Source organism: Lutjanus erythropterus, chromosome 18, assembly GCF_056507025.1.
Source record: "Lutjanus erythropterus isolate fLutEry1 chromosome 18, fLutEry1.hap2, whole genome shotgun sequence".
NCBI classification, from domain to species: domain Eukaryota; kingdom Metazoa; phylum Chordata; class Actinopteri; order Lutjaniformes; family Lutjanidae; genus Lutjanus; species Lutjanus erythropterus.
Genome location: NC_139334.1, coordinates 34,972,835 through 35,093,928, shown reverse-complemented (window position 1 = coordinate 35,093,928; position 121,094 = coordinate 34,972,835). Strand labels below are relative to the sequence as shown.

Below are 121,094 nucleotides of genomic sequence, written 5' to 3'. Positions count from 1 at the left end.
GCTGGATGGACACACCCAGACTTTCACCCAGGAGGCTGCTGTCCATGGCTCCTGTGAAACTAATAGTCAGTATTTACTCATTTTAACTGAAATACATAATTTGAATTTCAATTTGGCCTATTCCAGACGTCTGCAACTTCTACTATCAAAAGAACAATTTTTGGCCAAAAAAGGGGGAAAATCTGTCTGGAGCTGCGACTATTAAATTCTCTATTTTCCTCAGAAACTTTTCTCTTTTTTGAGAAGAGAAAAAGAAAAAGAGAAACAGAAAAGATTTGGCCTCTATAGCCAGCCCAGGGAGACTCTAAACTAGCCAAAATTTAGAGGAAAAGGTGCCGAGCCATAGACATAGGCTATGACGCACATTTTAGTTAGCAAAATATTTAATTTAAACATTTTTTTCTATTTAATTCAGTGTATGTCCTACACATTTTTACATATGATTCTTTGTCAGAGTCACAGGGAGCCACTGGAAAGAGGCAAAAGAGCTGCACATGGCTCTGAAGCTGCAGACCCCCGATCTGTTCTGTTGTTGAGGAGGATGTGTTGTTTTTTTTCCAACTCTGCACATAACAAAACTATTTTGTTATCAGGCAAAAGAGTTTGCTTCAGTTTTTGTTTTTTGTCATCTCATAGTGCTCAGTCTAGTTGTTACTTTCAATGGAGTTTTTTTTCCCCCACTTTTGACCACAGTGTCAGTATTGAAAGAGACGTCTGAACTGTAGCAGCAAAGACAAACTGTGAAAGAGAAAAGAAAAAAAAGAAGAGTGACTGAAGATCACTTGACCTGATACTAACTCAACATGTGAGTCAGTCTTCATGGTGAAATCCTCCCTCCCTGCAGCACAGTGAAGTGAGAGCTTCTTTGACCAAAACAATCTCACAAAAGAACCAGAAATTATAGATTAATTATCATAATTATGCATAATTATCAATTATATAAAATGTATTATCCACATGCCCTACTTAAAATCACATTTAGGCCTGAGCTCATTGATGACGTCCTGATAATTAGAGATAATGTGCTATTTAAGACAATGTTAGGATTATAATCACACATTGTCAGTGCAAATGAGGACACTGATTTAAAAAAAAATGTCCTGTAACCTTTTGTAACTTTTTTAACCCTCTGTTTTTGATTTTTGGGGTGAACTGTCCCTTTAAGTGTTGTTTAAAGAATGTGCTGCTGTGTTTGAAAAAGCTGATTGTCCAAAAGCAGTTTTCTCTTAATTTAGCCGAGCAGTCACCTCTGACTGACATCCTGGTCTCTAGCATTGTCCCTGCAGAATGACAAGTAATTTTTAGGTGGTGGTGGCACAAAATCATGAATTAATTCAAACATCATCAGGTACATGTCTGCAAAACAAAGCAAACTATCAAAGGCCCATACATTTTACTTTTGAATAATGGTACAATGATGAGAACTCATAGGTTATTTATCAAGAGTTTCCACAGGTTGTTTGTAAAGGGCGTATAATGTCTTTCATGCTGTCACACCTGCCTGGGACCAACTTGTGGCACAGTGAGATAAATGTGAAAAAAATCCCTGAATGCACACAATCGATGTTAAAGAATGAAGACAGACAGCAGCTGGATTAACAAGCTTTACTGTGTTTTCCTCTTCACTTTCTTTTCTTTTTATTTTTTTTCATGAAGTTGTGTTATTTTCATCTTCAGTGACACATTCTCATGGTACAAGATGGTCTACCAAGGCTACAAAAAAAGTAGTCTGCTGACTGTCCCCATCTGTGTCATGACCTACAGCGCCCCCTTGAGTCTTTGACCTCAACAAGCTCCAACTGGTCAGAGGGCTTGTAAGGAGCTGGAAGTTAAGCACAGGGCAAAAAAAAATTACTTCAACCAGCAACCAGTCACTGTTGTAATCAGGAAGGCACTTTTATCAGGTCTTATTTCATCTGGATTAGGATGCTGCTTTAAGAGATTTTTATGGGTAAACTCATATGTGAAAGAGTGGAGGACAAATACAGAACTTCAGAATTATGTTGAGGATTATGTCTCTCCATCCCCAGATGAATTTACACCCTTTACAACCTGGGAAGTAATTCAAACTTTTATTTTAATTGAGCAGCGCTCCACTGCTGAAAAATGAAGCACAATGACCACTTTGGACTTACTCTAAAAGTCAAAAACCCACAGAGCCTCATGTCTCATGTCAGAAATAAACATATTTACCAAAGGTGTCATGAGTCACATGACTTGGACTTAAGTTAGACTCCAGTCATGAATTTGAAGAAAAAGTGTGAATCAACAAATTAATTCATTTCCCTTAATGTCCTGAGTCACCTGACGTTAACTCTATTCATTCCTAGCAAGTCAACAATTAAAGGACCAGTGTGTAGGATTTAGAAGCACAATTCTTATTTTCATAATGTTTTAGAATATTTTGTTCCATTTCTGTCATGAGAACATCCTAAGTGTTACACAATTAACCTTTAATTACCCAGAATCTCTTTGTTTGTCATGTTGGACAGTCTCTCCAGAATTTTGTGTTCTAACTAACCTTACCAAAAGCCTCAGAATTGCAAAAATTATAAAAATGTGCTTTATTTGTTAATGAAAAAGTGTACCTGAGGGTATTCCACAAAGACGCAAATTTTTTTTGGAGCTCAAACTCAAAAACAGCACAAAATTATAAAATAAAAGTGCACAGAGCATTGATAAATAACAATAACAATTAAAAATGTGATCTTTTCAGTACCCATGACAAAATAAAAAAATATATAAATGCAAAAAAATTTGTGAATAATAACAGAAAACATTTAGTCAGTTCTCTGCGGTGTATGACGTTTGTGTGGGGGATGTTTGTGATTGGTGGAACCCACAGGAAGCTACAGTGATTGGAAGAGCAGCAGAGTTTGGACAAAATTGCAAGGTCGCACAGAATTCACAGGGATTTGTTGATTTTTCATCACACTCCCAAAATACTGCTGTCTCATCCTAATCCCATGACATCCCAGAAGAACAGCTCCCATCCCATCCCGTTCCTGCCAATCCACAGTCAAGTACTGCAAAAAACTGACTGGCTGTTATTATGATTGACTCCTATTGATTGTTTTCCTGTCTCATCCCAGTACTCTGATGAATAGTGAAATTGACTCCCATCCTTTGGAAATCCAACAGAGTCTTTTTCTAGTTTGAATCAATATGTTGCAAGAGAGAACCACGAAGAACTAATGTTACTGCACCAATAGGAAAAAATTATACCAAAAATCATTTTGTTTGTATACAAAAACTACAAGGTGGTAAACAAAAAATGAATTGCAGTATGCAAAACATGCAGGTCAAAAATTTAATTAGACATTTGAAGTTGAACAGAATAGTATGTTGAGGCCCTGTTGTTAAAATAGGATTACATTTAATTTAGTGAGCATTATGACAGACTGAAAAGAAACTCAAAGTTTAGGATTTGGGACTTGACTTAAGACTTGTCAAACATAGGGTGTTTTGAGTTTCACAGCCACCGTAGATTCTCCTACATGTTTGGAGGGGGAGGGTGAGATGAGGTGTTTGCGATGGGTACTGTCACAGATGGCTAACCCACTTGGTAGCTGCTTCATTCGACTGCCTCAGCTCCACCCACGCTCCACCTTTTTGCCCGTTTTTGGAGTAGCCTTATGTCAGGTTTGAGTCCAGAGTCACAGCCAGAGCTACAATACTTTACAAGGTTTACAATGGGTCTTAAGAAAACTAAAAGTAACCCACCCATAGATTTCCAAACCCCAACTTTTATTTCTTGCATTAATGCTTATTATGTTGAGTCTCTGGTCCTGAGGGGACTTCTTAATGAATCCAAGCAGCAACGAGATTCAGCAGGACGCACAATAAACCCTGCAGGGCCAAAGAGAACACAACCCCATCCAACTTCTCCTCAAGGCCTCATGTCTCAGCAGTAATAAGTTAGTTTGCGTCTAGAGACTGGTGTGATGTTTAATGAGCAAATATTAAATATAAACAATTAATGTACCTCATTCCTCTGTGAGTTCCATAGGTGTCCAGAAACCTTTAAAAACACATCAGTGAGACACACTGTTGCTCTGGCTGACATGTTCCTTCATCACCGTGAACACACACGCTGCAGTTTATTTTGACTGCATCCCACATGCTGCCCCAAATACTCACTAGAGCGCCAAATGTGGATTAATCTGCTGCTGAAAATAGTCCCCTCCCCAGAAAATGCACTATTTGCTCCTGCTTGAGTAAGTTTGCTAAAAACTACAGTGATCAGCTGTTTTAGGAAATTATGGAACTTATTTTTTTTAATAACCTTGGAGAACCACAGGCAAATTAGAAGTCTCAGAAAGTACTGAGACACATTGTGGGTTTTGGTCCTTTCATATTTTGTTGACAACAAGAAAAATGTGTATCAACAGCAGGGTGATCATTTATGTTACAGAGGCTCAAAAAGAAAGTGAGTCATTCTAATCCAGCTGTTAACATGACAGATCACACTGTGGAGTGAAACTTCTTTAAAGTCCTGCATCGGTTCACTCATATTCACCAAGGAGAGGTTTTATCACAACATGATATCTTTTCTCATACTGTAATTAGGTCTTATTATAAGATAGAAAATCTGAATCACAAGAAAGGATCTATTGTTTTTTTTCTTTCTTTTGGAAAGCACAAAATCAAATGGAAAGCCAACAGAATGAACATGTGGTGAACAAAGTTAAGTCAAGTTAAGAGATAGTCATAAAGCATTACAGTAATGTAATACATAACTAATGGTTCAATAAAAATAGGCATGAATAATTTTGTTTACAAATGTATTCATTAATTTACAAGTAAAAAGACTAAATTATTATTTGATAAGAGTAATTATAAAGAGGATTTACAAATGAAAGATTAATCCATCAATAAATAGTTCAAATCAAAAAGGGATTTACAAAATCAACATAAAACAGTCAATAAGCACATCATTTAAAAATATATTAATGAATTCATTAATAAATTATGGAATGTTAAAGTCTATTTAGAAATGCAGTTTATAAAGAGAAAAAAATAAATAAACTGGATTTGCAAACTTAATTATAAATACAGATTTTAATCAGGCATTAAAAAGGGAGCCTTCCTTCCCCATCTGCGTTTCCATTTCCTCACTGCTTTTCCTTTCTATATTATGTATTTGATTTGCTGAGTCATTTATCCTTGTCTGACACTTTGTGCTGGTGAAATGATAATACATGAATAGTGTCTCAATTACAAACTTTGTCCACCGGAGTGAAGTGACAAAATTTATCAGCCATGCTACTGACACAGAGATGGCATCAGAGGCACGGCCCCGCCTGTTATCACCAGAAAGAACTGTACAAACACGCAAATTATATCATTATTAATTGTCAGAAATTAATATCTGCTATAATTTATTTGATATAAGCATGCCATGCTCCCAAATCTCATTTGCGTTTGGATTTTAGTTTATGTTTATTGGTCTCAGCCTTTGATGATTCAGACTGCGTTCTCCAGATGCATGTCTGTGCAACAGGGTCAATTATACAGCAGTAATATGTGTAACAAAGTCATATAGAGATTTGTAATATTTTGTGTTGTAATTACACAAAATTTGTTGATATATAGTTATTATGTTATATGGTTGCAATTGACGGAGGATTTTGTGATTTACCTCTTGCTGTCAGGTTTGTTTCCCTGTGTTTTATTGTACCATATTGAATACAACATGGCGAGAGGTGCTGGAGCTATATGGTCGCAGTTAACAGAGGATTTAGTTATTTACCTCTTACTGTCAGAAATGAACGGCGATTGCCTCCAAAGATATTCATGATCTGGGTCTCTTCCTCCTAACACAATGCAGAATGGTCCACTGGTTACATCTGCAGTCACACTCTCACAATGCAGTGTGTATTTTATGTGGGAAAGCCAGAGAGCTCCCAGTCCCAATACAGCATCATTTCATATTACAGAGTTGATTGGCTGTTTGTCTGACACTGGAGGTTCCAACAGTTGGAGAGATTGGAATTAAAGTGCTTTAGAGCATCCACCAGCCCCGGGATACTGTCATCACTCATCTGAAACTGCTGGTTAAATTAACCATGACTTTAACATGGAGCATATAGTCAGCATAAAACAGGACACAGACATGCTCAAGTCAGATCATAACATGTATTAAACTGTATGGAAAATTTGAAAAAGCACTGCAGGATGATACGTCAGCAGCCTCTAAATCTGGGATTATTCAGATTCATGTTTGAGACTGTGTGTGACGGTGATTCAGGCTTCAGAGGCTTCAGTTAGCTACACAGCTTTGTCACCAAAGTTATCCTGAAGTGAAAGCAGATTCTAACACCCTGCCTTTGTGGTGCTGGTCATGCATCGGTCACACTGCTGTGCTGGATCATGACCTCCACATACGTTGTCCTGAGCTGAAACAAGAGTTCAATCTGAAGCAGTTGTTGATCACTTGCGACCCCTAGTGGTCGGTTAAGAAGAGTGAGAGGTCAGCTGTTAATGGTCGTATAAAATAGAATTACTGTCTCACAGTTGTTTGTCTCCATCAGCCAGTCAAGTTACAGTTTACATCCATGTCTGTCCACACTCATATAATGTCTGTAGTGAAGATATGGAACTGACCACTATACTGACCTGTAACTTGGAAGGAATTTAATAAAAGGTATGAAGTATATTTTTGGCAAAATGGAAGTTCTCACGATACATGTGTGATTCCTGTGCATAACTTCCAGGTAGTCTTCACTTAGAGACTATTTCCACAGGAGAGGACAGAGGACTGATCTGAGCTGAACATTATGATGTCACAGTGAAGTTTGAGCTTTTGGATATAAAATGTCATGACCTCCTCATTTTATCCTGTTCGATATTTGTGGAATTTTGTCATAATTAGCGTATGAATTCTTGAGTTACATGTATGGGCAAAAACGTATTTAGCGGGGTCACTGTGAACTTTGACCTTTGAGCACCAAAATCTATGAGTCCCAGTGGTCATTTGTGCCAAGTTTTAAGACATTTCCTCAAGGCGTTCTTGAGATATCATGTTCACGTCAAGAATGGGATGACCTGAAAACATAAAGCCTCCAGCCATAAAAACATACAGGCATAACAGTCATAAAAAGTCATGTTTTCAAAATTCTGAACCACAGAGGTCCTTCAGCATACAGCCATGAATGTGCACCAAAATAAATAAATAAATAAATACATAAGGTTGATCAGTGCAATATTGTTTGGGATTAGATGCAGGTCCTCTGATCAGGCAGAAGTGATCACATGATCCCCACCAGGCATATATAATTTTCAACCATATACTGTTCTTTTTTCACATTTTAAAACTGGTCACTGTTTTTCCAGTAATTCCAGTAATTGTACTGGATTTGGCTGCAACACTGTTTTCCGCTGAAGCTCTGGTGGTGTTTTGTGAACTGGAGATCTTCCATCCTCACATCAGCACAGGGGAGAGTAGATAATGAATTAAATTTCATTTTTGGGTGAACTATTGTTTTAACTGTTAGTTAACTGTTAGTAAATGCTTATCAGTACATTAATGAATACTGATTAATGTGCTCTTACTTTAAATGGTAACCAGTAAAGGCCTGACATGACATTTTTAACTCAGGGCTCTTCTACAAAGTGGGGCCTCAAGCTTTGGTAATAATGCAGGTGTTAAATTCCCTATTCTTTCATTTCATATTGTAATTCATTTGAGAATTAATATGAATATTAACAACTGTTGCAATTATTGAAATTACCCCATACTAATTGGCACATACTGAACCAAGCCTTGAGGCACCTTGAGGGTTCTGGGGTACCTGCAGCAGTTGTTCAGCCTTGATGTTAACACCTGGCCAAAACGTCCACTTGAAGCCTTGTCTCTATGAAAGATTCATGAGATTCAATCAGTGACACACTCTAAATCACCTGTGAATACATCCTTGAAAGATTCAAACTGTGACTGGATCCCAGCATGTAGAGTAGCTGTGATGACTGCTGCTACTAACTAAGCCAGAAAAAGAACAGCTTCTCCTTTTTGCATTCAGCTCTGCCAAAAGCAGTTCTGTTTCCAAGGCATGTGCATCCAGGTAATACATATTCATGAGCACCTGTTTGTGTGTTTCTGCAGTTCCACATTTAGGACACTGCCAGAAGTTCTGCTGTGTCCTACTGTACAGTAACATCACACTTTATCAGCTTTCATCCCACAGTGGGATTGTTGTGTCTCATTGGCTTTTGAACAGTTTATAATTTACAAAGTGGTGAACAATCCCATGCATACGTTTAAAAAAATATGTGTTTAAAGGAGGAATCTGTAACATATTTATTGTTATAATTTATAAAATATCCATGATGTGTCATCAGAGATCAAAGAAACATGTTAAGTTCACTTGAAATGAATGAAATGAAATGAACGCTGCACACATGAACGCATGACACATGAACTGACAGTTTTAACAGCTGATCAGCTTTTGTTTGGTTTGATTGTACTTATGCTTGAGCAGTATGTGCATGTTACGTACCTGTTGATTTTTATTACTGCCCATGTGTGCAGTGCTGCTCATGTGTGTGTCAGGTGCAGCCACAGCCACTCTTCTTCTAGAGATTCGGAGGCTCATCTGTTTTTTTTTTCTGCATGACGTGTGCGGTTCTCTGCAGAAACACACATTAAAAAAATGGTCGTTGACATTTATATCGACATTATATCAGCAACAGGACAACTCTCTATACAGTTTCATTGTCTTCATCTGTGTGGTATGTCACAGACATGAAAACTAGGGGGAAAAAATCACTGATTGTGTTCAGAAAACGGCTCTTTTCTTCACCTCAAACTCTTCTGCAAAGTCCACGTAGAAAGATCAGACTTTCAGCAGCTGTCTCGCAGCAGGAAAGCAGCCTGTGTGGACTCCACAGCGTGTGTGAGCCACAGCAGTTCAGCGATGTTGCCAACACATGCTGCTCAAGCATGTCATGTGAATAAGTCATGAGGTTAGCAGCTACATCTTCATAGCACTTCACCACTGAGTGCTGACATCAGACATCTTATTTTGACCTATAAATTACTTCCTACTGTTACCATCTTTGTTTTGTCCTCAACAAGCTGAGTTAATCAGACCTTCATATGGCTAACAAGTTGCATGTTGACACATCCAGCAGGCACAGCAACATTAGCTTGTAAGCAACTAAGCAATAAATCACTATTTTTTCCACTGTGGACACATTCACATAGTCTCTTGTTGGCATGTGATATTAATACAACAGGATTCATATTGTGTTTATCTCCATTAGCTTGTATGTGTGTAAGTTTGGTTCAGCTGAATCTCTAATCCCTCCTTTAGTGAGACGGAACATGCAGGACTCTGAGGTCTGTTATGAATGCTGACCTCCTCTGTCAGCAGCCTGGCAGTGTGATGAGCAAACCTGAAAAAGCTCAATTTGAAATGCATTCTCCACATCAGCCTCGAAAATACAATTTGTCAGAACCCTTCAGCAAAACATCTCCAATTTTGCAGGAGTAAACAAACTATGGTAACACTTTATTTGAAGGGGTCTTCATAACACTGACTTGATACAGTCATAGCTATGATAGGAGACCTTATGAATGTGAATTAAGATTTTCATTAAGTGTCATTTGGTCAGTTATGTCATCTGTAATGTGATGTTTACATCGGTTAAGATGTCGTTATGACAACTCGACATTAATCAAAACAACAGTGTCTTTCTTAAGACAACTTGACATTAACCAAGACAACATAATCTGTCAATGTCATTCTTACTACAACGTGACATTAACTAAAACAACTATGTCTTTGTTTTGGCAACTTGACATTTGTCACAGTTCTGCAGGGACAGTTTCTCTTGCTCAGTTCTCTGTTCTCCCAGTGTCTCTCCTGTCTCTCCTGTCCCTCTCCTGTCTGTCTGTCTGTCATTTTCCACTCTACCTGCCAGCCACTCCCACCTCATTAGCCCAACTCCACTCACCTGCAAGCTCAGCTGCAGCTCAGTATATAAACCTCTCCAGCACATTCACTCCCTGCCATATTGTTCTTCAGCATTTCCCTGTAAGACTCTCCAGCCCTTATTCTCGGCTTGTTTTCCCCATCCCCTTCCCTGCCTGTCTCTGGCTGCTTTTAATTACGTTGGATTTTGCCTCCTCGTCTCCTCTCTCCTTTGTCGACCCGGAAGTTGTTTCCCCTCCGCCATGATGAAGGATTTTCCAACTGCTTAAATGCACCTGGAGGAGACAAGGAGCGAGGAGAGAGAAGTCTTTTATCAATTAAGGGGCGTGCCGTATAAATGACACACTCCTCTTTATCCTGAACACAATGAAATCATTTTAATTACGCAGTTTATTCTCACAGTTACATGATGAAATGTAATATCATGCACCGTCAGTCTGTGTGTGACATGTCTGGCACTTTAGGATATAAAGGTGACTTTAACTTTTCTTTTTTTTTTGAGTGATTGTCAACACATACCCATGCATATATTAGATGATTTAAAAGAAAGTTGAAATGATCCACATATTTAAAACAAATTACAAAATTAAAGACGACTGAGTTTTTAGAAATTGTTCATAAGTAAAGTCTTCTATGGGCATCCAGCTGCAGTCCCTTTGACAGCTAATACAGCTGTGCAACACGTCATCAGTAACTGACGTCGCTTCGGACTGACGCTGTGGAACGAAGATTTTTCATTTTGGAGTTTGGTCTCCTCCGTCCTCGCATCCCTTTCATTTCCTCGCTGGGTGGAGCTAAGACCTGAGTAAAGGAAGCGAGTGGAGGAGGAAAGCACCCTCTGACTCACCTGCCTTGCCTGATTTCCAGATATTCACCACAGCCTTCTGTCCCTGACGTTGAGATCTGTCTCAGCGTTCCTGGTTTTTGTCTGCCTGTCCCTGTGGCTGCTTGGTGTGTCTGTCTGTCATCACGGTGTGAGTTTTCATGTTTCTTCATCTGTGTTGTCCTGAGGAGAGAATCAACTCACCTCACCGCTGGAACCCTGATTCTCTGCCTGGCCGTCACTTACCTACTGTCTGCTCACCTGGTCCCGACTTCCCTGCTGCTCGTCCCTCATTGGCTTGTCTGCTTGTCCTGTCTGCTCACCTGGTGCCGACTTCTCCACTTAGTCCTGGTGTCCCTTCTGCTCATCCCTTGTCAGTGCCTCTGCTTCATCCGCCTGTTTGCCTGGTTCTGGACCCCCTGCTTCATCGACCACGTCCCCAGCCTGCCCCTCTCAGGTACTGTCACCCCCCCCCCCAACGAACTGTACTGTGTTGGTCTGTGGGCTCACATCCCCACTCATGGTCCCGTTCCCTGGTTCAGCCTGGTTCAGTCCAGAACTTCAGAGACTGTGTGTGAGCTTCAAGCCCAAAGAATGAACTGTTACCTGAGCTTCTTCATCCACTCAAGCTCCTGTTTTGCCTGTGTTATAATAAAGGTCATTACCAACGATCCCTGTTGTTGAGTGTGCTGCACTTGGGTCCAAATCTCACACGTTACAACATTAACCAAAACAGCTATGTCTTTCTTATGACAACTTGTCATTTACCAAGACAAGAAAATCTTTGTTATGGCAACTTCACATTAACCAAGATAACACACCCTGTCAGTGTCTTTCTTATGACAAATTGACGTTAACAAAGACAATGTCACCTAGTCTTAAAATGCTGTAATTATCAAAATTAACAAAACTACTTAGTGTGATGTTAATATTACATTAAATCAACATATGTGGTTGGTTTTGACATTAGCTGTCATGAGATCATTGTAATGAATGTTACTTTACCTCAACTACTGTGATAAAACTTGGGCTTTTAACTTAAGTGTCAAAGTGTTGTTACACTGTCAAATGCTTTTCTAGTCCTCAACTGCAGTGATACACAACAGTCACAAACATTCTCAAAGACTCCCTCATGTTCATGACAGGCGTCGTGTCATGGTTATGACAGTGTCATGTCAGTCTTATGGACACTCCTTAAAATAAAGTTTCACCCAAACTTTTTTGTGATGTATCCACTTTTCCCATGTAGCATCCCAATATTTGGTTTATAAATATAATTTCAAATGTTTCTCAATCAAAGACATCCTTTAGTTCATCATATTTACATTTAATATCTCCTGATAAATACATCATAACATTCTTTAATGTCAGTAGCAACTCATGAATGCTTACAGTGATCGGCCTACAGAACATTTCAACTATACAGGCTTCATGTTTAATGAAACAGGAACAGCTTCCAGAAAAGGTTCATATATTTGCATACTGTGACAGAGCTCGTGAATAAAGCTTTACTGTGGACATCAAATATGATCAGTCAAATGCTGTCAAATTATCAGTTGACTCGTGTACTTTACCAATTTGTCAATCAATTTTCCTCTGATTCTGTCATGATAAAACCAGTCAAATGGCTGTATTTGTATAGATTAGACATACTGCAGTTATTTGATCTATAAATGGCTACACTAACATACAAAATCAATAGATTTTTTTTAAAAGCTTATAAATACTTTTCATTGTTACAACAGATTCTTCAACATGACCAGTATTCTTCACAGTATTTTTTTTCAAAGGGTTTGGGGGGCAAAAAGAACTGTGTTCATGATCTCAGCTTGAAGTTATTATTATTATTTTTTTTTACTTATCACATGTATGACTCCAGAAATGTATGCCACTTTATAATTTACAGGAATAATTTCACAATCTGCACCAGCTCATGAAAATATGAAGATGCACGTATTAGTTACAGCCCTGGCTTTAACTGATATTTTGTCACATTTCACTTTGGTGAATGCGGCCCTGAGGTGCAAAACAAAATGTCAGAAACATGTTGACACAGTCGGAGCTCTACAGCGGCTCAGTGCTAAACAAACACGGCGATGGTTGAATCCACGGGCCCATTTTTTTTACCCTGCTCATAGAAAATTGATGGATAGAAATAAATTAAACACACATTATTCTTGACACAACAACATTTCAGAAAACATGACACTTGAGAAACCACAAGAGGCAGGTAGCTGCAATCTTTTTCATCCTTAATGCTGTTTGACTTTGTTGTCATGTTGTGTGATTCATCAAACAGGCTCCTGTAAGTTATCTCAGTATTAATGGCAGTACATCACCAAAGGGAATAACTAAAGAAACAATCAAGTATGGCAGTGAATAAAACTTTAAATATATACAACATTCTGGATACACTTTCGCCTGTCCTTGTCCTCCCCTTTGCGATCCTCAAATGTCATCACTCTGCTACAAAATGTGCCCAAACTAGTCCATATCTCATCAAGATATCTGATAGTATGCTGAGTTTTGGGAGACGAGGTGCGTTCCAGACAGTAAATAACACACCTTGTCCTAAATCCTACCTCTTGTCTTCACAGACTGTCAACATCTGATGGAAAAATGACAGCAAATCACCTCTAAGAAATGTTTTCTACAGTGTTTTCAGAAGTTTTGTGTTTTCTGAAATGCTGTCTTGTACCAAATTTTGTGTCTTCGTCTGAGTTTAAAGCCTGAAATGTGTTTTCTCTTGTCATGCTTTCTGAACCGCAACTCTTTTCAGTTTTGTTTATTAGTTTTCTGAAATCTTGTGTTTTGCACCTTTGGCCAAAGCCGTGCTTCTATTTGAAGCTAGTTTCTGTTCCACTGACTTTTTCTAAATAATGTATCTTCTTAGGGCCAGTTTTTGCTGAAAAATGATGCTGGGGCTTTTAGTCCATGTTATTACCAACATGTTCACACTCCCAACTCAAAAAATGCAGCAGCTTGGTCAGTCACCAAACCGTGACGCTGTAGGTACCCCTCTAGACTCAGTTTTGCACATGCAGGGCTCCATGGTTAGCATAAGTTAGCAATAACAAATATGCAATGTGTAATTTCAAAATAAAGGCACAAAAACTACTTAGGTTTTACCTTAAAAAAACTTGAGGTTGAGGTGAGGTTTGGGAAAAGATCAGTTTGGGTTATAATAAGTAAGTTAGTTACGCAAGTTGACATTCATAAAGTAATATATGTAATATAATTTATGCAAGTTACATCACGTAACTCACAGCAGTAAATAGAAGTTATGTACATGGCATTAAGTTAAAAATAAACCCATGGTCATAAACCCTGGTCTCCTGAGTGAAAGTAATGGAACATCACATCACATTGAGTTATGTCTTGCAGCTTGCATACATGATGTAACTTATGTATATTACTAGCTTGCATACATTACATAACTTGTGTATCTTACTTAAATAAAAAACAAAAAAAGTTTTACATGATATGAACCCCCGTCTCATGGATGAAAGTAACATTACATCACATCACATAACATCAAGTTATGTGTTTGTTTGACCAGTCATGCAGACTTTCTCACTCTTTATACTATGTCAGCTGACTAGTAGGCATATGATGCTAAAGAGGCGCCTCCAGACATGGCGCTAACTGCTACAGCATCATAGTTTGAGGCTGACCAAGCTGTTGTATTTGACAAGTTGGGAGTGCAAACAGATTGATATTGCATAATTGCATATCTATTACTGTACTGTTTAGTAAAACCTGTGCAACCTATTTTCTGACAGAAATGATGATTACAATATTTTGGACAAATAGTTTGCTAGCATTAACATTTCCCATTAGTTTTAAATGTTTGCAAAATAAGTCATCTTTTATCTTTGTTAAAATGATGAGCAACTCAAATGTTACCAGTTAGTACAGGAGCAGACAGTCATCTTCATTTATGTGTTTCAGCTTTTCAACAAATCATGGATTAGCAGTGAAAGCTAGTGGAACACAAGCTAACAATGAGGTGGACAGGGACACTGGTTCCTTTTGAATGCACACACCAGTATGTATTCACAAAAGAAGAACAACCACAGTTTGGTATTCTGTGGAACAGCGTTCAGTACCACTTATATTCACTTTAATAAATCTTGCCATTAAGTCATACGCAAACACTCTTAGTAAGACTTTGCATCAGTCACGTTAGGTCATAGTGCTCTCAAGGTAAGTTTGCCTTTTTATTAATGTGTCAAAAATAGTTACAATTAAAGCTTCAGTCTATTACCAGAATATATTTAGAAGCTTTGGAGAGCTTTTGAAGTAGCTCTTGAAGTCAAGTGGAGATTTGTGCACACAGGAGTAACTATGTATGATCAAAGGGAATAAAAACAGCAACTTCAAGTGGGTACGTATGTGTTGCACACGATGAGAAGTGCAATAAACACATCACCAGCATATTCATTTCCAAAGACGTTGAAGGAAACTCAATGTTTTGCCTGATGGGTGCAACATGAGCAAGAAACTGATTCCAGCGTTCCAAATTTACACTAAACTTTTATTTCAAAGACGAGAGAAATAATCCCTCTGAAATCATACTGAATAGAGAGGAACTGAACATTAATGTTTTTTTTTTGTTTTTTTTAAACTAGCTTCTGTTCAGTTTGACTACACTGACCTGAAGAAAATGTCTCACTAGCCAACAGACCTTTCAGGTATTATAACGCAAGTATCACCACGGTCATCTCTTATACCTGGTACATATCTCTGCACAATGCTAAACCTAATACCCAAGCCAGTTTCTCAAAAAGCCAAAGTAGTCTTAGAACAGTATTACAATATTAAAAGCAGTACCTGATCAGTGAAACATACATTTGCATGTTCTGTACCACATAAGTCAAGATTGGCTGCTAACAGTTTTTAGGCCTGTTATCTCAAGATCTGTACTGAATGAGCAAATTTTCTCAAGACACTGAGTGTTGTTATCGTGCTGAAGAAAGTTATCCTAAGATGTCTGTATCTTTAGATGTCAGTCTGTTTTTTCTGCTATCAAAATTTGATTATTCAATCCTTAAATGAATTGTTTCAGTGCCTCTCTAAGTGGGCATCCATCGGCCTGTTTATTTCCTGTCTGTGCAAGAAGAAACCTGAGTGGAAAATGCTGAGAATCTGAAGAAAAAAAAAAAAGTCAAAATATTACATTGGTTGAGCTGGAAATGTTGATGTGTCAGTAAAAACACAAACACAAAGTGCGATGGAAAAAGACAAATATATATATATTAAGTAAATTATAGAAATTATACCTACATGAAACGTGTGACTTCCCCAAATTCATGAATGGAACCTCATTTAAAGGGTTAGGGGGCAGCTGATCACGACAGAACTCGCTGTTAGCTAGTAATCTCATTAGTTAGCCTTACAAATAGCAGTCCAGGACACCAGGGAAGTGTTCACACTGCTGTTTCAGGAGCTTTGGACCGCCAGTACAAGATTTTAAGGCCTGGGGTTGTGGGCACCCAGCAGGAGGTTCAGTCTGGACAGGACAGACTGGACATCACTGTAATTCAGTACAGCTGTCTGAGTTAAAAGTGGTATTTCAAGACAAGGTGGGCTGGGCTAGCTGTTTGTATGCTAACTTTAGCAGACATCTCTGAAATGCAATACATGCACATCTTTGATATAATGTCAAAACTGTTGCATCTTCACAATATGTTGATAGTTTCAGTTAATTTTTGAGTTTATTAAGCTAAAATTGTTACATATTGCACGTTTAAGATTTGACCAGCGCTCTTTTACTTATATTTGTCATCTTGTTGAGCCACTTTCTATTGTAATGGTTTAATGACAGCTGACTGTTTATGTTGATGTGGATGGAATGTGCAATGATTTGCATTTTCTTTTACCAATTTTATGGAAACTGAGTTAAAATCTGTGCCACATTTGGATGGAAATGTATGGCATGCCTGAGAGGAAGGACTCGGAGAGAAAATCCACTCCGACAGACCATGAATTATGGAAGCCTATTATCCTCAGACTAAAATACACAGAAGAACATAGTTTTTTATCCATGCTAACAGTGGGGCTCTAGGGACAACTGAAGGACAGAACTTTGGTACAGACTGACATCTCTTGGCAAATAATAGATGGATAGTCACAATTTCCTGCTGACTTGAGTGACCTTTGTCTTGATCTGCCTCTAGCACCGTCATGAAGTTGACACTTATGGTTTTGAATGAAATGACAGTTACCATGAAATGTGGCACAGCCATTCAAAGTCTTCAGATAATGAACCTTAATGACTTTGTTGGTCCCCTGACTTTTTCATCTAGTGCCACCAACAGGTTGTTTTGGTTCAGTGAAATGTCTCCAAAACTATTAGATGGATTACCACAAACTTTGGTACCCAACCTCATTCTTTTCCTCTCTTCTCTTTCAGCACGGCAGCTCAGTGATCGGTGCTGTTACGTCTCATGGACAGGGTCCTGGGTTTGAACCCCAGCCACCTTATGTCTTCCCCCCATGCTTGTGTTGGTTCTGCCAGGTGCTCCAGTTTCCTCCCATTATCAAAGATACGTGTTAGGGAAATGTGCCCCCACCCTGAGTTTCAACCCCCTGGGTTCCTAGACACTTCAGCCACCCCACAAGTCACCTCAAACAATTGAACCCCCTTCATTCCTCTCCTTGACCACCCCACCGTACACAAACCCGACCTCCTGTTCATCTTCTGGCAGTCAACCCCCTTCCATCTATCTCCTCAACTCTCATGGATCTTACTGAACACGACCCTCATCCTACCTTTCCTGAATCCTCCCAGTCTAGTGCTTCTCAAACATTTTTACACCACATGCCACCTCAAAAAACACTGAGCTCTCCAAGTACCACATTTGTGTTTTGCACCATGCAGTGCTTGCAGATGCTGTGGACACTTCACTGGCACTTCCTGTAGCCACTTTTACCTGTGCTCTGTTCACTGTTGTCCACTTCATTTTCAACACGGCTGCTCAAAATATTCTCTTCCTGATCTGCACTTCATTTTAACTCTGCTTACAATCTTGCCTCCTGGAAAATGCATTTTAAATATAAATTTTATGCATTTTCATTTGAAATTTTGTAGTATTTTGATAGTATTATGTATTTAAATGTACTTCTGTAACTCTGGTTTATGATCAGATATTCCCATCAGTCTCAGCTGCACTAACAATGGTTTACATGCTAAGCACCTGTTAAACACCATCAGCATGTTAACAGGAGCATGTTAGTAAGTTGCTAACATGGTTGTATGCTCCTGTTGGTTCCTTAAGTTTTTAATCTTTTTTTTTTTTTTTTTTTGAGATAACAGGCTTAAAAATATGGTCAAAGTTTGTTATCTTGACATATTAGAGAAGAAGTTGTCATGACTGATAGATAATGAGCTGTAAAACTTTCTAATTGTGTTTTTTCTCAGCTTGACAATCATTACAAATGAATATAAATACATCGCCTTGTCATCTGAATAGCTCACAGCATGAACACAAGCACCAGACTCATCCCTATCCATCAATGTTGAGAGTCAGATACAAAAATGTACATCTCTTCCCACCAAACTGCTGTTCATCTCATTAACAACAGCACTAATGAGCTTTGTAACAGAAGTTGACAGTTGATGAAGCTGAAAAAGACAATTCGCATCAGTAATTTAAAAACACCAGACTATTTTCTTTGTTTTAGTTTAGAGAGTTAATGAACATTCAAATTGCTGCATGAGGGGGGAAAAAATCATAAAGGATTGTTCTGATCAATCACAAAGTCTCAATGCTGAACTTCTCATGACAGCTCCTCTTCTCAGGCTCTGTTACTATCCAAGGCCTTAAACCTGATGGTCCAGACATACAGCAGGCTACTTACAGCCCTCTCAGAGTTATTCCAGAAGCGTCCCTCTGTGATGCAGCATTTATACCGTCTGTGTGTCATCTGTCTGGCCTCAGTCCTGACAGAGCGAGCGTCCTCCTCAGGAGTGTCTCTCAGCAGTAGACGGACCAGTAGATAAGGTTGAAGAAGATGTACGAACCAGGGAAAATCATCCGGGAGTATTTGTCAATAGCGTGCGTGTTCTGGATGATGTTGAGGGCGCGCAGGCTCTTCTTCTTCTTGGTGGTGGTGGACTCGCTGCTGACCGACAGATGGACCACCATGTGCTCAGGTTTCTCTGGAACCTCGTGCAGCTCCTCCTGCTCCTCCTCCGGCACCATGGGCTCCTCAGTGTAGCCGGCCAGGCTGTTGGTGTCGGCCTCACTGTAGGTGCCATCCAGCATGGTCATGGTTCGCGTCTGGGAGATCCCGCAGGTGCAGGGCAGTGACTAGCAGGGAAGAAATATACAAGATAATCATTATTACATCTGGAATTTTAAAGGAATAAACCAAAGTTTATGGAGATCATCAGGCTACTTGTGCTTGAAATGTTAAAATAAGTCATCAGAACCCATCAGTGGTAGACAGCTGACTAATCCATGGTAATAACAGACATGAGAATGATTGTGCAGTATTTTTGACATTTAAATCTGCTATTATATCAAGCCTAATCAGCTACTAGAATGTTTTTTATTGTGAAAGTCCCACATTCAGTCAAATCATGGAATATCGCTGTCTGATCTGACAGTGATGTAGGCTACCAAGTTCCAGACCAGACATCACTGGCACACTGTAAAAAAAAATCGTTGAGATGACTTAGAAATAAAGGCAACACACTGCGATAGACTTTTGAGTTTTGAGCCCAACTCAAACTCCAAAAAACTCAAAAATCAAATTCAAAAATTGGTCACAGTGAGCTGTGAACCTGAATTGTCTTTTTTTTCTTTTAGTGCCATACAATGTTTTAAGTTTCTAAAATTCAAAGCTTCAAGTTCATCTAAAGAAGAAAAGCAAATTATCTCAACAAAAGGTCACTAGTTGGTAAAACTTTCTCAGAACGTAAGAATTTGATTTGGGCTTAAAAGTCAAAAACCTATTGCAGCACACTGCCTCAAAAGTTTGAGCTTTCTCAACTTTTTTCAGTTTTACAGTGCAGCAAAGTTGGACAACTGGGAGAAGTTTGGTGCAGTGAGAGACAGTGACAATGAAATCAGTGGACTCGCTGCACATAAAAGTGTTGTTTTAGGTAAGTATCAGGTTTTGATAGCAGTAAGGCATCAGTTCATAGTTGCTGAGGAAACAGCACATCTCAACATCTACAGAAGCATAAGAGTTGCACTAAATGAGAACACACGTGTTTAATCACAGGTCAGGCTCACAGTTCTATTGTACTTCTCCTGAATTCTGCCAAGTTTTCTCACCTTATGTTTCCTTCACATTATCACAACCTGTTTCTGACATTGTCTAACATGAATAAGCCTCATACAATTCTGAAAGTCTATTGTTTCCACCCAGACAACAGCACAGCTTCACCACACCATTAAAAAAAATCTGCCAAGTCAATTTTCTTTTAGAGGCAGGTGCAAAAAATAAGTGAATGAAAGAACACAGAGTTTTAGAGATTTATTAGGGATTTACGCAAGTTCATGCAAGAGGGACGAATTGTTCCATATTTTTTCCTGAGAACTAGAAGTAAAATGAATGCTGCGGCGTGCTTATTTTTCATTCTTTAAAAGTCACCAGAATGCACGACATGAAGTCTCTTGAGCTCAGATTTGCTCAAATCTTCGCTATTTTTGAGTTGTCAAGGCTGGCATTTCTAACTTTGACTGTGGATCCCTGCACATGCAACGCTCACACCTGAGGGGTACCTACAGGAACACAGTCTGAGACATGGAGCCACTGACCAAGCTGCTGTATCTGATGAGACAGGAGTGAAATGTGTCCACTTTAACTGGTGACCTGGCTTTCAACGTTTGCTCTTGACTAATGCTTTCATCTAAAGACAAGACATCTCAAGCACTAATAACTGAACTTCCATGAAACCTCCAAGAATATTCATGTGCCCAGAGGTCACATCCCAATATTACTGTTAACACCTCTGACCTTTCCTGTACTGCAGTGTTCCCAAACTTTTGAACTTGAGACCTCTTAAAACCATTGTCACTGTTTATGTATGTCTATGGATTGTAACCTGTCAACCAGAGAGGAATTAATAATTTTTAGGAGGCTGAAGACAAGACAAAAGACGTAATATTAAGATAATTTTGTGTTGCAGAAGTATAATGATCTTGTGATCCATTATCAGGGTTCCTACTGTAGGTCTGCAATGGGAGCTATTGCTGTAGTGCATCAGGTGACATTGTCCACTTGCACACATGAAATACCTAATTTAGTTTGTTTTCCATGCTTGTCCTTTGCAAATAAACTAAACTATCACCACCACCTGTGTGTATCTGAGTGCATGTGCATGAGACTTGTGAATTAGCATAATTAACGCCCCAGTAATTCCACATATATAATGGCATCAAAGAGAAAAAAGAAGAACTTTACGCATCCAGAACTATAAAACAAATCTGTCATTTTAACAACAGTGGAATTAAAAGAGCTGCTGAAGCAAAGAAATGGGAAAAGCAAGTGCTGTCAACGCCGTGTCAGCTGAGGGTTGGACTGTCACTGAAGTAAAGAGGAAACGTCTTGATATGAAAATGACTTCAGGGAAAAATAAAAACAACTCGCCACATAAGGGCTGATCGACGACTGCAGCGAGAGGAGAGGGTCAGGGGAAGTTTTCATCACGGAGGACAGAATAAGTGAGAATGTTCGCCTGGACAGACTTCATAAACCTGCATGTGCAGATATACAACCAGTACACCTGACAGCAGGTAATAATAGATCACTGAATGAATGATGACAGGCTTTATATGTAAATTTACAATGTTTTTTTAAAATTTGACTGCCCCTACAGGTTGTGTAGTCCCTTAATGGATCCCATGCAGCCATCGGGAGATGTATCTCCCCTCTATGACACAACCTCTCATGACATCACAACGTGTTTACCAGTCCCCTGATGGGAATTGATTGTCCAATCAGTTGTTAAAATTACATCTTGCAGCATGAAGTGATGATCAGGAACAGGAGCAAGAACCAACCATGACAACACACAAACAGATATAAACAAACAAGAACACAAAAGGAAAAGAAATTAGATATATAGACAGGTAATAGCCTGTCTAGTTGGTGTCCTGATTACAGTTCAGACAGGGTCTGGCTATTACAGAAAATATTTTAAAATCCTGAATCTGCTTTAAAGTGGCAGGTAGAGACTTCCAGAGGGTTGTACCTGTGATTTAGACAGCAGTTTGTACAAAGGAAGTCTTATTCTATGTCTAATTCTACAGTTTCCTTCAGGTGTTAGTTGCAGTTTACTTTAGTCTTGTTCTACATGTATTAAAAATGGGTGAAGCTCGATGGTAGAGACACTTAAAGGTACGTGTGAGATTGGAGTAACTGATGAAATGATCAAAACTGAGAAAACTATTGGGAAGACTGGCATGAAGTTGACTTTGTGCTCTCCAGAGGATGAACCGTTTCGTTCATGTGCCTTTTACTGCTGTTTTTGATGGAGCTCAATCACATCTGTTAGTGGGAAACGACAGACTTCAACTCAGCTATATTTTATTAATATAGTGCCAAATCATAACAGAAGTTATCTAAAGGCACTTTTCGTTCAGAACAGCACTAAACCGTTCCCTGTATAACAGTTATTCCCAGAGACTGAGTCACAACCCACAGGTGGCTCACAGAATATTAAATAAATACAGTCTGTGGAAGAAATCCTGCAAATTTAATATTTATATCCACAGGACACCTTTTATAAAGCATTTACAATGTGTTTAACTAATGAAAGGGAAATATGAGAGCCTGTTAATATCACCTAAATTAAAAAATGAAAAAAGTGTTTTATAGCTTATTAATTAGTCATGAGTCATCAATTTATCAATTGTTGGTATTTTCAATTGAGGAAAATGGACAAAATGTGTAACACCATTAGGAAGCCAAGTCTACTAACAGACAGGTGACATGTACTGACATTAAAATTTCTATCACAAAACATAATTTTGGTTTTCTAAAAGCACAGCACCATCTGATTTAATGTCATGAAGAGGTGAAATAATCATTTTGTATATAAATATGTCATTTACCACAGCTGGAAAAGCTTGAATATGCTTTAAAGGAGCATTTTCATTTTGGAAAAGGTGCACGAACCCTAAAACTGTGATTTTAGTTAACATGTGCAAATCTGATTTTGAGGAGCTCAGCGCGTACACAACCTGGGGTCTGGAGAAATCACTGGGGGTCCCCAAGACTGAGAACCAGCGGTCTGGCCTATAAAGCACAGGAACGACTAGAGCTGCAACGACTGATCAGTTGGTTAACTATTGAGCTGATCATCAACTACATTTATTATTTTGAATGAACAGGCAGTCACACTGATGCAGGGCAGCGAAGGCAGAGGGAGAGATGCAGAGTTTTAGTGGTTTATATAGACCACCATGTTGGAAGGGTGTGTTTGGTATGTACTGCAGAGAGTGAGGCGTGTCACGTGTGATTGCAGCTTCAGTCGACTGCCTGAACTAGCTTGGTGTTGCTACGTTTGCGGCTGCAAATGCAAAAGAGTATACAATCCAGAACAGGGTCCTTCCATTGCAAACACAGGTGAATTGCATTTATTTATTTATTTATTTATTTTTAATCTTAAACTACCATGTTGTGAGGCATGTTGTGTGTTGCTGGGGAAAAAGGGAGGGGAAAAACAGGGAGAGGTAAAATATCTGTAATGATGTGATGTGTGATGGGTACAGAAAAACAGAAAAATATCAAATATGTTTTGTCTAACACTCAAATAATGTGAGTCATTTCAGCCTTGAAAGGACTGTGAGAATGACTTCACACATTCAACCTTATTAAAAGATAAGCTCCCATGTAATTCTTTACTTCTCTTATTGTCAGAAAATCTCATACAATGTGTTGGTCTGTCTCTACATACTTTCTGACTTCTCTGATATGTCTGTGAAGATGAAAATCTTTAAAGAAATTTCACAAATAGTTTCAATCTGAGAACAAATGCAGCATTGTGGTGAGTATTCTGTGCAGCAGGACAGTCAAAATAACCTGCAGTGGGTGTTTGAGTTTGAGTTTGAAAATATAGAATATCAACAGCCTTGTGTTTTAAAACTGGTTACAAGTTCTGCGTTACTTTGGTTTTATTAACTCATACATCACAAAATACTGTATTGATGTTTAAACCGAACAGAGAATCCGAGTTTTGCTGCTCACTAATAATTCACGGCTTCTCACCATGTGTGTGTTTTTTTTTTTTTGAGTTATTTGATCGAGTCAAATGACTGATAAACACAGACAAACCATGTCAGAGCGTTTAGCTTGCTGTAAATGTGATGAGTCTTTTCATCCCCTGAAGAACAGACCTCCAGCAGTGGATCAGCGAGCGTGCAGACAGCGGCAGACGTTGATTTGTTGACCGTGGCAGACCTCCTCTCATGTGCAGAACTGAACTGCTGCGCTCACACAGATCTGACATTTAAACATTATATTTGGCAAAAAAAAATCAAGCAGAATGTTTTAATGAGTCTGGGGTACGCAAAGTAAGTTTGCTGTTTTCAGTCCTAGTGTGACCCTGAAGTGAGGTTTTGTTTGTTTCATTTATTATTATTAAGTCAATATTTTACCTTGATGCATTGGGCCGATTTAATGGCCACTTGTGTCCACTGGCAAAATTGCATCGGTGGTTTGGTGTATTTGTTCAGGATCTCCACTTTATTAATTTTTCAGACCAAATTATCTTTTAGAGTTGAGTCACTGGCTGCTGAATGCTGTGGGGACTTGAAAACTCTGCACCAGTCTGAATCTTTTCAAGTTCAAAGTCTAAACGTTTGTAAAGTTATGAAGGAAGAAACTCTATGCGATGCTTGTCAAACTGAATGAACATATATACTAGACTGACCTTTTCTGTAACCCCTTAAATTATAAAGCAAGGTCTTCTTGTATCCTCTAATGAATGGTCATGGTCTTACTGTGGCCATAGGTTGTGGACAGTGATGTTTCTGTCTTATAGCTGTCTCATTTTAAAGACATTTAGAGGCCTGACGTGGTGAAACAGTCCAGTATTTCATGCTATATATTTTAATGATCTGATCTTTAATGGTAGAGAGCTGAGGGGGTGAAAGAAAGAACGTATTTCACAAGAAAGTTCCCACTTTAATTGTGCCTGAAAAGTTGAGCCCGTTGAGGCCTGATGCCGACAAAATTCTGTCTGAAACCGGCCTGAACCCGACTATTATTAGCATTTCTTAGCCTGAACCTGATTACAACCTGACATTTTTCTTAACAAGCTTCCCTCTATGTACCAAACAGGAGGAGTTTTTAGTGACAGTACATGCAGGGAACTGGGACTGGCAATGACTAAAAAGGCCCGACCCAACACAGATCTCGAGCTGTATTTCCCATAACAGCAGAAGTAATTTTGAAGATAGGGAGGCCATGTTGGGCTTATATTAAGGCTTAGAAACTTTTAAAGTTTCATTTTTGATGAGGAGTTTTTTGGGGATGTTGTGGTTTATTTTTGAAAATGGCATCAAGCCCCAGAATCTTATTATCCTACATTTTAATTTGTTTCAGGATATCCCCTGCCAAATTTCATACTTGTAGCACTATTTATGAAATTGCTGTACCTTAATATTTGAATTTACATTAGAGCTGCAACAATTATTCAATTATTAAATTTATCGCCAATGATTTTGATAATTGATTAATTGTTTTGATTTTTTTAAAATTTGATTCAACTTGGGCTTTGGAAAACGATGATCAACATTTTTCACCATTTTCTGACATTTCACAGACCGAAACAGATCAAACCACTAATGATCAATTAATCGAGAAAATAATCGATGATGAAAATAATTAGTAATATTAGTAGCAGTGAAAATTTAGATCAGTTCACCAGAAACATATCCTTCAAGGAGGTTTTTTTTTTTCTGTGAGGTGGGGAGCTCAGTATGAACCTGTCATGGCCCAAGGTATAAGCTGACAGGAAATTAAAGTGAAATAGATTCCACTAACTTGGGGCCATTTGGTCTCAGGGGCCCAAAAACCAATTTTTTGGGACACGGTTCTATTGAAATGATGTGAATGCAAATATCAAGGTACTGTACTTGAATAAATGGCTGTACAAGGACGGAGTATCCTGAAACAAAGCGTCAAAATAGGATTCTGGGACTTTTTAATTGCACTACTTTCAGATTTGCATTTACATCATTTCACCAGAACCATGTTCCAAAAAATTGGTTTTGAGGCCCCTGAGACCAATAGTTTGTGACTAACTCAGATTAAGCCGGGAGCCAGGTCCACCTCTCAGGATGTTTTCTGCTACCTTTTTTCACTATTATTTTCTGTTAGCTTATACACCGAGCCGTCACAGGTTCATACCAAGCACCCCCAAATAGAGGCCGTCCCAAAAACCCATTTTTTGGGATGTGTTTCTAGCAAAATGATGTAAATGCAAATATTAAGGTACTATAATTGCATAAATAGTCATACAAGGATGAAATTTGGCAGGAGGTGTCCTGAAACAAACGAGAAAGTAGCAGAATAAGATTCTGGAACCATTATATTTTCAAGTATAACCCACAACATCCCTAAACAGACAAAAAAAAGATTCTGCCCCTCTGACAAATTCTCATCAAGAATGATTGTTTTTCAGCACACTGGTGAATATAAATACCTCACCTGTATATAGAAAACTTCACAAGTTTATACATTTCAATTTGAGCCCAAGATGACATTTCTACAAACTACACCCGCTGTGGTGAAAAATCTTCACTGTACCTCAAATCAAAGGAAACAGAAGTTTCAGTCAGCCTTCCAGACAGGAGTATGAATGTTTCCATACTTTTTCATAAAAGCATGAAACTTGATACACTTGTTGAACATTTTCATTCATGTAACCATAGAAAAAATGCCTCATGGCAGCCATGGTGGCCATTTAACTTTCCACCATAACAGAATGATCTATTTTGCATCACTACTCCTAAATCAGTGGTTCCCAACCTTTATTCCTTAAGAAGAGAACAATAATGATTCATGATCACAGAGCTGAGGGGTCACAGAGTTGCGTCCTACTAACCAGCCTACAAAATAATCTACTACTTTTAATTGAGGACATGGAAATATTTTTATTTTTAATCATTTTGTAGACAGACTTTTGTATAAATTGCAGGGCTGGTATGGGTGCTGGAAATCCTTGAAAACACTTTTGAATTTTAATGTAGTGTTTTCAAGGTTTGAAAAGTTCCTGAAACAGCTTGAAACTATAACTGCATTACTTTTCTGATAGAATTAATTAGAAATAGAATAAGTCAGATATTTGCTGAGTCAGATTGAACAGGAAGTCAATGGTTAATCATAAGAATTTAGTTGATTAGCAACAGTCTATCACATGCTTTGGTCTTGCCCAAAACTGGCATCTTTCTGGTCATCCTTTTTTGACACTATTTCAAAGGCATACAGCTGTAATATTATGTCCTCTCCTAGTATTGGTATTTATGGTGTACTCTTGGCTCCATGTGATTTTAGTTTCCCTGTGTACCTGCAGAAGGTTATTGCCTGGCTAGATGTTTAATCTTGTTTAAATGGAGGATGTTACACCACCATCACACAGTCAGTGGATCAAAGATGTTATGCAGTACATCAAGCTGGAGAAAATGAGATGCAAACTTAAGGGCCCGACTAATAAGTTCTATGAAACCTGGGACCCATTATTAGACTGTGTGAACAGTTTACCTGGCTTGGAACAATGAACTCTGGACTGCCTGATCTAGGCCTAAATGTTCTATGATGCACTAGCTCTGTTTTGCTTTTCCGTAGGTTTATTTGTGTTATACTTTTTTGTTTGTTTGTTGTTGTTTTTTCTTTTTGTTTGTTGGTTTTCTTCTTCCTTTAATGTGATTTCCTTGCTTTGGTTGCTGTCAGTTTATCCTTTATTCTTTGCACATAATTGCAACTTGAGATGACAACATATGTCAATGTCTTGTGTGTTAAATGGAAAATCCTTATAAATAAAATGTTGTTTTTTTTAAAAAAAAGGACTTAATCGATTAAACATGTATTTACTGATAATGAATCAATAGTTGAAATGGCATTAATTGCGCCTCATCTGACACTGTTTTGTCTGGCAAAGCCATTCATGGATAAGAAAACTTAAAATAAGAAAAAAAAGAGATAAAACACTTTTTTCATTTAGCTTGTTTTTTTTTTATTGTATTAATTATTATTGATAATTATCCAATTAATCAATTGTTAGCATTTTCAAGTATCAGTCAAGGAAAATCCACAAAATCTGGACCTTTAACAGGAGTTAATTTTTCACCTATCTGTAGAATTTTGGTTGAATACAACACAACAACATCATCAACAACATCTGATTTAATGCCACGAAGAGCTGAAATAATATCAATAATATAATATATGTTTGACTTTGGAAAAAGTGAAGGAACCCTAAAACTGTGATTTTAGTTGACATGTGCAAATCTGATTTTGAGGACCTCAGAGGACCCACTGTGATTTCTGGGGCCCTGACAGAACACCACAGGGAGACTGAATGAATTGTCTCAAGATTTGGCTTTTTTCCCTTTTTCTTTTTGTCCTATTGCTGTTGTACTTGTTTGTATTCATAGAGTTTTACTGTATGTGGCGAGTTCCTTTATTCATCACACACCCACTTTTTCTAGTTCAACAGGCTAACTGTTTCAAAACATCTTTCAGGGACAAGAACTTTACCAACTTTCCAAAAACCATGTATTTTACTGTTGAACACAAACACCCTTTGTTCTCTTTCCACTGCTGCTCTTGTGTTTTCCTGTCTGCATCCTGACAGCCTGACAGAAGCTCTTGTAAGCAAAATTGCAGAAAATCAGCAGAGTAGCTGGAGCTGCTGTGAATTCTGTGAACAGCTAGAGCAACTGGTCTGGCTCTTTTTATTAATATTTCATGCCAGTGTGGAGTTTTTCAAACAGCAGAGAGTAAAAAAACAAAAAAAACAAACAAACCTGGGATCGTGCCCTCTCTCTCATCTTGCGCTCCCGCCGGTCCTGGACGGTGGACAGGTAGTTGACGGCGGCGTACTCCAACACGGACAAGAAGACAAAAACGAAGCTGACCCAAAGGTAAATGTCAACCGCCTTGATGTAGGACACCCGGGGCATGGACGCGTTGACTCCAGTGATGATGGTGGACATGGTGAGCACCGTGGTGATGCCTGGACAGACAGAAAGACGAGGTTTTATTTCAAATACAGCAAACTGCACACTGAAAAATGTGTTTGAATCTGAGTTCATTGTCAGTGTGGACAGCATATAATGTGCTTTCCTGGGTCAGGAAGATGACCCAGGGTTGGGCAGGCAGGACAGGGGTTGAAAGCAATAACATAACCACTTATACAATATGATGCAACATGGTTCAACTGGTCTGCAAGAAATACAGCACTGTGAAGTCAGCATGGTTCCTAAGATTTGCAGGTGAGAATGTGTCAGGGATGGAAGAGTTATTCAGAGATTTTATTTAAAAAGACATCTCACCCTTAAAAAACCCCCAACATTTTTCCTCTTGTAGTGGTATTTATCCATCTAGATAGCTTTGTGTGAGCTGCGGAGTTTTGGAGATATTATATTGGAGAGAAGGCAGACATCTCTACGGCTGATGAGACTAGATGGCACTCGGCTTGTTTTGCTCTAAGCACCAGAAAATACATCTTTAAAAACTCAAAAGCAATGTTTCTTTGCAAAAATCATGCCCTGTTCACTCAAGATAGTCCACACACCTTATTATGAGCAGTTTCATTCTACCAAACTACACCTGCAAACTGTATCACAGCCCAGAAGGAAGCGTCCATGAATAAATAAGAGGTTACAACTCAATCCAGAAGGACGCCATTAATGTTTACGTCTTATGTTTATGTATGTAATATGTATGTTCCGCTCTGTTACAAGTGCAAGCCTCTTGTCCATGAGTGGATGTGCGCTTCCCTCCACGCTATTTTGTCAAATTACTGTCAACTCTCACACCCCATTTACACCAGGTATTAAAATGTGATCTGTATTCGGATACGTAATTCAGTTAAGGAAAGATGCATAAATGCTATGAGATCAGATCTGCCTCATCTGGACATAGTCTGACTTGCAATGTGTTCCAGTCTTAGGTAGGTGTAAACACAATCTGTACAACAATCAGGACAGTATATCCAGATACAGATCACATTTTAATACCAAGTGTGAACGGGGTACAGTTTAGGCCAGTTTTAACTCAAGACATCTTCTCTCAGGTAAATCACCAAAGCATGCTTACAGTGATTCTTTTTCAGAACTTAAATAAAAAAAGATGCTGATTCAACTCTGAGGCTTATACATGTACAATGGCCCTCATGCAAAGACATTTTTCATATTCTTATCTTAAATTTCTCTTACTTTTTTTGTACGAAGGGCTCCTATGAACATGTCAACAAATCAGGGTCTGACAATAATGGTTGCCTGAATGCCTGGGGCAACTAAAAATAACCGGCGGGCAAGCAAAACCTGCCCAGATGTACCCGATTGGGCATGCACCAACTCTGATCTTTTTTTTTTTATTATCATCATTATGTTTTTCCTCTCTCATTTCTGTTACAACGGAGCCCCAGAGTGGCCAGTTACAGCGTGCCACTGCCTCCATTGGCTGAGCGTCTCTGCTAATATGCAGACGTCAGACATTCATTCAAACATGGCAGAGGGCTCGCAGCTAAAGTTAGCTAAATTAGCTTATGAGACAGAAAAGAGACGCAGAACATTTCGTGGAAAGAAATATATCCGTGGGTGGAGTACAATGCCACAATACCGGCTATGCACTGCACTGTCTGCAGAGAGTTCCTGGCTAAAGTCAATAAAACTGGATAATTTTTCCGCAGCAACAACAGTGTGAAACAGGAGGCCCAGAAATATGAAATAGCATTTAAACGTTTCACTGATCTGACTGCTCTGATCTGCACAAATTCCTGGTTAAATATAATGTTGAGTTGAATATGAAGTTTAGTGAACATGTTAAAATAATACAAACAAAATAAAAACAAGCTAGAAAAAAGAAAGAAGACAAACAGAATCCTCAGCAGCACATTAACGACAAATAATGAACATAAATAATATTGTTCATGTTCAATAGGGGTAAGAGGAAGTTTATAAAAAACTTTTCTGGTCCTACCCCGTCTGTTCTTTATAATTTCTTTATCTCTTTTATCCCTTCTTTGTTGGCTATGATATAGCTACTAAATAGTGCTCTCTGAAGAAAGAAGTGTTGTGTTGTGTTTTATACAGTCAACAGGCAATGGATTTTAGTTAGAAATAAGTTGTGAGTGAAAGTATGCACCACACAGCCAGAAAAAGATCCCCCTAGGCAGAGCAAGTAAGAATTTAGATGAGGCAAGTGCATTTGAGAAGTACTTGCCCTGCAGGGCAAGTAGGAAAAAACCTTAACGTCGGACCCTGTGAATACTCATAATTTCAGAGGACTGTGTAAATGATCCACCTGTGTGTATCTGACTCCACATGCATGAGAATTTCCATGAAACCTGCTGGAATATTCATGCAGCCAGAGGTCAGATCCCAGTATTACTGTTAACACCGCTGACCTTTCCTGTACTGCAGTGTTACCAAACTTTTTAATTTGAGACCTCTTAAAACCATTGTCACTGTTTATGTATGTCTATGGATCGTGACACATCATCCAGAGTGGAATTAATAACTTTTAGGGGCCTGAAGAGGTTATGTTATCCAGTAATTCACAAGACAAAAGACATAATATTAAGATAAATTTGTGTTGCAGAAGTATGATGATCTTGTGATCCATTATTGGGGCTCCTACTGCAGGTCTGCAATGGGAGCTATCACTGTAGTGCATCAGGTGACATTCTCCCCTTGTATACATGAAATACATTTAGTTAGTTTAGTTTATTTATAAGGGACAAACACAGAAAACATTGGGCCTCATGTAAGAACATTTTTGTATTCATATCTTAAATTTCTCTTGCTTTTTTGCGTATGAAGGGCTCGCACAAACATGCCAGGTTCAACAAATGCTCCAAACTTCAGATGACTAAATGATCCAGCTGTGCATAGTTGAGCGCACATGTACGAGACTTGTAAATTAGCATAATTAACGCCCCAATAATACCCAATACCTGCGCTTCCAGTCCCATATGTCAGGAAGTGTTCATTCATGAAAATAGCACCAAAGAGAAAAAAGAAGAACTTTATGAGTCCAGATGCATAACAGTGTCAGCAGTGGAATTAAAAGACCTGCTAAAACAACGCACTGTCACTGAAAAAGGGGAAAAAATACAACGCCACAGCAAGGGGCAAAAGATGACTGCAGCAGGAGGAGGGGGTCAAGGGAAATTTTCCATCACAGAGACAGAGGACAAAAATAAATGAGGATATTGGACAGAGACTTAATAAACCTGGATATGCAGATATACGACTAATACACCTGACAGCAGGTAATAATGGATCACTGAATGAATGATGAGAAGCGTTATATATAAATTTACAATGACTTTATCATTTGAAATTCAAACAGGATGATGTTGACATAATTATGAAGTGTAATTTATTTTTCAAAGTCAAAATGTCTTCAAACTAATGAAATATACAGTCATTAGTGAAAAACTGGTTTTAATAACAGCAGAGTGACTGTACATGACTCTACGACAGGTCTGGACCTCGTAAATTGTGTTTATTTTTCAAAAAAAAAAAAAAGAAGTAAGTTCTCCTAAATCACTTGTACACACCACTTAAAAACAAATCTGTTTGTACGAGTGGGTCTTGCATGAGGCCCACTGTTAGTGGTATATAATTATGAGCTGTTTAGATGACAGTGAGCTGTCAAAAACAGCTCTCAAGGTCATAAAATGCTACAGCGGCGACGAAGAGGGAAAACTGCAGCAACTCAGGAACAGGAAATGCTTTTTATCCAAATCTGTTGCCCACAATAGTTAATTCAGGCGTATGATGCCTGGTGTGACATGAGGATATGAAACAGAACTATAAAGTAGTTATTAGAGGTGGGACCAAGTCAATGGTAAGTGTCAAGTCTTTATACTCAAGTCCCAAGTCCTAAACTTTGAGTCTCGAGTCCAAAGCAAGTCATAATGCACTCTCACCAAATGTAAAGCCATTTTACATAATTATTCATGTTTTGTATACTGTGATTTATTGCTGACAACCTCATAGTTCTTTTATGTTAACAAAATGATCTTTGGTATAATTGTTTTCCAACTGGCGCTCAGTAACATAACAGTAGTTCTTTGTGGTTAAACAAAGCGGATCTGGGGAAGTGTGTGACAATTTGCTGAGAACGAATTGTATTGACGTTCATTTATTTGGGAAATGAGGGGAAACAAATTGATTCGAAAGGGAGAGCGAGACAAGGTGTTTTAGCTCACCACTAGATGCTGCTAAATGTTACGGACTGGTCCTTTAAAACAACAGACTTTTTGAGTTTTGGACTTGGGGAAAGGTATCAAGTATTTTCAAGGATGAGGTCACGAGTGTTTAATGTCCACACAAGTCTTTTTTGATTTTGTCAAGTATAAGGTCATCAAATTTTTGACTCCAGTTTGATTTGAGTCCAAGTCATGTGACCTGAGTCCACACAGTACATGTGACCTCCATTAAAAGGCCAAACCAATCATGTGTTAGTCTGTCTCTTTTCTCTGTCTCTTAATAAAATACACTGCCTTCTTTGTCTGTGTGTGTCTGATGCTGCAGTGAGATGATGATCAAATGTTCTGCAGTGTAAAGTGACTCACTGAACTGATACAGGTTACTTTGTGTCAGCTTCACTTTTATTTACCTCAACTCATCAACAACAACTTCATCTCAACTCAGTTCATCGACTCATCGAGCTCTTGCGGTGCAAAACCCCCGTCTCTTCACTGCGATCTTGGCCAGATCGTTCAGTTTGCCGGTGCGGTCAAAGTCTCGCTCCAGTTCTGAATCATCCTTCATGTCTGACTTGTGTCTGACTCTGTTTTTTTTTGCTGTTTTTGTCTGCGCCCCAGGCTCAATCCCAGCCAGTGATCTCAGCCTGCCTGTTTGCCCACTGTTTGGTCTGTGTGCCTCCTGCCCAGCTCTCTCTCTCTCTCTCTCTGCCTGCCAGCGTCACTCTGAACTCTGAAGATCTCGGCTCACAGCTCTAACTTGATAAATAAATCACCTTCTGAACTTTTTATAACCTGTTGTCCATGTCCTGTTTTTGATTCCTAATCTAACAAAGGCTGCATCTCTAGCTGTGAGTATCTCTCCTGTCACCACTGCAGTTCTTTTTTCAGTATGCACATGTAAAAACAAAAACATTACATCACCTGTACATGGATGATTTGCCTTATCCCTTGTCTAGTTGTTGAGTATCATGTCAGCATCACACTGGCGTGATGACAACAGTAGTGTATTGTCTGTGCATTTCAAAGCATCTGGCAGCCAAACTTTCTGTGCAGTCTGCAATTTTCCTTTGATACATGTGAATATTCCTGATCTATTTTCCATCAACATGATGCATAAGTACTGCAGTGTGTGTGTGAGTGTGTGTATGTGCGCAGTGGGTGCAGATGAACAGACAGGAGGGAGAAGAGAGTACTGTGGCGGCGCGCAAAGCAGACAGATGTTGGCCATCAGAGCAGAGGGATTAAAGTTTAGCAGTGAAGTAGTCTAGAGTAAGGGTACAACAATTAATTGCCAAAAATTGATAACAAAATCACTGTCATTGCGCGTGCTTTGAATGCTGTGGAGCATCATTTTTCCAGAGCTGATAGAAAGAGGGAGTGAGCCATCTTCCCGTTCCTTCCCATCTCTGCTGAGAGGTGCACATGTGTAGCAGTGACCAGCAAACAAACCACAGCAAAATGGCTAAATTCTCAGAGCATTTACCCTCAATGTGGCAAAAAAAAGGCAAGATTTCTAAGGCAGATCTTCCTTATCATGGGAGCAGGTAAGTAATGCAATAATATTTGAAGAGCAGACATATTGTGGACGATGTGGACTTGGACGCGCCTCAGTATGATAGCTTATCACCTTGCTTGCAGTTAAAAGACAAGATACCTCTGTCTTTGTACCTGCATGCAGTATTCCAGCATCAAGAACAAAAAATATGGCATGAATGTCAGCATTCATTTATTTGTGACGGCCCGACACAATTAAAACATGGGCCACCATGAAATGACTTTCTATTTTCAGGGCTGTGCTCCTCTCTCTGGGTCTAAAGGGAACCCTTGATTTGCAGACACAACCCTGTGTGTGTCTGTGTGCCTCACAAACTCAGGTGAAAAAATTCAAGATGAGTTGTATCAGTTGTTTCACTAATCGATGACTAACTGACTATCACAATAGTCGTTACTTGCAGCCCTAGTCTAGTGGCAGTCAATGTACAGTTTGCCTACAAAACAACTGCAGAAAAAGTCCATGAACTTCCCGTGTCTTGTTTCCCAGCTCCTGAGTAAAATGAGGGGCGTGTCTGTGGGATTAAATCTTAGTAGAGTGAACAGATCTCTGGCTCTGGAGTAAATTCTGCGTCACCTAGGTTACAAAATGTGGTTAAAATACATTTCCAATGCATTTTTACTGTTTATCAGCCTCAGGTTTGTGCATGTATTGTCAAAATAAATGCTTCAGCTCACATTTATGGCTGTCAGATGCAGCTGGGACACGAGATGCACAGAGCTGGTGCAGACAGCTGCACTGATAAAAACTGAAGTGCTTCTGCTGCATGAGATGTGCAGTGAAAAACGTGTCTGACTTGCTTGTGGTCAAAGTGTGTGCACGTGTTCTGGCACTATAGTACCACAGTATGGTGCTTACCTAAGCAGCTACAGTCAGTTTTGCTAGCTATCACAGACTCTATGGAGTGATGGATTCTCGGAAAAAAAGTATTCCAACTCAAGACTTGGGACTGCAGGAGACTGGACAGGAAATGTAGACTCAAGAGTCTCGAGGTGGGTCACCTTAAAGCCTGACTGCAGCACCATCAACTAAAAAGCACAAGGTGACAAGGTTCCACCAAGCGTCGTAATCATCACTCTGACTTTCTGCAGTGTGGATTTTTTGTGAGGATCACAAACCAGCCTGATTATTCTTGGGGGGTCGTGACTGCAAAAGATTGAAAACCATCGATTTAAAGGACCAATTTGTAAGATTTAGTGGCTTCTAGCCGTAGCTTGCAGGTTGCAAACACCTCATCTCACCCTTCCCTTCCAAGCAAGCAGGAGAACCTATGGTGGACATAAAAATCCAGAAAGTAAAATCGCAAAACATTATAACTGTATTTTGAGTCAGAGTTTGGTTTGTCTGTTCTGGGCTACTGTAGAGACACAGCAGTGCAACATGGTGACCTCCATGGAAGAGGAGCTGCTCCCTCTGTAGATATAAAGGCAATGAAAACAAAATAATTCTTATTTTCAAAACTGAATATTAAACTCAATTTCTGCCATATTCTGACAACTGATCCCCATAAATCCGACACACTGATGTTTCCTACACCACAACTTCATTTAGAGGGGTGGGTTTAAGCAGGGAGCACCGCAGCTTCAAGTTATTGAACAAGTTTTCATAAATTATAAATCTTTATATGAATGATAAAATGCACAACGGAGAGAGAAAAAACGAAACAAAGTGGAGGTTAGATCTAAAACTGATCTGAGGGACTTGTAAGAACATCCCCTCCTAACAGCTGAGTTTAATAAGAGCAATGAGAGGAGCCATAAAAGGATCTCAGCGAGGGGGAAACAGACGCCTCTGAGACGAGTATAGCAACAGCCCCGATACAGAAAATAATTCAAAAGAAAAGTGTGAGTGGTACAGCGTGGGAGGTTTGTGTGTTCACACGTGTGTGTGTGTTCCCAGTTGGTGGAGCCATGTCACAGGCAGCTTTCATCATTTCACAGACAGATTTTCCTCCGGCAAGCACAATCTCTTCAAAGGACATTTGACAAGAGTTTTTTTTTTTTTTTTTTTTTTTTTTTTACCCAGGGAAACTCTGGCCGGCACAGCCCGCCGGTCGATCCAGAACGACACCCATGACAGCATCACCATCAGAGTGGCGGGAAAGTACGTCTGCAGCAGGAAGAAGAAGATGTGGCGTCGCAACGTGAAGTTGATGTAGAGACGATTGTACCAGCCTGCAAACACAGCAAGACACCTCATCAGAAGACAGTGTGTGGAACAATAAAAGATTCAACACAAAATGTCAGCTTTTTACAAGAAGTTACATTAACTACATCTATGAAATATGTATGAATAATCCTGACTATTAGTATCATCTGCAACACATCAGACAACATCAATGTAATGATGACAAAACACAACAAAACCTGTGACCTTTGACCTCTAATATCAAAGTACACACAAATACCTCTGGTAACACTTTATAGTAAGGTGCTTGTAATAAGCGTAGTGAATAGGCTCTTATAAGGCTCTTATATATGCGTTGATAAAACTACATAAGTGTTAACACTAGCATAATAAACGTGTATTGTGAGATTATAAGACTTTTATGAGCAGAGAAGAGAAACTCTTTCATAGTTTATAGACTGCTTAAGACAGTTAATAAAAGTTCTTATGAGAGTATTAATACAACAATTTTTTAAAAATTCAGTTTAACTTGCCTATTATGTCATTGTTAAACCTCTACTGAGCTTTTGTTGTTGCTTTATTAAGATTTCTACTTTACTTTATTATGCATTTATTAGCAGTTAACTATGCACTGATTAACTGTTAGCTATGCATTTTGGGGATGCTTGATCTAAAATGTGAACAGTTCTTATTGAGATTAAGTAATCCTTTCTTAAGCATGTTTTACCAGTTAACTGTAGATGTTGGAGGTACCAGATCTAAAGTGTGAACAATATTTATTAAGGATAATTAATGCTTTATTATACACTTATTAACAGTTAACTTTGTATTTTAGGCTCACTGGATGTAAAGAGTGAACAATGTTTATTAACGTTAATTTAATTTAATTTTTATTATGCCCTAATTAACAGTTACCTATGGATTTTGGGGCTAGCGGATCTTAAGTGTGAACAGTGCTTATTAATGTTTATTAATCCGTTATTATGCACTTATTAACAGTTAATTAGGGGTGTAACGATTCACTCATGCATCCAATGTATCAGACTTTAATGTGTAAGATATGAGTGCATCAGTTCAGACGGCCTGTGTCGGTAAAAAGCTGAACATGAATTGGAACCAAATCGATACAGCACTAGTGTATTGATACATCTCATTAGGATGCGCACATTTCATCTTTGGCATCAGGGAGCTGCCACTGTTAACTTTCCCCTGTCTTCTCTCTCCTGCTGTCTCTGCCTGCACTGTACTCGCTGGACGCCTGCTGCCGCGATCACAAAAACAAGCGCTCCCTCCTCCCTCTCCTGTGTCTCCTCTTCATTTACTTAAAACAGACAGCGCTGAAAACAGCGACAGAAGTGACACTGTACTGCGTTGCACCACCAAACTTTCATAATGTGCAAGTGTAGAATAAGTTTTGGCTTTTATAATAAAGATGAGAAACGCTGCTGCAGATCATTTATGTAAAACGTGTCTGACAGCAGAAAACAGAGACACGAGTCTGACCCACAGAGACGTCATGTCACTGTGAGAGCAGGTAACACTTCACTGTTCCTCCACGCTAATCAAAGCCACAGCACTCTGAATATGAAACAGAACAGCACATCATCTTACTGCAGAAATTCTGAAATTTTTAACAGTTTTAAAGTTTCTCATTTATCTATTTTATCTCATCTCATTTACACATTAGACTCATAATAAGATGTTAACATCACTGTAATGTCTCCTTCTCTCTGTCTCTACTGTTACTATATTTAGTCAAACTATCAGGATTTCTTTTTGCAACTAAACGCACTCTACAAATGTAGCATTAATTGAATCAAAATGTAAAGATTCACACATTACATTATCTTGTATTGTATCGTATCATATAGTGACAGAGCTGAATTGTATTGAACCGAATCATTGGCCATTTAAAGATTTATAATATATATCGTATTGTTGAACATGTGATACATATCAAATCGGTCTCAATCAGTGAGATACACACTCCTACAGTTAATGTCACATTTTGGTCTGAGTGGGTGTAAAAAGTGAACAATGCTTTTTAACATTAATTTGATTTTAATTATGCCCTAATTAACAGTTACTTGTGAATTTTGGGGTTAGCGGATCTAAAGTGTGAACAGCACTTATTAAGGTTAATTAATCTTTTATTATCCACTTACAACAATACTACAGCTACTTTTTTTTAAACAAACCCTTCCTAAAATCTCCAACATGCTTTTTGTTACAGTTATTGATAAAACCAATGTCACCTCCAAACTCAATGAAACCATAAAAAAACAGAAAATAAGTTTGTTGGACCAAAACACTGACAAACACAAAACACACACTAAGCACATTAACAACAGGGAGCATTACATAAATGGTGAATTTTTATCTTGTAAGTTTGAATGATTTTTCACATAAATCAGTATTTCATTATAGAATAAGAATACCTTTGACTTTATTGACTTTACTAACATATGTAATACATCTGAATCAGAAATGCAGCAATTTGTTTTGATATCCTTTATTCATTCTACATCTTTGCAAGTAGTACTGTAATTTACTTGTGACAAATAAAGTTATTCCTGAAATTCCAGGGCTACAATACAGTAATAATTACTAAAAAAAAAAAGTATAACAGTATAATCATTCATACTGTACAGCTCTGTGAAGGTCCTGGTCCTCTTTCTCCTCTATTTGACCAGATGTCATCAACATCACATCTGTTTTCTGCATTTTGAAATTTCTAATCCAACCCTGCCACCAACCTTGATTCATTCATGTTTCCAAATAAAATAAATCTGAAGCCGTCGCCTTTTGTCTGTTTAGTAAAAAGACTACGAATAGATAGAAAATATAGGTAGATTTTTGGCTGTAACTGCAATCAGTTGTGTTTAAATAAGGTTATATTTTAACATGATTTCTGCAGAAATTCGTCACATTTGCCGTTATTGTGTTTTGAATGTGTTTTTAACAGTTTTGTCAACGTTTGAAAAATGTGCTGCAGATGAACAGTGTTCTGCAGCTGGTGGAGTTTAACTGAGAAAAGAGAAGAGAGTGGATTTTAGAAAATGTGGTCATTGAAAGTGTTAAAACAATGAATAATGATTCACAGTTTGGTCCACACTGGCTTGTGTTTCTCTGACTGTGTGAAGAGTCAGAGTCAGTTTTTACTGATGCATGTTAGCAATTATATATATATATATATATATATATATATAAAAAACTCTAATGGTAGCAGCCGAGCAAAACTCTGTCATTTTTAAGCAAATATTCATTAGAATTATTTATTCATTTATTTATTGAAAATAGTTATTACAAGCCATTTTTTCTTTTGTTATTCAGCTTACATCTCGCCCTCAGACTTTGTTTTGCCGTAGCTGAACAATTTGTTCATTTGCCTCTTCCACTAACACCTCCATGACATCGAATTTTAATTTGTGCTTGCTGTCCTGCTGTCTCCACAGTGTTTGCACCTGTTGCCATTTACACAATTATTCTTAGTAGATCATCCACAATCCAAACTTGCATTATGTCAGAATGCACATGCAACTTAGTTTGTTGTTAGATCTTTGTAAATCAGGCCCTAAGTGTGTTAGTGGCCCCAGAACTAGTTAGTCATATGGTAGCAGCACAGGAACCACAATGAGAGCAGCATTTTGGTGGAGACTGTAAACCAGCAAAATGCAAACCAACATTTGGTCAGTCCTCCTTTTCACAGATCTGGAATACCTGACTGTCTGAACTAAAAAGATGAACTGGTTTGTTTTTAATGCAAAGGCAAAACTATGAGTCACACAAGGACAAAGGACACGAGACTACAGTTTGTTTACTCTCTTATACTTTTGTTCTTCTGAATTGTCAATTTTAGTCATTGTTGTCTAATGATTGTAGTGCTGTTTTGTATTCTGTCATTGTTGTTCCACTTATTGTTTAGTGGTTGTTTGTTCTCACTCATTGTTGTCTCAATTATGTTTATAGTGGTTGTTTATTTTCAGTCATTGCTGTATTTATTACTGTTTGTAGCGCTTCTCTCTGTGTGTTTTATTGTTACCTTCCATGTCTGTTTTAGAGTGCTATAGAATGTGTTTTATCTCTTAAAGGGATAGTTCACCCAAAAATGAGAAGTCAGCCCCAATTGAAGGTCGGGCTTAGTTTTTTAGTCCACAAAATACTGCTGGAGTTTCACAGGAAAACAGTGTCAATGGTGAAAAAAGTGAATGGTGACAAGTTTTCAAACATAAAAACAACAGAATAAAAACATAAAATGCCTCCATACTATTTGTCTGGCGTAATCCAAGTCTCGTAAAGCCCCAACATGACAAGCTGACCAAAAGAATTTCATTTACACCATGTTTTTAGCCTGAATCTCTGAGCCATGTTCACATGCACACTGTCTAAACTGTGTGTGTGTGTGTGTGTGTGTGTGTGGTGTGACGGTGTGCAAACAGCATGTCAGGATTCTGCAACACTTTTCCTGTGAAACTCCAGCAGTGTTTTGTGGACTAAAAATAACTAAACCCGACCTTCAATCGGCATGAGGGTGAGTAGATAATGACGGAATTTTCATTTCTGGGTAACCTTTAAAAGCCAAAACAGGGACAAAGACTGCACATTAGCTATAGCTAGAAGTCTTCAGCACATTGCTATGGTTGCACTTTCTACTTAAACAACAGTAAGTAACTCCACCGTCGTGTGACAAATAAATAAATATTTAAAATAGACACAAACTGAAACAACCTTTATACTGTTATTTTGACTTTATATACTACTCTGTATATTTCATTTTTTGAACAGTGTGTAATAGTTGTGTACTTGAATGTGTTTGCTATTATTCTTCCTTTCTTGAATGCAGAGGCAATTATGTAATATGATCACAACTAGATATATTATATTACAACCAGCCCTTTGAGGGCAGCCATAATGCTGATGTGGCCTGGATGAAATTGAGTTTGACAGCCCTGCATGAGCAGGAAATTCTCAGTATTTGTGTGTAGTAACTGAAATGATAATTAGCCCAGCCAGTGGTCCAAAAACTGACTGATGATTTGACTGCTTGTAAAGGAATATTTAGCCCGCCCACAGCCACTTAGCATCAGGAGAGCAACGTTTTGCATCACTGTCATTCTTTTCTGTAGCAGGGTAATGATGTGCACTTGCATGTGTGTGTGTGTGTGTGTGTGTGTGTACCTGTGCTGCTGTAGAAGGCCAGGCGAGACGTGGTGTGGAACTTCTGGATGAGGAACTGTGATAAGGAGATGCGATCGTCAGTGCTGAGGGACTCATCGCCGCTCTTCCAGTACAGCATCAGGTCTTCATCTGTGTAGGCGTCTGTAACACACATCACGGACCAATCAGATCCAATCATGGACTCATTGAAGCTCCAACCCGAGCTTCACGCCAGTGGCTCATCACTAATTATCATCACACTTCTAAATAACGCCGGGCGAAGACTATGACTTAGGGGCAAAATTGATATTTCATGAAACTGACCCAGATAATCAGAAGTATTTATTCTTTTCATTCCACTCTGCTCACATGATTTGCACAGTTGTTATTTATTCATGCATGAACAGAGGCTGATGGGAGCTGATGAACTGACACTTCTGAAAAAAAAAAAAAAAAAGAACAGCTTGTGATGGCCAACAACCGAGCAGCAGCCTGAGGCACAAACACTCTGCACCACGAACCTCGCTACAGAGGAAAACACCAGCAAAGCAGTACGACTCAACTTCAGGACGAACAAAACCACAAATATAATCACACATCTGATGTCAAAACTCAGACTCCGCCCTGATAATTAGCACTAATGATAATGTAGCAGCCTACAGCTGATGGGAATGTGATCAATCAAAAATTTGGCCTGGAGGAACATGAACGTCTGACCACATTTCATCATTCAGACTGGACCAGACCAACACACATCTCAAAAGTCAGGCTGCTAACATGGCTACTAATTATTTTAAAAAAGAGAAAAACACACATTAATGAGCCACATGTATGCAGCTCCAAAGTAGTCCATTTTAAATAAATAAATAAATACTCACATTAATAAATGATGGAAACTATATAAATGATACAATCATTTGTGAAATAATGTAAGAAATCATTAAAACGCAACTCATCATTATAAAATGTTATTTCATCATTAAATAACAGACATTTTTATTTCAAAATGCTCTTTTCCTAATGATTTTTTCCCCCTGTACTTACATTTATATTTCATGATGATTTTTATTTCTTAATGTCACTTTTCATGTCAGTGATCACCAGCCTGTTTCTTTTTTTTTTTTTTTACATTTCGGCCCCCAGCCTCTGAAGGTAACAAGCTCAAAAACACAATTAGCCAGTTAAGCACCTAAAGTCTCTTAAGTGAGTCATGTGTTACTGTCCAACACAGCTGAAGACTCTTTTTTTTTTCTATTTGTGATATTTTATGTCTTCATTTTGGTCCTTCCTCCATTATTTTGTAGCTTTTGTCAAAATATCGCTCTAGCTATTATTTTACATCTTTTTCATTTTTTTCTTTGATTCCCCTTCTCTCTAATTTAACCATTAATGTAATTTAATTTAAAGTTAATTTAATATTATTCAATTTTAGTTTATTTTTCATTCCATGCTGATTAGTTCTTGTTCCTAAAAAGGATTTTTCTTTGTGTTTATTGACCTTTGAAAAACAATATCTATAATTAAAAATTAAAAAAATATGCAACACATATCAGTTATAATGAAAATCACACTCCAAAATAATGAGTTGAGTTTGAATAATTTCTTAAATTATTTAAAAAATTGTTGGTTCACTTTTATGATTATTTATTCATCTGAAACATGGCAGACATTGAGAAGTCCTGATGATCTTCAGTGGTCTGTTAGTGAACATTTTGATGGTTCCACAACATGTTCTTTTTGAACACACACTTTAGTTTATTTTGACTCAGTCCCACTCACACCGTCCTGCTGCCAGAAAATCCTTCACCAGGGCACCAACTGTGGATTGTGTGAGTGTTTTTAAAAATGAATGTCTGTGGTAGGAAGCAGTTGTTGGTTGCTGGCCTGTTCCTGAGAGAAAATATTGAGAGTCTGACAAACACTGGGTTGGTTTTGGTGGTGATACAGAAAAACAGCAGCCTCACCATTTAATAGACATTTAACACAAACATATAATCAGGGTCTTTTTGCGTGGACGTGTAATTTCTATGACCACCAGCCTGTTATCAGACAGACACAAATGGCTGAAGACTTTTAATGTTTCAGTGACAGGTTGGTGTGGGCCTTTTCAACAGCTGCTGATGCAGATGTGTTTCCTAAAACAGAACCGTGTCTGTGCTGGTGCAGTGTGCACGTCCAGCAGAAATGAAATAAACTCGAGGCTGTAAAATAGGTTTAATGGTCGTGGAAGAATTCATGTATAGAGACAACTTTTAATATTAAATGACTTGACTCTGTATGATGTGAGACAAACTGAATAAAACTGACTGTTTCTATTGTATCTTTAAACTTTAAGCTATAAACTGTGCTCATGTATCCACCCTGTACAAAGATCTCGTATTGAACTAAAATTTATTCATGCAAGGTCACCTGAGGCTCCTCCACTTTATTCTTTTGTTGACCAAAGTGAAGTCTGACCTCAAGTTTCTCTTCATCACTGGTGTAACTGAGAATCAGAGGTGGCAAAAGTTCACACATTCTGTAGTCAAGCAGAAGTTCAGATGCTTGTCTACAAAAAACTCTGGTGAAAGTAGAAGTACTTATTCAAGTAAAAAAAAAAAAATAAGTACAGGCTCTGAAATGTAAGTATAGTTTAAAAAAAAGGGATCAGTCTGTTTTGCTTTGTTTCGTCTTTTTCCTCTTATTTTGTTTTTCGTCTTGTTTTTTTTTGTTTTTTGTTTTTCCATCTCATTATGTCTCTCTTGTTTTCTTACATATTTTTCTGATATTTTTTTTCAGAGTTTTACTTTGCTTTTTGTCTTGTTACATTGTTTTTTCATCTTGTTACATCTTTTCCTTCTTGTTACGACTCTTGTTACATATTTTACATAATTTTTTGTCTTTTTGTTGTTTTTTGTCTTTTTGGTCGTGTTACATCTCTTTTGTCTTGTTTTGTCTCTTTTGTCTCATTACATATTTTACGTCATTTTTCATCTTGTTACGTCTCAAGGTTGTTTTTTTTTTATCATTTTACATTTTTTATGTTGTTTTTGTCTTTTTACGTTTTTTTTGTCTTGTGTCTTTTACATTGTTTTTCATCATGTTATGTATTTTTTGTGTCATTACATGTTTTTTTTTTGTCTTTAATGTTAGTAAAAGTAAAAAGTTATCATAAAAAACATACTCAAGTAAAGTACAGATGCCTGAAAAATCTACGAGAGTAGAGTAACAAAGTATTTGTACTTAGTTACTTCCACCTCGGCTGTGATTAATATCACAAACAAACATTCTGATCAACTTCCTCTGTGCTTTGGAAACCTGTAAACTTTCCAAAAGTCTGTTCCCCTGCTGTGAGCACTTCTACACCTCAGGAGCAGGAAGAGGCTTTGTGAAGAGCTTTTATCTTTACACTCTGTAAATTTTGAATAGTGCCCGATAGCAACCTCAAATCCCCAAATGTCTTCAGCTAAGTGTTGATGTTTTGAAGCGGCACACAGTTCACAGCTGAATGTAAAAAACATCAGAGTGTACGCTTAATCTGAAATTTGTGATTTGTGAAATGGCCCCTGGTCTGCGCCGGCTCTTTCCTGGGAATATCTTTGATGTCTCCGAAATAAAGAATATGAACAGGCAGAACTGTTCCAGTCCCCCTCACTCTGTCTCTTTTCAGGTTTGTCCTCCACTCTTATCCTTCTGATGGACCATGTATTTCACCTGAAACTGCACTTTACAGACAATAATGGAGAACTACATCATTTTCAAGCTACCAGACTACTTAAGAGGGAATGTTGGTAAAATCATATTCTCTAAGAAATATGAAATATGTGCAATTTATAAAATGTTCTAGTTTGCTTTAATTTTTTAAAATTTCTAAACTTGTTCTGTGTCAGAAAACAGGCTTGTTCCAGACAAGAATTTTAAAATACATTTTAATGAAAATGTTGGCCCTTTAAAGTCGTGTCTCAGATTTCCGTCTACTCCATCAGATTTTTACAAAAACACGATTTAATCAGGCATAAAAAGTATTAGCAATTCCCTAAGGACCCCTGTCTCACGTCCTGGTTTAAAAAAGTCAGGAATACTGCTCAAACACTGGTAAACTTTCTATTTTTTGACAAATTCATTAATAATATTACTGTCGAATGTGTCTCAGCCGTAACATGTCAACTCTGTAGTTCTTCTAAATCAAAACTAAATAAGAAGTATGGTTTGATTAGCATTAAGAGAACTCTGAGAAACTTTCAAAATAAATTGGCTGCTAACCATGACTATGCTGTGAAATGAAAAATTGTAACATTTTGTCAGATTTTCCATCTGACAGAGTTGACGTCTACATTTAATGAAAAATTAATCACAAGGAGTTTGGCTTGTTACAAGGTTTATTAACCAGGAGTTTGATCTTTTAAAATATATTTTCCAGCATAACTGAAGAGTAAAAATCAAAACCCCCTTTCATAAATGAGTGACATATTCTTCCTCTTACCTTGTAGTGCTGTTTCTCTATCTAGATAGTTTTGGTGTAAGCTGCAGAGTTTTGGAGATATCAGCTGTAGAGATGTCTGACTTCTCTCCAGTATGATGCAAGAAAATGTGGCCAAACCAACACGCACAGTGAGACTGCAGCCTTTAATCGCTTTTATTAGTTACACCTGTGTTTGACAAGTCAGTCTGTCCACTGTAAGAAAAGTCTCTCACGGGGGTGGACCAGGGTGCTCTGGGTAAATTACCAATTGCCACTTGCCCAGAGGAAGGACCCAGAGGCCCCAGGTTAACTCCATGTCAACTGGTTTATGGTAATGGAACTACCTCCATATTACCACTCAAGTGTAATGTCAGCTGAGTCATGTCCTTCATTATTAATCCTGGTCTTGTGGCCCTGTCAAGACTAAGTGTTAGATCTTTATCATGTCAGTGTATTTAGTACTCACAGGATGCATATTTCCAAATAAATGGTATGTGGATGCATTTATACAGTATAGTGCTTTTGTCTTTATGCCTCACAATTAACCTTTCAATCACAAAATAAGATCAGATAAGATGAGATAAGATAAGATAAGATAAGATAAGATAAGATAAGATAAGATAAGATAAGATAAGATAAGATAAGGCGGATAGACTGTGGAAATATATCAGGTACAGCAGTTGAAGACTCAAAAGCAGAGGTAGAAAAGAAAAGTGATAAATAAAAATATGAAAATGTGCTTTGGCTGATATCTCCAGAACCAAAACTAATTTTCCTTTTGCATTTTGATATTCAGTAAGGTCAAAATGGTATTCCACTTTTCCACTCGACATTTTGACTTTATTCTCTTCATTCAAAAAAGCAAAAAAAATAAAAATCTCCTCTACTATACATAATTTTTAAAGCCTAGCACTAATACTTCTGTAGTACTCTAACTATTCACTTGTAAAGTAATTAGAAAGAATAATAATTGCAGTACTAAGCATTTCAAGGAGATGATCATGGGCTCTAAGTGTTGCACAACTCAGCCAGCTGTCATTGCTATTTTCCAGTTGATGCAGTTGTTTTCTAGCAGATGTACTTGCACCACTCTGTGTGCCCATGGATGTGTTGGTCTTAAAATGAGGTGTGGTCGGGCACATTGCTGGCGCACTGAGGCAGCAGAAAGCAACTGTGCCACTGACCAACAAAAACTTAGTGCAAAGTTAGTATTTTGCAGATTTATTCAGACAGTAAGATGAGCACACAGAGGCAGAATTCACACGCTCTGCTTCTAGGACACTGCAGTTAATCCACAGGTCATAAAAATGAACCTCCTGATTAACAGCAGACTGGCTGCAGGTGGGTGAAACAGGATGAAGCTATGCACTGTGCAATTAATGCACAGCAGTGTGTTCTTTAAATACCACAGGATTGTCAGGATGTAATTTTAATCAATGTACTGTATTCTTCTACAGCAGGGGTGGGCAATTATTTTTCATTGGGGGCCACATGAGGAATTGATCAGGCTGCCGTGGGCCAGACACAAATAATGTAAGGTTATAATACTGGACAAATCTCTAATAATGGAATGATCAGACGTGTTCTATAGAGGGTACTTCTACTGTTGGTCACCCTGAATTACCATGTGATGAATTGTGGGCTAATATTTTGTTGGTAATGTCCAAAACTTGATGTTTTACAGTGAACCATGCGGACTGCATACAGACTGTAATGATAGAAGCAGCAAAAGTAGAAGAAGAACAACATAAACATGTATGTACAGCACTGAGTGAATAAAGTTTAATATAAAAGATACACTTCATTATCATTACCAATGGACACAGCACTGAGCCCTTTCAAAATAAAGGTCTCATTATGGTTTAATGGTATGCAAAATGTTATCTACTGTATTTACTAGATTTTAATTTTTGGTATTTCCACCTTTAAGATAGAAAGCAGTGTATGAATCCTGACGTCCCTCTGAGCTGTCTAAAAAAATGTTTCCCCTGGAGAGTTTTCACTGTCCTGCCTGTTTATGACTACAGAATTTAGATTTGCTGCAAAATATCAACAATATTCAGTGCAACAACATTACTTTGCAAATTGAAACAAAATTGGAAGCAGCCTCTTTGATCATTAAAACATTGTTTAAATTATGCCGAGCAGCGCTTTGACATGTCAGTACAGTCGAGGCAGTTTGAGTGTTTGGAGACAACTTCCACTGAGACATAGATAATGTCTGAAATTAATTTCAACCTTAGTAATAGTAGAGGATTTAGAGTTATGCATTTTATTGCATTTGATCTCAGTATGAAAACCCCAGGGGTGGACACAACTAATTACAAATACTCAAATTACTGTAATTACATAGTTTTTTGGCATACTAGTACTTTTATGAGTGGATTTTCAAGTCTGTACTTTTACTTGTACGTTAGTATGCATTACAAGATGTAATCTACTTAGTTACTTTTAAACCCATAGTTGAGTACTGATTACAATTTGATTAGTATCCAAACCTTTCATCTGCATTTTAGTAGTCAATAAGGTGATCTGATCACAAACAGGCCAATAAAAATAATGACATACAACTGAAAGTAAGGATATTAATGATACTCATTAATTGATTAATTGTTGCAAAGAATTTAACCAATTAAAAATGTATTCATGGATATTTAGATTATATTCTGATGCTGATGCCATTTTTTGAAAAAGGAAAATCAAACTAGGACTTAAAATAAGGAAAGAATGACAGAAGACCCCAGAAAAAAATTGAAAATGAAAAAAGAACATGCTTTGTACCTTATAAAGTATTAATGATTAATCAATTCTTAGCATTTTCAACTATTGGTCCAGGAAAATGCACAAAACTTGCCACCATAGTTTGGAGAATTGACCGTGAAATCAACAGTTAAAAGATTTTGAGACAAATACTAGTACTTTTACTTAAGTATATTTTTAACATCAATACTTTTACTTGTAATTGAGTAATATTTTAGCAGTGTAACAGTACTTGTACTTGAGTACAGATTTTCAGTATTCTTTCCACCACTGGATAACCCTACTCTTAGTTTAGGACTTCTCCTTTTTCCTCTTCTGCTTTTTGAATTCCACAGTAGCCTGTATCACTCTCTTCATTTTAAATGCCAGGAAACTATTCGATAATTTAACAGTTTGAATATATTCCTATCTCTGCATATTCCAGAATAACAGATTATAAGATCCGGATTTCTAAGGGTAGAACATATAATTCATTAAAAAGACTTTTATTCCCTTAAATGTTTCACATATCTAGCAGCGTGAGCTGAAATAATTTACATCATCTGCTCATTCTGTTGTGGACTGGTCAGGAATATGAAACGTGTACTCACAGCTCTCCAGCTCCAGCGAGCAGGTCTGAGAGTCCAGAGGGAAGCGGCTGAAGTCCATGTTACAGGCTGCTGTCACCGTCACTCTGTGCAACAACAGGAACAACACAGTGAGAACAGGTACTGAATACATTAATGTCACTTTGAACCCCCCACAGTAACACAGTAAATAGCAGGATTATGTTCTGTGTGTCATCACTTCTTTTCTATGGCCTGAGTCAAAAAACAAAGATTAACTTTGTGCTTTTTACGCATTTTGTTCCTTTATGGCTTGAGGAGACAGAACTCCCACACGCTATCCTTTTACTTTCAATGAACTTTAAAAAGTAAGTAAATATCTAAAGAGTAAATAAAGTTTATTGAAAGGAAAAGGACAGTGTGTCTCTCTTCTCTTGCATATGGATATTTCCACCTACGCAGCTGTTGACAAGAAACTGAAGGAGTGCACGAGTCTTTACAGATGAGATTTGACTTCATAGACTCTAAATTGCAGGCTAATAAGGACTGAGCAGAGGCTGCATGGAGCTGCACGCTCTGAGTTTACTAAACAGATCAACACATAACTGAATGTGAGCATCAGTCCACTCCAATAAGCTGCCACAATGAATGAAAGTAGTGCTTTCAACGATAATTCTACTTCATTGTAAGCTGAGTGTTATTTTCATAGCTCAGGCAGGTTGTCAAACACCCATCACAGCATATTTTTTACTTTGACCTGCTGTACTTTAATTACAGATTGTATGAAGCAACAATAAATGATTCAAATTTGTCTGTGATGATATGTCTCAAAATCATGGCTTTTCTCTGCTCTGAAACACTGAGGGCGTGTCCACTCTGCTGTCTCAGTGTCAAACACCACTGTGACCTGAAAATGGTGACAGGATGGTATTCTTTTTTTTAAATTATGTGTCTGGTTGTTGGAACTGAAGTGAGCTGAAGTGAACTGCTGGGCTGATTTGGACTGAGAGAGTTGCCAAACATACATTCATCATTTGTGAGTCGGTATGGGCTTGTGTAGTATTAGATATAATATATAGTAGGGGATGTACAGCTCCAGTGTGTCTCTGAGCCATGTTTCAGGTCAACCCAAAAAATCCTGAACACAGATATGGTGAACAACAGTATAATGGTCCACAATTTAGTACTTCCAAGTTCTCAAACGACAGTCCATCATTACTTTAAGACATAAAGGTCAGTCAGTCCAGAAAATTCCAAGAACTTTTAATGTTTCTTCAACTACAGTCACAAAAGACATAAACACCATGGTGAAACTGGCTCTCATGAGAAATGCCCGAACAAAGGAAGACCGAGAATTATTTCTGCTGCAGAGGACAGACAAGTCATTAGAGTCAGCAGCCGCAGAAATCACAAGTTAAGAGCTTCTCAGATCAGAGCCCACATAAGTAGTAGACACATCTCTTCGTCAAGTGTTCGGAGGAGACTGCATGAATCAGTCTTCATTGTAGGAGACCGACAAGAAGGAGAGGGTTGCATGGGCCAAGAAACACAAAAAATGGACATTAGGCAGAACTTCCTGAGAGGGTTCCAAGTGTAACTTTTATAAAAAAGTTTTACCAAGAACCAAAAGGGCCTCTCCTATGGGGACAAGCTGAAGAAGGTGTAATATAATATAAATAAATAAATACATTTAAATGAACTAACAGTTTGCTCATTATATTTCTAACAGATTTTTCTCCCATTTCAGTATTTTTGTATGCAAAGAAGAAGAAGGAATGCAAAAGTTTGTTCATGAATCATAATCATCAGTGGGTGGGTCTCAGTCTGCTGTGGACTGAGGCACGGCCCATCTGTGCTGCACTGTAAAGGCAGAGAAAGAGTTTCAAACTTAACATTTTTGTTTGAATCCAAATCAATCAGCATCTGATCACACAATCCTCCTGGTCAGCAGCCAGAGCAGCTCACTGAGATACAGATATAGGTGTGAAAAACATTTACTTAACAAATTCAGCCACCTCAAGTGTCTTCTGCTGAAGGAAGAGCTCGACAGCCATTAAAGTCATTAAAATACTGCATATTCATACAGACCCTTCTTTACATAGATCCGGCTGAAAAAAGATAAAAGTATCACTAAAAGTACTTGGAATAATTTTCAGCAATGTTTGTATACCAAGCAGCTGACAAAAAAAACATGTATTTAAATCTCAAATTTACATCAAACTTAAAGCTAGACTGAACAGGACTGTGAAAGCGGTTCAAAGATTGTCTTGTCAGAATTGTGCTGTGTGTGCATCTGTTCACCCAAAAAACTTGGATGCTGTTACAGTTTTGCAGAAGACATTGAACTTTATATCTGAATAAAAACCTGAAAAAGGATTACAACATGGATTCACTGAGAATGAGAATTGAAGATCTTGTAAAGCAACAATAAATGCGTGTTCTGTGTGTCACCCCATAGAAAAATGTTATTAATCTCCCAGACAAATTCAAATGATTAAAAAAAGTAAGTGTATAAAATTAGGTCTCAAATCGTGAAAAAAAAGATAATTTTTCTCTGCTCTGAAATGTTGGGGTGTGTCCACTCCACTGTCTCAGTGTCAGACACCACTATGACCTGAAAACAACCTGAAACATGGACGCTCAGTCCAGCAACTTTACTGGACATATCCAGACATGTTTGAGCCACCAGAGCCAGAGGACGGTGACAGACGGTTTGTAATAGAGGAGAGTGTCTGTGCAGATCAGCTGGTCCACACCACAACTGAGTGAGTCAATACAGGCGTTGTTGTATTTATCTATTTAGTTTTTGTTTCAGCAGGCAAAGACGCATGTAGAGACATGTGTGACAAAAACTCTATTATCTGTTTTCTATGAATGCCTGTTTACTTTAGTGTAAAGACACATTTACATCCATATGTTTTCATTATTATGTTAAAACAATAAGATCTAATTGTCAGAACAACAGCATTTGTTTTATACAGTACACAATAAAACACATATTCCTCTCCAGCACTGTACTCATATAACTTTTTAACAAAAACTGATGCAGCAGACTGAGAGTTTGGAGACGTTCTGTTTCTTATTCACACATTCTTCTTCTTTGTCAAAATTTGGCACTCACATTACTGACAAAGCAATCTAAGAATCCATTGGCTTTCTTCTGATGGCAATTTCGCCTCTGGGGACAATGACCAATGTTTAGAGGCTGTCCAAGTCCAATTGGCAACTTGAGATGTTTGACAATGGAACTGCAAACTAATCCTTTTTCACAAAATAAAATTGATTTAACTGTTCAATTCCCTTAGAAAGGCTAAATAAGGCCTCCCGACTACAGCCGAAACTCAGCTCAACATTTTCTGGCATTTTATGGACCAAACAAGTAATGGATTACTGGAGAAAATGATCAAGAGATTGACAGCTAAGCAAAATAATTGTTATAGAAATGACAGGAAAAACTGGTCACATGTTTGGATTTAAGGATTGTCTAATTGATTAATCAAGAGCATGATTGCCTGATTAATACAGCCGAAACTCAGCTGTGATGGTATTAAGTACAACAACACTTCTTCTCATGCGATACTGCTGAAATGTAAAAGATGTAACGAGATGAAAAAGGATGTAAAATAAATAAGATGAAAAAGGACGAAACAAGGCCAAAAACAACGTAAAATATATATGATGAAAAAGATGTAACAAGACCAACAACGATGTAAAATACATAAGACAGAAAAGATATAACAAGACTAAAATGTAAAATACAAAAGACGAAAAAGACTACCAAGACTAAAAATGACATAAAATACATACGATGAAAAAGACATAAACTGAAAATGCTGTAACAGACAAAAAAAATGACGTAAAACACATAATAAGACAAAAAAAGCAGACCAAGATAAAAAAAACAACATAAAAGATGTAACAAGATAAAAAAGACATAACAAGACCAACAACAACATAAGATACATAAAAAGAAAAACACTTAACAAGACTAAAAATGACGTAAAAGACAATAAAATAGACAGTACAAGTACATTAAATACAAGATACAATGCAACAATAACCTGCTAGCCATTACTGAGGCCTAACAAATCATTACATTCACATGTTCTGCTGCTGTTCAGTCTGCACTCAGAGCAAACTGTGTTAACTCATCTACTTTTATACTCAGGTACTTGTTCCGTCAGATTGGAGTGTAATTATTCCTCATTCCTCATCTTGACAAACGATCTTTTACTTTTTTCGCGTGATGCAGCAGGGGACACAAAAAGCAGAATAGACAAGTCTCCCGGCTATGTTTGAAGTTCTGTTTGTAGTTAAGCTCAAAATTCATGAATTATTTTTAGGTTTCAGGTGTCATATTTCAGCCTGACAGCTCCCTTTAATGAGCACCTCCACAAAGTACATAGCAACCTGTAGGCTCACCGGGATCAGGAAATTAGCAGTTAAGAGATTAAATGATATCCTGATGCAGAGAAAAGAGCAGGAGGGTGTGGGAAAACGAACGATGAGAAAGAGGAGGGGGAGATGATGACACTGTCAGAAAGCAGCAGATAAGAAGAGTCTTTAAAACGTTGTGAGAAGTCAAAAACATTCACTGATATCTGCTCTTTCATCCTAAATAGCATCATCACTACTTCCTGGAGACAAGACCTGACAAAATCAAACAAGACTTGCAACTTGACTGGGACTTCAGCATAAGAGACTTGTGACTTCGCTTGGACTTAAACCTTTTGACTTGAAAAGACTTGATTACCTTCCACCGAGGCCAAACGTCAAAAAGTTGTGGAGTGTGAAGTGTGAATCCATGATTCAGTTCATTTCCTGACACAACTTTAACACTATTCATTCTAACCAAGTCAACACTCAATTCCTCAGATCCACTGTGATTGAACCAATCTGACAGCATCTGAATTACATCCAAGTTACATTGCTGAGTTCAAGTTGGAAAAAGTGATACCAAAGATGATTTTGTTGATGTACAAAAACTGAAAAAAATGAAAATGTGGGTTGAAAATTACAGATGGCGACGCAACGACTTCCAAGTTGCAGAAAGAACAGTAAGTCAAGGCTACCATTAAAGGGTCTTTTATGCTACATATTAGACTGACATACATCTGTCTGTACTCTGCGTTCATTTTGTCCATATTTCTGCAGGTTTTCTGAAAGCTTACAGATATGGATGAAACGGACCAACACATAGGGGCAGCGTAGCCAATCATTTGAGCGAGACACAAACACAGGACACAATGAGGAATGTCAAAGTTCATTGATTTCAGCTTCTTAAATGTGAGTATTTTCTGGTTTCTTTGCTCCTCTCTGAAAGTAAACTGAATATATTTGAGTTGTGGACAAAACAAGATGTTTGAGGACGTCATCTTGTTCATCAGGAAAAGCTGATCAACATTTTCTGGCATTTTGTGGACCAAACAAGTAATAGATTATGGGAGAAAATGATGAGGAGATTGACAGCTAATGAAAATAATTGTTATAGAAATGACAGGAAAAACTGGTCACATGTTTGGATTTAAGGATTATCTAACTGATTCATTAAGAGCATGATTGCCAGATTAATCAAGATTGAAAATAATCATTACTTTTCTACACATATGTGTAAATCTAGACATTCACCTTCAGTGAAATGTCTGTTTTAAAATGAAATTATTCCAAAGAGAAGAAATGGCAGGTATGATCACTTTTCTTTGGTTTCTGTCAGACTCTTGAAGAAGCCTCTGAAGTAGCTCTTGTACACTGCCACATGAAATCTCTCCAATAAAGTTCAGGCTAATGAAATTCTTTTGGTTAGCAGCTCTGTCAGGCGGATTGATCCTCCTCATTATTCAACAGAGGGACATAATAGGGCCTAACAATGAAGGTCTGGACTTTCACAACGTGTTCCTGATGAATATGATATGAAACCTCCTTCACATCATATCATATATGGTTCAAATAATAGTGGATTTAGAGCGGTTTTGAAATGTAATGCAAGGCATGATAGTGTCAGCAACTGTTAATGGTTTCAAAGCAGTGGTTCTAAACCCCAAAAGAGGTTGCGAGATAATTTCTGGGGGTCATCGGAAATGTGGCAGCCACCTCAACAATGGTTAAAATTACAAACCAGCACAAAAAGCAATTACTAACATAAATCAGTCTGTTCTGATCAGACAAATTCTAATAAAAATGAACATTTGCATTCTATTATATAAAATAAGTAAACTTAGCAAACTACAGTCCAGCAGTAGGCATGATGGGAAATTAGGGGTGCAATGGATCACAACTCTCATGTGTTCTGTATGGATCACCCCCCACAGTTTGGCACACATGTGATCCGTGGACTACATGTAATCATCAAAGTGTGAAAAACCTTTTTACTGTCGCTGTTACTTTTACACAAGTAATAATTTATGATTAATTTATGAAATCTGAATGCAGAGTTGCAGTGAAAAGACGGGACAGACGCACGCTGTGTTTTACTCTGCAGCTCATCTCTGTGAAGAGAAACTGATTAAAAAGCCATCACACTACCTCAGTGAAATCCCAATATGACTCTGGGCTTTTTCACTGGTCTAACTATGCAGTCGTCATAGAAACAGATCATAAGATTGTGATATTTTGCCAATTTTTGGTCTTAACTTCTACAGCTCCTCTTCTCTGCTCAGCGGTGTAGCTCTGTGTCTGTCTGTGTGTGTGTGTCTTAATTTGCTATTACTCGTGACTTCTAACCAATCAGATATTGCTGTGGGCGGGACATTGAGCCAGACTACAGATCTATTATATATACTATAGTATATACATGGAACAGTATTGTATAATACAGTAGAGTCTAGTAATTCAAGCATATTGTATAGTATTATTATTACTATAGTGTAATTTTATTATTTATGATTAACATATAGATTTTTTAATATTATTACATTATGCTACTAGGCTGATAACTACAGACAGAGAGAGATCAATTTTAAAATAATTTAACCCTACTCCTGCCTTTTTTTCTTTTTTGTGCTGATCAAAAAAATGATCCAATGCGTGACTCAGAACCATGATACGATCATATTTCAGACTGAGTGATGTTTTTTCCCACACTACTACTAAACCCCTATACCACTGATATATGTAGTGTTTGGTTGCTTCCATGTGTTACACAGTCTTGTCTAGGGTTTGGGGTGGCCATGAACACCAACCTGATGTTTTCTCGGGGGTTGTGACTAGAAAAGTTTGAGAACCATCACATCATAGCTCATTATACTGCAACCTAATATGTCTAATATGTATCTGTAGTATATTTTAGATGTGTGAAATACTACATATGAGTTTTTTTGGATGCACTGGTTTTGTGGTTTCATGACTCCTACACAACTTGTCTACATTACTGTGTTATTCATTTCATAATTATATTTAATTTTTTCTGACAGATATTAAATTTTATTTAATTTCTGCACTATTTATGTCTTCGACTCAGATTATTTTTTTCTACTTGTGTGACTTTCTTTTGTACATATTGTATGAGGACTTTGCCTGAGAAGAGGAATCTCATTAGCAGATTCTTGAACTCTGCTTGAGTTACGCCTCAATCTTATTGAACACAGAGTCAGTTAAGGACATTGTTGTTGTAAGGTAATGCAGCACAGACTTTTATCAATCTGTAGATGTTGCCACTATATTGACAAGTCTGATTCCAGTGAGAAACATGCTGTCTTCACTTTTGACAGAGGAGGACAGAGGACTGAGAGAGAGCTTCATCACATGGTGCAACAGATTGATGCTCCACATCAGCAAAACCAGTGAGCTGCTGGTGGACTACAATCCTTCAAATACAGATGCTGCTGCAACGAAGATACAGATTCTGAAACACTTCACACACATCTTCAGCATGGCTGCAGCACAGATGTGTTCAGGCTGGGACTCTTATCAAACATGTTAAGGCTGGTGCAGATTGGACCATTTGCACCAAAGTTCTAGCAATTTCATGCTTCATGGCAACTTGATGTCATGCCACAGCCACACCTTTCAACAATAGATACATCTTTTAATACATTCTGATCAGAAACTAGTCTAAATGATGCACACTGATTTTGATGAATTCTATAGGACAAATTCATTCAAATACAACATGTGGAAATTGCCAAAATTTAAATTCAAAATGGCTGACTTCCCCCTGGGTTTAAGTGATTTTTCCAGGAGACTTTTTTGTGCATCTGATATGATCATCTGAAGAAGAACTTAAAAAAAAAAAAAAAAAATCTGAACAAATTCAATAGTGTCCTCGTACCATTCGGTGCTCAGGCCCTAAATCTGACCACAATCTGCCCCTCTGTTCTTGACTTACTGTGTTGAATAATGGTCAGAAAAGTGCTTCTGCAGAACATTATGATATAACAGTGAAGCTGACCTTTGACCTTTTCATCATTTTATCTTATTAGACATTTGTGTGAAATTTTGTCATAATTAAGCCCTATTTACACAGGAACAGTCTAACATGGAAAGTTTTTAATTTCTAATAATTGCAGATGTCATCTGTGATCTTAATTCTGAATCATCATCTCTGTGATTTGGGGTCAGTTTTTTTTTTGGTTTCTGTTGCCAGACAATTGAACAAGTCTGAAACTGACAACTCAATATATATTGAACAGCAGTCAGCAGCTGTGCTGTGAGATCGACCATATTGACGTTCATAATGAATAATGACGACAGAGAAGGTTAGCTGCAAAAGTGTTTATGATTGTAACACATATAACACACATAAAGTTGGTAAAACACCTCTAAACTACACGATTTAAGACAGTTTCTAACTGGTTAAGTGGGAACTGACCTGCAGGATGACCAACCAAACGTAATAAGTGTATTTTGAGGAGGTCTCTTCTCTTCAGTTATGCTTGAAAATGTATTTTAAAAGATCAAACTCTTGGCTGTTAAACCGTGTAACAGGACAACCTCCAGTGATTAGATTTTCTACTGATGCAGACATCACATCTGACAAAAGAGAAGACAAAAGACAGTTGACAAAAAGTTCTTTTTTTCATTTCACAGCATAGTTACATTGAGCAGCCATTTTATTTTTAAAGTGTCTCAGAGTTCTCTTAATGTTAATCAAAATACACATTTTAAAACAATTATTATTAAAATAATTCTTATTTAGCTTTGATTAAGAAGGACTACAGAGTTGACATGTTATGGGTGAGACACATCTGACAGAAATATTATTGAATGAATTGTCTAAAAATATAAAGTTTACCAGTGTTTGAGCAGAATTCCTGCCTTTCTCTAATGGATGGACAACCTGAAAACATAATTCATCCTGTCATGACTGTCGTCAGCATGGAGGCATACAAAGTTTAAAAACTAGACAGCAGAAGAACAAAATGATCACAAGATTTAGGTACAGTTATCTCTGATAAAAAACTTCTCAGCCCCAAGGTTCACTTACAAACAGCTTTTCAGAGCATTTCAATGTATTGTTTGTAGAAAAAATGCTTTAAAAAAGGATGATGGATTTAAACTGTATAAAGGCAAAGTAGTCACTGCATTGTTTTTCTTGAGGGACGTGCAGCTCACCCCTTGTGTGGCTAAAATATAGCGAAGACACAGATGTGACATTAACATTAGTAATGGCTGCATTCCATTTAGGTGGGCCACTTCTATTTCTGTTATACATTTGTACAGATACAAGTGCCAAAGAGTTAACCTAATTTAGTTTTCAGATTTTTGAGGGCCAAGGAAAAAAACACTTAAAACTTTAATATGTTGTTTGGCTGCTTGTTAGACGAGGCGGCAGGACCAACTCTGGACCAAAGGCCCTACACAGAATTCCTTGCGGCTCCTCCTTACTTTGCCTGGAGAACTATGAAATAAAACATTAAACTATATATATACAGTTTGACTATTTAAATTATATAAAACTGTTTTAGTAGGACAACATGACAACACAATGTGACAATCTATCTACAAAGTGGACTCAATTCTTCATGACATTAATACACAAAACATGTTTTTAATAAACATGCCTTCAGCCAGTAGATGTTCAATAAGAATTATGTCCTCAGACTTTAAATCAGAGGTCTCAGCTACATCCTCAGGGCACACGCACACACACACACACACACACACACACACACACACACACACACACACACACAAACACACACACACACACACACACACACACACACACACACACACACACACACACACACAATATTCACACATATTCTCACAAACAATACAGTGGTGAAAGTTGTTCATACATGAGAGACATGGCAGAGAGAAACACTGCAGGCATTCTGTGTTATTGGCTGTGAGATCACTCTATAAAGGAAGCAGGAGCACAATATACAAAATACAATAACTGCAATATTCTCCTTTTTCACCCAGGGAGAAAGTTCCAGACTGTCTTCAAAAATTCTCTGAGTTTTGTGAGTTGTCAAGATGGTGGAAACTTTATCAACTTTGTCAAGCACTGTGTATGACAGATTCTTAATCATGTGTCCCCTCTGGTAAAGTCAGCAAATACCAGAATCCTGACTTCTGCTCTCTGTCTTCATTTTTCTTCACTTTTCTTTTCATTTTTCATAGTTGCTTTCTGGATGTGACAGAGGCAGCAGGAATTGATTAAACCGGTGGAATTAGCTGCCTGTGTTTGTATTATTACCATTTTACTAACATAATATGATGTACCAAAAAGATTTAAAGCTCTCATGTGGGACATTTCAAGCACTTTTGAGGGACTTCTGGTGGTCATGGAGGTCCTAAGCAGGTGCTTAGTGAACTTATGCATGAGGCCATGATCCATTGCTGTGTGAGTCTTATCATCCACTTAGTCTGTAAAATTCTAACCATGGTGCTGGGAGAGGCTTGAGATAATCATGCCTGAGTTGATGATTACTAACTGGTACCAAGAAGTGTGACAGCTTTACACTGGTTCTGTCGTCCCTCCATTGACAGCCAGTTAAGTAGGGCACAGCATTCAAGGTTCTTTTATTTGTTTTTTAAAGCTCTGCACAGCCTGGTGCCCCAGTACATATCTGAGCTCCTCTGTCCCCTTTCCAGCCCCTGATTGCTCAGATCCTTGGACCAGCTGCTCTTAGCTGTTCCGAAGACCAAGGCTTGAAGGGGAAGGATGATCAGACATTTGCTGTAGCCGCCCCAAAGCTCTGGAACAGCCTACCCTTTTTCAATTAAGTGTTGCCCTTCTGTTTACATTTTTAAGGCAAAACTTAAAGTGATAGTTCGCCCAAAAATAAAATTTCAGTCAGTATCTACTGTCCCCTGTGCTGATGTGAGGATTGAAGATCTCCAGTTCACAAAACACTCCTGGGGCTTCAGTGGAAAACAGCGTTGCAGCCAAATCCAGTTCAGCTGAAGAGAATGGTGACCAGTTTTAAAATGTAAAAAAATAACTCACACAAAATGTCTCCATACTGCTCGTGTGGTGTAATCCAAGTGTCTACAAGCCGCGACATTAAAATCTGACTCAAAAAGACACCATTTACACCATGTTTTTAACCTAAATGTCAACTGTAGCCTCTCAGACCTGATCCTCGTGATCACGCCTGAAGTGGGTACACAGGCTCTCACCCAAGCAGCACGACATGAAATATACAAGATCTCGCAATAGTGACTTGTTATGTGCACAGTTGAATTTGCAAACTTTCAACAAAGAAGAAAATGTCCGAGGACTTCAACGTAGAAGAGGAACATCATTTCTTTGCTGCAGCTGCGCCGCAGCAAGATTTTCCAGTGCAAGTTGAATGCACCCTAAATACATGAGATCTGCAGGGAGATGAAGAGGGACACATAACAGAGGAAATATAATGTGGATCTGTCTGTCTGTCTCTCATTGTAACATAGACTCCAGTCTTCAGCATAGTTCATATTATCAATATTCTAAATTTTACTATTTTGTTTTTTCCATGGTGGCAGTCAAAGGTGTCCCTTGAGCCTCCAGATAATTGACATCGTCATTGAACCCCTGGCAATAACGTTAAGAAGGACCACTAGTCTAGCTGGAGTGCAGAGGGGGAGGCAAGTTATCACTCTACGTGAACGATCTTCTCCTTTTCCTTTCATATCTGTATGCCGCTATACTGATAACTAAAGATTTGGGAAGCTTGAACTTGTGATTTCAACTTGCTAAGTTTGAACATCTAAGAACAAGACTTTGATCTCACTCTTCATGTTGAAAGGAGAAAGAAAAACTTACACCTGAGCCTCTCCTGCTATGACAAGTTCAAATGTTTGCTGTGAAAAAAGGTCACTGAAAACATTCTGCTTCAAAGGAATCTGATATAAAAAGTTGTACTGAACAGCAGAGATTCTGTGAGGCAGTTCTGCAGACAGCTCTGAAAATACAAGTGAAGAAGCGAGACGGTGAAATGTTACAGACCTCAAGCTGTAGAGGACGTGTCCATCAGGGAAGACGCGCAGCATGATGTTGTCGGTGGTGGTATCGTGGATGAAGGACCTCTTAGAGTGGACAAAGAAGACATCAGGGACCCAGATCTTCTTCACCAGGCGACCATCGAACGTCATGCTCTTATTGGTGCTGCTGGTGAACGACAGGCGCTCGTCCTTCCAGTAGTGTCTCAGGTACAGAGTCATGGTGAAGTCCTGAGGGAATCAAAGGAAGAGTGTATAAGATAGAGTGTACTGAGGATTCACAACCAAACAGTACAGTAACATGGTGATCATGATGTCCAGTGTACACCCCTAAGACACTGCGATTTTAGTCCGTAAAAGTCGCATCATTTTGTCGAAACCTGTAGTTACAGAAACCCTGAGAGACAAGTAAGGGGAAAAAAAAATCTGATGATCCATTTCTAAGTCCGAAAATAGTTTTCTCTCTTGTGTTTATGACTTAAGAACAGGTGAAATAGAGGTTTTGCCATGAAATTTCTAAGCTCCTTTTTTCATCTATACAACTGGTGGTAGAGAAAAGTTTTGACAGGAAGAAATTTGTTTTTGTGAAACTCATTTTGATGCATTTCAATTTCTCCATACACTTAAAACACAAAGTTTGACTAAAAAACAAAAGAAGCCCAAAGAAAGACATGATAGTAATGTTACATAGCTTTCTAACAATATACTGTATATATAATGTACCTTGTGCTTAAAGTGCACAGAGAAATTAAAACTCACCTGTAATAAAACAGGAACGCTTCAGTCCTATATAGAACATGGGGCAGTGGTGCACTTCAGCCTCTTGTGGCCAAAACAAGTATTACAACAAGTAACACTGACATTAAATAAATAAAATTAATACAATGAAAATCACCTGTCAAACATTTTTGTCCACAACTTGTTTCACAGATGAATAAAAAAAAAAAACTTAGACAAATAATCCTAGCAAAGTTTTTTCACCTGTTCTTAAGACAGTGTTTTCAGACGTAGAAATGGATCACCTTTTTTTTTTCTTACCTGCCTTCAGGGTTTCCATACTTGATTGACCAAAGGCCCCATGAAATGATAATAATTAAAAAAAAAAACCTTTCCCCTCAGGGATCAATAAAGTCTCATCTAAATAAGAAATGAAATGGAATGGAGCCACAAAGAAAAAAAAACATATATACATATTTTGTAGGTATACTGGTTTTACTGTTCCTAATACTTTTGATGGATTTAATGCAAAGATTGTATGCTGTACTGTTTATAACTGTGTTCACCAGCTTTTTCATTCATTACCTCTGATGTGTGCTTTGCTAAAATGTAGTGTAACAGCAGCACAAGAAAAGCCACAAAGTGGGCAAACTGACTCAGACAATTCAGTTTTACTGTAGCAGTAAAACACCAATTGAGCAGGGGTGTGTTTTCATCTCTTATAAATCCACCTTTCCATTTATGGAATGACAAATAAGTAATTTCTTATTACATAGTCTCACTTTAAACAACCACATCAGTATTATTTTGCTGCTTTTAGTAGCACAGAGCTAAGGCTGAGGTTCATCAGTTACCTGGCAGCTCCACCTTCAGCATCCTTCTCTCAATAAACCCAGCATCTCTCCTCCACACACGTCCAAACCATCTCACCTCTAACTGCCTCCCAACAAAAATCCAAACCACCTTCTGTTGCAAACCACTCCCGACACTTGAGTCCATCCACTTCACCCTGCCTGCACTCTCTTCTGAACTCCTCATCACTTTGAACATGCTGACCCCAAGTATTTAAACCCGTCCACCTTTGGCACTGCTACTCCTTACATCCTCAACATTCTGCAGGCCTCCCTCTCATTCACACTAATGCATCCTCCTCCTGACTCTCACTCCTCTTCTGTCCAACACATACCTGCAGCTCTCCTCCACCTGCTCCCTACTTTCACTACAGATTAGGGCTGGGCAATTTCTACCTAATTGGCATATGACCGCAGTGAAATATTGTGATGGATGATGATATTGTTGTTGTTGCTGGAAATACACTAAACGTGGTCAGCAGAAAAGAAACTGCCACCAGTGTAACCAAGTGTCTTGCGTTTGCCTAACAGGGGAAGTTTAATAAGACAGTCCCTCCAGGATTTCCCATGCTTTTTTTGGATTGTTTCGGCCTAAAACATCTGATTACATGGCAGCTTTTCTAAAAAATTGCATGGTGCAATATCTGTCATTTTTTACAATGACATTGCAGGAGGAAACTTGTTGCAGGGAGAACAAAACCTCACTGTATTCTGACTGTTCTAAATTACTTTTTTTTTTTTTTTTACAAAAATAAAACATTATGCTTTATCAAACTCAGTCAAAACAGCACAAAATTATACAATAAAGGTGCACAGAGTGTTGGTAAATCTCAATAATGTTGTGTTCTTCTCAGTATTCATGAGAAAATTTAAAACAAGTAAATGCAAAATAGTGAACAATGAACTGAAACACTGAGTTGTCTCATTGAGACGTACTGTACATGTATAATGTTTGCGCGGAGGAAACTCATGGGAGGAACGCTGACTGCTCAAGTTCGCGGAAAAGTAGCAGTGTGGAAAAATTGCAAGGTCATGCAGAAATCAGAGGGATTGGTTGAATTAGCGTGAATTTTTGGGATTGCAACATCACAACCTCCTGGAGGGACTGATGAGAAAGTTACAAACAGACATGGACTCAGCGTCTTTTTATTTTGTCTGTCACGTCAAAAATGGAACTTTGTCAACAACTCCTTGCCTTACAGCAACTCTGAGGGGACGTGTGGCCATAAATTCGGCTTTTGAATCATGATGTTACAGTGGTAGAGGACTCAGTGGTTGATGAGTGGTCCTCAAACAACACCACACCTCCTCCACCTGCACGGCATCATATGTTTTCTCTAAAGCCACAAAAACACAACTCCTTCTGACCATGTGATTGGGAAATAGAGACAAACTGACAGCTGAGTCGATGACTCTACCCATAAAGATCAGGACAAATGGACAAATGAAAACACTCTTATATGTATAATATCAGTAAATTTTATGGAGAGTCATTTTTAAAGACAAAATAAATGTCTACTAACAGGCTACAAACCACCTAAAAGCTAATACACCATGACAGCTGAGAAACCAAGCGTAGGAGTCAAAGTAGCTACAGTAAGTTACAGCAACCCGAGCAAAGATGACTGACAGGAGCTGAAGAAGCAGGGACATCTTGCCGTCAAAAAGTTGTAAAAACTGGCCACATTTGAACTGATTTTGCTCCTCAGTTGTCAACATTAAATTAGATTTCAACTGAATCCAGCCTTTCAAAGCTTCACAGCTCTGTGAATCTTGTCAGAGAACCGTCCCTAATTACTGCTGTAGTTAGCTGCACGACACTGAAGTCACTTCAAGGTAGAAAATGGAATTTACTGACATTTCTCCAGCATTGTGTCTCCACATTATTTTAGCCTCGCTACACTTGAAGAAACTGTATGGCTGACTGTATGTAAACACTGACCTGATTTACACTGACGTCCAAAAGATTAGTGGTGAATTCTTACGATCGGCCCTGACCATCTGCACACACACACACACATCCTGACAGAAAACCAGACACGATGGTGGATTCCAGGCTCAACTATCCAATCTTCTTCCTTATATTGCCAGAATCCAGTCAATTATGAACTTTAGAGAGACTCAACCCACTGTCCAATTCATGTTTGTTCTCTCACTGTAAAGTTCATTCAAAAACCAATAACTTCCTCCTCAGATTATACACAGAGATCCTCAAGCTACATAATGACAGCAGCCATGCTTTCAAGAAAAATACCAACCACATCATTAACAAACGTTCACAACGTCTCCACTTGCTACAATAATTTTGGAGAGAGCCAAAATATGCTGGAGCCCAGTGGAAAGCATCTTGATCTCAACTTTGAGAGGAGGAGCAAGCTACAGAAATGATGTTATGATGTAGGGTTAGGAGAAGACTTGACTCTTAGATGTATCGCAGTGCGGATATGGAGGATTCTGAATCAATTTATAAAAGTCCAAAATCAATTTTCTAAATGTCAGTTGACAACATGATGTTAACGGAGAGAAAAAGGCAGAACAGTTAACAGAGAGAGATGTTCTTCATCTTCTCCAAAGGCAGCAGCTGCAAGCATGTTCTAGTTTAATGTATAAACAAGCGTGTTTGCGAGACGAACGTAAAGTATATTGTGAATATTTTTTACCATCGCCAGAGACGTTGAAATGTCCACGGAGCGAAGCAGAAAACTGTTGAGCTGCTGAGCGACACAAACGGCAGCAACTTAGATCAACTCTGTGGTGAAGAAAGTCATTGTCTGCTCAGTTTGTTCACCTCAGAATCTCTGCACAGCGATGTGTTTCCTCTCCACTGCTGGAGACATAACGTTAAGACAGCAGAGCGTCTCCACCTGTTGTTGTTATTCTCATACAGGCAGGGGACTGTGAGATGCTTTCAAATTGATTAAGATTTAATTAAGTTAACTTTAAAAAATAAAAAGGCTGTGGACCATTTCATTGCTTGTTATGTTTCATATTATATTTCAGGGAAACTGAAAATTGTGCTCATTTTTCTATTCATCAGTCAGGAATGGATTCTGAATCAAATGCAACAAATGCATCAGAAGAGAACTCGGCAAAAAAAGCTTTTAGATATGCTGCTCCTTCATCCTGGATCTGAAACTGGCAGAGCTGATCACTGTGGGGGAAGTCAAGTTGATTTTAAAGGATCGAGAAAATAGTTCCCTTGGTCAATGCAATTGTTCCTAATTTATTTATTTATTTTTTACCTCAATCATTTTAGAAATTGTACCCACATCTCAGTTGTATATGTCTGTTTTTGTTGTTGTAACTTGTAATGATGTTTTATGCTGCCCTCTTGGCCAGGTCGCTCTTGAAAAAGAGACTTTGAGTTTTGGTGAGGATGGCTGTGTGTGCAGATGGACACCATCCGGCTGACACCCTCTGACTTAAAAGCTTAAAATTCTGATGCACCAAGATTATTTTTATCATCATATTGTAGCCCTCTGAATCAGAATCAGAAAATGAGTCAAACTGTGAGGTACCTAGAGATTCTCACCCCTATTATAATGTGAATGTAAGAATAGTATGGTGTTATAACAAGAACGGTTTCTTGTTATATAATGTGGTATTTTATAATAATATGAAAATATCTTGTTATAATAAACTTATCATGTTGTATGATGTGATATATATGTTATATAAGATATGATACTGATCGTTTTACTTTTTCTGAGGTGGCAGCAATACGCTCCTGTAACATGCTTATATTGTAAATTAATTTTAACTGATCAGTAATGAATATATATTATAACTTATTTATGTACTTCACTATAAAAAAAAAAGTTGAGATGACATAAAATTTCAAGGCAATGCACTACAATAGATTTTGGAGTTTTGAGCCCAACTCTTAAGTTTTGAAATAAACTTTAAAAAGTTTTGCTGACCTATAATCTTTACTTTTCTTTTTCAGAACATTGAGTCATTGAGTTTTAGAAACTACAAAAAAAAGAAAGAAAAAGAAAAAAAGAAAAAAAAAGAAAAAAGAAATCAAAACTTGGTCACAGTTTAATTGAAAATAAAAATAATAAATAATAGAATTTTAACATTCACCTTCACTTCAATGAATTTATTCTATTTTAAATACAATGTTTTAAGTTTCTAAAATTCAAAAAAAAAAAGAAGAAAAAAAAAGTTAACTATTTCAACAAAAAATCAATAGTCAGTAAAAACTTTTTCAAAACTTGAAAAACTAGAATTTGAGTTGGACTCAAAACTCAAAAATCTATTGCAGACTGTTGCCTTGAACGTTTTCATTTTCACAGTATACAGTACATGTATTTCAAATGTTGTGTCATTAATTGTTCTCACATTTCATTAATCTCATTTCTTCATTTTGTTTGTGCCACTGGATCCATTTTTATAACTGTCCACCTTTAATTCCTTTAATTGCATTTTATTATTTTGTGTTTGCCTTGTTGAAATTGCTGTTTTGATAAAAGTGATAAATAAACATTATTATTACCTTTAAAAATGACAAAATAAAATATGCTTTTACCTTTACCATATCTAACTTACCATTACTACTACACTATTTCTGTTATCTCCGGTTTGCAGCAGTAAATCAAGTTCCATCTTATCTTCATGTCATACTGTGACTCACATCAGCTGTAATAACCTGTCACAGTGTGTACAGGTGTGGATAAACACAGTTTTCTTACCATATCAACCTCAGAGATGCTGTCCAAGCTCTCCACCTGAACGTCCACTCCGACTGGGATAGCGGGACCTGCCACACAGAAGTGTATCGTGAGCAAATAGATGAGAGCACAGTGTTATGTAACAGCAGCAGCATGCAGCGTTGGCCAGCTGATTTATGAGAGAACGGGCTGAAATTTACCAGCTGGCTGCCTTCCCCGGCTCAGTGTGAGCTCACTGTGTTCTCCTGTACCGTGAGCTGATGAAGCTAACAGGTGGAACTTTATAAATGTGATGAATGTGTTTTCATTAATATGCACAATGAGGATGTTAAGGTAATGAGCTGCACTTAAAATTGGCTACAAACCCTTCTTACAACTCCTCTACCCTTCTGCATCTTCATCTATATACTTTATTATTTCTAAATGGGGAACAAGTCTCATGATCCTAATGTTCTGTACAGTAATAATGCACAACATTAGATTCATATAACAAACACAAGCTCCTGCCCTAATGTTACCTGAGGGATACAGACCACAGTGAGGTGAGTCATTAGAAGCAGCAGTGGATACGTGTCCTATAATGTGCTGCAAATTATACCAACAGCTAACATTATATGTGGCAGGTTTATATTGCTGGCAGAGAATCATAAATAGAAGATCAAATCACCAACATCCTGATTCTGAAACAAGCTCTGAGCTAAAGCTTGGAGCCACATTCCTACTTTACACAAATCACTTTTACCTTTACTTCCCCTGCAGCCATTTTTAATCCCTAGCAAAAAAAGGAACAATAAATGTGTGTTCTGAGTTTGTCGCAACACAGAAAGATGAACAATTTGACTGACTAAAGTCAATGAATTGCTAAGTATATAAAATTAGGGTAAGGTACTATGTACTGTGTAATTATTACAATACATATTTTTAGGTACTGGGATGGAATAAGGGGGTAACAAATCATGAGTTTAAAAATATATATATAATGTCGTTATTTTTAACTACTGGGTACCTATTTTATTATTACAGGATAAGTATGATCTACCGAACAATTATCTGGATGTTCGTGATTAATTTAAAAAGAAGTTATACTGTAGTTATTTTTAACTAATGGGTACCTATTTTACTATTACAGTGTAAGTATGATCAATAATGCTTAAGAACACAGCCCACATTTCCTGAAGTTACTGTCATAAACATGCAGATAATTGTAGATCGTACCTGGTTCTCTGCTCTGAAACACTCAACTGTTTCAGTGTCAAACACCACTACGACCTGAGAACTACCTGAAAATGGTCATTTCGTCTACGAGCTTTATTGGACATGTCCAGACATGTTTGAGCCACCAGAGCCAGAGGACGTTTTTTTTCTTTTTCTTTTCTTTTATGATGGTTTGTTGGAACTGCCGTGAGCTGAAGTGAAGTGCTGGGCTGATTTGGACTGAGACAGTCGCTGAAGGTATGTTTGTAGCTGAATGTGTTTTCTGTGGGACAGAGGGACAGTGTTGGTGTGGACTTTGGGCTTTGTGACTTTGCTATATCAGATATTAGAGGAAAACAAAATAACCCAAAAGTATAATCTAACCACTTTAACTTATTTCCTTCTTGTAATATCATCAGTTATGTAATTAATGTCATCTGAAGTAAAAAAAAAAAAAAAAAAAGAAAATAGCTGGAGTACATGTGTGCCTGCTGCATCTGTCTGTCTCCTTCAAAATGACTTACTGACAGTGTGTGATACTGGATTCAAATACATTGGTATATATATATATTTTTAAGTACTCATTAAAACAGAAAGAGGAAACAAAGATATGAAATGATTCAGAACAAACTGATTGACAAAGTCATAAAAAATTGGAATGATATATTAAATGTGTACAAAAAGTACAGCTCTGAGGTCTGCAGGTACCTCAGTCAGTGGGATGAAGGTTAAATGATGCAAAGTCATCCAAATCTGCTAATACTATGCAAAACTGTTAAGCAGGTGAAGAAATGACATGTAGAAACCCAAACACTCAGTCCTCAGAGGGACGTCCTCAGTGTTTCCATCAGACTGTGAGCTGATCTGTGTCTCTATTTTGTTGCTCTGATAAAAATCTTTATAAACAGATAAGTGCGTGTGATTGTTCATCATACGGTAGCTGCTGAGTTCTGAAATTGCCCCGATGGGAACAGGTTAAAATAATTAAAATCTAATCATTGTTGTCTGTCATAGTCTAGTAAATGAGATTTAATATTGTATTGTCATTTATTCCCATGCTGTAATCTTAGTCAGTGTTCCTCTGGCAGCGGCACAACATCTCTCTGTCTCCCCTCACTGCAGGATTATAGATTTTACTATGCGTATGAGGACACTCTGTGTCTCCATCACTCTGAAACTTTGTGACAACAGGCTGGACGTGGTCCAGAGATGTCTCCAAGCACCAGCTCATCATTGTCTTTAACACTGCAGTGCAGTGAGGACACAGATGTTTCAGTCCACCCAACACCTCAGGACAAGAAATCTTAACAACTGCAGGAGAGAATGTCCTGACATTTGCTGCACATTCAGTCAGTTATTCCTTTGACCTTCTCTCCAGCGCCACCGTCAGATCAGAATGACTCCTGCACCAACATTTAGGTGAATTGTGTTCCAACAACTACAACCTTTACAGAGGAAATTATTGTTCACTGAGGATGAATTCACTTGCTTTTGACCTTTTGTCTAGTACAGGACAAAACTTCTAAGAAATGTTAGATTTAACAGGTACATTGTTGTGGAGCAGAGGTGTCAAACATACAGCAGAACTGACCCAATTACAAGGGTCCAATCCAGCCCACTGGATGACTTGCAAGGTGTGAAAATGCAGACATGTCCCTGATTCAGATTTCAGGTTGCCTTTATGTTGAATAGCTGTTATAGAGCCCACCTGCTTCCACACAGTGTGCAGCAGGTATCTGTAGTCAGTGGGCCACAGGAGATTGTATTTAGGTCACAAAATAAATAAAAGACAACGGAAGATTCTGAACAAACATTTCTAAAATTCAGAAAAATGTAATGTTTATATCTGCAGCACAGCTTTTTAAAGCATTTAAAATGTGTATATGGTTTAACTGATAAGAGGATAAACGAGAGCCTGTTAATTCTGCCTAAATGTACTTATTTTGTTTCAGTCATGAAGTTGGCTAAAATGTAAATGACAATTCAAAATTTCAAGGCAACTTACTTCAATAGAGTTTGAGTTTTGAAAAAAGTTTTACTGACTCATAATGTTTTGATGATATAATACACTTTTCTTTTTTAGGTGAACTTCAATCTATGAGTTTTAGAAACTCCCATGAGTGTATTTCAAAACTGATTGTGTAAACTCATTGAAGTGAAAGTAAATAATGGTTAATATTTTAGTATTTTCAGTTAAAACCATTTAATTTTTAAGCACCCAAATAATGACAGATCAGCTTCACAGCTCACTGTGAATAATTTTTGAAATGCAATTTTTCTGAACTTTAAACTCAAAAATCTATTACAATAAGTTGCCATGAAATTTTGAGTTATCTCAACTTTTTTAAGGTTTATTTTCTTGGTGACAGGAAATAAAAAACAACAAGGGCCTGTTAACTCAGCCTGAATGTATTTATCTGTCATTTATAAATTATTTAACATGTATCTATGCATGTGTCAAGATGATATAAGGTAAAAATATAAATAAATATAAATTGATGATTTGTCATTTTTAAAAAGCAGGTTGCCAGGAAAAAGAGTTTGGGAAACACTGATTTGTATGATGTCAAGGCCAGGTGTGCTAGATCTGGGATCTGATTGGCCACCCCAAGTGCTACCCCACTATCAACAAATATGATTGGTTATCTGTCCAGTGAGAGATGGGACCTTTGGGTCAACCAGCTGTTTGACAAGTATTTTTAAATGTGCATTGATTTCTTTTTGTATGTACTCTATTTATATTTTTTTCACATGGTTAATTTACTTAGATAATAAATGTATAATAAAGGTACAATGTGCAAAAAAGTCTAAAAATGCCCCTGGTCAAGGTTGCATAGTTTCAGAAGCAGAACATCTGTTGTAGAGCTGCCACATTAATAACATGGTTTACAGCTGTTTTGCATTCCCTCTGCACGTGTTACAGGAATCAATATACATTTGCAGCTCATTTAGATCCAATAACAGACGCCCTGTGGCTCTACTATATGAGTAATACAACCTTTTGTTGCTGCTGACCTTCTCTGTCATCATCACTCATTTTAAACGTCAATATAACTGATCTCATCTCACAGCACAGCTGTTGACTGCTGTTTAGCATATTATGAGCCACACTCAAATTTCATACACGTTCAGTTGTCTGACAGCAGAAAACAGATGCTGGAAAAAAACAACATACAACCCTAAATTACAGAGATGCTTGTTTGCACAGGAATAATTTGATCACAGGACCTCTGAGTTTGGTGAAGGACATTTGCTGTGGAAGTTTCTCTTTAAAATTTATGGACATGGCAGATTCACACAGGATAAAGATCACAGACGCATTTATTACAAATTAGTAGAGGTCTACAGCAGAGGTGCAGTGGCTGAGTGTAACTGTTCTTATGGTGGCAACTTTACTACTGACCACACAACTTCATGAACATTTTCATCATTTTGATAATATAGAACGGCAGTCAGTCAAACATTGAGCTAGAGACAATGAAAATCAGTCACACTTGAGGTGATGATGACGTCAGTCTGCTACTCATTCCTGAGAATCTGGACAAATCATATTCTACCAAAAAAAAAAATCTTTAAAAGGATTTATACGTACAAACTATGTCATTTAAAAATGTCTTGGTCTGTAATAATTTTTCTAAACTTTCTCTGTACCAGCAAATAGACTTGTCCCAGACAAGAATTCAAAAACTTCAAATAATTTAAAAATGTGTTGAAATCCTTCAAAGTCTAAAACTAAAAATACCTACTGATAACACAGGTATAATCATATGCTACTATAATCATCTTTGTTTTAAAATATATTTTATGAAAATGTTGGTCCTTTAAAGTTGTGTCCAAGTTTCCATCAGACTTATACAGACACATGATTTAATCAGGCATAAAAAGGGTGAGCTATACCATAAGGACCCCTGTCTCACTTCCTGGTTTAAAAAAGGCAGGAATACTGCTCAAACACTGGTAAACTTTCTATTTGTAGACAAATTCATCAGATGTGTCTCAACCATAACACGTCTACTCTGTAGTCCTTCTAAATCAAAGCTAAACAAAAATTATGGTTTAAAAATGTGTATTTAGATTAACATTAAGAGAACTCTGAGACACTTTAAAAAATAAAATGGCTGCTCACTGTGACTATGCTGTGAAATGAAAAAATTAACATTTTGTCAACTCTGTCAGATACTTCATCAGACAGAGTTGACATCTATGCTGGCGGAGGTGACATAATAACTGAATAATGTGTTTGAAATGACTTTTAATACCTTTCTTCCTTGCTGTCAAATCCATCATAGAGAAGTCAGAGAATTTTCTTCTGTTATGTCCATTGAATATATGTTCATAATGATTTATAAATTGATTTTATATCATCAAAATTTGTCATGGTACACATAATGTGTGGTCTTTGTGTTATAAATGATTTTGTGCGTCTGATGGAGTTGACAAAATTGTTTAATATCCAAGAGTTTCACCTTCCCCACATAATTGAAGATTAAAAAAACAACCCCCAAAAAGTATAAATTCTCAAAAATGAGTACTATATAAAATGTCATACTAAACGGTGCATGATATTTATGTTTTTTTTTATTAATTTGAATGGCTAGGAGAACAAATTCATAGTTATTATCATTTTATAATAATTTGAGATTCTTTTACATTACAGCAGACAGTAAACATGAACACCAACAAACTGTATGTCAAAGCAGCGACAGCAACGTCACAGTCAACAACTGATGCATGACAACTGTGAGGACATGAGGAGGAGAGACAGTGTCTGGATGTCTGTTTCTCACTGTAACACAGACTCCAGTCTGCAGTGTAGTTCATACACTTCACTGATAAACAAGTGTACAACGTGACTTCTTTGTCATTTACAGGCAGTAAAATGAGATTAGTTTAGTTCCTCCTTTGACTGATTGATCTGATAAACCACAGAACTGAAGAGTAACACGAGGCTGCATGATTGTTTCTGTTGGTCCTTCTGTCCACATTCACACACTCCCTCTCTCTCCCTTGTCCACATACTCTCTGTCCCACTCTCTCTGCTGTGACTGTGATTCTGCACCATCATCACACGTTCCTCATTGATTAAACGTCAACATGACAACTTTGACCATTCCATTTGTTGTTATTGGCTCTATTGCATGACGTACACTTCAGTAATGATCAGATCTTCAAGCGCTAAGAAAAAACAGATGTGAGCTGCAAATATTCTGTTTCCTCACTTGGAGAAAACAGTAGCAAAGTATAATTTCAGTGCACTCCAGTAGAACTACACCTGTGGTCTCTAGATGATAGTCCCATGCAAATAGAGCTGAAGAGGCCAAAAGGAAACCAGCAGGAAAAAAAAGCACCAAGTGGCAGGTGGACAAAAAAACATTACAACTAAACCAAAGAAAGAGCCCAACTTTTAAGTTAGCACTGGGTTTAAAATGATGCCGATATGATGTAGAAGGCCATCCATCCCACCAATTACAGTGATAAACACCAAGGCGACTTTTTACCAGATACTTAAACATGGCATTTTGAAATGTATGTGACATAATAGAGGAGTAAAAGAATCCTGAAGTGAGTTAGTCCATCATTCATTTCCAGCTGCATCATTAACAGTTATGCGGCTTTTACAGTCAGTTGAGACTAAGGGCCCTATCTTACTCTGATCTAAAGAACAAGTGGCAAGCGCAATGGATTTAATTTATTCAAGGTGTGTCCAAATCCACCTTTGCCGTCTTGTGCCAGGGGCGGGAGTGATATTTCACCCTGCCCCGCCCTTTGCGGCACCAGCATAAAGCGGGATACACCTATCAGATGTGCCCAAGTGCCCTCATTAATTCACAGGCGAGTTTAGGCCGAACATGCAATAAACCAATCAGAAAGTCAGCTCTCATCACCTTTAAGAGGCAGGTGAGCCAGCAGCGCAAGTGGAGGCAGCATGACGGATTTACCAGGAGGAAACAAAGAGAAAAGATTTACAAAGCAAGGAGACAGAGCTCCTGGTTCGAGAAGAGAATGTGCAAGAGCACACAATATATGGAGACAGCAGGACGTCTCCAGAACAGCTTCATGTGTAAATAATCCTTCTTCTCCTCTCCCACCTAATCCTCATCTCCACCTCTCATCCTCCTCTGTCCTGCTGTAAAACAATCAGAGAGTTTCTGAACTTTGAAGTGCGCAAAATTGCACATGGATATATCCAACCAGCTCTGATAGAAGCACACATAACTTTTTCTCTCTGGGTTGGGTCGGACTGTCTTGTATATTTTGTATGTTATAGATCATAATTGTTTTATCATTGTTTTTCTGGATCATAACAAACACGCAGTTACACACTACAGCTGTCATGCTGACTCATCTGATAAAGACGATCTGACAGCTGTGATCCCAGCCCATGCGCACGTTGCAGGTCTGTTTAGATTTATTAGGCTTTATAATTATATAAATATTATTATTATTTTTTTTTAATTTTATTTATAATTATATATTTTTTTCTTATTAGTGAGTTTATCTTTAAATACACACACGCACGACTGTTTAACATTGATGAAAAGTGTTCTGTGATTGTGGAGACGTGTGTGCGCCTCAGCCAAGCGCGAGACACACGTGAACACTTTTAACTTCAATATTTACAATTTATTGCTGATAAAAAATATGTTTGAATAACACTTAACTAATCCACACTCCCGTGGGAGGAAGAGAATGACCATAAATGAAGGTGTTCTGTGATTGTAAAGACGTGTGTGTGTTTCTGCCAAGCCCACCGGGTGCTATCTTGTGCTGAAAGACCACAGACTTTGCGCTTTGAACAGGTTTTGGCTGGTCTAAAGCGCAAGCGGGTTTTACCCCAATGCGCTGAGCACAAGATAGCAAACACACTGACCACACCTTTGTTTTGCCTTCATGTTTAGACCTCCCGCCCACAGCGGCACAGACCCAGCGCAAGTGCGTTTGCTATCTTACACACATGGCAAAAATGACACTTGCGCTGGTGGTGCAACGGCTTTGCGCCGGGTGTCAGATAGAGCCTTAAAAGTTGATTTAGCTCCATGTGAACTCCATGTGACATTTGTCCCACTTTGTGAGGAATCCAGGAATTAGCAGCTGTCTCACTTAAGCAGAGTATGGATGAGAGATCACAACACATTACACAGTGAACCTGTTGCAAAGAATTATTAAAAAAAAACATCAGCTTGTGGCTTTTTAAAAGAAATGTTTGTTTCTGTCCTGCAAATGCTGCTGGGATATCTTTTGTTGCATTGATATGTTTGTACATGTTCTGTCATGATTGGTTAAATTAACATCTCATTGTAAAATAAAAAAATAAATAAATAAAAGAAGGTATGTTTATTTTTAACAGCATGTGCACAAAACTTTGGATGTGCACTGTTAAGTTTTAGCTGGTTCAACTTAAAAATGTAAGTAAACTAAACTTAGGTTGAATAATTAGTTTAAAGTTGTATTCGAGTTTTGTAAAAAAAAACAAAAAAACAATTGAGTTAACTGAACTGAAAACATCTTTAATAAGTAAGATATGTTAAAAACAACTGTTCAGTCACACTGACAAACCTCAAAAAAAAAAGAGAAAAGAAAAAGAAACCTCAAAATTCCAATAGATTTTTAAAATTTTGAATCCAATTCAAATTCTTCAGTTTTGAAAAAGTTTTACCAACTAATAATGTTTTGAGATAATTTACTTTTCTTCTTTAGATGACCTTAAGTAAAAGTGAATAATGGTCAATAAGTTAATATTTTCAGTTGCAACCATTTAATTTTCAAGCACCCAAATAATGACGAATCACATTCACAGCTCACTGTGAACAATTTTTCAAATATTTTTTACATTTCTACAACTCAAAGATTCGAGTTTATCCAAAGAAGAAAAGTAAATTATCTCAAATGTAGCAATGCCTGCAAGCTAGTTCAGACAGTCAACTCGAGCTGCAGCGCTAATCACACGTGACTGTCAGGAATCCCAACTCTTCATCTGGTTTTGTTTTCATGTGTCATCACTTGCTCTCCTGTCGTTCCAGATCACGCCTCCCTCTCAGTCCATGTATCTGCTCATTGGCTGCACATGGTTTTCCTCGCCCATCTCCACACCTGTGGCTCATTCTCCCATTAGTCCTTCAGTATATACACCAGTCCATTGTCCCCTGCTCTCTGCCAGATTGTCTTGTGTTCCTGCCAAGCTATCCAGCATTTTTTTTTCCCTTTTTCTGCCTGATCACCTGTTTTTGGACCCTGTCTGCCTGTTTTTGGACTCTGGGTTCCCTGCCTGCCCCCTTGTTGGGTTTGTTTGCTGGTTTGTCTGATTTTCTGGTTTTGAAGTGAACTTTGACTGCAACTCTATTGCTTCTTAGTCATGCATTTTGGTTCAAATCTGCACTAGTTATTCTCACAGTGACACACCTCACTTTCTCTTGTACATACCAAACACACCCTTCCAATCTAGTGGTCCATTTAAACTGCTAAAACCTCCAATCTCTCCCTCTGCCTGCTTCAAGATATTTGCTCATCACTCCTCAATATCTCTATGCAAACATAATCTGTGGGGAGTGATGAGGTTGGAGCCTCGACGCCAAACTCTAACTCTGCTCTGCTGCTTAAATAAAATTCTTAAACCTGTCTGACTGAACTTAAGATTATAGGTCAGCAAAACGTTCTAAGTTTATTTCAAAACTTAAGAGTCCAAGTCAGGCTCCGAACTTAACAATTTATTGCTGTAAACTGCCTTGAAATTTTGAGATGTCTGAACTTGTTCCTCAGTGTACAGCTGCAACTTAAAAAAGAAAAATGTCTCAGGAGAGGCTCTCATGCAATGCATGCTGGGAAGTGTGCAAATATGTTACTTTTGACTAAGTTGTGCGTACGAGAAAATAATAGGTTTGTAAAATACAGGAGATTTCTGCAGTTTTATGTTGTAATGAAAGGAAAACACTGCACCTCTTTATATAATGATGTGTATTTGTTATGTAAAGTGAACATTAATAATTGGTTTCATTGAACAAGAAATTGACTACATGTCATACAAACATTAAACATTGAGTAAATATTTTCACAACCGTGTTTTTACTTCAACTATTAACATATATATTCAACTAATTAGGCTATACTAGCTGTATAATTTTAGTCCAATTAACTCAAAAATCATTATTTTTTGACGTGACGTAAACAAAATATGTCAGTCTCACAAGGGATGAGATGAGTGAATGTAAAGTTTTCATGTCATTTTGACAGTCCTGAACATTTTATTGAGATGGAAGTATTGTGGAGTCCAGCCTCATGTCTCTATAGAATCAGAACTATACCTATATGAGGCACCAGTGTTCTTACTGCATATCTTTCAGCTTTACTATAACTGGATTCTTGTAAATGTCTCATATCTCTTTACCATATCTGTGCTGGCCTCTGACCTCTACATAAGGATAACAGCATTACATGTGACCCTCTCACATATCGCCGCGCAGTCAGCATGCACACACTGCATAGATGGAGCTAAAGTGGAGGAAAGATTTACAGGCGATTTGAACCACTTTGCATCACTTATCTATACAGTCTGTAATCCAAAGAGATTAGCAGAGACGCTAAATGCTAGATTAGAGTCACCAAAGCTCTTCAAATGAGGGGCTGCGGAGGGATCTCTGTGTTTGGGATTATTCTTCACTTACTGGAACAATGGCATCAAGTGTGTCGCACTTCTTGCCACATTAGGCACAAATGGTTGTCTGCTCTCACAGTGACCTCATCAAGCAATGTTCAACTAATTCAATATACAGTCGTTCATTCATTCAGAGGGATCAGAGCAGAGCAGAGCAGGAAGCAGGGATCTGAGATATGAACTATAAAGGAAACATTTAACTTCTGTCTACTGAAGAAACTGTGAAACCTCAATGGAGAAAGAGATTTGTTTGCACGAGTACTCAGTTATCGTCACTGTCCAACCATGTGGGCTGAATCCAAATGTCCATACTTGATGGGTGCATTCCCAGGATGTCTGAGTGCAGAGGACTGTCCAAATCCCAGCCCGCTCTCTTCAATCTGCTACAAATAACACAACTTCATGTTTGCAAATATTGTGCAGCGCATATGCCAAAGTCCAATTCTGCATGCACATATGACACATCAAGCCTACCCATCAATTTAATGTAAGGCAACGTAATATAAAGACACAGTCACAGCGGCCAGTTTCACAAACATATTTTAGACTAGTCTTAATTTTGCTCATAGATGATTCTATTGCAAATCAGACCATTTCACAAAAAGACTAACTAAAAAACAAACAACAACAAAACAAGACACCTTACCCCCAGGCTGATACAGGCTTAAGACCATGTTACCACGGTAACAATCAGTGCCACCAAGCACCCAAGAACAAAAGAGGAAAACATGGTTCATAATTTGTGGTTTGTGAATATTGTTATGGAGGGAGCAATGATTTCTTTCAGATTGTTTTGTATTGTTACCTTCTTTACTGAACTTTCAAGTGAAATGTCCTTGTACCTGTTGAAGCTCCAAAAGAATCTTCTCTGCCGGAGTAAACAGAGCTGAGCTGTGACACGGGCTGCCATGATTTTTTTACTTTGAAAAATGGATACATTTTTATTCAGAATTCATTGTGCCATAGTCCTGGAGTACTTAAAGTAGTCAAGAGCTAAGATGCTTTATGCAGCAGATGACTTTAGATGACTATCAGTTATGTAGTCAAAGTCTGTCTTTGTGAAACTGGGCCCTGGGTTCATGAAACCACAAGTTCTGGGGTCAGAAATGTTTTATTTTGTGTGAAGTGTCAAAAAATTGCAGTTTGCTTTGTTTGCAGATGACACCTTTGTTTAGTTGAGAAGACGACTTAAAAGCTTAAAAGCATTGCAAAGGAAACGGTCCAAGTTAAACGTTGGTTCAACACAAATAAGTTATCCTATAACTAAGTTTATGGTTTTTGCTAATCAAAAAAATAACAATGAAAACCTTTCACTGATTATAGATGGTGTTTATACTGAAAGTTTCTCCTGAATTGATATTTCTGGGTGTTATAATGGATAACAAACTGACATGGACGTCTCATGGTATATTTACGCTACTGTCTAGCAGTGTGGGGCAACACATACAGAAGTAATATTAGGCCATTATTATATGACAGAAAAAAAGTAGTAAGAATTATTCATAAGGTGGATTCAAGAGGACATACCAAAAGACTTCATTAAGCAGAGATGGGAAGTAACTAAGTACAAATACTATGTTACTGTACTTAAGTAGATGAGATCAGGTATCTGTATATTATTTGGTTATTTATTTTTCTGACAATTTTTAAATTTTACTCCCTACATTTGAACACAAATATCTGTACTTTCTACTTCTTAGTTTACTTTAGTTTTAATGCATTTAATTAATCATTATTTATGATATTGGCATATTATACATAACAGGACTAAAACCAATGTAACAAGATGGAAAAGATGTGACATAAAGTAAAAGGAAAACAAGACAGAACGGATGAAAAACAGCATATAAGATGCAACAAGAAAAACAGACATTACAAGACAAAAAAAACGGGTAAAGAATGTAAAACAACAAAAGAAGACGTAATAACACAACAAAACAATGTAAAATACGTAACGAAAAACAACATAAAAGATGTAAGAAGATGAAAAACTACATAAAAGACGAAACAAGATGGAACATGGCATAAAAGTTGGCTACTATTTACTTTTAGAATTTGAGTACACTTCAGAGGCTGTATTTTTTCACTTTTACTCGAGTACAGAAGTTGAATCAATCAATACAGGTAAAAAATATAGAAAGAAAAAAGATGACACAATATGTCAAAAAAAAAAAAAAAACTGTAAAACATGTAAAACATGCAACAAGATGGAAAACAACATAAAAGATGGTTACTTTTTTTTTACTTTTGCCACTTCTGTCATTAGGTCAGGAATATTAAAACTTTAAGATTTAGTTGAATTACAGATATTACTACTTATCTATAAGGTAGTATTACCCCCCCAAAAAAAAACTTATAGAAATTGTTTGTTTTTAGTTTACTGGACAAAGACCATGGAAGGAAATCTGAACATCAGTACGCTCAGACTACTTTAAAAGAGATGTCTATCAGTGGCTGGCGTAAAATTCTGTACAGAATGATTTAAAGAGTTCTACAAATATATTTCAGTTAAAGAAAATGTACAAAGAAAGAGCAAATAGATTATATGAAGGTAATGAGTTAACTTGCGCGGCTCTTGATTCTCCTAATATAAAGGATGGGTGTGAAATTAGACTGAAAAGACTGGCTTGCCAAATCACACTGTTCTCAGATTACCCAGAATCCCTACCAATATGACTGTGATGATGTAAAAGAAATAATAATCATCCACAGTGTGATGATCCTCTGTTAATGTGAATATAATCTTAGCAGCGTTCGTGTAAATGAAGCGTTTCACTGCACTTTCTCAGTATACGTGTCAGAGTATTTTAACACAGAAGACCCTGAATATATCCTCGACAGTCTGAGCTGACAATAACAATACTGTTCACAACAGTTCAGACGCGTTCTTGGAAATACAGTCACAGAGAATTTCAATTCATCTTCACAAGAAACACTGAGGACTTAAGTCCTGTCTCAATTTATCCCCTCGAGGTCCAGCACCCACGCAGGCTTCAACATGACAAGGGGGAACACGTCACCCTATGAATGACAAAAGACTGCCAGGCTCAGGTCTCAGGCATTGTCATAGAGAGCTTCAAAGAGAAGGTGTAGCAGCTGGCATATAAAAAAAAAAACTACTTCTTATATCAAAAGAAAAAGGAAAAAAAAAAGATACAATTAATAATAAAATCAAATCATAAATTAGAAATATATCTATAAAAATTAAATTAAAAAAATTACATTAAAAAGTCAACCATCTGATGTTCATGATACCAGATTAGATTTAATGGGATAAATGCACCATGATTAATTTTGGAGTGACATGTTACATCATACAGCAGCAGTGTACATGGTTAAAAGTGAGGGTAATGATGCTGCTGGTTTTGATATAAGTAAACCTCAGAGTCTCTACAGCAAAACACTCCATCACCTAAAAACTGACTTACATGTTGGGAGAGTAAAGGCTCAGTTGGTCAGAGTCAGGTGGGGATATATGAGGGAAATCTAGGGCTGTTCTTAGACAGGACAGATGGCTGCTGAGGGCGCCACCAGCTGGACAGACATTAAAGAGGAGGAAGGATTGTTTTTGTGTTGAATTTCAGTCATTCAATCTACCTTTCAAAAGTCTGTCACACTGACATCCAGTGGGCACGTTACATTTTTAAATAAACCTCCATATGGTGACTGTCACTCTCTGTCATAACATTAAATCAGGGCTGCCCAAAGCGGGGCAAACAAAAAAAAAAAAAAAAAATTGTTTCATATAACTTAGCGTTTCTGTTTTTATTTCTGAGGTAAAGATGCTCTTTAGATATGTAGGATTACTATTATCATTCATAATCTGAGCACGACAGGCAGCATGGCACTTTGTGAAGACAGTCATTTACGGGAACTTGGGATTCTAGTTCCATTTTGCATTTTAACAATAACACAATACAATGCAATACAATATAATATAATACAGGATAATAGGTGTCTGCTTCTGGCCTGAGGCCCACACCATTAAGTTTCAATTTTGGCCCCCAAGGGAAAGAATTCTGACTGCCTGTTTTGTGACTTACATGGTTTATTTCATAGTTACTTCAGAATCACGTGTGGGCATAAATAACTAGGTGGATACTTATGTTCCATGCAAACCAGAATGAGACTCATACATGTATTATTTTGCATATATTTGTTCCATGCACAGGCACAGGAGGGATGATGCCCCCCTCTGGTGGCTCCATGTTTGAAAAAATGCAGCAAAAGTACCCTCTTGGTGATCAGCTCGTCATCAAGCCTCTGCAGAAGCCTGATAACAACCTGGGCCCTGTTTCCCAGAGCCTTCATAGCGCTACGTGCGTCGTAAGTTGTATCTTATGGTCTCCCTTAAGCTTACGAGCTTTTTCCCAACTCTGGGAAACAGCCTGGGAGACCTTAAAATACAACTTATGTCACAAGTAGCGCTATGAAGGCTCTGTGAAACGGGGCCCTGATCATTTGAATCAGGTGTGTTGGAGCAGGGGAACATCTAAAACATGCAGTGTTTGATGCATGAAACACTGCTCTAGGGTGTCCTCCCACTGACAAAATGTGGTAAAGTGCCCTTTAGTTTGTCCTCTAATGGACAAAATTTCAGTAAAGTGCCCTCTAGATTGTCTCTCCGGTAGACAAAATGTGGTAAAGTGCCCTCTAGGGTGTCCTGAAATGAACAAAACATGATAAAGGCACTCTAAAGTTTCCTCCAATGGTCAATATATGATAAATCTCCCTCTTGGGTGACCGCAAATGGACCAAAATGATAAAATGCCCTTTGGAGTGTTCTCCAATCATCAAACACGATAAAGTGCCCTCTTGGGTGTCTTCCAATGGAAAAAACATAACAAACGTGCAATTCCGGTGGACGAAATGTGAGAAAGTCCATCACAACTTTTGGTGTTCTGGTGATCCACTGGATACACCTGGTGCCCTTTTTATTTTTTTCTCGCCCCTGCCCCACAGACAGGCCGAGTCCGCCACTGGTGCCACGATTACATCAGTTAAACAAAACACAGAAAGGTAAAAGTTGCAATTTTACTCCTGAAATTACAGTTATCAAAACTACAGCCTGTCCAAACATCTCTGCCACAATAGATCCATACTGACATCCTCTGTGCGAACTACTATGATTGCAAACTATTATGGAACCATCCAAATAAAGCTGTTATGCAGATTATGTTTTCCTCATGTGGAACGATCAGATGTCCCATATGCATTGCTTTACTAATTTTATGCAGGCATAGGCTGAGTGTGCACCGAAAGCTGAGTAATGTTAAGAATTTAAATAAATATGAGCTCATAAAATATTTACAGGTCAGATAGTGAAATAACAGCACTGAAATAACAGACTGGGATTTCTGGGACATAAATATTTTCACAGAGGATCAGTTACCAGATAATGAAATCATATAGGATGTGAATAGGTTTCTTATGTTCCTGAACATGGTTCAAACTGACATGAGTCATGACAGGAACAGGTGTGTAGAGGTAATAATTAAGAAATGTTGTGTTGATGACATGACGGACTAAACTGACTGAAGTGAATCTGAATTCTAAGATATTTATAATTATTTGGAAACAAGACATGTCTGGCCTGTGGCATCAAACTGGCTCTAAACAGCAGCGAGGGAGAAACTGAGCACAGACACAGAGTTTAAACCTAAATATCAACCAGCTGGACTCAAACTTTACTACTGTCAGTAGTCGTGGAAGACTTTTTCTAGTAGCAAAGAAAGTAGTTCCGGTAGTCCCATTAGAGTCTACTGCAGAAAGAAAGTAGTTCCTGCATGAAACTGCTCATAACCAGGTCTGTGGTTTATCTTGAGTAACTGGGTCATGATTTCTAGGAAGAGACATTTTTCAGATGTATTTTATTGGTGCGTTGAGCACCATGAGCAAAGTGCTATTTAGTCCCATTATATTGGAGAGAAGGCAGACATCTGCAGAACTCTGCAACTCACTGCCTTTAACAAAAGATTTAAACAGAAGAGCTCATGAAAATAATACTGAACAGTCCAAGAAGTTTCTTTGTGTTAAAGTTTGACATCAGCGTGTCACAGTGTCCCATATTGATGACCAACACATCTCTTCTTTATGGAGCTTGAGAATTAACATCACAAGCTGCCAAAAACGGTGGAGACATGTTGGAATAAAGGGACAGACACTGCCAGGGACAGTGTTTGGACAGAGGACCTGCAGCAGATGGTGGCAAACAGTAAAAATTCAGAATGCAGACATTTTTACTTTAAATAGCAGAAACTTGATTAATTACTCGTGCATGTAATTTTGCAGTAGGTAATAAGAATTCAGGATAGATTGTGAGTCACTGGATATATACAATTATGTGTTTTCCTGAGTAAAAGGAAATTAAAGTGCCAGCTTTTTAAATTATGTTTTGTGGCCCTGAAGCGGCGCTTCAGTGTTATTGATTAGAAGTTGTTGTTACTAAAAAATATACCAACTGACGCCCATTTGCCTTCTCTTTTTGGCTGTTCTCCCAAACACACTCTGATGTATTTCTGTTTCATCCAGCTTTGTCTTTTGGTGTTTGTTATGCAGCCAATCAAATGAGGACGCTATCAGAACTGTTTTGTTGTTCCGCTGTATTTCTATAAAGACGTGTTTGTTCAAGGCTCATAATGCTCACAGCTCTGCCACTTAGCTTCGGTTTATTAGAGCCAGCACAGAACAAAACAGCCAACCTTCGCTATTTACTGTGAATTCATGTCAGTGTCATAACTACTGTTGACACTCAATTAACAATTAATTCTTGTATTTTATTTCTGCACAGCACTTCGGTCCACTGTGGTTATTTTAAAGTGCTTTACAAATAAAGTTGGATTGGATTGGATTGGAATTAATAATTATGTTGCGCACATAAAGGCAGTATGTAAACATTAATAACTTGACATAAAAATCTGTGTGTTCTTAATTGGTCATGATGTACATGTACAAAAATGTTACTGATATAAATGAACATAATGGCAGGTGTCCTGACATTAGCTGACCCCAGCAGCACACAGATAAATGCAGCCAAAGTAAGAGATTTGGCAAAGTTCGATCTAACAGTCTGTCTTGCACCAGCAGCCTCTGAAAGCTAACAGCATATAGAACTGAGGGCTGTGCTACAAAGTGAGATCAATGTGTTAGCGAGGTGTGTTGAGTTTTCAGTGTCACAAAGGGGGCTCTCTTTTAACCTGGATAGATCACCATGGTAACTGATGCTGAACTCATAACCTGGTCAGGAGCAGGTTATGTTCACAGTTTCTGATTAAATCAAATATAAAAAGCTCTGCTCTTAAAGTATTTTTTTCCTCATGAGTGATATGGGTTCTCAGCTGAGGGAGGATGCTATAAATGCAAACCTGTTGAGTTATATGTTTTAATGTCACTGAACGAAGCCACACAGTTAATTATAGTAACACACACTGTATGCATTGCATTGCCGCGGGAACCTCTGTTGGTCATGCATAAAGTAATTTTTTTTCCATTTACTTAGCAAATAAAAACACTTAGAATAATGTTTTTAACACTAGAACAGTCAAGGTGGTCATTTTGACTGTTTTCAAACATATATGTGCAATAACTTTGTTGAATTAAAAAATACAATGCTGCTGGTAACTGACTTTTACTAAAAGTGTTTGTATTTTCATTTAAAATGTTTTTTTCATATAAATTTCACAAAAAGCAAAGAAAATGTGATCATTTTGACCTTTTTCACCCATAGGCAGTCACACTGACCACACAGAAATTGCCACAGTTATACTGTTACTTTTAGTACAGTTGGAGATGCATCTTGGCTGCTTAGCAACTATCATCATCTGTCAATAAAACTTCACAAGTGGTCTTGACTTCCCTCCATCAAAATTCAAATGATTAATTACTTGGACTCAATTAAAAATAAAGTAGGGGAGACCAGGGACAGCTGTAACACTTTTTGTCACCTACAACTCACTGAATTTTTGTGTTAAAGCTCTTGCCCCTTTACTTATTACAAACAGCAATGTTACAAACAACTTTTTCAGGTTTTATTTTTGTACTCTTTTCCAGTCTTTTCCCATAGGTTATGGTTGTTTTTGTAGTGGTTTTAGATGGAAATTTGTTATTATTTATGTTAAAAAAAACATGTTTATAATCCTTTAAAATACATTTAACCATTTCTCACTCTGAGTAATTCTAGATGAATGTAAAATTTGAATCAGATCACTGATGGTTATTATCCTACAGAAAAACACTGTTGTGAATATATGCAGTCATTATAGTTTACTACACACAATGGCTGCATAGTCAGAAATAAATACATATAAATTTTACAAAATGTACATTTTGATGTTATTTATTTTTTTAAAAGATAAACCAACAAAATAAATACATTAATACAATGCAATTGAGTTAATAGAGTTTGGATGATGTTCTTTCTATACTATATATATTCAAACTGAATGAATGACTGCAGTATTAATGTACAGTGACTGTGCAATATAGAGATTCACTCAGGCTTAATTTCACTCATCACAACAGTGCAACGTCAATATTTTCCATGTGCAATGGTGTAAACTTGCTGAGTCTGCTAATTGTTAATATTGTTCCTATATATTTTTACATTTCCTCTTATTTATATTGTTGCTATTTCTGTGTATATTTTCCTGTTTATATGGATTGGTTACTCACTACTGCTATTGCTTCCTTACTGATGATGATATTTTATCATGCTGTCCACTTTCTGCTGTTACACTGCAAATTTCCCCAATGTGGGACTAATAAAAGCAATATCGTATCATATTGTATCGTATCGTATCATTCTATAACTCTCCATTATAATGACTTGTTCCTCAAGACTGACGCAGGTGGAACACATTCACTCCATTTTATGCGGAAAAAAACTGAGTCGTGATAAATCAAACGGCCCTTTTCATGTCAACGTGCAGAGATCCTGAAGAAGAAGAAAATCTGGGTTAACAAACCAAGTTGATAAAGACATTACGTTACCTGATATATTGTTTAACCTCCTACATCAGGATTCCTGCTGCTTCTCCAAACTGTAGGTCATCTACTGTAGGTAATACACTGACTATGGGTGAGTACCTCATTCAGCTCCACTTAAAATAATCCCAAATAGTACTTTAAATACACGTGAAGGTCCCAGGATTCACGGGACAGTGTGTGTCTGTTCCTGGGATAGAATATTTTCAGGAAAAATAATAATCCGTAATGGGAATTAACAGTGAATAATCATGACCAGCTGTTATAATGGACAGAAATGTGAGAGAGACACCCAGCTTGATATATATTGGAATATTCCAAGTACCTTCACCAACACTGGCTGCACTTTTACAGCCAGTTTTGGAGTGCCTCTCATTTCTGTGTCTGTTCTTCAGTTGGGACAAAGTGTCATTTGCAGGGTAACAGCTGTCTGATGGCGTAACAGATTGATGCCTGTGCTAATCTAAGCTGTAAGCAGGAGGAACCGCTGCCAGCTTAATCTGCTCATCATTGCTGGAGTGGGGCCTACCGTGCAGCCAGGCATAGCTAGGCTAGGCTAACGCTGCTGTCCGAGAGCTGAATTACACTGGGGGAAAGCTAGCGGCTAAAGCTACACTCCAGTCACCTCAAATTAAGCCGACATTTCCAGATGGTATCTGGGTGCTACTGGGCCGTCCATCAGCGAATACTGCTTAAAGCTTTAGCTACACGCTTAGAAAGAAGGGTTCCAGAGGGGTTCTTCCAGGGTTCTACCCAGAATCCTTTTAAGAGGAAAGGAATTGTCAAGGTTTCTTTTTTAACTTTTTCACCCAAAGAACCATTTTTGGGAGAAAGAGTTCTTTAAGTTTTGTTGAAATTCTCAAAGAACTTTTTCGTCAAGGGATCTTTGTGCCATTGTATAAAAGGGTTCTTGGTAGAACTCCCTGGCCGTGTTCTAGATAGAAGTCCTGAACATTTCCAGATGGTATCTGGGTGCTACTGGACTGTCCATCAGAGAGCACAGATTAAAGCTTTAGCCCCACTCTTAGAAAGAAGAGGTACAGAGTTGTTCTTCCTGAAGGGCTGAGGTTCTACCCAGAACACTTTTTCTGAAGAAAGGATTTGTCAAGAGTTCTTTGTAGGACTAAGGGTTCTGTTATGAACCCTTTACATCAAAAGAACCATTTTTGGGGGGAGGAAAAGTACTTCAAGGAATATTGAAATACTTGAAGAACTCTTTTGTTAAAGGTTCTTTGTACCATCATATAAAAGTGTTCTCAGTAGAACCCCCTGTTTTTTTTGTTTTTTTTTTTTGTCAAGGATTCTAAATAAAACTCTTAGAATATACAAAGGTTACCAGTAGAGCCCTCTTGAATGTGTGATCTGGGGATCTGGGTGGAGACAGTTCACCATAGAGGTGGTTCAACAATGGTTCTAGGTGGAACCTTTCACAGATGATTCTAGGTATAACCCTTTGTGTTGGGTTATGGGTAGAACTCAAAGGAACTTATCTCAAAGGTTCTATCCTGGATGGCAGAAAACTTTCTTCAACTCAACCAGGACAAAACCAAGGTCTTAATTATTGGTCCTGAAGCTCAGGGAGAAAAACTTTATGAAAAACCGCAAGAAGTGACACTAAAACCCTGTCAACTAGTGAAAAACCTCAGAGTTACCTTTGTTTTCAATCATAGTTTTAAACCACATATTGTAAACATCATCATGTTAATATCTTAAGAACATCACAATTTCTCTCTCAAGCAACACAGAGACACTGATGCTTTTATTACCTGCAGAAGTGACTACTGTAATGCTCTATTTTCTGGTCTTTCTAAGAAAAATATTCCTCAATTACAATTCTTGCAAAACTCAGCTGTATGTGTGCTGACGAGGACCAGAAAGAGAACACACACTACACCAATTTTATAGTCTCTACACTGGCTCCCTGTGTGCTTCAGAGTTGAGTTTAAGATTCTTTCACTGTTTTATAAAGCTCTAAATGGCCTTTATCATATTTGTGTGAAGCACTGCATTCTGTTTGTATTAAAAAAATGCTGTATAACTAAAGTCTGATTGACTGATTGATTGGCTTGTCCCCATGATTTTGGTTCCTGATCAAAGACCCCTTTATGGTTCTAGTTAGCACCTTTATTTCTAAGGGTTTAGAGAAAAGGAAGCAGAAACCGTGGTTCCGACTGTTCTGCTCCCCTGAGCCCTCAGAGATGACACGCTGCATGCAGAGCATCCGGGATAAAACAAGTGACACATTTCTGCTGTTCATGACATCTAATGCGATGAAGCTCCTCTGGTGCCAAATCATCCAACACTGCTCACATTTACAAGTGACGGCATTTCATCTGGTTTGAGGAAATCAAGCAGCACTGAAGCTAAATCAATGGATTATTACAGTTTGCTTTGATGTAGCGAGCTCGATACAATCTTCTAATTGAATCTCCACAGTTCTGACATCAAACTATGGCAGCAGCAGCATTCTGAGCCCTGATGTTTGCTGGATATCATGCCATGTTATTTTAAGACTTGCGGGGGATGTTATTCAATCACTTAAGTCAAAATATGAGTTTTTAAGAGCTTCTGAATGGAATATAAAAACTGTTATGGCTGTTTGTGCATCTCAGCGATGCATCAATGGCCCTTTAACCTTTTCATCAAGACTAAAAGATTAGAAAGTGGCAGAGCTCTCAGAACGAGGGAGCAGTATGGTCTCTGGAAAAGACCCAGAGTTACGCTGATGTTCCCTGGATGAATTCAAAGTACTCAGCTTTTTTGAGGCTGTTTTACCTTCTTTTTAAAGCCAGCGTTCCTCAAAGTCAAGTTTGCTGCTAGCTATTTGGCCCTCGATCACATGACTCATAGTTAGAGTTTCATTAATTGATTTTTTTTTTTGGACACTCGAGGGCAACAGAACAAGCTGGAACATCAGCACGCAGTAGACACAACAAACGTCTGACATTTCAGCTTTGAAAGTTTTGTGTAGAGCAGGAGGAGAACTTTATGTTTTGTTCCTGAAGTGAAAAACAAAACTTCATTCAGAATCACACTAACATCTGTAATAACGTAAACATCAGCTGCCTCGCTCTCGTGTTGATGAGGACGGAAAAAAATTACAGCAAGACCCAGCAGGCAAAACATTATTTTTTAATGCACTGGTCAGTCTTGAGATTTTGTTTTCATGACATGTTTTCTTTCAGGCTAGTGCAGAGGTCTGCAGACATTACTCTCAACAGAGCCACTTTTGGACAAACAAGAAAATAAAATCTGACTGGAGCTGCAGCCATTAAAGGCATAGTTCACCCATAGTTGTTGTCTACTCACCCTCATGCCAACTGAAGGTCGGGTTTAGTTTCACAGAAAAACAATCATGACCAATTTTCAAATGGGAAAAAAATCATCATCTGGTGTAATTCAATCCCATTCAAGTTAGAGCTTGAGATCTGTGCCTGAACCCGATGAGACCCGATGGAACCTGATGGGTTTGGGTCAGGTCAGGCTGTATTTCAATGGTACCTGATGGGTTTGTGCCAGGTTGGGCTGCATTTCAACAGGACCCATCCCTGACACTGCCAACTCCTACTGTTTGGTTCATAGAGGGAAGCTTGTTAAGAAAAATGTTGCGTTATAATCGAGTTTGGGCTGAAATATGCTAATGAGGGATGGGTTCAGGTCAGTTCCAGACAGAATTTTTCCGGGCTTGGGCCTTTTTGGGCTCAACTTTTTAGGCCCAATTAAAGTTCTAATTCAAGTCTCCTGAACTATTCCTTTTAAATTCTCAATTCTTTTCTCTTTTCTTGGATTTTCATCCATAACTAACACATAGCAAAGTAGGCAAAACTTAGAGGAAAAGATGCCACACTGTAGACAGGATATAGCACACATTTTAGTTGACAAAATATTAAACCTTTTTTAGAAATTCTGTACAGGTAACATATCTTTACAAATGGAGACATTTGTTGAACATCCTGGTTTAAAAAAAGGTGGAATACTGCTAAAGCACAGGTAACATTTCTATTTTTTGACAAATTCAGGAAATAATAAATAATATAATTAATAATATTAATAATGTAATAATATTATCAGTTGTGTCTCAACCATAACAACTCTGTAGCCCTTCTAAATCAAAACTAAATAAGAATTATAGTTTTAAAAATGTGTATTTTGATTAACATTAAGAGATTTTCCATCTTCCAGTTCTCAAGAATGACTTGTTGATAGTGATATAGTTAGAGTTAATAGTAGGGTTAAGGTGGAGGGTCATGCCCCCCCTGGGATTTCTGCTTATGACCATCTGCCCCTTGCTGCAGATTCATAGTCCTGTGTGTTTACATTGTAATGCTCAGCGCCTTCCAGACAACAATATGATTTCAGGGCGATGCGTCTTTCCATTGGTTGAGCTGTTGTTGTCATGCATTGCGGTGATTGCTGTACTGCAGTTGTATCAAAGCTATGAGCTGGGAGAGTGTATTTAATAATCACCACACCCGCTGATCTCTATAGTAGCCCCACACCTACCACTTTGCACTTGCGCTATTAAAATATGGCCATGGTCATCTAATCCATTCTTAATATGGAAATATTGATTACTACAGTTTTTTCAAATGAAACAATATTATTGGATTTTTCTCGACCTAAGACAGACTTACTTCCAGTGGATACAGCAGGGCAGGGTGGGGGATATATTAAAGTAATAGGCTGCATGAAGCAACCCCACCTCTGACTTTCTGACCTCCAGTAAATCCATAACACTGCTAAGCCACCACATTTTCTGAAAAGCACACAGTGGCTTTGGTATACAGTTAACAGATCATAACCAAGCCCATACATCAAATGATCTGGCCGGCGGGCTTTCTCTCCCTTTCCCCTCCAGCGTGGATTAACAACGAGCTTAATGTGTTATCTTTCTGAGGATTAAGAGCAATAATACACCCCACACGTTAGCCACACTCACCCCCCTCTGTCCACTGACAGAGATGCAGCAGCTGACTTGATCCACATCTTTTTTTTTTTTTTTTATATGTAATAGTCTTGTAGTGCATACAGTATGTACTCATCTGCAGTGCTGATGGTCAGATCAGGGGTTACTTGAGCCACAAGCTTGAGCTTGCAAACTGAACAAACTGAGACCCAACAGGTGTTTACCAGGCAGGGAGGGCCTAATGAAAAGATGCAATTTGGTGCATTGGGGAAATGTTGGAGGCTTGACCCATACTAGGGACCAAAAGTCAGGATATGTTAGCCTTAAACAGAGTCTGGGGGTCCAGTTTTGCAAACCTGCCCAAGTAGGCAAGGACAGGTTTGAGTTCCAGGGCTACAAGAGAAGTCATTACAAGGACAAAGAGACCCAGAACTGACCCATTATCCGCAATTATCTCAAAATCAAATCTCCACTCGCCCAGGACGGTGGATATATACCCCACAACATGACCCGCACCCGTGATTAAACACATATACAGCCACTCATGTCCTTAACTGGCGCAGCACCTGTTCTCCTGCTGTTGTCAATGTGCTTCCATGGTTTGATGACCTGAGGTTGTAGCTATCAAAAGTTAATACTTTTTGAAACTTTTCACGAGTAGCAAAGCCCCTGACAATGCTATTCTCAGTCTTTGACAGACTTGACCTTTGACAATGTATTGTCCACCATTTGGTGTCCTCCACTGGCTATTTTACTTTTATTTCATGGATTTCAGCCAGCAGCTAACCTCCATAGCTGTCAGATCAAACAGAGATGCCCCATTGTTTTGGCAGGATGTGGGGTTAAAAGTTGTCTGGTAGGCTTTCATAACAAAACCCTGGTGGCTGATTATAATATTACTGTATTTCTGATTTCTCCAGGAAAAAAAACAACATATTATTGTATTGCAGTAATATGCACCTGGTGCCTGCCTGCAATTAGTTCAGATTTATCTATGCCCACACCTGTGGGTTTTCATATTTCTTAACCCGTACATAAGGTTTGTGCAGGTCACCCATAGGGTACCCAATCTGGTGCAGGACACTAGTCTTGCATATGAATCTTACAAGTTCCACAACTAGGGAAGTATGATACTAAGTTGCTTGAAAGCCCATTTGCATTGTAATAGTGATTCTCTTTGATTTTGGACTGTAACCAAATAAAAATAAAAAATCTGTCTGTAAACTGTGATGGATGTTTTATCTCCTGATGATGAGAACCAGACAAATCTGTCAAGCTCATATTTTCATTTGCTGCAGCAGATACATCTGGCTTCTATTCCAGTCATACAGAATTCCACCAGCCTCGGATCTAGTCAGGCCAATCACAACCCTTTATTTGTAATATGGGATGGGTTCAATATGACGATGACTGACAGATTTGTGAACTTACATTTCACATTTTGCTGATCTGATTGGTTGTAGGTCTGTCTTATTGCGTTCAGTCAGCAGGTCCATCCAGGACAACGTCTCTAGCCCCCAAAACTCAGATCAAACTGTCAAACTAGGCAGTGCTGATCAATTATGGATCAAGATTCTGTTACTGTATTGCCTAATTCTGACCTCAAATGTGTTAAGAAATATATTTAAGTGTACTGTTTAAGGAGAAAGATTGCAAACAGGTGGCGACCATTATGTGCCATGCTTGGAAACAAATCAAGCAATGCTCTGTCATGCATTTTATTGCTCTGGTTGGTTGTAATTCAGTAGTCACTGCAGCCCATGCATGTTGATAACACCCCTTGGAAATTGAAAATGAGATGTGCCAGACAAATTCATGTTTGCGAAATAGTGTGGCCATGCAAGGCTAGAGACATTCATCAACCACTGCCTAACACATATTTTGACAACCACCACCGCTAGATGAAATTTTATACTAAGTTTCATGGTCCCCTACAAAAGAAAAAATCTCAATTATTTTGGGAGCGCCCTGTCCTCTCATCTAGCACCTTCATTCAGTCACAGTGTCCTCTTTATGATCAATTTGGTTAATAGCAAGCTATTTTAAAAAGCAATGCCTAGATCCTCTTAGAGAGTATCTCAAATTTTAATGGTACCAGGAGGATAAGGGCCACATTTTCCACTTAATGGAGAAGGGGTTGTCTGCTCCCTTGAGTTTAATGAGGCATCAACAACCATCTCAACCATCAAGGTTTTTGTCAGGTCAACGTTGATGGTCAAATGCAGCCTTACTCAACTCTTGGGAGCTTATAATATCTAAGGTATAGACTACTGTCTTTTTTCAGTGCATACTGCTTTCAGTTGGCACCTGTATCCAGCTGGGTTGTACAGTACACACACACACTGTGCGCCTTTCACGCTTCACGTCTTCCACTTAGCCACAAGAAATCTAGCAATCTATTAGGCGGATTGCCATGAGAATATCTGAACATGTTCTGCTGCCCTGGGGAATAAACCCCTTGAAATGTCAAGTATGCAAAGAAATGATAAGGATGATGTAACTTTCACCTTCAGCAAACATACAGTACACTGACTACAACCTCCAAGTCATAAATATTAAAGAAAACCTAGGGTTTATTTCAACTTGGCCTTTTTTTTTTTTGTATGTTTGTAAAAACCATCAATATTTCTATACTTTTTTCAATACCACGTTTAAAATAATTCAGTATATGTTAATTATATTGAGTAGTATTGAGTAGTATTGAGTATATATTTAGTTCAGTTTGGTCTTTATTGCCTGCCTGAAATTTGGCTTGCAGCATAAAAACAAGAAAATACTCTGTGACTTTTTCTGTACTGCTGAAGATTAGGCTTGTTCTGATACTGACACCAGTATCGGCAGCACCTCTGATATAACCTTAAAGGCTGGATTGGGCATCGCTGAGTTCATGAGTCTAAACTGAGCCCTGTTACTTTCTTGTCACTGGTATCAAACTGGTATGTGCTCCAGGCCAATACAAACAATTGAGGTTTTGAAGTCTGTATAAAGGACAAATGGTATTGGAACATACCACAAGGCAAAAGCACAAGCCATCAATCAGGTTGTAAACAATCCCTAGGGTAAATATATTTTGAAGAGAAAAGGCATTATCACAGTTTATGGACTTATTTCAAACTTAGTTTTTTCTTGCAATGACCAGTTATTAGCAGCACAACAAGTTTTTTTTTTGGCAATGTTGCCAGATTCAAAGATCACACTACTATCTCTGGTGAGTCCAACAGTATCAAAGATTACAGAACTGATGCCTGCAAGTTGTAACAGTAAAACCCAAGTACAAATAAACCATTGTTTTTATGCTTCCACAGTGGTGATGGCGGTGGTTGGAGGCATTCGTTTTTTGGGTCCATCTGTCTGTATATCTGTCTGTCCATCCCATTCTGAACATAATATCTCAAGAATGCCTCGAGAGAACTTCTTGACCTCACTTGAACTCAAGGATGAACAAATTAGAGTTTGGTGGTCAAAAGTCAAAGGTCAAGGGGTCTGTGGCCTCAAGTCCATCCCATTCTCTTGAACATAATATCTCAGGAACACCCGGAAGAACTTTTATTGCTTCTGTCGCAAACATCCAAGACTCAGGAATGAACTGATAAGAATTTGGTGAACCTCACAAAGCACATTTTGGGCAACAAATCAAAAATTCACACATTAATAATGACTAAATTTCACATAAATATCTGATAGGATAAAATGATGCGGTGATGACATTTTAAATAACAAAAGATTAAAGGTCAAGACATCATAATGTTCAGCTCTCTATCAGTCCTCTGTCCTCCTCTGCTAAGATAGTCTCTCAATGAAGACAACATGTTACAATGGTAGAGGCTTCAGAAATCAATGACTGTTCACCATGGTGGACGAAGGCACTGTCCATTGGCGTAACCCCAACACCTAATGCCTTTTTTGAAGGTCTTCAATAGTCTGGACAAACACTGATGTAAACTGCAACTTGATTAGTTTGTAAAGGCATGCAACACGAGGCAGAAATCCAACTTTCTTTATTATATGCAGCTTGACATTTTATCCCCACAAGTGTGTGTTTTGGATAACAACAGGTTGCTGTGCTCTCAGTCTGTTATTGACTGGCCTATTTGAAACAAGGGCTGGGGTTTGTTTGGGGGCATTTTCAATTTTCAGCCTCTGTCATTCTGCTGCAGCTAAGCCAGTAGCTTACATGTTAAAGTATTATTCATATAAAAAAGCTCAGGGTTTAAACACATCTGGAAGGGGACAGCCCTTTGTAGGGAAACAGGGTGGAGTATGAGACTCTTCATACTAATGCAACTAGGGCCATGTATCCTCTGCTGGGACTTTGAGCCACAACCCGAGCTATTTTTAGTCCCATTTCCACTGTGACCTCCTGCTACACGCTCTGCCTTTCTCTGAAGTGACAATCACACTAACGGGGGAGATGCGGCCTCGCTTAACGACGGTTTCATCTGCTCCCAACAAGGTACAACTTCAGAGGAAGAAGAGTCAGCAGAAGATTTATTCCTTTCCCACCCTATTTCTAAAAGTTTTGAGCAGATCCTATGAGTTTCATTTGATTGCTCAAAAGAGATACAAGCAAACACTTCTGAGCATACCAACAAAGACCTAGCCTTGAGGAGCCGCTTTCTTAAGCACTGATAAAACACCGCTATCTTTAGATTTAACCCATGCCTTGAAAAGATGTTAATACATACAGCTTGAGTACAAGTGTTTGAAACATCTCATGAACTGCGATCTTTGGATTGCTTACAAAGCGACACCACTGGGATGTCTTAAAAGCATCATAACTTCTTTATACTCAAACATCTGCCGCATTGAGAAATTCATCTTAAAAAACCCACAACGGGAGGTTAGTGGCATTATCAGCCTCAAACAGAAGCTTTAGATCTCATTTTTCTTGTGATCCAGCAGCAACAACAACAATAAAAAAAGAGTGTTAATTGCAGTCACAACCTGGTGACGGAGCAGGATTCATGTGGATGGTGGAGGCTTCATGTTTTGAGGTGACTCCTGGAGAGGGATGAATACTTAAAAATTGGTCTGACATCAAAGAGGGCTGCATATCAGAGGGTCTGGACAGCAAAGACCAATCGGATGGCTGACACACAATTCAAGCTAGAGAGAGGACAGGTGAGACAGGCCAACCAAACACTTCCCTCTTTCCTCCATCCCTGTCTACGCGGGTTACAAATTTAGAACAGAAAATGTTTCTGACAAACTGGGAGTAGAGTTAGAAAAATATTAGTATTGACATCTATCATTGTGTAATGATAGATGCCATGGATGCATTATGGGAAATGTAGGATCCAGCTTTTTTGGAGCTTGGCTCCTGAGACTAAATGTTGGGAGATTACAGCTGTTAATATGTCTCTTCTGAACTTTATGGAAGTGCATTATTAAACAACTGGAGCATAAGCACATGAGTAATGGAGCAAGTGGAGCAGTTGCACCCACATTAGTAGACCTGGGGGAGCATATGTATGTTTTGCATCCTCACATAGAACTTTGATCATAAATGCTTTGCTATTTTTAAATATTTGAGCTACTTTGGATCAAAAATAGCTCATGATAGTAAAATCAAACATGTTTTATATTATCAGAGGGTAGGTGCGCTCAATAGTGCAGCTAAATAACATAGGCCGGTAGCCTGCGGAGGTGTCAACATCCAAAATGTAAAGTTTGTACAGAAATACAGTTTCTTTATGGATTCTATTGATTCCAAATTGACAAGAAGACTGTTGATGTAAGACACCTTTTATCTTGTGTTTGTAGAGTTATGCATTTTTATAAACATGCAAAGAACTGTTAATTAGTCTTGTTTCTTAAAGAAAGTTTGGTGTAGGGAAGCTTTAGTTTAAATCAAACAGCTAATGGATGTATATTTGTTAACGTTTTGTCACTAATCTTGCACCACCACTTTTAAATACAACTAGATGGCCATGCACTGCAGTGTTCCTGTTAAATTTCAGGTTCTCAGACACATAGTTATTTTGTTAGTTTATGAAGTGTAATAAACTGGGACAAATGCTGGATCGAGGCCAGTTAAAATATTTATATTTGAGGGCTGCAAAAATATATATTGGGAAAAAAAAGCTATTACAGGGACAGTTCATCCCAAATTCAAAAATACATATTTTTCCCCTGGTCTGTAGAGCTATTTATCCATTTGGTGTGAGATGCAGACTTTTGGAGATATTGGCTGTAGAGATGCCTTCTCTCCAGTATAATGTGACTAAATGGCGCTCTGCTTGTAGTGCTCAGAGCACCAAAAAAATATACTTGAAACATTCAATACCAGTGTCTCTTTCCAAAAATCATGTCCAGCTAACTCAAGATAATCCACACACCTTGTTTTGAGCAGTTTCATGTAGGAACTACTTTCCTGCTGCTGTAGAATCTACTTGATCTACCTTAGAATCTACTGAAACAACTTTCTTATCTAGACAGAAAGTAGTTCCTACTCATTTAGCCCCATTATACTGTAGAAAAGGCAGACATCTCTAAATTTCCAAAATATTTCACAAAGGGGCAGATATGTTTTTTAATGCAAAGTTAGAGATAGAGGAGGATCCCTTAAATTTGGTTCTTGAAAAACTGTGACCATGATGTGTAGTGCAGGGGATGTTTTACACTGTAAATAATAAGCAGTAATAAATAATCAATGTCCAGTTGTACTTTAAAAGTATATGTCCTTAAAACAATAAACAGTGACTATTGGTCTCACACACGATCCAAACCCCAGTTTCCTGTGTGAAAGTCCTGTATTTGTGACCTCCTCCCTTTGTGGACCTGCTCTCTATACCTGCATTTTGTGACTATTTTACAAACTGCTGTGCTGCCGGACTGCCTGTGGTTTCAAATTGTTTCAGAGACCATTTTCAGTCATTTTTACATGTTCTGCTGCTTAGATCTCGTATTCAGGTTGGAGCTGCAGGCTTGGAGTACGAATAACCATTTAAAATTTCAGTAATTCTGCTTTTTCAAAAAAAAATCACGATGAATAATGGACTCAGAGTCATAAATTCACAAGAAGAAGCCTGCTTTAACAATTTTGATGCTGTTTTTTGACAACAGATGATGTGGTTGAAAACTCAAAAATGCAACAAAGTGGACTTTGAGTTTGTGTCTGTGTGTTTGTAATAAATACCTTTGTACACCAGGAAGAATAATGCATAAAAATGCAGGGAGCACTCCACACCTACCTCCAAACGCTGGCCTCATGGTGAAATCATGATCGTCCACTTTGAGCAGATGCTCCGTCTTCATCTTGCGAGACTTGGTCACATCCGGAGGCTTCTTTGCCAAGGAGCTACAAAGGAAGATGACACTCGCTGTCAGGGGAGAGTCCACTGAAACACTGCATAAAAAGTACAGCACCAACACTGGAGAATACTGATTGGGTCTGCTGTGACAACTGTAACTCAATCATTTACGTACAACCCGTTTCTACACCAGAGTAAAAGTCTTCTTCTTTTCTCACGACATGCATTGCAACAACACAGCTCACACAGAAATGCGTCATCTGATCATGGTAGAGAAAAGGCCGATGTGTTTTAGAGACATTTGAGATCAACTCTGTGTTCAAACAAAACAGTCAGACTGCAGACACGCCGATCTACAATTGTTTTTGTGTCTATTTGTGTCCTTGGCTGAACAGAATGTCATGCTGTGATAATGGTCGGTGGTATGGCGTCAGTCTAACAGTGATGGTGGTGGAGCTGTTTAGACCACATACTGAGTTAAATCACCTCTGAGGGCAGACAGATATAGGTTTTCTCTGGCAGCGACCAGAAAAGAAGAGATAAATGTGTTGCCCTCCCTGCCTCGCATCCATTTGAGGTTTTATGTGTTGGAATGCAGCACAGTTTGTGCATCACGCTCTAAAATTCCTCATTTTTCTAGACAAACTTTTAAACAGGTGTTTTTAAGTGTGGCTGCATGAGCTACTTATCCATGATCAGTATACTACCTACAGTAGATGGCGGTCGATACATCCCCAGTTTGGAGAAGCAGCAGGAGTACTGGTGTAGGAAGCTAAGCAATGAACTGCTGTGGAGCGTTTCAGTCACCTAAAAAAAAATCAATTTCAATTTAAGGGTACACTATATTTAGGATATTTTCACCACTTCATGTTGCTGTCAGACAGCCTTTTTTCATGGGAAACCACTGTTATGTGAACAAAATCTTACTCTGTCACACAACCAGACTCCACCAGACCTACAGGGGCCAGTTTGATGGCAGGGAATGCAGTACTGAGGCAGTTTTCTTTCCAGGTTTTGCACCTGGCACCCCAGGGCAGAGTCAGCTAATTAGGTGGCTAGCACCACAGCTAACTGAACTAACTAGCTACCTAGCCTACTTTAGCAATACATAAACTATCTGTCCATCAGACAACTCTGTAAGCTAAATCACCTTGGTACTGTACTCTGTCAGCAAACTGGCTTTATAACATTTAATGACATCTTTACTATATTATTCAGGGCACAGTTACAAGAGAATTTGTCAGTGTAATAAAACTTAATGACAAGGTAAGCCTAAAATGTACCACTTCACTTGAAAAATAGCCAATCGTGTTTAATGTCATATTAAAATATGAAGCTAAATTATTTCTTTAAGTTTGATAAAATCAAGTTGTAATGACAAAGACATTATTGGCTTGATTAATGTCAAGCTGTCATAACAACATCTCAGAAACAATGTCACATTGGCATTAAAAGTGACATGACTGACCAAATGACACTCAATGACAGTCATAAGCATTCATAAAGACTCCCTCATGTTCACTTTTGGTGTCATGGCATGGTTATGACAGTATAATGACAGTTTTATGCACAATCCTTCAAATAGTGTTACCGAATATTCTAAATTAGGGTCCTGCACTGGGTTGCATACCTGCAGGTACCCAACGGGTGACACACAAAAACATTTTTATATGAATTCACAGGCAAACGGATGATAAAGAAATAATTAATTGCAGGTGGGCAGAAGGTTAGAACAATAGCATAACATACAATACAATCTACAGTCTTTTCCCCCTGGAGTATTTTTAACATTTATATTGACTAAAAGAGTGGACAATACATCATCAAAAGTCAAGTTGGACATTTGGGAGGATTTCATTGTGCTCAAAGACTGAGCTTTTGAGAGTCGCAAGCTAAAGAGTCACTGCAACAGTTGAGAACACAAGTAAGTGTTAAATCAAGGGTGCAGGTCGGGTCACAGCAGTTATTGTCATGGTTTGGGCGGGTGCGGATTTGACTTTGAGAACCAGATCCGACCCATCACCCGCAATTATTTCAGTTTCACGGGTGTGAGTGGGGGTGGATTTGCAAAACTAGGCCTGATAGTAACTGATATTGATTGAAAACTTCCTACACTGGTACTCCTACTGCTTCCCCAAACTGGGAGTGTGTCAACAGCCACCTATTCTAAGTAATACACTGACAAACACCAACAAACACTCTTCAAATATCCAAAAAAGTCCCTTTAATATGGCAAATAGTGAAAATGACTTACAGCGGAGTTAGGGTTCCTTCTAAGAAGTCTGAGCTCTGCTTGAACACCAAGTTTGCTTTTGATTTGCATCTTTTCATCTTTTCCTCTCCCATACATTCTGATTGAAGTTTGTGTTTCACATGACAATAATTTGAAAAAAGATATCAGTTCGATCAATGTTTACCAGTGTTGTAGCTGTTATTATGCTCTGGCAGAGTTGTTGTGATTAGCATGCACATGACTTTACACTGTGATGTAAATCATGAGCCCTTCTTCTTGAGATACATCAGATAATTAAGAAGAAGACGAAGAGGAATTAGTTTGTTAATCCCCAAGGGGGAAATTACATTTTTTCAGTGCATTATAGAGTTTATACACAGATAAGCCTGAAATACATGCACACATGCACACACACACACACACACACACACACACACACACACACACACACACACACACACACACACACACACACACAGGAACCATAGATATGCAACTCAGGGAAGAGAGTTAGTGTGCTGCTACTACATAGTGCTACCCCCGAGCAGTTAAATGTTTGTACCTTGCTTGAGGGCATCTAGGCAGTGAACTGGCACCTCTCCAGCTACCAGGCCACTCTCCGTACTATGGTCTGTACTGGACTTGAACTGGTCCCCATGCCAAGTCTCCACAGACCGAGCTGCTGCTGCTGTGTTGTTGGTTTGATTCCAACAAGTCCTCCAAAATACGTTTGTAACTGCACTCATCCATAGAGTACCTTCTATCTATGGCCTCCGTCAACAGGGCAACATACACAAGTTTGTAATCTACTGTATGTTATAGATTCCATACAGTATACAGTATAATCTTTACAAATTATTATATAGATTATTATATAGATTTGGTTCGAGTCAAGCACAAAAAGGCTAGACAGAGTTAAAGGAGCAATATGTAGCTATTGTGCATCCAAAAATGGGCACTGCAGTCCAAATATTGAGTTAGAGCCACAGACTGGATATTACATTGGCTGTAGTCCTGTTTAATATATGATCTCTGTTTGAAGCGAGATGTTTCTCCCCGTCCCCTCCTTCTCCAACTCAGGGAAGCTCAGGCAGGCTGCAGGAGCTCCGCAGGAATGCAGGACGCATGCAACATCTGTATACTGACAATAACAAGCGAGGACGAGTCCTCTGCTGTCAGCTGATCAGCTGTTTATGACTGTTAGTTGCCTGTCAATGCTATGTTAAGTACATTCATCTGAAAACAAAAGCCCACTGCTCTGAAATAACACACTCTGGAGTTTGAGCTCAGTGACTGTCATCTATCATTACTCCATTAACATTTTGCTCAGTTTAACAGTTACAAACATCCTCTCCCTCTAAAAGATTATTAATGATATCTCACGACTCATAAACAGACAGTTACTCATTTTGGCATTCATTTTAACTTTAATTAATCTGAAATTCTGGCCCGGAATAGAAACTTCAAAGGGGAATGCTGTGGCAGGCGTGCTGTTGTCAGAGTAGCGAGTATTTCAACTCAACATGTTTCCTTGATCTCTGATGACATATCATATCATCAATTTATGATTTATTACAGTAAATAGATTTCTCCTTTAAGCAAACATGTATTGTTGTATGGTTGAAATAACAACCACCTGGCTAAGGTTATGGAATAGTTACAGTCGTGGACAAAAACAAAACCAAGAATAAACAAGAAGAAAATAGCTCTCGGGTTCAACCCTGTCTCCTACAAATTACACTTCTATGCAACTAATTTGCAACAGCAAATCTACTTTGAAGGAAACACAATGCTGACCATCACATTTTCTATGAACATAATGAGGAGGTGCTGATGACACTTCCTATGAAGGTCATGTTTACAAGCATTACAAGCACATTCAGTCAACATTATAAGACAAGGATTTACATATGCTCATAATCATGCATAACAACTTCTATTAAGGTTCATACTGGGTTAAGCAGCACATTATAACAACCATAAGAACAGACAGGACTCTGGAACCCCAGTCAGCCTCCCTGTTTTTTAATATTTGCTGAAACAATGAGACAGACTGAGAGGACAGTCTCTTTGATCGTCCTAATACTACGACAAGTCCCCCAAACCAGGCAGCAAAGTAGGGTGTGAGTCACTGCCTTCCAGAAGGACTCATATGAGTGTTTTCTCATCTGGTTCCCCTACCAGCAGGACTGCACCGTTTGTGCCACTCGAGGCAAATATATCGACATGATTCCTATAAAAATAGGTCTTCAGCAAAACATATTTTAGCCACCAAAAAATTCAATATCAGTGCACACTATATTTGTGATATTTTCACTAAGTTACCTTTCATTCAGATCGCCTTTTCCAAAAGGAACCTGCAATGTTGCTCTCTCCAGTCCAACCAGTCACACAACAACACAAACTAACCAGCTGAGGCAGGAGGAGACCAGCAGCTCCCGTGTTCTAAAATGACTGTTTTTGCAAAAGAAGTCTGGTTGGTTAGGACAGACAACTTGACATGATCAAATGTAAAGAAACTGCTTAAGCTTTATGTTTTATCATTACATTATACGATCAAATGAGTTTGGTTTTGACACCGGCTGTCGTGAGACCACTAAGAGCATTTTGTGAATATTTTCCTTGATCTCAAGTGAAGGGGTACATTTTTGACTTGCCACAAAGATGTCATTACGTTTTATTATACCGTCAAATGTTTTTATAATGGTACCATGAATCATTTCCTGGACTAGTTTTCTTGCTGCCAAAGTAGGCTTACTGTTGTCTGCTGTTATCTGTAGCTGGTGTTAACAAGTTAGCCCATTTAGCTGTTTTGCTAGCCGCCTAATTAGCTAACCCTGCCCCAGGTGCCAGGACCAAAGCCCAGCATGTAAACCACCACAGTACTTTATTCCCTGCCACGAAACCTGCCACTATCAGACTGGTGGAGTCTGGTTTAGTGAGAGAGCGATATTTGGTTCACAGAGCAGCAGTTTCCCATCATTAATGGCTATCTGATGGCAAAATAAAATGGTGAAAACATTCTAAATATAGCATACACTTACACTGATCTGTCATAAATATCTCATTAAAGGAGGCCAGTTTCACTTTGGAGTACAGTACTAAGGTGATTCAGCTTAGAGAGTTACCTGATGGACAGATGGTGGTTAGCTAGTTTACTTGCTAAAGTAGGCTAACTGCTGTCTGCTGTAATCTGTAGCTGGCATTTTCTAGTTAGCTTGGTTAGCCATGGAACTAGTTGGCTAATTAGCTGACTCTACAGCAGGTTGCTAGGAGCAACAACTGCCAAGAAAACCACCTCGGGACTGTATTCCCTGTCAACAAACTGGTCCCTGCTGGTCTGGTGGAGCCTGGTTGAGTGAGAGAGCGACATTTGGCTCACATAATGAAAGTCATAAAAGTCTCTCTGACAGCAAGGGAAAGTGGAGAAAATATTCTAAGTATAGTGCTGCCAACTCTGTCCACAGCAGCGGATTAATTAGCTTCCTATATGGCTATTTCTTCAGATACTGACTATGGATAAATACATTATACAACCCCACTTAAAAAAAAAACAAAAAAAAAAACAAAAAAAAAACTGAACTCTCCCTTTAAGGTGTTAGGGGAAAGACTGTAGCTAAATGTTATGAGAAACCAAAGCTGACAGATGGTAGGGGAAAGATCTGACCCATTCATGCACCCTGGCCTCAACCCTAAAGGGTTTTGAAGCTCTATGTCAGCGTCACGCTACTTTTGTCATTGCTTAGTCATAATTTACACAGCCACTAGAGGTCCTTTGTCTGGTAAACAGAAATGCTGGTTGTTTGAGGCATTTATACAAATGATGGAGAGGACAGTCTCTAAAAGTATGAGAAAGTGTCTGTCTGAAACCCAAACTCCTTATGATGAGCAGGTCAGAGTCTTGCAGGCAGCTCCACCACCTCCACTTTATCAGTGTGTGTGGGTAAAAGTTTGGCAGAGCACTTGGCACTGATATAACTGTAGTTCATTTCAAACACAGTCCATGCAAACAGATTAGCCTCATTTAAACTCTTTTTATATGATTTCTTCTATGTGGTGAATTTAATCAAAAAGTTCAACCCAAAATCTGAAATACATATTTTCCCCTGCACTCTGGCACTATTTATCTATCCAGATTTTTTGGTGTGAGCTGCAGAATTTTGGAGAGATAAACTGTAAAGTCTCTCCAATATAATGGGACTAAAAGGCACTGGGCTTGTGGTGCTAAAAGCGCTAAAAAAATATGTATAACATTCAAAACTGGCATCTTTTTCCAAAATTCCTCTTACACAAGATTACCTTGTTGTAAGAAGTTTTATGTAGGAGCAACTTTCTCTCTAGCAGAAACAAAGTAGTTCCAGTAGGTTCCAAAGTATTTCTAGCAAATTTTACTGCAGAAAGAAAGTAGTACCTACATGAAACTGCTTGAGTTAGAGCTCTTGAATTACTGGGTCATGATTTTCAGAAAGAGACACTGGTTTAGAGTTTTTCAAATGTATTTTTTTCGTGCTTCGAGCACTACAAGCCAAGTGCCATTTAGTCCTATTATACTGGAGAGAAGGTAGACATCTCTGCAGCCGATATCTCCAAGACTCTACAACTCACACCAAAAAGAAAAAAAGAAACTAGATGGACAATAGCACTCCATGCCAGGGGAAGATTATGTGCTTTTGATTTTGGGGTAAACTGTCCCTTTAAGGCTGCGCAATGTAGACCTATCAAAAATCAATATTTTTGAGAAAATACGTTGAAAGAATAAGATGTTTATTGATGTTGTGAGAGTTTTGATAATTAAGCATCTGCAATGTGGATATAATGACTATGTTGGTAAAGACAAATAACAGAACAGCTAGAACAGTCAGAAAACAGCATCACTTCACTGTGATGTAGCCTTTAAAACCAGGAAAAGACAACACTGAGGCAATATAATGGTATAAAAATATCCAGGGGCATTTCATGACTTTTTTAGAGGGGTGGCCTTAATTGAGCACTGACTTATGCAGATATAAATACACAAAATAAAGCTTCCAAACTTTATTCTTTAAGTCCTCAAAAGGAAATTGTACCTCCATTGTGCGCCTATCCCTCAGGCTGTGCGACTCCTAAATTTATCCACCACTCTTCATCATTAAAAATCTTTTATTTTAATTATCTATTATTCAGATCATTTTTAGGCTAAATTAACATATTGTAAAAAAAACGGAAATAAATAAAAGAAGGCTACATAAAAAAGAAAACAATGCACATTTAAATACGCTTATCAAACAGTTGATTAAAACTAAGGTCCCACCTCTGATTGGACAGATAATTTATCATACTTAGGGATAATGGGGTGGCCAATTAGATTTCGGGGTGGCCAGTGCCCCCTCTCTAGAAACACCCCTGACGATATCCAAAATATCTAGTCTCATATCATGATATTGATATAATATCGATATATTGCCCAGCCTTAGATGAATGAATCAATAAATGTGTAAATAATCTTGTGTTTATGCATAATACAAACTGCCACTTGCTTATCATCAAGATATCACTATTGTGCAACAAAGCCAAAGAGATCCACTTCTGACCACACCTCATTAATGCAGTGCACAAAGTTCAGACTTTAACTGTTGCTTTTTTATCATATCAGTAAATAAAAGCGTCATTTTTAACACTAAAATAATACTGAGAAAATTAAAATAAGGTGCCAAGAAAGTTGCATTTCAAACTGATCCCATGGCTTTATACCATCATATCACCCAACATATACTCCATTATGCATGTTGCGTCTATTTGCACATACAGCAGCAGTTTGTTGTGGCAACTGCTATTTTTTATTCTGTTTTTAATTTGGAAAATGTAAATATTCCTAAATAATATAACAGGTGACAGCATCACTACTCTCCATTCACCAATAAATAGTTGTTAGTGGATGGCAGTTCAGTGAAAAGTATTGTATCTGCACATCTATTCATTTCCCTCTCTTCCACTTACGTGCCGTGCTTTTGCGTCTCCACGGTGCCCGTCCATCTCCGCACCCGGTGGCCGTGCCGGCGGCATTCACCGGTAACGAGCAGACACAGCAGCAGGATCAGAGGTTTGGTCATAAAAGGCATGTTGACGGCGCACATCCACAGGTGAGTCCCTTGAAAGCCCCTCTCGCTCGGTTCATTCCAGCAGGGATCAGCCGGCAGCAGCGCATGGTGCTCAGCAGACGGCGGACGCGTCCTCGCTCATCGCATCACACTGTCTCCAGCGCGAGGCTGCAGGAGAGGAACGCGTGTGTGTGAGAGAGAGTGTGTGAGAGAGAGTGATCCTATACACTGTCCTCCTCACGAGGGAGAGAGAGGGAGAGAGAGAGAGAGGAGAGAGAGAGGAGAGAGCGAGAGAGACTGAACATCTGTAGCCTACATGCTCAGAGGGGGAAACACACACACACATACACACACAGAGACGCGCACACACACGCGCGCGGGGATTATTTGCAGCCTGGCATGACACAACAAGAGAGGCAGATTATTCCTCCCTCTTGTAAATAAAAACCTCATCACAGGAATCATGTTTCACTGCACTCAGGGACATGCTGGAGCAGTTTAAATCAACCCCCATTTTCACTTGGTGCAAGGCCGGAGCAAGCCTCTCTGGGGCCACAGAGACTCACCCACTATTTCATAATTAGTGCTGTGCCTGTGACTAATATTTTTTAAAGAAGGCTGCTGTTGGTTTGAGTCCCGCCTCCCCTTAAAGACTGTATAAAGCAACAATATATGTGTTCTGGCTGCCCCCTGATAGTCGATGATTTGAATCCTCAGTCGGCGCTCCTGTAGTCGACAGTTGTGCGTTCGTTTTTTTTCCTTTGACAGTCAGTGTGCATCACAGTTACAGGATAAAACAGACAGAAGCTTATAAACATGCACAAGGAGAACATTTACATGAGGAAATAAAGGGAATCATGAATATATTTTTATATTACCTGGTGCACTTATTAAAAAAATATCCTGTGGACCACATACGCTGTCGGCTGACTGATGAGAGAGGTTGAAAGGAGTGGTTGGTAAACAAGTTTCAGCTCTCTTTTTTACACAGAGCAATGTAACAGCATGACAGGCTGTAAACTTTACAAATTGAGTCTCTAAATCGCCACAAATCACAGAACTAACTGTGAAATGCGCATCGAGACGCACTGTCAGCCACCTCATGTAGCAGGCACACCCACGGCGTGCACAGAGCAGGTGACATTTGCTTGTTGTTTGTGTTTCCTTTCATCACTGACAGGCTTGGACTGTCATTGTAAGTGTCTGACAACATTATGGAAAAGATCACAACAGTGAGAGATGAAGAGTAAGCTAGATTTTGTTTGACCAGAAACAGCTGTTTAATTGCTCTCGCCAAACTCCCCAGAATCATCCTTTTGTGTCATCGTCAGCTTCATTCAAACTTCACAGAAACTAAATAAAACTCACCAAAAACATCGTGGTTTGTCTTTCCACTGTCCCAACAATCACCAGCTCTGGTTTTGTCCAAAGTCACTAAGTATATAAAATTAGGTCTCCAAATCATGAAATAATGACAAGGTTTCTCTTTTTTGTATATTTTTTGGTTTGTTTTATTTTTTCTCTTTTGTAAATTTAAGAGACAGACAGTTCTGTTCTGTTTTATGTGGCCCATTTAGCCAGAAGACATCTGTCAGAGGTCACACTTCTACCATGGGTAAGTAAGCTATGTAATTAAATAGTTTCTGTTTTTGTCTTTTTATGATCAGGAGTCTGCTTGGGGTCTTTTATTTTGAAAATTGAACAAATTCTCTGTGCTGTTCCTCATTTCCTGCCCATCTCAATCTGCTCTGTGCAGCTTGATGTGGCTTTGGTCAAAAATAGATAACATGTAAATGCTACACAGATCGATAACAGATAAATGCTACGTAGAGCGGAGAGACGCTTCTGGGATGTGCTGTGGCGCTTCTGGTGGAATCAAAAGCGTTGTCTAGAGTAACCACAATGCCGCCATGCTTGGTGGAATCGGACAGTAACAGAGTGTCAAAGTGTCCTTGGGCAACAGACTGAAGCCCAAATTATACACCATGCATGAAACTTGATCACTATCACTGCAAAAAAGTCTGTGGGTGAATGTTTTTCATTGCTTAGCACTACGCAGCACCTTCATGATGAAGTCACAGCTGTTCACTGTAAAGAAAAGATGGACGACGCGTCTCCACTTCCTCACACTGTACAAAAATGAAGCAAAAATACGTTGGATATGAGTGCTGCCATCTTGCATTGTTCCCTTGCTCTGGATCCCAAGCGGGGCTCAGCTGTCAGCCATGATGTGAAAGACGTTTTTTAGCATCAACTAATTAAAACCAAACTGATCAGAAACATTGGCAGTGCATGCACCTTTAGACATTGCTACATTTTTGTTTCAGCCTGTTATTTTTTCAGCTTTATTGCTGAAACATGCATCATTTATGACAGAAATATACTGGTAGGCAGTGGAAAGGGAAGAAGGGGGTTTGGATTGAAGGGCAACAGATCTTGGACTGAAGGCTAATGTCTGGTCTGGAACATGAAACAGATGAAATGGGACTCAGGTTGGCCAACCAACAGGAAAAGCAGACTGCTATGTCACATCTTACCTGAATCAACACACTGCGGATCAAGGTGTTGCACGTGATGGGTGGACACTACTCAGAACTGATGCAAGACTCCAGCAGGACGGGAGATCTCTAATGTTTCATCTAGGGATGCACTTTTTTCAGACCAAGTACAAGTACTTATACTTGGGTACTTAATGATACTGATATGAGTACTCAATCATACCATAATACCATTGCGGTTCTTTCTGTGATTGTAACATTTTATTTTCATCAGAAGTTCCTCACTTTCTGAATGTAACAAATCGTTGTTGCTGCTAGTGTACTGTACATATATATTATATTATATGGTTACTGTACATATATATTTTTGCGTAATTTATATTAAGTTACTCTGCTAATTTCCTTATTTAGCTGTGCAGTTTACTGTGTACCTTATATTTTTCACTAGCATTAATTCCACAACATTATTATGGAATTGCATAATTAAGTTTACTATTACAAACAATACATGCGGTTACATAAAATAATTGATTACCATTTACACTTTGACAATTATCTCAATTATATCTTTACATGTGTAGTATTTATGTTGCTTATCCCTCTTTCCTGAGGTGAATTAGTTCCTACCTGCAGTTGTTTAGGAGGGCACTCTTCACTGTTGTGAACCTGAAAGAGTTAAGTTGGGTGTACTGTACTGTCACGCAGTTTTGGTGAAGAATAGTATACAAAGAGAATTTGTAACCTGCTTGTTACCCACAGCCAGAAGGACTGGAGAATGCTAACAACCAAGACAAGAGGGTTACACACTTGTGGCAGCTGTGTCTTTTTCCTTTGTCTGTGGATTAATCAGCTGAGGTTTTCAACAAGCTTATTTACTGTCAAAGCATTTTACAGACAGATGCCCAAGAGAGATGCAGGCCGAAGCTTTTCCCCTGTCAGTTTAAATTGGACAGCACTGTACAGCACGTTCCTGCAGTCATTGGTTGATGGCTTTGTGGACAGCGAGTCTCCGGCTAATAATTGCAGTTGTAGCTGCAAAAAAGAGGGCAAGCATTAGCAAACTCCTTGAACTCTGAAACTTGTTGGTTTTGTTTGATCGAATTGCTTGTCTTGAAGTTACCTCGTGAGGCAGCTGGGTTCCTGAGATCACACGAGAATCCATCTTGCCAGGCTTCAAGTTAGCTGTTTGTGTCCAGACCAAAAGTGGTACAGCTTTTCAGCAGTTCAGATCAGAACTGAAGGGTTTTCATGAATCCTGTAACTCTGGTACTCTGTGATATGTTTCACTGATCTGACAGGTTTAAGTTAGCTCATGTTAGATGTAATAGACAGATGGTTCGTCAAAACACAAGCCAAGTGTCTTTTGAAAGTGCCTGCCCTTTTCCTTACAGTTTCTAAGGATGACTTCCTAGATGGTTCTGAGTAACAAACCATTTGGTGTGTCAGGTTAGTGTTGAAGTGGTTACTTTTAATAAAATCGTATTGGTGTGGTGGTATCGGAGGAGTTTTATAAGTACAGGTGCATGAACATCGATGCATCCCTACTTTGATCAAAGATGCTTCACGCTCAAACACAGTCAAAGTTGATGCACAGGTTTTCAGATGTCAAACATTACATTCAACCTGACACAAATTTTAAAAATGCAGAGAATTATTTTCTGGGTTCATACATGTATATGGATATATGTACATAAAAAAAAAACTGCATATATTGTTTTATTTTATATTTTATCAATTTCTAGGCCTATTAATTATCTTTAAATATATATTGTGTGTGTGTGGAAGGACTACAATTTCATTTTCGTTGTGCAGCCCTGTGTTGTGTAATAATAAATAAATGACCTTGATACCTTGTAAAGTATCAGATTGGACTTTGGCTGATACCCAGTGTTAAATGACTCAGATTGGGACGGGGGCCAAAAAACCTTAGCAGGTCATCTCTACTAGTGTGTACTTACGACAGCATGATGGTTTATGTGGCTCAGAGTCAAAATAATCATTAACTGGGCAGCTCACTGATGTCTTTTTAATAGTTTTTGGACAACAATGGGGCTCTGCAGAAGATATATCACACTTTAATAGACACACTTTTCTTGGTTGGGTCTAAATGGGATTTGTTAACCATATGATACATATTGAATATGATCAGACTCCCTTCAGATTTACAATACACTAACTTTTACATGGCTTTCAACAACAAAAGATTATCCTGGAAAAAAGTTATGCTGTAACTCTTCTGATTTATCACAGTATGAGGACTCTTGATTAAGATACTGTACAGCAAGTTCATTTTGTGTAGTTCAATAACCCTCGTTTTCACTTGTTGCAGGGCCAGGCCATGCAAAGGTGGAGCACAGAATCCAGCCCCCCTCCCTACACACACACTTGTGACTACAGTGCCTTGAAACTGTAGTGTGAAAGCTCTGGAATTGTATCTGTGGCAATGGACAAGAAAAATGTTGTTGAGTAAGGAAACTTCCTTCCATGACCCATAGTACAAATATTAAAACAGATATTAAAAGCTTTGTCAAACAGCTAAAAGAAGGAACAAAAAACATCTACAAAGTAGTTCTTATTCTCAAGCAATCACTTTGTTGGGCTTTTTTTTTTTAACCATTTCATCGACCCAGCACATCGTCATACACCACTCAACGACTCAATGACTACCAAATCTACGGACGCCCCTAAGGGTCATCGCAAGATATTTTTTAGGACTACTTTTGCATTCCAGCACAATATATTTTGTGTTCTCTCACAATAAATTTTGTGTTAACTTTCTATAATTGGGTGTGACCTTCTTATACTTATGCTGGTTAACGGACATAATCAGACAATCACATAGCAGCAACTTTAGGCATGTTGACATGGTCGAGACAAACCGCTGAAGTTCAAACCGAGCATCAGAATGGGGTGATTTAAGTGACTATGAACGTGGCATGGTTGTTGGGCTGGTCTGAGTATTTCAGAAACTGCTGATCTTCTGGGATTTTCACACACAACCATCTCTAGGGTGGTTCATAAAAGTGGTCATAAAGGGTCCATCTCTTTCAAGGACCTGTTTGTTGGTTTTCTCTCCTGCTTTCCCTCCCCTCTTTTGTCTCCAGGTGATAACAACTGAATGGGGATTCACCTGTGAAGACCTGGACAGGCTGCTCATTGGTCCTCTCAGCTTGGAGCTGGCCAATCAGGATTCAGGGCATTCAATAAGTGGAACCAGCCTGAGGAGTTCAAGTCTCTCACTCTGCTGCTCTGAGCCTGCCTGCAGCTGCCTGCTGCTTTTGTTGAGCTGACTGTTTTGTTTTTTTGTATTTGTAAGAAGATAGGTGGTGGGAGATTGAGGACACTAGGTGAGTTGGAGTACTCTGCACACTTTCTTCCCCGCATGTAGTCACCTTTTGTGTTGAAAAAACAGGTTTATTGGTCATTGCCACCTTTGTATTCATTTTGGTGAAGCTCTTTTTTATGACAAGATAGTCAGGCCTTTTGTGTATATAAAAAATTGCAGACTATTTTGATAATTGAGTGAGTGATTTTGTAAGAAAAAGTCCATATTCTCTGATTTCAGCTTCTCAAATGTAAATATTTTGTATGTTTCTTTTCTCCTCGATGTAGACAAAATATGACATTTAACACTCCCTGATTCAGTCAGGCTGGGTATATGATGTCAGAAAGGAACCAATCCTGTTAAACAAGGGGGTGGCGCTATACGTAACTTTAGCAATGTCCAGCCCACAGGTGAAGCCGGATGTAGCTAGGAATAGGGGTGAGGGTTGGGGGTGTGTGTGGGGTGTGTGTAAGGGGCAGAGACTAATTACATATGCATGAATACTTGAATGCTAAATGAAGGCAAGGTGTAGAACTACATTTATGACATTTAAACAAGGTATGTGAACTTATTTTGGAAAAAAAAACCCAGAATTTATTACTTCTTGAGGAGCTTTTTATATTGTTTGAGCTGGATTTTAACTCTTCTGATTTATCACAGCTTTAGGGTCTCTTTTGACTTGTATTTATATACTGTATGTTCATTTTGTGTGGTTCAATAACTTTCATTTCACTTTGTGCAGCGCAGAATCCTGCCACCCTCCCTACAGCCACATTCCTAGATTTGCACACACATTGTGACTGCAGTTTCTTGAAACTGTAGTGTGAGAGCTCTGGTGCTGTACCTGTGACAAGAAATATGTTAGGTATAAACATTCCTTGACCTCCATGGCTTATAGTAAAAATATGATAACAAATATTAACGGCTTTTTCAAACAGCTAGAGGACAGGAAAGCCATCCACAAAATAACTATCATTCACAAAAAGTCGCTTTGTTGGGCTGGAGAGAGGCTGAGAGTGACAAAAGTCTCCCCTCTTCCAGTGGATCACCATTGAACCTAACTTTGGAAAATATATGAACTTAGTCCTGATAAATGGATGCATGGTAAATGAACGTGCATTTGTAGTGCAACCACTTAAAGTGCTTTTGCACTAAATTCACACACATAATTGCAGAGGCTGCCATCCAAGGTGCCTCTGCTCCACTTCAGGGCCTGGAGCAGTGTGGGGTTGAGTATCACGCCCAAGGATACCTCGACATGCAGACTGGAGGGAGCAGGGCACTGAACCGTTGATCTAAGCAGATGACTCGCTCTACCCGCTGAGCCACAGCTACCGCCAATGTCAATGGTGAGGGACAAATCATTTTTTGATCCCGTTTGAATTATGCCACAAATTACACACATGATGTTGGCCAATTTAAAAGTTCTTTTTGCCAATTAAAATCTCTGTTTGCTGTAGAACATAAATGTTATTCTAAACGTCAAGTCAATCCAACTTTTATTTGAATGGTCCAATATAAAAAATCATAATTTGTCACAGGCAGCTTTACAGTCTGTACTGTGTGTGACATTTGCCAGCCTGTAGAACCTCAACAAAGTAAGAAAAAACTGCACAAAATAAGACTTTTAACAGGGAAAAATGAGAAGGATGCTGATTTTTTCCATGTGACTTTGCCTCTCTATAGACAAACAGCGAGTCTTGCAGTGCTGCTGTGGCACGTCGTGTCCGTCACTGTCGGTGTCTGCTGTTCGTGTCTAAAAGGGAACCCCAAATCTGTGAGAGTCTCACAAGATTTTTCACAGTCTCAGTCAAACTGTTCACTCTTGTGAGATCTGGCGGGTCTTGGGGTTCCTGTCAAAACACCAGGGCTGCTGTTGACTGCTGACAGTGACAGATGGATAATTGGACTGACAACATTAGACAGCGGCCCTCAAGTAACTGATGAAGGTTCCTTTTAGGATGGCAATATTAATGTTCTACAAATTTTACACAGTAGTTAGATGTTCGTTGCGACAACAGCCAGAGATGGATAATGGCGAATAGGAAACACAGACCACCTCCACCACATTTAAGTGATGACGTGCTGTGTAATATATAGTTTAAAAAAATATACAAATTCATATTTTTCATCAGGTATTCAAGATTTTTCAGACAGCAACGCTCTTCATGAAGTAAAAGTTTGTGCATTTTGCATTCCCTTTTTTGTCCAAAGTTGATGGCAGCTTGTTGACTTCTTGTACTCTGCTGGATTTGTCTTATACCCTTTCTTCCAGAAAACAATCCCCCTCGTTCTTAGATTATTCGACTGGAACAATTTTGAATGTATACAATTAGCGCTAACACAGTAAAGTACACCATAAGGTACAGTACGTTCACTTACACAAATGATCTTGAGATGCTAATGTAGTGAGGCAAGCTCCCCCTGTTTGTCCCGCCCCGTAGGCGTAGGCAGGAAGTAACCGGACAACAGCTGTTCCCCATCTAGCCTCCCCTTAAAAGGAGTAGTAGGCAGCCAGGTGAGCGCTGTCTTGCCATTTCCCGACTTCGTGACCGCTGTGAAGGGTGCACATCAGACTGAGGTATGCTTGTTACGTGGTTTCTGTATCGCTCTGTCTGCCTGTACTGAATAGGGTTTTACTGGCCTCCCCACAGGTGCAGTTTGCAGGTATACCCGAGCTGGCCGGCGTTGGCGTTAGCTCCTCTCAAAGTGTTTGTACCACGTACCTGTAGGCTGACACGTGTGGCATGCTATTGTGCCCAGCTATCTATGTAAACTTGCAGCTTGAAGATAGGCCTCTGTCTCATGAAATATAATTAATATACATAGTACAAGTACTAATGCGTACTTCTTGTAATAGGAACGGGGTAACCTGGCGACGACCTCCAGAGAATCTAGCTCCTTTGTGTTTGCTCAAGGTACTGCAGCATAGCTCCTAAGAGCCTATTTTGCCCTTGTAGCAGTCTGTAATTAACATTGTTTTTTTTTTTGTTTTTTTTATTAGGAGGAGCCTTGTGACCGCTGCTGTTCTTGTAGTAGTGGTTACTTTGCTGTATTTTGTTTGAGTTTGTTTGTTATTTAGGTTTCTTTTTCTTTTATTACTTTGTAAATTTATCAGCTTGAGTATCATATTTGGAGCTGAATAAGGTTTCTTTGCTTGTTTTTATCTTTTTGCTAAACCACTGCCTAAAAGCTTTTGTGTTGCTGGGTGTTATACTGGTAGCAGGCTGGTTGGGTGGCTAGGCCCGGCTGGTGGTGGGTGATTGGGTGGAGGGTTCACCTTTTCCTCTAGTCTTTCTCCTTGCATGTACTGCTGCCTCAAATCTCTGCCATTTTTAATAGTGCGTGTGAGTATTGGGTTTTATACTGCATGCCATTTTGTCTTGCTGTTTTAATATTGTGTGCCTCTGTCTTGCAGTGTGAGTGGGAGCAGGTGTCTGACACACTGGTGGTAGTGAAGCACCCTGACTTTCCCCCTCACTTACCCCAACCTGTGGGCTGGCACCCTCCCTTCCCTGCACTGGTAATGCACCCCCCTGCAACTGCTTTTAATAAATCATTCCAGATTTAACTTGAAACACATGTCTCTGCTCCTCATTTGCATCTAAGAACTGATGTCTGAACCTGTCGAGTGTATATTCTCTGGGTGAAATTCCCAGAGTGGCATTGTCAGGTCCATGTAGTCTGGGGTTTGGGTCAGACACCCACCTCCCCCCAGTCACACTAATCATCCAAAATAATATCTTAATTTAACATGTTATGTATTTTCTTATTGTCACCAAATCTCATGAAAAGACCAAACCAAATAAGAACTGAAGTGTGAGTGCTGTTGATGAAGATGTACACTACATTTTCAGTAGGGACCAATGGGCCTGCAGCTAAGAGCCACAAACAGAATAGCCCAGGGAAGTCATAAAATATTGCAAGATGAACTAACATATTGTTTTTTTCCCTGGTATTTGTTGACACTCAGAAGAATGAGTGCGGTGCAGAGGAGTAAAAATAGGTGTTGTGGAGCACATTGCCCAAGGTAATTGCTCTCCCCAGAGATAAACAATGTCTCAGGTCAAAGCAAGCAATTCTACTGCCGATCGTGTGTAGACAGCTTAAGGCAAGAATTAATCTGTTGTGACCAGCTCACCGGCCATAAAAAAATAAAGGAGACACACCAAGCTCAGCAATAACAGACTAAAACTTATTAAGGTAGGCTCTAACAATAAGTGCAACGAGGTGTGAAAGTGTATGAATGCAGTGGCCAATATGAGGTGCATGCTGTCCATGTGAAACCAAAGAGGTGAGGTGGATCGACACATGGGGCAATAATCACATCAGCCTTTCATTTTGACATGAAATAGTGGAGTGAACACAGTGTTACCAGTGATACTGAATAATGCTCTGCTCCATTCAGGTCAAACAGAGTCAGGGTGGCTGTCATGGATGGTGGCTCACTGGAGAGGCTCTACTACACTAAGTGGAACGGGACCTTAAAGGGATGGTTCACCCTAAAATGAAAATTCAGTCATTATCTACTCACCTTCATGCCGCAGGTTTCATTTTTTTTTAGTCGGCAAAACACTGCTGGAGTTTCACAGGAAAACAGTGTTGCAGAATCTCCCAAACAATGGAAGTGAATGGTGACCAGGTTTCAAGCATAAAAAAACAACAGAATTAAAAACATAAAATGCCTCCATATTGCTCAAAAACTTTTGACCAAAAAAGAGAGAGATAATAACAAATATAGCAAACAACAAAAAGAAAAAAACAAACAAGCAAGGGATGAGGAGAAGAAACTGTCAATGATTGACAATAGTGTTGAACAAGTGAGTCTTGAGTGATTTTTTGAATATCGGGGAGTGAGGTCCAGAGGGTGGGAGCAACGATGGAGAAGGCCTTGTCTCCCCAGGATTTGTGCTTAGTCCAGATGTGGGGGGCAGGAGGTTAGCATCAGCAGAGTGGAGTGCACGGGTGGGAGTGTGTCGATGAAGGAGTTCAGACAGGTAGGGTGGGGCCAGGTTATTTAGGGTATTGTATGTGATGAGGAGGATTTTGAAATGAATTCTCTGGGGGATCGGGAGCCAATGGAGTTTGTGGAGGACGGGGATGATGTGGTCGCGGGTGCAGGTGTGGGTGAGTAGTCGAGCAGCAGAGTTCTGGATGTACTGGAGCTTATTGAGGGTTTTTGATGGTGAGCCATAGAGGAGACTGTTGCAGGAGTCCAGACAGGAGGTGATGAAGGCGTGGATGAGGGTTTCTGCAGCTGTGGAGAAGAGGGATGGACGGAGACAGGCGATGTTCTTGAGGTGAAAGAAGGCTGTTTTGGTGATTTGTTTAATGTGCTGGTTGAAGGAGAGGGTTTGATCAAAAATGACGCCAAGATTTCGGATGTGAGGGGAGGTTGATACTGAGGAGCTGTCGATGTTGAGAGCGAAGTTAAAGGTGGATTTGGTGAGTGCTTTTGGTCCAGTGATGATAATTTCGGATTCGTGACATCACTTCCATCACGTGATATATGTAACTGTTATTTTAACCCAAACCACAATCTTTTTTCTAAACATAACCAAGTACTTCTTGTGCCAAAACCAAACTGACTATTTTACAATGTAAATCACATGTGTAATGTTAGGTTATGTGCATATCATAATTAAGGTCCAGTCAGCACCAATGGTGTTACAAGATGTTACCAATGTTACTAAGGTTCTGTATCATTCAGGTCAAACAGAATCATGGTGCTGCTATTCTGAGTGTTGGCTCACTGGAAATGCTCAGGCTACATTAAATGGAACAGGGCTTTAATTAGTATCAATGGTAACACCTGTGTCCTCTACTATTTCATATAATTATGGCTGTTGTGAAAAAGGTCCATGGTTTGGGCTTTTCTCACCATTGCTGTAAAATTGGCCTAAAACGCTTCTCCATTGCAAACCCAAATTAAACAGAGAGTTGTTTTTGAACCATTTGGAAAGGTAGTACTCTGAGTCCCCCCCTTCAACAGTCAGAATCACTGTTAGCACTGCTGGCATTTAGTAATAGAAGCTGAGGTTTTTCTACACTGGAGTAAAAGAACAGATGCACACTTGCGTACCTTGAGACCTCAAAGAAAGGGATGATTTCAATACTCAAAAATTTAAGTGTCAGAGACTTTCTGGTGACTTTTAAAGAATGAGAATAAAGAAACAAGTACACTGCAACATGATTAATTTTACTTTTAATTCTCAGGAAAAAAATACAGAATAATTTGTCCCTCTAGTTTGAAGTTGTGTAAATCTTTGGCATAAACCAATTCATTCATTCATTTATTTTCTGCTTCTTCCCCCAAAAGAGAACTGCTGTGGCACATTTTAATAAATGCATGCCTCTTTCCTTTAGAAGTTTCCTTAAGACATAGGGTTTCTTCTCAGGCAGTCAGGTTTGTTGAAGCTGCATTGTTATCTAGATGGAAACAGTAGACTTTTAGTTGAATAGGGCGTATGCACACTGTACAGTGTCAGGAACAGGTTGTGATAATGAAAAGGAAATTTTGTCAGAAATGGGGAGAAATACAGCAGAACTGTGATCCCAGGAGAAAAGAGGGAGGCAATGAAAAATGAGAGATTTGGGAGGGTTGGGAAGTATGGACAGC

General features: G+C 38.5%; 1 protein-coding gene across 1 annotated transcript; it reads right to left on the bottom strand.

The window, feature by feature from the left end:
* Positions 1–18,003: 18,003 nt before the first annotated feature.
* gabrr2a (gamma-aminobutyric acid type A receptor subunit rho2a) lies at positions 18,004–108,826 on the bottom strand. The gene is made up of 9 exons (XM_084742331.1): positions 108,552–108,826; positions 100,283–100,389; positions 68,380–68,447; positions 62,125–62,348; positions 49,794–49,876; positions 42,024–42,164; positions 36,740–36,892; positions 28,749–28,957; positions 18,004–19,073 (listed from the first exon to the last, which is right to left on the bottom strand). Exons 1-9 carry the CDS (start codon positions 108,686–108,688, stop codon positions 18,738–18,740), a joined length of 1,458 nt encoding a protein of 485 aa, XP_084598457.1. The 5' UTR covers positions 108,689–108,826; the 3' UTR covers positions 18,004–18,737.
* Positions 108,827–121,094: the final 12,268 nt, after the last annotated feature.

What these genes read in the sequence shown, in the direction of transcription:
- gabrr2a (XM_084742331.1), bottom strand. Translation starts at nt 108,688, where the DNA reads ATGTGCGCCGTCAACATGCCTTTTATGACCAAACCTCTGATCCTGCTG. An exon ending in GCCGGCCAGAGTTTCCCTGG is followed by an intron (nt 28,958 to 36,739) that starts GTAAAAAAAAAA and finishes CTGTCTGTCCAG; the next exon opens with GCATCACCACGGTGCTCACC. An exon ending in GAGAGAGGGCACGATCCCAG is followed by an intron (nt 19,074 to 28,748) that starts GTTTGTTTGTTT and finishes CTTCCCTGCTAG; the next exon opens with TCACTGCCCTGCACCTGCGG.